Source organism: Theropithecus gelada, chromosome X (assembly GCF_003255815.1).
Source record: "Theropithecus gelada isolate Dixy chromosome X, Tgel_1.0, whole genome shotgun sequence".
NCBI lineage: Eukaryota > Metazoa > Chordata > Mammalia > Primates > Cercopithecidae > Theropithecus > Theropithecus gelada.
The window spans coordinates 133416582-133533867 of NC_037689.1; the positions used below are offsets into that span (position 1 = coordinate 133416582).

The window sequence follows — 117286 nt, forward strand, 5'->3', positions numbered from 1 at the left end:
GAGGCTGAGGCAGAAAAATCACTTGAACCTGGGAGGCAGAGGTTGCAGTGGGCGGAGATCACACCATTGCACTCCAGTAATAATAATAGTACTGTATTGACATTGGCTCATTGTGTCAAATGCCTCATGCTAACATGTTAATAGAGGAAATTGAGTGCGGGGTACCTGGGAATTCACTGTACTCTCTTCCCATTTTCTCTATAAATCTAAAACAGTTCTAAAAAATAAAGTTTGTCTAGAAAATACCAGTTTAAAAAAGAGGTAGACAGACTTGAAAAGAGACTATGGAGACACACTAATAATGTAATTTGTGAACTTTGGTGGGGACAGCAATAAAAGCTATTTGGGGGATACATGCGGAAATAGAAATATGAAATGTTGGGTGGTTGATCCATTTTTTACTTGTGATAATAGAACTGTGGTTAAATGGGAGAATCTCCTCACTCTTGCAGGAAAGGCATGCTGACATATTTAGTGATGTCCTGAAGTGTGATGAAGTCTGCAACTTAGCTCGAATGAATCAGGAGGGGAAGAAAAGCACATTTGGAGAGAGGAAAAGCAACAGTGGTAAAATGTTAAAAATGGTGAGCCTAAATGTCCACCCTACTATTCTTTCATATTTTCTGTAGATTTCAAATTTTTTAAAATAAAATTTCAGGGAAAATATCAATATGATTTTAGATTTGGACAAAATGATACAAAAGCTTATCTAAAAAAAAAAAATGCAAGAATAACTAGAAAAAAATCCTAAAGAATGAGGTATGGATTAGCAATACCCAAGACGAAAATGTGTAACAGAAAATGTGTAACAATTGAAAATAATTAAAAGACTGGTATTTTTTGCAACAGACTACAGAGCCCAGAAGCATATCTAACCAAACATATGGAAATTTCATGTATGAATGAGGATGATGGTTTTTCTAATCAGTGTGGAAAAAGTTAATAAATGGAGTTAGAATAGATTGCTATTCGAAAGAAAAATGTTGAATTCTCTCCTCACTCCTACTACCTAGATAAATTCCAAATGAATCAAATATTTAAAAGTTGAAAAAAAAACCTTTAAAGTATTGGAAAAATACATTAAATTTATTCTTAAATGCAAAGGTGGCCTTTCTAAGCAAGGCAAAATCTCAGAAGCCGTAAAGACTTAAGTTTAACTACATAAATAAAACTTAGCAAAATATTATTAAACATGACAATGGACCAATTTTCTTAGCTTACAAAAAACTCATACAAATCAATAAAACACATATCACCTAATAGAAAACAGAACATGACTACACATTTCACAGGAAATCTCAGTAATCAATAAACAGGAAAATGTGTTCCATCTCCTTCATTAAAATATATTAGACCTTCATTAAAATGCATTAGAACTTCATTAAAATGCAAGATACCATTTATTCACTTTCACGTGATCAGACTTCAAAAGTTTAGTACCCAGTATTGGCATGGTTTGGTAAATAATCATTCTCATACATTATATGTGGAAGCATACTGGGCAAAGATTTCTAGAGGACAATTTGGCAGTAACTACTGAACTGAAAATAAAAAATGCCCTCTGATCCAGCAACTCTATTGCTAGGAACCCTGTAGAATATAAATTCATTATATGTACAAGTATATTCACCACAATGTGATTTAATAAAATATTGGAAACAACCTAAAGAGCCTATCAATGTTTAAACATTTGTAATACATTCAAACATTAGAATACCACACAGCTACTAAAAATAATGAAGTATTTCTATATATACTGATACAGAAAGATCTCATAAAACACAGGTAGCAAAAAAAAAAGCAAGGTACAGAAGAGTATATATAGTCTGATTCCATTAATGTGAAATTTTTTAAACTACAAATTTGCTGATAAAAAATAAAAAATTGTTTTCCTGTGAGAACATACGAGACACTTGAAACTGGTTACTTTTGGAGAGAAGTATTAGGGTAGGAGGGAAGAGGCCAAGATTTTATATCTTTCTGTACCATCAGATCTTTTTGCCATGTGCATATATTCTCTTTCTTGCCCCCACTCCCCTTTCTAAGAACACTTGATTAGCAGGTTATTTTGAGATATTCCTAGGTAGGTTTGAATACCGGTGGTGTTATTTTTCAAAATACTGTAGATAAGTGCCAACTTTTGCAATTTAGAACTTCCCCTTGGATTTTCATTAAACTTTATATTTGCTCCCTTGATGCTTTAATCATAACAATTTCCTATTAAGTATAAAGTGACATTTTTAATGGGAGTTTGACTTTATAACAAATTTGTGATGGAATCATTAGACATTGCTGCTCAAGAACCCAGTTTTACACCCCAAGGGGCATTTGATGATTTATAAACATCATCAAGATTATATATTCTATTTTGACTATTTAAAACATAAAACTGCAGTAAGATTTTACATGTACAATTAAATTATCCATTGAATTTAGTAAAACAGCATCACAGTAGAAAAATACAGTCATAAAATTAGCTCTTACATTTTTCTGGGGACAGAAAAGTAGAAGAAACAAGATTAAAAGTCAAAAAAAAAAAAAAAAAAAAACCCAAAAAACACCACCAAAAACAGGGTGAGACAATCATTCATTTATTGGACAGGGCAAGGTCATTTAAAGATTGGAAACATATCCCAAAAACATGTGTTTAGTTTGGTGTTACAGGCATTGATGCTCACAACAAACATTACTCAATACTTCATGTAAACAGGCCACATACAACCAGGAAGATGCTGTCAAGCCACTGAGAAGCCACAATGCTTAGAAAACAATCATTAGGGAGTTACAGAGAATAATCGTCTCCAATTCATTGATATGCATATTCTGCGGCTGCACAGTATTTGGCTGGTTCCCTGGTTATTGAGTCGTTCTGTATTTTAAAGAGCCTTGATTGGTACACACTTCTGAATATCACTGACATCAGTCAAATAAAAGCTTAACTAGCTGACATCATATTTTTGAACTACCCTAGGCAATAACTGACTGTCTCATAGTACTGTAAATAAAATTCTGTACTTAGTACATTTAGCAGTGTTACAACGCATCCAAATCACCTTTAAGTCCTATGGTACATACTTGAAGAGACAGCAGAAACTCACTGGAGTAAATGAAAAAAGAAATTTGGGGAGCTCACCTGGCCTGAGGTATACAAGCTGCTAGCAAAGATAGACACACTTGAAAAACACTTTGTCAATTATTTGCCAAGCCATTTGGCCTGATTTTTAGCAGGACTCTTCCCGACTGAGGAGGCAAAGATTTCAACATCCATTCTAGAGACTAGCCACAATATTTTAAGTAGTTATACATCATAAATGCTTGGTTATGAGGAAAAACTATTCGGCGTAAGATTCACGGAGAAAAACCTGTTAGGTATCTGGCCCTCCTGCCTGAAATCTATTGATTTTACCAACCACTCCCTTTCACAGCAGTAAGAGTTCTCAAGATGAGAAGAATTTTCTCACTCCAAATAGAAAACGACATTTGGGAATCCAGTCCCAAAAGACCAAATATTGTAGAATTCCATTTATATGAAACGATCAGAATAGGCAAATCTACAGAGAGAGATACAGATTAGTGGTCGCCAGGGGCTGGGGGTGGGTGGACACTGGGAGAAAATGAGAGGTGACTGCTCAAGGGTACAGGGTTTCTTTTTGGGGTAACAAAATGTTCTAAAATTGACTGTGGTCACAGTTACACCACTTTGTGAATACACTAAAAACCACTGAATTGTACCCTTAAAATGGGTGAATTGTAAGGTATGTGAATTATATCTCAATAATGTTACAAACACATTAAGAAAGGAAGACATACCTCAAAGAGAAGGAAATAAGAGGCTCTTCCAAACCAAATCATACTAGAAGAAAACAGTAGCCAAGTCTGATGGAAGGAGCTTGTTTCTTGCATGCTATTTTATCATCATCACTTTAACCCCTGACTTCACATTTTTAATTCATTTCCAAATTATTTTAGGTTATCAGCAGATTTCTAACTTTGTTCTCATTAGAGAGCAGAGTCAGTGTTCCACAGACAAACTGGGTTGGCGTTAACAAACCAAAACTAAACAACAGCAATAAAAACCCAATGAAAAAATAATCTCGTGCTTTGGGGCTATGTGTTACCAGTCAGAAGAGAAGAGCTGATGTTCATTTCTAATGGAAAATAAAATGCCTACAAGTACAATGGCATCTTATGACTCGTGCCTAAAGCACATTTCCTTTTCAAACCTGCATACAGTTATTCCCTTTACACCTATACAATTCAACAAAAGCAATGTTTTTATACCTGTACAATCCAACAAAAGCAACGTTCTCTACAAAGAACGTTGAGCTTCCTACAGCTCTCTAGCTCAAAGAGCTAGCCAATTTCCTTAAAAGTAAAATTACTGTTTCTAAAAATATCAACTGTGTATCCTCATCCTCACTTTCAGCAACATACAGTGAAGATGGAAAACTTGAAGCCTCTATAAATCAGAAACTATAAAACAATTTCTTAAATGACCTGATTTTTCTAAAAACCTTAAAAACATTAGTTCCAAATATTGAGAATATATTTGGCCCTATTCCTTTGAACTCTGTCTTTAGATTAATGACGAGTTTCCTTTATTTCACTTATTCACTAGTTTAGTATGAAATAAACAAGAGTTTGAATCAGTTAAAACTGGCTAATGACAATTTTCCTCAACGATTTTTCTTCTGCATAGGCAAGATAATGAAATCACAAAAGGTCTTCAACTAGTCTTCAACTATTCTTACACTATATAATCAATTAGGGAAATTTTTACAGACAAATTAAGAGAACACAAGCAGTTTTACAGCAAGTTGAGCTTGTTAAATATATTTGTTCTGACAAAGAATTTCTGACACAAAAATTGCTCACTGCACACAGAATCTCAGAGAAATGATGAAACAAGACAGCCGATGGTAGAAGGTATATGGGAGCAGGGTAGGGTGAAAAGTCACAAATAAATTAAAAACTGGCAAGTACTTCTGAAGCAGAGCCACTTTTTAGGGGACACAAGAAAAACTGTTAAATCACCATTTTGGTCTCATTAGGGAAGTCCATTTGTTAAGAATTGAAGACCATTTTACCATAATTCACGCTGCAAAATGCAGCAGTCACACAGTATTTCCAAAAGGATTCCAAAAACTGTAGTGCAAAAGAAATCTAAAAAAATAAATAATCACAAAAACCACCAACATTTTTCAAGGAAATGTGTTCAAAACCGTGGCTTTTACAAAAGATGTGGATTTGATTTAAATGAAAAAAACATTCCTATATGAAATACCAAAGACTTATTTCACATATAACTTACACTGCATTAATGATTGGATTAACAGTATATAAATGAGGGCCATGGTTTTTTCTAAAGTAGGTCTGAAAGATCAATATAAATACTAATGGGGGCAGGGAGGAGTGTTTTATACCCCAAACTCCAATATTCCAGCTCTGTGTCCTGTCCTATTATTATAATTTGTAAAAATCTTAACGACGCAGCGATTCGAGTTTTCGTAACTTCAATGATGTGTTAGAGGACAATGCATCTTGGTTTGAAGAATTTGTTGTATCCGAAGGCCGGAAAAGTACTCGACCACGATGATTAAATACATAAAAGGATGGGTGATTCCTTAACGTATCAAATGTCCTTAAAAGAAAAAAAAGCATCAATTTTAGATAAACCTTTATAAAACCCTACTTGAAAATAAGTAGGCTTCTAATGAATTATCAATTTACTATGGGTTATATTTTTTAACAACTATTAACACATGAAATCAGACTGTAAATAATAATCATACTGTATCTCTTTTCCTATATAAAGAAAATAAGAAACCTGAAAAAGCAGCATAAAGCTCTCAAATTTCTTCTTTTCTAAAAAAATAGAGATAGGGTCTCATTCTGTTGCCCAGGCTGGAGTGCAATAGCGCAATCATAGCTCACTGCAGCCTCAAACTCCTGGACTCAAGCGACCCTCTCATCTCAGCCCCCCCAAGTGCTGGCACTACAGCTGCACACCACCACACATGGCTATTTTTTTTTTTTTTTTTTTTTTTTTTGAGACGGAGTCTCGCTCTGTCGCCCAGGCTGGAGTGCAGTGGCCGGATCTCAGCTCACTGCAAGCTCCGCCTCCCCGGTTCACGCCATTCTCCTGCCTCAGCCTCCCGAGTAGCTGGGACTACAGGCGCCCGCCACCTCGCCCGGCTAGTTTTTTGTAGTTTTTTAGTAGAGACGGGGTTTCACCGTGTTAGCCAGGATGGTCTCGATCTCCTGACCTCGTGATCCGCCTGTCTCGGCCTCCCAAAGTGCTGGGATTACAGGCTTGAGCGACCGCGCCCAGCATGGCTATTTTTTTATTATTATTTTTTGTAGAGACAGGGTCTCCCAATGTTGCCCAGGTGGTCTCAGACTCCTGGGCTCAAGCAATTCTCCTACCTCAGCCTCTCAAAGAGCTGAGATTACAGGTGTGAGCCACCATGCCTGGCTTCTAATACATTTTTTAAATTCAGCCATTCCTTCCAGAATGCCTATGAATAACAACACAAATACTAGCTCAACTATTAATCTCCCCTGTAAATCTAACAGTAACCCATGCCGAACAGTCTTTTTAAAAAAGCAGCACATAGATTACAGCTTTGATTATTCTCATTTGGCCCTCATTATTCAAGCTATATGATCGTTTCACAGATCTGTTTTCCAAGAATCTTTCAAGTACAACAAAAAACTCCTTTTGGCCCTCTGTACCTACTATTGTCCAAACACATATTTTTCCACCACCTACTTAATGACATTGTTTTACTTCTTTCTTTCCTGGTCCCTTGCCTGTGATTCTTGGTAGACTCTTTGTAAGAGCAAGCAGTGATGACAGTAAAGTATCCTTTCTACTTTTCCAGGGAGAGACATGTAGTCTAAAAGAGTTCAAATACTTTGGTCTGTGGCCTTTACGGTTTTTGTTTTTCAACATTATTTTCCTGGAAAGGATAGGAGAACTCTTCCTTTGATAAGAACTCAAATCTCAAGTCAGCCCACCTAAACATCCAAGCATATCCCCATACAAAAAAGGAGGCCTGATATGTAACTCCTTAAAATGTACATATTGGGCGGGGCACGGTGGCTCACACCTGTAATCCCAGAACTTTGGGAACCCAAGGCGGGTGGATCACTTGAGGTCAGGAGTTCGAGACCATCCTGGCCAACATGGTGAAATCCCGTCTCTACTAAAAATACAAAAATTAGTCGGGTGTGGTGGTAGGTGCCTGTAATCCCAGCTACTCAGCAGGCTGAGGCAGGAGAATCACTTGAACTTAGGAGGCAGAGGTTGCAGTGAGCCAAGATCATGCCACTGCACTCCAGCCTGGTTGATAGAGACTCTGTCCCCATAAATAAATAAAAATAAATAATAAAATGTACATAATGAACTAAAAGTAAAAGGGGGATATGACTTTCCTCTAACACATAAATGTTTACTGTGACTCCTTCTAACAAAATATTGTAAAGGGGTATCATGTCCAGGATCAAGGAGGTGAGTAAAGTCCAGAGATAGAATCGAACAAACCTAAAGGGTGATTTTAGGAAAGTAAAAATATGAAAAATAAAAGCAAACACCGTTCATGAAAATAGCTTAGAAGTATTCCAGGAGAAAAAGGAAAGCAGAATAACAAATATACTTTTAATCCAGTAGTAGAAAAGGGCCTGGAAGCAGAGCTTATCTCACAGACTAGGTTCAAGTGAGAGAGGAAACCGAAAACCACTTATTCTCCCAAAGACTAAGCTGAGACAAGAGGATAGAAAGAGGATGGTAGGAAGAGAGGGATGGAAGGAGAGAGGAAGGGAGGGGGGAAGGAAGGGAGGGGGGAAAGAAGGGAGGGGGGAAGGGAGGAAGGTTAAAAATTCTGAGGCATTATTTTTCTATATATTTTCATCCATCTGTCCATACAACCAACCAATAATTTTAAGCAACGTATTTTTTTGATTCTACTGTGAATAATATGGCATTCATCTTCCATTTTTCTTACAGTATCAAATACCGCCTCAATGTTTTTACCTCATTATTCACACAAACTACATAATCAAAATGTAGAAACAAAACCAACTTTTATGTACCAGAAAACGTACTTTTAAAAATTATGTGAATACAGCAAACCTCTATGAAATGCGATGCCTATGAAAAGAGAAAGACTTACTTATTTTTCAGTTCTGAAGTGGCATCCATGTCTTTAAATTCCCCTGCAATATGAACTATACCATAACAGGTAACTGCAAAGGCCAGAAGTGTCTGAAGCACTATCTGTGAGTATAAAGATTGAGATTACTAAATAACACAAACATTATTATAAACATTTACAATTTCCTCTTTACCTCTTTATCGCCTCTAACAGGTAGTCCTCTCAGGGCCACCATCAGGGAGACAATGCTCACTTGAAATGATTGGGATTCAGATGCAATACAATCTATAAATTCTGTGGCTTGGCTGCAAAAATACCTCTGATGCTTCAATAAATAAATCTAGTGACATGTTCAAATAAGCAAAATCACTGAGTACTGAATGGTACTGAGCCACTTAGAACTCAATGATCAAATATTACCTGCTTCCAAGAGCAACTAAGAATTTTTAAGGTATTATTGTTTTTGTTTTTCGCTTTTTGTTTTTGAGACGGAGTTTCTCTCTTGTTATCCAGGCTGGAGTCCAATGACGCTATCTCGGCTCACTGCAAACTCCACCTCCCAGGTTCAAGCAATTCTCCTGTCTCAGCCTCTTGAATAGATTACTGGCATGTGCCACCATGCCCGGCTAATTTTGTATTTTTAGTAGAGACGGGGTTTCTCCATGTTGGTCAGGCTGGTCTTGAACTCCCGACCTCAGATGATCTGCTCGCCACAGCTTCCCAAAGTGCTGGGATTACAGGCGTGAGCCACCATGCCCAGCCAGTATTATTGTTACATATCATAGAGTGCAGAAAGCATATGTACACAGTATAAAGCAATTAAAAGAACATGTACCCACCACCCAGTTTAAGAAACAGATCATTCCTAGTACCTTTCAAATCCCACATTCCTAGTACCTTTCAAATCCCACATGTCCCTCTCAGATTATATCCTTTACCTTCCCTCTCAAAGTTAACTATTGTCCTGAATTGTATATTACTCAGTTTCTTGCTTTTCTTGATAATTTTACCAGCTATTAAATATATATGAATCTCTAAAACATATATGCCTTACTTTTGCCCATACTGAACTTTATTCAAATGGACTCAAATGTATTCTTTTGTGTCTAGCTTTCCTCGCTCAACATTACGTCATTGTGTGTGTGTGTGTGTGTGTGTGTGTGTGTGTGTTTTATTTTTCTTTTTCTGAGATGGAATCTTGCTCTGTCACCCAGGCTGTAGTGCAGTGGTGCAATCTCAGCTCACTGCAACCTCGGCCTCCCAGGTTCAAGCGATTCTCATGCCTCAGCCCCCCAAGTAGCTAGGATTACAGGTGCCCGCCACTGCACCCGGCCAATTTTTGCATTTTTAGTAGAGATGGGGTTTCACCATGTTGGCCAGGCTGGTTTCAAACTCTGACCTCAGGTGATCCGCCCATCTCAGCCTCCCAAATTGCTGGGATTACACGCATGAGCCCCCGCGCTTGGCCAGTTTTCGCTGTGCTTTGTATTTCATGATATGAAAAATACCACCATTTATCCATTCTGCTGTTGCTGTTGGATATGTGGGTTGTTTCCTGTTACTTTCACAATCAACATGAATATTCATATGCATGTCTCTCAGTTCACACATGGAAATACTGAGTGTAGAGTATGCACACGTTCAATTTTATTGGGTAATACCAACTGCTTTCCAAAGAGGTTGAGCAAGCAAAACCGCGGAATGTTTTAACCAACATGGGATTACAGGCATGTTCAGATTATAGAAAAAAGTTCTTTAAAATAGACATAAATGTGTGTGTGTGTGTGTGTGTATCCACCACAAAAAAAAAGAAAAAAGGTGATAGGAGGAGTTAATAGCCTCATCAATCATATCTTTAATTACAGACAAATAAAGTCAAAATTAGCCACAATCTATTTTCCTGTTTAAATTAAAATCTAACATCATATACAATACCAATTTACATTCCCACCACCAGTCTACCAAGAACACTTGGCTTTTGTTTTTGTTTTTGAGATGGAGTCTCACTCTGTCGCCCAGGTTGGAGTGCAGTGGCATGATCTTGGCTCACTGCAACCTCTGCCTCCCGGGTTCAAATGATACTCCTGCCTCAGTCTCCTGAGTATCTGGGATTACAGGCACCCACCACCACACCCAGCTAATTTTTTGTGTTTTTAGTAGAGACGGGGTTTCACCGTGTTAGCCAGGATGGCCTTGATCTCCTAACCTCGTGATCTGCCTGCCTCGGCCTCCCAAAGTGCTGGGATTACAGGTGTGAGCCACCATGCCTGGCCAGAAGACTTGTTTTATACAATGCAGTCACAGGCACTTTTAACAAGAATCTATATGATCTGTCATGAAAATAAGACTGAAGTTGTTATGTAATAAAAAAGTTAATTATAAAACTATGCATATATACACATGTATAGCTTTTTAAAGAAAAAATAATGTGTGTTTGGATTAGGTAAAACTACACATACATAATGTTTGTGTATAGGAACAAGACTGAACTACTGCTATACTCCAAACTGTTGGGAGTAGAAGTGGAACTGCCAAGGAATGGGGTCAGTTTTTCTGTTGTTGGGTGTTCTGATAATTGTGTAGGGTCAGTTTTAGTTTTTACTGTTTGACTCTGTTACAAAGAACTTACTACTTGTGTAATTTCAAGTCTAGTAAAGATAAAAATTGTGAGTGATGCTGGAATACTTACCATTTTAGTTTAAAAAACACTTTCCTGGCCAGGCGCTGTGGCTCACACCTGTAATCCCAGCACTTTGGGAGGCTGAGGGGGGTGGATCACCTGAGGTCAGGAGTTCAAGACTAGCCTGGCCAACATGGAGAAACCCTGTCTCTACTAAAAATATAAAAAAATTAGCCGGGCATGGTGGTGGGTGCCTGTAATCCCAGCAACTTGGGAGGCTGAGGCAGGAGAATTGCTTGAACCTGGGAGGCAGAGGTTGCAATGAGCCCAGATCACGTCACTGCACTCCGGCCTGCGCAACAAGAGCAAAACACTGTCTCAAAAAAAGAAAAAAAAAAAAAAAAACCACTTTCATTTTACCACCTATGTATGTCCCTAAACAATGTATTGTTGGCTTTATTTCCTTTACATAAAAAAGAACTTTTCTAAGCAATAAAGCTAAATAATCAACTTTTTAAGTCCATCCCATACTATGGACAGAGCATCTTCTACAAAGACTATTTCGACTACAGCTCTGGAAACCAAACAGAGAAAGCTTTCCAAATCTTTGAGCTTTGTGAGTGATGAAAAGTGGAGATCAGAGGCCGGGCGTGGTGGTTCATGCCTGTAATCCCAGCACTTTGGGAGGCCGAGGCGGGCAGATCGCAAGGTCAGGAGATCGAGACCATCCTGGCTAACACGGTGAAACCCTGTCTCTACTAAAAATACAAAAAATTAGCCAGGCACAGTGGCGGGCGCCTGTAGTCCCAGCTACTCAGGAGGCTGTGGCAGGAAAATGGCGTGAACCTGGGAGGTGGAGTGTGCAGTGAGCCAAGATCACACCACTGCACTCCAGCCTGGGCAACTGAGTGAGACTCCATCTCAAAAAAAAAAAAAAAAAAAAAAAAAAAAGTGGAGATCAGATGCTATTTCATGTCTGGAAAATTTTAAGAGTATAAAAACCAGTAAAAAAAATTATTATGAGCTATGTGGCTAATTTTAAACATACATGTAATGGAATATAAATGACCAACTTACGTCTATTGGCAGTGATTCATCTTCTTTTTCTGTTAATCGCATATAAGAACGATCTATAAACCAGAAGCATACCATTAAGGAAATTGCAGCTCATTTTTCTTTCTTAAAATGAAGCAAATCAATATACCAAAGAAGTGGCTAACTTATATGCTACATAAAGTAATGCTAATCCTGGATTCCTCAAAACCTTCTATCTTCTAAGGCAGTCAGCCTATCTTAGTTAACTATTTTATTTTCATCATGACCTGCTTTGTCACCTTATAAAATGGGTAAGAGTGACAAGTGAGCAAGTATGAGGCAGAAATACCTCAGTATAATTTTTCTTTCATTATTATAGAAATACTAGAAACTTCTAAAAACTGTTACACTAACTCGTCAAAGAAATCACAATTATTTAAAAAGTAAAGTCTACAGAAAATCTCAACTCTGAAATAGCACCACCACTGTATGGACAAAATAATACTGGTATGGAAATGGTTCTCCTGAGAGGATACGCCGGGGCAGTGGTGGAACAGGAATTCCATGAAATCAATTTCTGCCTCTACTAGTTAATTATAATTCTGCTGCTGCTGCCTTAACCTCAGGAGACAGCAAGGGATAAAAGAAAAGGATCAGGATTTGGAAACTGGTAAGCCTAAATCAGTGCCAGCTCTTCAATTTACTATAATTTCATTTAATTAAAGAAGCCCTCAATGATCATAATACATATCTCAAGCTCAGAGTGTTAAAATGGGGGGTGTCTTAGAATCAAAGAAATACAGTATCTATTTTTTTTCATTACCTGAATTTCCACAACGGTAAAATGAGAATAATGTGAGGTGAGGATTAAACAAGATACAGTAAATGACTGGTGCCCTATTACAACAAAGTTCATTACAGCAAAGATGAGCATGCCGCAGCGCCACATTGTGCTATCTGCTGCCACAGTCTGACATGACACACTTAAGTCTTAAAGGTATATATTACTCTCTCCCTGAGCATTATATATAAAGAGGTCTCACTGCAGTGGCAAATCCACAAGGCATTCTCATCACCCAAAACATAAAATACAAAAATCTTAATTCTAGATGAACCTAGGGCAATCCCTATGTAATAGTACTTTGGACTAAATAAACTGTTTTTGAGTGCATGTGTATTGACTCTTAAAGAAGAATGTGTTTAGATACATTTCTTTAGTTTTAACCTATAGGTCTGTCATGAAGACAAGTGTAAAAGAAACATCAAACCAATACCAAAAATCGATTTTGACTAAACTCCTATCTGGTTCAATTCCTAGCTAGCTTGCTAGTTTGCATGAAGCCTCGTCTGCTTCTAACACTACCTTTAACCAGGAATTTCCTCATCTGTAAAATGAAGGGGTTGGACTTCAGTAAACTCCAAGGGCACTTCTCGCCCTACAATCTTATAATTCTACAGTTAAAACTTACTGTAGAAAATGACACAGTACTCCAGTGCATCCTAATCTCCTCTAGGACAGTGTTTCTCAAACTAATGTGCATACAAATCACCTGGGGATCTTATTAAAACCCAGATTCTGATTGAACAGAATTCTGATTCTGTTAAAACCCAGATTCTGATTGAACAGCGTCTTCTAACTACCTGCCAGGTGATGCTCATGATGCTGGTCTGTTGATCACACTGTAAGCAGAAAGGATCTAGGATACTTTCCTTAACCTCCCAGTTCCCCCAAAATATGACTGTCCCTGCTTCCACGCATCCTTATATACTTTTAGCATATCACTTTACTGTAATTACTTCTCGATCCAGTTGCTTTCCTCTAGACTTTGAACTGGCTCAGGGCATCACTGTATCTCTAGCACCTAACCACAGCGCAATTTCAACCAGCGACCCAAAACTGAATTTCATAACGCAGTGTAGCACAAATCTTTTGCCCAAGGTCACACAGATGTAGAGGTAATGCAAGTTTTTAACAACCAGCCCTTTAGACTCCCAGTCCAGTGCTCTTTCTCCTGTACCACAGTGCCTCCCTGAGGCAATCGGTCACTTAACTACTCAGTCTCTGCCTGGACAGCCCAAGAGTGCCCAAGATGTTGTCCACTTGGTTGTCGTGGGATCATGAGCATCCAAAGTTCTCAATCTCACAACTGTGCCTGATCTGCCCCATGCTGGATCTGATATCACTTGTCCTGGATTCCTGGAGACTCCTATTCTGAATCCTCTCCCAGACACCTCCTTCCAACCTTCCTCCAATTTCAGATGCCACACTATCTTCAAATTCAAACTCCGAACCTTCCACTGGGAACTCCTGCACTGATTTTCTTAGTCACACCAAACTGTAAGGTCTCAAAGGACCATTAATCGGACACTCGGTCCGATGGTCCCTTAGAAGTGCGCCCACACACCGCCCCTAGGGTTTCACACCGAAGCGGTCCCCGTGCCCCAGGCACTTACGCTGCGCCGCGGAAAAGGCGGCGTGGGCTAGGGCAAAGAGACCGATGCCCACCAGCCCCTTCCACAGCGACGGCGCCATGATGCCGAAGGAGCAGCAGCCCAGCAAAAGAAGCGAAGGGCGGCGGAGCTGTTTCTTCTTCCACCGGCGGGTGTCCGCGCGCCGCAGAAAGATGACGTCACTGAAGTCCTGAGCGCGAAGTGTCTCAGTGGTGGAAAAGGCAGAGGGCCGTGAGAAAACGGAAACAGGAATGCCGGGAAGAAGGAGAAAGCTACACGGAAAAAGGTCCGCGAGAACCCACGAACCTGCGCTATGGAGGCCCTCTCTGGGAGGGGCGGAGCTCAACGGAGTCGTAAACGAAGAGGCAAAAGCCGGAGCAATGGGGAAGCGAAGAGGAAGGGCGCCGGCAAATAAGCGCGGGCCGCGAGAGGGGGGCGGGGCCAGTGGCGCGAATAGGGTGGGGCGAGGGACGGGGGCCTGCGTAGAGAACGGGTGGGGGCGAGGAGCGGGGTGGGGAAGACGGGCGGGGCCTGCGGGAGGGTGGGTGTAGCCGGGGGCGGGGCCAGTGGGTGGGTGGGGGTAGCCAAGTGGCGAGGCCTGCGGGGAGGATGGGTGGGGCCGGGGGGCGAGGGAGGGGGATGGGCCGAGGGAGGGGGATGGGCCGAGGGCGGGGCCTACGGGAGGATGGGTGGGCGGAGGGGCGGGGAGTAGCTGGGGCGGACGGGGGCAGGAGGTAGGGGTCAAAGGGGCGGGGAGGAGGTGGGGCCGAGGGGCGGGGCTGGGGGCGTTGGGGAAAGGCGGTAGGTGCTGGATACAGACCCCGGACAGTTGTGTTTTGTGGGTTGGTTGGTTTTGGGTTTTCTTCAAACTGTGCCTTTTGTTTTCTGTAGGCCTTTCCTGTGCTTCAACTCTCTGGGAACTGGCACTGCGGAAGGAGGCAAGGGTGTTAAAACGAGGAGGCAGTGTCAAGGACAAAATCCCAGGATTTAGAGCCCCAAACACTTGGCCCGCAGGAAGTGCTCAGTAAACCCTTTTAAGGTCCTGGAGGAAGATTCGCGCAAAAAAGAGGTGTAGCTTGCGGGGAGTGTTTTGTCATGAAAAGAACCAGCTTACATTAAGGAAGAAATGAAAGAGGAAATTTTAAAATGCTAATAATGCGGTCGTCTTGTCTCTAACTCTGATCCGGGTAAAATGTATACTCCTCTATCCATTTTTCTTTGTCTTCATCTCCTAAAATGTAGACATTTAATAGTGAGCTTCTCCCCTTGACCTCATCACTCTGCTGTCCCCTGGCGAGTTCACCCATTCATTCCCACCGCTTCAGCCAGCAAAGGTATTACAGTGATTCCAAAACGACATCTCTATCACAAATATCTCTCCTTAGCTCCAGGGCTGCATTTCTGACTACCTGCTAGGCATTTATTTCCTGTGGCACTTCAAACGTAATATGGGCAAAATGGAATTCATCTTTTTTTTCCAAATTCTGCACCAGTTCCTCCAGTGACCCCTGACTGAGTGGTAAAGCTTTGTAAACTGCATATCACAAGGTAAACACAAAGTATGATCACCATTCTTTTCCTTTAACCCAATCAGAGTGCTACGTTTTAGTTGCATCAATTTGCTTTTGCTCAAAGATGCCTCCAATCCTGATCACCCCTTTTAAATGTGCAAAATTCCTATTCCTGATCCCCTTACTCTGTTCTACCTTTTATATCACTTTCTAACACTATACTATATAATTTACCTGTTTATTGTGTTCGTTGTGTTACTGTTTACTGCCTTTCTCCACTGGAATGTAAGCTCTGAGAGGACAGAGATTTCTCTGTACCTAAAACTTTGACTGTCATATGGTAAGCATTCAATAAATGCTTGTTGAATGACAAATGAATGAATTGTGGAAAAGAAGTGGGAGAGTATCCCTATTTGAAAGGATCTCTACAGAGAGTCCTTCCAATCTTTTGAATTGGGCTCAAAAATCCCTATAGACTTGCATGTACTCTCATATTTTGACAACCTTTTGATGGTAAACATTTTCCGATATGCTTGAGCTTCCTCAAAGCCAGAGAAAACAAATAAGACATCTCATTAGCTGGGCATAGTAGCACATGCTTGTAGTCCTAGCTACTTGGGAAGCTAAGGAAGGAGGATTGTTTGATCCCAGGAGTTCAAGGCTGCAGTGAGCCGTGATTATGCCACTGCACTACAGCCTGAGTGACAGAGCGAGACGCTTTCTCTAACCAAAAAAAAAAAAAAAAAAAAAAAAAAAAGAAGAAGAAGACATCTAAGATGAATCATATTTACTCAACTTTACTTATATAATTTTTGTGCAGGATCTCATTTTCCAAACCTTTAGTCATGGTCATTATTCTTTTCTGGGCCCTCTCCAATTTCTTCACCTCTAAGACAAAATTTTACACAATACTTGATCGATGTCAAGTGCAGTATAATGCATTCCTTACAAATGTAGTTCTATTTATAAACTTCACAATCAGGAAGAACCAGGAGATAATCTCTCTGTAGTTGACAGGAAAGTGCTTCCTTCTCTGCCCCTGGGAGGTAGTAAGATAGAAAAGATAGTTGACCAAAAAACTCTTACAGCTTTGTTTTAGCTAAGATAATAGTCAAATTGAAATTAGCCTTTTCAGATCCCCTATAAAATTACCCCTTCTTCAAGACCAGCCTGGCCAACATGGTGAAACCCCATCTCTATTAAAAATACAAAAAAAGTTAGCCAGGCGTGGTGGTGGGCGCCTGTAATTCCAACTACTCAGGAGGCTGAGGCAGGAGAATCACTTGAACCCACGAGGCAGAGGTTGCAGTGAGCCAAGATCGCACCATTGCACTCCAGCCTGGGCAACAAGAGAGAAACTCCACCTCAAAAAAAAAAAAGAAAAGAAAAAGAAAAAACCATTTTAATATCAATTTATCTGAAGCAGAAAATGATTAAGAGTTTTCTTGTAAGACCTGAGCTATGGTTCTTTTCCTTTAAAAAGATGAGGTTATAGGAAAAAGGAAATTCAATAATGAATCTGGTATTTGTATAAACCACCGACGCCTTATCCTAGTCTTCGGGGAGGTCACCCATGTCTAGATATTGAGTTTTGTTTTCTCTATTGCCCTGTTAAGATGCATTTCTCACGCTCTTCTTTTTTACCTGTTTACCCATATATTGAGTGCAAGAGAAACTAGCCTTGTTTCACGTTTTCTAGTAATACATGGTTAAATTATGTTCAGGGAGTGAGATTTTAATTGTCTTTTCTGTAGATTCCAACCTGAAGGGAAGCCAAGGTATTCATAGTCACAGTTACCAAGGACTCTATCACTGAAACAAGTACCTTGGGTTCACTCATACATGGTTCTTTAAGTTGCAGTTAATCCCAAAGGTGCAAGGTACAGCTAGTGGTAGCACTATTTTCATGAGCTTTTAGAACAAAAGTCAAACCTCATGAGAAAGTGCATTTAAATTCCTAAGTGACCCCAGAAGTGCTGTTTGTTTTTCCAAAGAAAGAACCATTTTCCATATGTACCTTGGATAAATGATGTGGATGTTATTAAAGATGGGGATAATGGTCTCTAAAGCGTTTCCTACTGAGATGTTATTTGTGAAGACTCATCATGTTTCCCAGGGTAGTTCACTGAATAGAGAAAGCACTGCTATCCCAGACTTGTCTTCAGGCTAATTGACTTTATTACATGCCACCCAGCTCCACGAGTATCTTCACACACTACTTATCCACGTCTCCATTTTCCATGCAGATTCTCCCTCTCTCTGGCACGCTCTGTCCTTTCCCACCTGGTTCAAAATTCCACTTTCCTTAGGAATATGCTCCTGACTACTATAGATATTTATGATGTATATATCTATTGTAGGCACTAAACGTTTCTTCGAGCTATTTATATTTTGTACAACCTCTCTGGGTAACACATTCTAGAAGTTTACTACCTGCTGAGTAAACTAGTACTTTCAATATTGAAATCGCATCCTGTTTACTTTTTTCATCTTTACCAAAGTGGTATGAGCTCACTGTAAGAAATTCAAGCAATAAAAAAAGTATTTGTCTTGAAGCATTGAGTGGTACCTTGGTATTTTAAGTTTTGAATCTTAGTAAACAGTACTGTGGTTACATGATTCATATCTTTAAGTTTTGTTTATTTACTGGATGATTTACACTACAGTGGTTAAAAGCATATGCTCTGGAATCCTATTGGGTTTGAATCCTTGCTTTTCCTTTTCTACCTCTGAGAGATCGGAGAAGTTACTTAACTTCACCATGCCCCAGTTTTCTCATCTGTGAAGTGAGGATAATAATAGTGTTTACCTGCCTAGGTTGTTATCAGGATTGAGTGAGATGATACATATAAAGTGATTAGAATAGTCTTACACATAGTAAACACTAAATAAATGTTAGCCATTGTTGTTGTTGCTATTGACTCTTCTAGCTATTTTTCCAAGCTAAAGAGGTTCCTTACCTTTTTAATCTTTCCTAAAACGTCAGTTGCTTCTCCCCTTTGACTATTTTAATTGCTCTTCTCTGGACCATTTCCAGATCTACTAATATTTCTCTTAGGGTTTCATTACCACATCTGCACAAAGTATCCTAGGTTACTTGTATGAGGTTAATATGATTATTCATTTCAAATAGCCTTCCTAGCTGGGCGCGGTGGCTCACGCTTGTAATCCCAGCACTTTGGGAGGCTGAGGCGGGCAGATCACTTGAGGTCAGGAGTTCAAGACCAGCCTAGCCAACATGGTGAAACCCCATCTCTACTAAAAATACAAAAATTAGCCAGGTGTGGTGGTGCATGCCTGTAATCCCAGCTACTTGGGAGGCTGAGGCAGGAGAATCACTTGAACCTGGGAGGTGGAGGTTGCAGTGAGCCAAGATCACACCACCGCACTCCAGCCTGGGCAACAGAGCAAGATTCCATCTCAAAAAAAAAAAAAAAGAAAAAGAAAAAATCAAATAACCTTGCTAATGACACTGCAAATCTTATTTGCTCTTTGAGCACATTGGGTTGGTCTGTTGAGAAAATAAACTGAAACTGATCCAGTAGTCCTGTAGACTGTTCTTTTTGATAAACGTAGAAATTGATCCTTCTGGTCTTAAAACTTGAAACTTACATTTGTTTGATCTGAGTTCCTTTCTCAGGAAAGGACCTTCAGGCCTCTCAAAAAAAAGCATCAAGTAACTGAAATTCACCAGACCACCACAGCAGATACCACCACACCAGATGCCAGACCCCTCATTCATCATGATTGCTTCCTTTCCCCTCACCACTTTTTGTCTTCTTATACATTATTGCATTTCTTCCCTGCTTTGTAAACCCCTAGTTTTAGTCGGTCAGGGAGATGGATTTGAGACTGAGCTCCCATCTTCTCCGCTGCAGCACCCAATTAAAGCTTTCTTCCTTGGCAGTACTCACTGTCTCAGTGATTGGTTTTCTGTGCAGCGAGCAGCAGGGCCTAGATGGGACTCCTGGTATTTCAGTAACAAAACTGAAAACCTCAGCATCCTTATCCTGGGTATATCTGTGACCTATTCTTTGTTCCACACGAATATAGGCATTTTCTATACTACTACCTCAAGTCCAAGTCTCTTTACACCTTCTCTTCTTTGGCGCTGTCACAGCGTCAATATTATGCATATAGCTCAAAAATCCATCGCTGGTCCAGTCTTTACTCCTGAACTGCAGAGCCAAGTTTCTAAGTGCCTATGTTGACATCTGTTCTTGGATATCCTACCAGTTCCTTAAATCCAACCTGTCTATAGCTGAGCTCTACTTTCTGACTCCCACATTAATGCTACTGACAGCCCTCTGTTTTTCAGTTATGCAAGTTCAAACCTTTGGCGTCATCTCTCAGTTCTTCTTCCTCAGGCACTCCCCACTCACCCACCCAATCAATTCCAAGACAGGTTAATCCTACCTCTGCATTGGCTCTTTGCATCTAACTTTCCATATACATTCCTACTGCACCTGCTAAGTTAAGGCCTCACTACTTTTCAGCAAGATGACCTTTCTAACCTCCTAACTGGCCTCCCTAGTACTTATCTTTCCACATTTCTTTTTTTTTTTTTTTTTTTTTATTGAAATGCGGTCTTGCTCTGTTGCCCAGGCTGGAGTGCAGTGGCACGATCTCAGCTCACTGCAACCTCCACCTCCCAGGTCCAAGCGATTCTCCCACCTCAGCCTCCCGAGTAGCTGGAATTACAGGTGCACACCACCACGCCCAGCTAATTTTTGTATTTTTAGTAGAGATGGTGTTTCACCATGTTGCCCAGGCTGGTCTTGAACTCTTGACCTCAAGTGATCTGCCCACCTTAGCCACCCAAAATACTGGGATTACAGGCATGAGTCACTGCACCGGCCTCCACATTTCATTCACCCTCTTTCCTGTTGCCAAATTAATATTGGGGAAGTTTTTGACCAGGAAAATGAATGAGTTAAAATTTTCTGTGGCATAGAGAACTTCCACAATATGACATCAACCTAGTTTTTCAGCCTGTCCCCAATATGTGATTTTTTTTTTTTTTTTTTTTTTTTTTTTAAGGACGGAGTCTCACTCTGTTGCCCAGGCTGCAGTGCAATGGTGCAGTCTCGGCTCACTGCAACCTTGGCCTCCCCGGTTCAAGTGATTCTCCTGCCTCAGCCTCCCGCCAATACATGAATTATTCAATTCAGTGTTTATCAAGCACCTCCAATGAATCAATGACTATGTTGACTAAACTTATCTATGCTGTTCAGTCATCTAGTATTACACTGAGTGAAGCTCTCTTTTCAGTGTATCCTTGAATTGAATCTCTCTACCTGGAAAAATGTAATGTTATCTGCAGATATGAAGACTTCTTTGGCACTTAATTAAATTTAAGAGATATTTATTTATTATTTTTAGAGTCGGGGTCTCACTCTGTTGTCTAGGCTGGAGTGCAGTGGCATGATCATAGGTCACCGTAACCTCGAACTTCTGGGCTCAAGCAATCCTCCCACCTCAGCTTCCGAAATAGTTGGGACCACAGGTGCACACCACCATACCTAGCTAATTTTTAAAATTTTTGTAGAGATGAGTTCTCACTATGTTGCCCAGGCTGGTCTCAAACTTCTGGCCTTAAACAATCCTCCTGCCTCAGCCTCCTAAAGTGCTGGGATTATAGGTGTGAGCCACCATGCTTGGCCTAAGAGACATTTATTGATGCACAGATATGTTTTATTAAGTTTCTGTTTTGGTTAGGCCTTATGCTAGATGCTGTCTGTAAGGAAATAAATGAAGCCTAGTTCCTGCCCTCAAGATGCTCATGACCTGTTGAATGACAAACTTGTCAATCAAACATGACAATACATCATGAGAGCTAGTAGGATAGAGATCTTCCCAGGGGGCCATGGAACCCTTTCTGAAGAGGGGCCCTGTATTAGTCTATTCTCACACTGCTATAACGAACTACCTAAGGACTGGGTAATTTATGAAGAAAAGAGGTTTAATTGACTCACAGTTCTGGAGGCTGTACAGGAAGCATGACTTGGGGAGGGGGATCTCAGGCAACTTGCAATCATGGTGGAAGGCAAAGAGGAAGCAAGGAATGTCTTCTAATGGCAGCAGGAAACAAAGAGCGAGGGAGGAACCGCCACACACTTTTAAACCCTCAGATAGCCTGAGAACGCACTCACTATCACAAGAACAGCATGGGGGAAATTGTCCCCATGATCCAATCGCCTCCCACCAGGTCCCTCCCCCAACACGTGGGGATGACAATTCTACATGAGATTTGGATGGGGAGACAGAGCCTAACCATATCAGGCTCCTAACTCAGCCTGAGGGCATCCTGGAAAATTTGGTGATCTTTAATCTGAGTTTTGTCAGACAAGTAGAACTTAGTTAGGTGAGGGAAAAAGTTGAGGACTATCTAAGCAGAAGGAACACATGGAAAGGCACATAGATGGCAAGAAACCACATGAAGCATTCAAGGAACTAGAAGGAATTCAGAATGGCGGAAGCAAAATATATTTGGGAAATACGGACAGGATATAAGGATGAAGAGGCAGTCTGGAGGCAGGGTGTGTGGGGCATTGGGTGTCAGGCTAAGGAGCCATAGCCAAAAGCAAGGCGGGGGGTATTAGAGGATTTGTGTTCCAGAATCACCCCTCTTATAAAAGTGTAGAGGAATGATTGGCAGAGACTAAAGAAAAGGTCAGCATATCTTTCTGGCAAAAGGCCAGATACTATATATGTAGACTTTGCAGTCCACAGTCTCTTTCGCAACTGCTCAACTCTGCCCTTGTAGCGCTAAAGCAGCCATAGACAATAAGTAAAGGAATGGACATAGCCATGTCTGATAAACCATTATTGAGGAACACAGAAATTTGAATTTCACATCACTTTCACATGTCACAAAATATTCTTTAATTCTTTTTTTCTCAGCCCTTAAAACATGTGAAAAACATTCTTAGTTTCAAGACATACAAAAAGAGGTAGGAGGCTGGATTTGGCCCTCAGACTGTAGTCTGATTTTTGATAATCCCTGGACTATCCCTGCACTCCCTTTGAGAAGCTTATCTCTGAAGAGGAAAGGAGAGATAGTGCAGTAGCCGGAGGGGTGTGGATGAAAAGGTGTTTCTCAGAGGAGACCTGAAAATGTTCATGGAGAGCAGAAAGAAATGATAGAGAAGGAGCCACTGAAGATAGTGGAGGCGGGGGCGGGTTGGTGGGGGGGCGGTGATTGTTGGAGTAGATCTTAGAAGAAGAGGAAAGGAAGTGATGACATGCAGAGTACAGTTTGATCAATTCACTTTTTTTTTTTTTTTTTTTTGAGACAAGGTCTCACTCTGTCACCCAGGCTGGCCCGATCTCAGCTCACTACAACCTCCATCTCCTGGGCTCAAGCCCTCCTCCTTCCTCAACCTCCTCAGTAGCTGGTGCTACAGGCACGCGCGCACCACGCCCAGCTAATTTCTGTGATTTTTGTAGAGACAGGGTTTCGCTATGTTGCTCAGGCTGGTCTTGAACTCCTGGGCTCAAGTGATGCACCTGCCTTGGCCTCCCAAAGTACTGAGATCATAGGCATAAGCCACCATGCCTGGCCAATTAGCTTCTTAAGGGAGAAGGAAACACCTCTTCCACTGTGGCTGAGAGGAGAAAGAAAGGATGGGCACTGCTGGGATATTTAAGTAGATAGCAGGGTAGGATTTTTCCAGAATGCCTTGACTTTCTCAGTGACAAAGGAAGCAAGGCTGGATTCGGGGTGAGTTGTCTATATGAGCAGTGAAGTCACTCAGGATGATGTCAGGCCTGGGGAGTGGGGTGGGAGGAAAGAGGAAGCCTGTGAACCAGATTCCCTAGTACTCAGCGAATGTGTAGGAGTGACCAGGAAGCCAATAAGTGACGACCATGGGGAAGGAGAAGGTGTTAGAGCTTCAGTGGAGGGTGGAGGGGTAATGAGTTTGAAACAATGTGAAACAATGGGAAGTGAGCACAGTGCCAACTCCTTCACGTCACCTGATGCAGGGTCTGAGTTGTGTATACGTGTGTTATGTGTGTAGGACAGTGGGGCTGTTACCAAATGAGAATGAACAACCTCCACTTGCAACAGCGTCTGAGCGTGTGATATCCTGGGAGAGACGTGGGTTCTGGTAATGAAAGGAGATGGAGGGGCCATCCATGCAGTGACTGAGAGGATTGAGTAGTATGTTTACAAGGAAGAACATTCCAGGGAGCACAATGACAAAGATGGAAAGGGAGGGCAGTAGCAAGAGGAGAAACCGGGGTGTAGGCGTCAGAAGTATAAAGCAGTGTTAGATGAAGAAAGAAGTACATTCTGGGGGGAGCGGATGCCACAGGGGGATTGGCTGCCCTGTAGAAGTTATTACCATTTCAAGATTCCTCCTGGAACTCGAATACAAAGAGGTTGCTGAGGGGCATACTAAGTTGCTGGGGCCACATAAACAGAGGTAGAGTCTGGTGCTTGAACACATTTGCTGACTCTGGTCAGGGAAGCAATCTGTGGCTCCTTTTTTTTTCTTCAAGTTCCAAACACTCAGTGAAAAGTGGGTTTGTGCTGGGACAAAACAGCCTTGAAATGAGCAGTTAGGCGTGAAGAAGCAGGTAAGCTCATTTACTAGGTCTTCTGGGGAGGGGATGATGGGGAGACTGGGAAGGATCCTCACCTAGGTTTCTTGCTTCCACAAAGCCCAGCCCTGCGTGAACAGGACAGTGTGGTTCGAGTGGAATCAGAGTATATGGGAACAGGCAGCCATGAGGTTTCTTGGGAAGACACAGACCCAAGTATTAACAGCAGAGAATGGGCACACAGTCACTGGCTCTGATCTGGGACAGTTCCTGACCCGATGGACAGAAAGTGGAATTGGACATCGTTTGAGTGCTTTTTTTGTTTAGCTTATCATCCTGAGAGCTTAGAGAGCCAGTTAGTGAGGATGAATACACAGAGGGACAGCTTGGAGTTGCCTGAGTATTACTTGTTTTAGCAAGGAGGTTATATGGCCATGAGATGGAAAGAAAGATTTGAGAATCATGAGTTCCAGGCAGAATGATAGGAATTGAACTGATAGTGGTACCACTGATGGTATGAAGAATTTGATAAGGAATTTGCACTTGTAGGGGGAACTCATTTCAAATGAGCTCATTTCAAAATATTTTTAGTTTTGAGGGTGGTAGGAGCCTCAACAGGGTATGCTCAGAATCCAACAGGTAGAGGCCTGAAGTTAGGGCAGCAGGCCAGGGCTTGAGACTTGTAGCTCATTCATGTTGAAATCCAAGTCTTGAGAAAACGAAGAGCCCACACAAACTAAGGAGCGATCTGAGAAATATGGAAAAAATAGGAAGTCACTGTTCTCAAAAAACAAAGCTCCAGTATGGAGGCGATAACTGAAAATTCTGGTGAGAGAGGTTGGACAGGCTGAGAACAGAAAGAAAAATACTATCCTGAGGAATACTAAAGAGGAGAGATGAGAGATAGGGGTCAAAGGTGACTTCTGAGCTGGGAACATTTACTTTAAAACAGCAGTTAAAAGGAGCAAGAGGAGAAGGAGAAATCCACCACACTACCCAAGATTTCTTCTTCAGGAGGGAAGTGTTTACGAGCATTGGAAAATCTAAGCACAAACCGACCCAATCTTTGCTGTAAGGTTGATGAGTTTCTGTGTACAGATTCCTATTATGAGAGATGACTTATATCAGATGTTTACATGTAAAGAAAACCGACTACACAGACACACACATAATCCATACCTTCGAGTCGATTGTTTTATGAACTGCTACAGTGCAGTGTGTGTGTGTGTGTGTGTGCGTGTGTGTGTGTGTTTTCCAATGAGGACAATACAAGGAGAATCCGATTTAAATTTAAATTACAGAGATGGAGATTGAGGCTCCTCCCAAGGGGACGACTTATCCTGTTAAGAGACACTGGGGGACGATATTGAGATGGGTTATGAAAGATCGATTCCCCTGAGAGCTCTAAGAATAGGATCAAAGTAGACAGCGCAGTCTGCCTCTGCTTGATTACACTGAGCTGATATTTCTTTAGCCGAAGGCAGTGGGCTAGTTTAGACGGCCTTTCATTCCCCGGCAGCGCCTATGGGTGCGTGTGACCTAGGACAGAGGGGCAAAGGAACCGGGCAGAGCGAGCTTGGGATGCCGCGGCCCCTTTAAGAGCGGCTGCGGCGGCGCGCGCTCCGACGGCTACCCCCGGGCCCCGCCCCTTTCCCGTGAGCCCTCGGGGAGTGGTCCGACCGCGGGCGGCCGCCGGTGAGGTAGGGGCGGGAGGCGGGGGGAGACATGGCTCGGCGCGGCTGGCGGCGGGCACCCCTCCGCCGAGGCGTCGGCGGCGGTCCCCGAGCCCGCAGGCTCATGCGGCCCCTTTGGTTGCTCCTCGCAGTGGGCGTCTTTGACTGGGCAGGGGCTTCGGACGGCGGCGGCGGAGAGGCGAGAGCCATGGACGAGGAGATCGTGTCGGAGAAGCAAGCCGAGGAGAGCCACCGGCAGGACAGCGCCAACCTGCTCATCTTCATCCTGCTGCTCACCCTCACTATTCTCACGATCTGGCTCTTCAAGCACCGCCGGGCCCGCTTCCTGCACGAAACCGGCCTGGCTATGATTTATGGCAAGTGCCTGAACCCTTGTCAGCCCCTTGGCGCTGCCCCTTTCTCTGCCCGCCGGCTGCTTCGCCTCCTCTCCTGGCCCTGCTCGGCCTACGTTCGGCTCCCCTTCCAATTCCTTCCATTTTCTGCCTCGCCTTCCCCCTACCCCGCGTTTCTCTGCCTCACCCCCTTTCCTCTTAAGCCTCGCGCCCCATTTTCTTTGCCTCTCCACACCTTTTTCGCTTCCGACCCCACCCCCTTTTTCCTCCGCACCCCCACCCCCCACCCTTTCCTTGCCTACCAAGCTCGGGACCCGGGGCTGAGGATGGAAAAGGAGTGGGTGCGGTGTCTGGAATTGGGCTGGAGCCTGGGGGAGGGGAGACACCATTGCGATCCATTTCTCTGGGGTGTCAGTTTGTTTAAGGTTCATTGAAACTGCAGTAGTATCTCTACTGCCCAGAATCTGGCGTTCTTCTGGAGCCAGAGTCGACCTTTACTCATCATCTAGCTCCTGCTACGCCCTGTCCTTTCGAGGTTGCAAAGGAAGATCTTATTCCTGTGGAGTCCGAAAAAAAAACCCGAACGTGAAATAGGCTACAGAAGGCTTAGGGCATTTTTAATAACGTTCCATTTATTGTACTATTCCTCTAATATCTGATATGGATACATATGGTTGACCCTTTCAATTCAGGCGAACAAAAGTGAGGACGAGGAAGAGTTAAGGTCCTTCCAGCAGTGTAGTGTACTATACGATGATCAGGACAGTTCAGACAAACAGTAATTACAAACACCACGCATATGCAGTATGGGTGACTTGCTGTTGGCATGAGGTTATTGACCGATTGTAGAATAAATGGCTTCGGTTCTTGTGTCTCAGTCTGCTTTCTGAGGTTTATTTATTTGTTTTTTGGTGACGAGGCGAGAAGGGTAAATCAAAGTGTGGGCTCAGAGGCATTTTGAGCTGTGCTGGGGCCTCAAGAGGGGAAAAGAAGATACATATTGCCGACTGTATTACTCTGACTGTGCGGGTATTGCTGAAGAGATGAGGGCGGACAAACAATTCTTTCTGTGCAGTACATTTGTGAAGATTATCTTCATTTGGAACATTTAAACCAATGAGCTTGTCGAGGTTTGTCTCTCAGACTTGCAGATAGGTAGATGAAGCTTTGGCACAAAAGACATTTCTCCATGCAAACCCCTGCCCCCCAGTAAATCCAGACTTCTGGAATGTGCATCTTTCAAGGGTAGCAAGGAAAGGTAGTTGTGTGCCTCAGGAAAATGCATGAACTCAGGCTTATTTTTCCTTTGTAAGAGAATACAGTTTTGAGCCTGCGTGTAAAATATCTCTGCTCACTAAGATTCCTAGTTTTTAGACATATTAGATGGCTTTTATATTTCATATATTTTGCATTTCATTTGCAGTGCGCCTTAAGCCACATTGGCCAGATAAGCTATACATTTCTATGTAATTTTCTGCATAACAGTGTGTGATTTACTATCCTCAACAAACATTTATTGATAAACCTTCTATGTATTATGCTCAGAAAATACAAAGAGGTGTAAGATCTTTGCCTTCAAGGAACTTGTAGGCAGATCATATAAATAAAATAATGGCATCTTAAATTTGGTTAAATGCCAAATGAGTGTTATCGAGTTAAAGTAATGAACTGATCACAGATACTTCTTTTATAGAGGGACATAGTATGATGTAGTAATTAAAGGTACAAGGCTTTAGACCAGAGGTCAGCAATTTTTTTTTTTTTCTGTAAAAGGCCAGGTGGTAATGATTGTTGACCTTGTGGATACGTAGATCTCTGTCTCTGTTGCATTTTTTCTTTGATTTTTTTTTTTTTTTTTTTTTTTTACAAAGTTTGACAAACATAAAAACTATTCTTAGCTCTCGGGCCCTACAAAAACAGACCAAGGGCTGTAGTTTTCCAACCTCTGCTTTAGAATCAGACCTAGATTCCCACCCCACTCTGCCCATAGGTATGTGTGATCTTAGACAAGTCCCTTACTCTTTTTTACCATCATCTATACTTTGGGGATGATGATAGTAGGATTACTGTGAGGAAGACATGTTTTTAGACTAGTAACTGACCCTTAAGTAAATGCCCAAGAAATGATAGCTGTGCTATTATTATTATTATTGCTGTTAAAACTGCATTTTCTCAGATTAGGCCCAGAACAACTCTTTTAATTGGTCAGTCTCATAAGTCAAGGGACAAATAACAGTCTTTTTAATAGAATCAAATAGGGGCTTTGAATTGCCCTGGATATATTTTCTCTTTGGTAGCTGATATCACTAACCTCATCTAACTCTAGGACTGAAGTGGAAAAGAAGGATTACTGATTGCATTTTGTGAGGTTTCTAAGTTAATAAAAAGTGATAGAGTACCTTGGTGTTAATATTTTTTGAAGGAAAAACAAGGGTATCTCTTGTGGACTGTAGAGTGCGAGAGTGTTAGTCTGGGAGTCAAATCTGGAGTTGACTTGGCGTTCTTTAGCCTATCCTATTTTCTCATTGTGGGCAATGGGTGCTGTGGACCAAACAGCCTCCTAACTTAACTCGCAAGTCCAGTTTGAGAATAGATGGGATTGGGTCACAGTATTTCCTTCCTTCCTTCCTTCCTTCCTTCCTTCCTTCCTTCCTTCCTTCCTTCCTTCCTTCCTTCCTTCCTTCCTTCCTTCCTTCCTTCCTTCTTTCCCTCCCTCCCTCCCTCCCTCCCTCCTTCCTTCCTTCCTTCTTTTATTTTTGTGGGGGGTCAAAGTATTTTCAATACCATGAAAATTGAAGTTTTCTTTTTCTTTTTTTTTTTTTTTCTATTTTTGATAGAGTGTTGCTCTGTTGCCTAGGCTGGAGTGCAGTGGTGGGGTCATAGCTCACTGCAGCCTCAACGTCCTGGGCTTAAGTGATCCTCCCACCTCACCCTTCTGAGTAACTAACTACAGGTGTGCACCACCACACCTGGCTAATTTTTTATTTTTATATTTGTGGAGACGCGAGTGTAGGGGGGTCTTCACATGTTGCCCAGGCTGGTCTCAAGCTCTTGGGCTCAAGCTCTCCTCCCACCTTGGCCTCCCAAAGTGCTGGGATTATAAGTGTGAGCCATCTCGCCTGGCCAGAAATTGAAATTTTCTAGTCCTATTTAATGTCTGTCATTTTTCTTACAGCTCTCACAACATCATGGCTATCTTATTATTAATAATATATTATTTTAAGACCTTTATTTTTCAGCATGACTCTGGGGTCAAAATGGAATGCCTAAACCTCTAAGATTCAGCCCACCAGTGATCTTATTCCTGTGATATTGGGTTAGCTATGTAAATCCTGGAAAATGCTATTAAAAATGAGCTTTTCCTTTATCTGAGAAGCAAGAGTAAAAACAGTTTAAATTGCCAAAGTAGTCAGTTTCTAGATTGTAATATAGACCAATTGCTTCAGTTACAAACACACAATCGCAAAGCACCCACATGTTTTGCTCATTGGGCTAGCTTTCTTAAGAAGCTTAAAAGTGAGTCACTGTTAGTAAAAGTTGCCGAGGTAGTTAAAATTTAAGTCTGAAAAGTGATCACTCACTATGGTGTGCTTATAGATGGTGTAAAAAGCAAAATATGGCAGAAATATTTGTTTTGCCTTAAGCTTAAGGCATCCGGAGTCTGAGGCTTAACCAATGTGATTCATCAATAAATATTGATTAGATGTCTATGATGTATGGGATATGATGAGAAATACATGTCTAAGCCACAGTATCTGCCCACAAAGCACTTATCATCTAATGACTATGGCTCATACCTTATTTCTCATCATATCTTTCACAAAACTAATCTGTAGAAATTGTATCAGTTTTGGTCACACTTAATGCCCTAGTGATGTTCTTCCTATATTTTTTGACTATCAGAGGCTTCAGGTGTGATTGGCTGGAAGAATGGGCTGAAATCCATGAGGAAACCAGTCGCTGCCAACTGGGAGAATCACACATTAGTGGGGCCTTGGGTGATGCTGAATTTTGTATCACTGGGGGAGTTTTCAGCACAGGAGGGTCAGAAATGTGTAGGAGGGGTAGGACCTCTCTGTTTTGTGAAAGATATCTCTTTGTGGTTATGTTTTTCTGTTTTTGTTTTTGTTTTGAGATGGAGTCTCGCTCTGTTGTCCAGGCTGGAATGCAGTGGCGCTATCTGGCTCACTGCAAGCTCCGCCTCCTGGGTTCACACCATTCTCCTGCCTCAGCCTCCAGAGTAGCTGGGACTACAGGTGCCCGCCACCACGCCCAGCTAAATTTTTTGTAATTTTAGTAGAGACGGGGTTTCACCGTGTTAGCCAGGATGGTCTCGATCTTCTGACCTCGTGATCCACCCGCCTCGGCCTCCCAAAGTGCTAGGATTACAGGCGTGAGCCACAGCGTCCAGCTGTGGTTGTGTTCTTTGTTGCCTGTTAGTGGTCATTTAAAATTTCATAATATAAATATTTTCTGTGCCTCCCTCTATGTAGGAGGCTAGAAGTTTCTGCTTTAGCCTCTTAACAAAGCACTGTTTTTGTATCCCTTCACTGAGAATTGCTTTGACTCTCTGACTAGGATTTGGCCTTTTAAAGAACCCTTGTTAACTTTATCTGTGAATTTTTTTCAGATAAATCCCAATTTTTCAGATGGCTGGTGCCATAATAAAGGGATCTTGATTTTGTTTCCAACCTAAATAATTATTCTCCATGCTGTTGTTTTATTGACCAAAGTATGTGTTTCAAATTTGCCCAAGTGCTGAGCTCTCCTCGGGGTACCCAGTGATGCTTCAGCATAGGGTTGGGCTGACAGTAGAACCAGTGGGCACTCAGGAGGCGGAGGTTGCAGTGAGCCGAGATCACGCCACTGCACTCCAGCCTCAGCAACAGAGTAGGACGCCGTCTCCAAAAAACAAAACAAAACAAAACAAAAAACAAAAAAAACCATGGTTGGGCTTGGGGACATGGAAAGAATTTATGCTGCCATTATTAGTATTTGTAGTAGCTTGTCTGTGATTTTTGCATGTAAATATAAGAGGACAGCTTTTCCTGAGCCTCTTAATTAGCTCTCGTGGAATAGTAGAGAAAAGAGCTGTTTCTATCTCATACAGGCAGAACGACTGGATCTACAGGCTTTTCTAGGTTATGTCTGTCAAGCACAGTTGCTATCTAACAGTCAGTTTTTAATTTTGTTTTTGGAGGTAAGATATTTTTAAAGGGTGTCTTTCGTTTATTTTAAATTTGAACCTTTGTTTAAACGTTTTTAAAGTTGGTGTCATTATATTACTGTTCAGGAATTAATCATTACTACTCTAAAAAATATATGTGACTCTAAATTGACTAGAAGGATCACTCCTCTCTACTCCCTCCCTGCTTCCTGGGCAACTACTGCCCTTTTTTTTGGACAGAGTTTTTGCTCCATTGTCCAGGCTGGAGTGCGGTGGCATGGTCTCGGCTCACTGCAACCTCCACCTCCTGGGTTCAAGCAATTATCCTGCCTCAGCCTCCCAAGTAGCTGGGATTACAGGCGCCCGCCACCACCCTCAGCTAATTTTTGTATTTTTAGTAGAGATGAGGTTTCACCTTGTTGACCAGGCTGGTCTCAAACTCTTGACCTCAAGTGATCCACCCGCCTTGGCCTCCCAAAGTGCTAGGATTACAGGTGTGAGGCACTGTGCCCGGCTGGCAACTACTGCTCTTATACCTCCTCATTTCTGCTTCATCACTTCTCACTTGGGTCTGGTTTCCACCCCCGCTACTCCACTGAAACTGCTCTTATCGAGGTCACCTATGGTCTCCTTGTTGCTAAACCCAATGGATATTTCTAATGCCTGCCTTACTTCACTTTACTGTAGCATTTGATAGTTTTTGTCACTTCCTTCTCCTCAAAAATGATTTTTTTCCCTTTCTTCCTGACTTTGCCACCACTGGTTCCTTTTTTTTTCTACACCTGTGGGGTTTTCCTTCTCAGACTCCTTCATTAGCTCCTTCTCCTCTAGCAGACCCTTAATGTTGGCTATTAATAGATCAAACCCCAGATCTATATCATGGTCTTCTTCCCATTTTATTTGCTCCCCTGGCGATCTCATCTACATCTGACTTCAACCATCTTATGACTGCACAGTGTATAACTCCAGTTGAGACCCCCGGCTTTAGCTCCAGATACCATATACTCAACTGTGCGTGTGTCACAAGTACATCCAACTCAACCTGTCCAAAACTGAACGTAGCCTTTTCCCCTGTAAATCTGTTCATCTGTATATGTTCCTTACCTCATTGAATGGCCTTGCTATCCCCCTCGGTGCTCAGGCCAACTTACCTACCTGGTTACCAAGTCAATTAAGGTTCCTCTTAGTCTTTCATCTCCCTTCCTCACAGTCTATTCTACTCAGTCAATAAATCTTACTAAAATATAATACCTTCTTAAAATCCTTCTCCCCTCCTGTCAGTACTCTCTTAGGTTAGGACCTAAACTCCTATTGCCTGAATGCCTGCAGTAGCCCTGTATCTAGCCTTTTAGACCCTCTCTAGTCTAGGCCAGTCTTTCTAAAGTAGAAATCTGATATCAAGCCTCTGCCTTCCATGACTTCATTTTACTTTTCAGATAAACTTCAAATTCCCTTCCCCAACAGATAAGATCTTTTATGATTCAACTCCTGCCAATCTTTCAAACCTCAACTCTTGTCACTTTATAAGCCGGCCATACTGAACTACTTGATTCACTGGATGGGCTGTGTTCTCTCCATCCTTGACTGGATATGTACTACTATTCCCCTACTTGGAATATACCTATTTCTTCTAGTTTGTTACCTGCCCAGGTGACATCTCCGGAAGGACTTCCCTAATGTCTTACTCCCCCAGGCTTGGGTAGTTGTCTCTTTTCTGTTTTTATAATACCTTGTGTGTGTGTGTGTACGTGTGTGTGTGTATGTGTGTATATATATATATAGCATTATGATTGTCCAAGTTTTCCTTGAAGGAGGGACCTTGTTTTCATCTCTGAACCCTGGAGGCCTACCTAGCATAATACACTCATTCACATATTAAAAGAATAGCTGGCTAGTCAGAATGAAAGGCAATAGGAAGGTAAAATGCAGTTAGTAGTGGTATACTATGCATCTTGGAGTTAAGGAAAGTTCCAGAAGTTTAGGTTTTATTTGTAGTTGAGGTATGTCCATACAATGAAATATCATTTGGCCATAAAAGTAAATGAGGTTCTGATCCATGCTACAACATAGATAAACCTTGAAAATATTATGCTGAGTGAGAGAAGTCAGACACAAAAGGCCATATATTGTAGGAGTTCATTTGTATGAAATGTCTAGAAAAGGCAGGTCCATAAAGAAAGAAAGTAGATGACTGGTTGCAGGGACCTTGGATTCGGACATGGGGGAATGGAGAGTGACTGCTAGTAGGTGTGAGGTTCTTTTTGGAGGGATGAAAATGTTCTAGAATTAGATAGTGGTGATTGATATCCAACTTCGTGAATATACTAAAGACTACTGAATTGTACAGTTTAAAAGGATAAACTTTTGGTGTTTGAATTAGATATCAGTAAAGCCATTATTAAACAATTACAGTTGATCAATGTGGTTTTATAGGGCTGGGCATGGTGGCTCACGCCTGTAATCCCAGCAGTTTGGGAGGCCAAGGTGGATGGATTACAAGGTCAGGAGTTTGAGACCAGCCTGGCCAACATGGTGAAACCCCATCTCTACTAAAAATACAAAAATTAGCCGGGCGTGGTGGTGTGCACCTATAATCCCAGCTACTCGGGAGGCTGAGGCAGGATAATTGATTGGACCCAGGAGGCGGAGGTTGCAGTGAGCCGAGATCATGCCACTGTACTCCAGCCTGGGCAACAGAGCAAGATTCCATCTCAGGAAAAAAAAAAAAATTAGTTTTATAGTACCTAAAACATTGTGCATATTTGAATGTCAATTGGATGATCCAGGTATAATCTTAGCAATCTGTATGTCATAGTGCCAGATTCTGGACTTCTATTCCATGTTTTGATTTTGAAGCAGATAATTTAAAATTAAAATCTGATCTTTTAGAAGTAGAAGAACTCAATCAACCTACAAATTATTATTGACTTTTCAATTTGTTAAATGTGCATTATTTGGCCAACCATGTGCTTTGGGAATAAACTTATGAAGTGCATTGTTTAAGTCTTATAAATTGATGGATGGAGGTGAAAAACACATTTCTTTTTCTTTTTCTGTTTTATTTATTTAATTTTTATTTTTTTGAGACAGAGTGTTGCTTTGTTGCCCAGGCTATAGTGAAGTGGCATGATCTCGGCTCACTGCAACTTCCGCCTCCTGGGTTCAAGCAATTCTCACACCTCAGCCTCCTGAGTAGCTGGGATTACAGGCACCCGCCACCACGCCCGGCTGATTTTTTTGTATTTTAGTAGAGATGGGGTTTCACCATGTTTCCCAGGCTGGTCTTGAACTCCTGAGCTCTCAGGCAATCCGCCCATCTCAGCCTCCCAAAGTGCTAAGATTACAGGCATAAGCCACCACGCCTGGCCAGAAAACACATTTCCAACATGATTGCACTGTCGAGTTGGGACACATTGGAGTACATTCTGTCTACAGATGATGTGAAGATATTTTCTCCTTTTGTTACCTTCCTCATTACTTGTTTAGTAGATATTGATCTAGAAATGCAGCGATCTGTGCTGCTGTCCTAGGGAATGTTTTTCTCTCCTGTTTCACTGGATTATATGAAGACTGGGCTGTTTGTTGTATGAATTTAGTAATACTTTAAAACTTAACTGCTTTCCATCTAAAAATCAGTTCTGACCTACAGGGAACTACCATAAGAGATTTTCTCTTATTCATAGTTATGCGTGGGGTACAAAAGAAGTGGTCTCTGTTGGCAAGAAGAGCTTATGTTGTTCTTTTTTCCAGGTCTTTTGGTGGGCCTTGTGCTTCGGTATGGCATTCACGTTCCGAGTGATGTAAATAATGTGACCCTGAGCTGTGAAGTGCAGTCAAGTCCAACTACCTTACTGGTAAATGTTAGTGGAAAATTTTATGAGTATATGCTGAAAGGAGAGATTAGTTCACATGAACTCAATAATGTTCAAGATAATGAAATGCTTAGAAAGGTAAGTTCTTAAAGGAAATGTTTGAATCTTTTTTGTGTCTAGCAGCAAAATGATTCAGGAGAAAATAAGTAATGGATTTTTAATGATATTTAAAATAATGAGTCTTTTTAAATGGAGTAAAACCTGAATTAACAAATGTAATAATGTAAGGAAATGGATATGCCTGTACAACTCATTTTCTGATTGAGGCTAAGTAGTATAACTCTTTTTGTTTCACTCTGGGTTGTTTACAGCTTGTTGTGATAAATGGAGACTGGGATTGAGTTAAGCAGAATTTATAAGCATTTTTCCATTTGCAGATGGTCCTTATAGTTTTCTTTTTCTTTTTATTTATTTGTTTTATTTTTTCTGAGATGGAGTCTCACTCTGTCGCCCAGGCTAGAGTGCAGTGGTGTGGCTCACTGCAGCCTCTGCCTCCTGGGTTCAAGCAGTTCTCCTGCCTCAGCCTCCCAAGTAGCTGGGATGACAGGCGCCCACCACCACGCCCGGCTAATTTTTGTATTTTTTAGTAGAGAGGGGGTTCTACCATGTTGGCCAGGCTGGTCTCCAACTCCTGACCTCAAGTGATTCCCCCGCCTCGGCCTCCCAAAGTGCTGGGATTACAGGCGTGAGCCACTGTGCCCAGCCGATCCTTATAGTTTTATAGTACTTCAGCACATTGGCTTTATTTGATAATACCTAAAATATTCTATTAATATTTCTTTCAATTCTTTCTTGCCTTGCTTGTATTCTATACTGATCACAATTTAATCTTTCTTTGATTCACAATCTGACACAACTTCAGGGGCCCTAAGTGTGAGTCTGAGGTATTGTACCATGCTGTGCATAAAGCTTTATGTTAGAGTTTGGGTTGCAATTGTACTTGCTCCCAGCCATCCCTGGAGCTGCTTTCTCCTGTCTCCCTCATAGGTTTATCGTGGTGTTTCTCAGTGCTACTTTGCTCATATCTCTTTGTTTTCTCCTGCCCTTTGCTGTTTGCCTTCACTTCTGTCTGCTACACTGGCAGGACTTGACTTTTTTTTTTTTTTTTTTTTTTTTTGACATAGGGTTTTACTCTGTCACCCAGGTTGGAGTGTAGTGGCATGATCTCAGCTCTCTGCAACCCCCGCCTCCCAGGCTCAGGCGACCCTCCAACCTCAGCCTCCTTAGTAACTCAGACTACAAGCACGTGCCACCATACCCAACTAATTTTTGTATTTTTAGTAGAGCTGGAGTTTCACCATGTTGTCTAGGCTCGTCTCAAATTCCTGGGCTCAGGCGAACCACCCACCTCAGCCTCCCAAAGTGCTAGGAGTGCAGACAGGACTTGACTTTTATAGCTACTTGGTTGTGTTTCTGACCATATTTAATGCTTTTAAAATTTCATATGAACTTGAGGTTTACCTTGCAGCAAGAGTTCTTTCCACCTGTGGAAAATTCCAACTCCTTAAAAGTTTTAGTAAATGAAGTTTTAGCATGGGTTTGTGTGTAGCTGCTTTGTGTTCATGTCACATTCTGCTGCAGCCTTATGAACGAAGGGAGCATTTACATTTTTATGGTGACTAGATCTTACAATGAGTGGACTATCGGAAGTAGAAATCTGAGCCGTACAGAAACTTTTTACTACAATATTATACACCTTTAGAGATGTTATCTATGTAAGAAATCTGTTTCTTTTTGCCAACAATAATACTGTACTCTTAAGTTTTATATTACCAGTTTGGGGTTTCATTCATTCATTCATTTTTGGGACGGAGTTTCGCTCTTGTTGCCCAAGCTGGAGTGCAGTGGCACGATTGTGACTCCTCCGCCTCCCAGGTTCAAGCATTTCTCCTGTCTCAGCCTCCCGAATAGCGGGGATTACAGGCATGCACCACCATACCTGGCTAATTTTATATTTTTAATAGAGATGGGGTTTTGCCATGTCCGTCAGGCAGGTCTCGAACTCCTGACCTCAAGTGATCCACCTGCCTCGGGATCCCAAAGTGCTGGGATTACAGGCGTGGGCCACTGCACCCAGCCAGGTTTCTTTTATTTAAAGTAAAAATAATGTTCATCCTTTCTCTTATTTATTTATTTATTTTTTGAGACAAAGTCTCACTCTTTTGCCCAGGCTGGAGTGCACTGGCACGATCTTGGCTCACTGCAATCTCTGCCTCCCGAGTTCAAGCGATTCTCCTGCCTCAGCCTCCTGAGTAGCTGGGATTACAGGCACGTGCCACTACACCCGGCTAATTTTTGTATTTTTAGTAGAGATGGGGTTTCACCATGTTGGCTAGGCTGGTCTTGAACTCCTGACTTCAGGTGATCCACCCACCTCGGCCTCCCAAAGTGCTGGGATTACAGGTGTGAGCCACTGCGCCTGGCCCTATTTTTAACTTTTTGTTTGTTTGTTTAGCTGGAGTCTTGCTCTGTCACTCAGGCTGGAGTGCGGTGGTGCAATCTCAGCTCACTATAGCCTCTGCCTCCCAGGTTCAAGCAATTCTCCTGCCTCAGCCTCCTGAAACATTTTTTAATCGCATAGTATTTTAATACACCTTCCACAGATAGGCCTTAACTGATTGTTTCAATGCTATCTCCTGGTCGTTTGGTTGAGAAGTAGAACAGAAGCTATCCTATATGAAATATTTTAAAGTTAACACAGTAATGTTCTTGCTTTTGACTAGTTTAACATTTAGTATTTTTTCTTTTTGATTATTTGATAATGGAATATGAGATCTTCTAGGGAATTGATCTAAAAGAACTCTTTATTTTAACAGGTTACTTTTGATCCAGAAGTATTTTTCAACATATTACTTCCTCCTATCATATTTTATGCAGGTTATAGCCTGAAAAGGGTAAGTCCTTTTGTCTTTCATATACTTTGAATAATCTGAAACTCCGTGGGCTTTGTAATATTTGACACTTCAGAAATGGGCTGTTCTTTCCAGATTCCCTCCTTTCTCCTCTCCATACCCTTTTTAGATGTTAAAATTTATACCTGTACAAGAATGCTTTCTCTTATTTATCCTAGTGAATAATGCATTTAGTCCTAGTGAATAATGCATTTAATATTAGCATAGCATAGAAAACCTTTTCTTTTTCAAATAACTGGTAAGTATTCTAACAGTGTAACTTTTTTTTTTTTTTGGTCAGAGACATTTTTTCCGAAATCTCGGGTCTATCCTAGCATACGCTTTTCTTGGAACAGCAATTTCTTGTTTCGTTATTGGGTAAGTATTTGAAGCTTAAAATACTTTGTAGCCTTCAAATTATAATTTTAAAATCATATATTTTTGATTTATGCAGTGTTATATTCCTGACTGGGTCTAAAGACTTTTGCAGTATTCTCATAGGTAATAAGTTGTTTGAATTTTCCTTAAGACCAAAGTATTACCATATTTCAATGACATGAATTAAATTTGGGATTAGTCACAAAGTACTACAGTAAACCCATCTTCTTATTCTTACTTTATCCTAATTTTTTAACAGTTGATATTTTTTTCTAAAGTAGGACTGTGTTTATTGAACAGGTCAATAATGTATGGCTGTGTAACGCTGATGAAAGTAACGGGACAACTTGCAGGAGATTTTTACTTTACAGATTGCCTACTGTTTGGTGCCATTGTATCAGCAACTGATCCAGGTATGTTTTATATGAGTGGAGTTTACATACTTGAGGTACATTGTTTTGCAGTCAAATACATGTGGGTTTTTCTTTCTTTGAGGTGTAGAATTCATGATTAGGTACTTCCTTAGTACTATACTTTCTAATTGTGGAGGAAAAAACAAAATTCATGATTCCTTTTGGCTTCAGCACAAATTTGTTTCCTTTTACTTTTTTTGTTTTTATTACATTTGCCTATTACTGGTCCACAAGTTGGTGCTGTTTCAACAAGGACCGTAAGGTACTTTCTTCAGAAATTCATGTTGGTCTTTATCCCTAGTGATTGGGTATAGAAGAAGATGAACTAGATTATAGATTAGTTTAAATGGGTAGTAATTATATGTTTCCATTCAAGCTTTTAGAAAACCAGTTCCCTAAAAATCTTTCTGTTTCTATTCAGCTGTATGCATTTAACAGTAAGAAAAAATGTTTAAAAATGATTGTTAGAAGGCAGTTGTGCTAATACAGGTTTGATTTGTAGTCATTGGAGGACTTTAATATACATTAAAGAATTGTTTTTATAAAATTAGCTTTATGATTGTACAGTTGTTTGTTTAATATTAACACAACTTGTTCCCCTGTACTTTTAGTGTCAGATCTTCTAGAAGTTGTGTTCCAGAATGATTTTAATTGTACTGAGTTAGGGTTTAGTTTTCCTGATAGAGTATTGGTAAACTTAACAGCTACATTCAAATTAGGAATTTGGAGAAGATACAGAATGGAAAGATTGGGGTAGGAACATAGACTGATGTTTTTGAACTAAGGATGGACGTTTTCTTTTAGCATGCTTTAAGACTCGTTGAAGTTCATTTTGTTTTGCTTTTTAACCTTGTAAGTTAATCATCTTTAATTGTCACCCAGCACAATTAAAGGTAGAATCCTAAGGTTATCTCTGAATTCCTGTGTTAACTCTGATAACACAGGGCTTTGTGGGAAGGAGAAAAATGTGTTCAATACTCTATGAGAGATATTTTGGCTGGGCACAGTGGCTCATGCATATAAATGCCAGTGCTTTGGGAGGCCAAGGCTGTAGGATCACTTGAGACTATGAGTTCAAGACCAGCCTAGGCAACACAGTGACACCCTGTCTCTACAAAAAAAAAGAAAAAAAAATAGCTGAGCATGTAAGTGCATGCCTGTAGTCCTAGCTAGTTGGGAGGCTGAGGTGGGAGGACCACTTGAGCCTAGGAGTTTGAGGCTGCAGTGAGCTGCAATGAGGCTGCAGTCTCACTCTGCCTGGGCGACAAGAGCAAGAACTTGTCTCCAAAAAAAAAAAAAAAAAAAAGATTTAAAGATTAGTTAGAAGGCCATTTTAGAGAATTTGTGTAGTTTAGCATTTTTAAAACTGGAAATTAAATTGCTTCCTTAAAGACCACCAAGGCTGTCCTCTTGTTGTTTGTAGCTACTCCCATTATCAACATGAAGGTAGGATGGTTTTTGCAAGGAGCCAGTGGTCTCTGGCTTTTGTGTCCTTTCATTATAAGTAAACTTCTCAACTTTTCAAATCCTATGAGAAATCTCATTCTATTGGCTTGGCTACATTATTTCAACTTTCTGGTTTTGTTTGGTAGGACTATTGCCTGAATAGCCCAAGCAAATATCTTTTGCTTATATAAAGTTGAACTGTTATTTTTTTCTGAATTATGTAGGTACTTGCCCCATTTCTATTATTTTGCCATAGTTAACTTGCTCTTAGGTGGGTGAGGTATGGATTTCTTTAAGAAATTCTGCACTATTGCTCTACTCTCCTTCTCCCTTGTCTTAGTGAGCTTTGGTATCAGTATATTCCAGCTTCAATGCTTTGTAGTAGAAACTAGAACTTTTAAAATGTACTGGACATGATGGCTCATGTCTTTAATCCCAGTGACTCAGGAGGCTGAGTCAGGAGGATCACTTGAACCTAGGGGTTTGAGGCAGCAGTGAACTGTGATTGTGTTACTACATTCCAGCCTGAGTGACAAAGCAAGACCCTGTCTCTTAAAAAAAAGTTAAATAAATAAAATGCAGGTTTCTTGTTTTTATGATTGGCATTTGAAAAAGCTCTCTCGGCCAGGCGTGGTGGCTCACACCTATAATCCCAGCACTTTGGGAGGCTGAGACAGGTGGATCACGAGGCCAGGAGATTGAGACCATCCTGACTAACACAGTGAAACCCTGTCTCTACTAAAAGTACAAAAACTTAGCCGGGCGTTGTGGCAGGCACCTGTAGTCCCAGCTACTTGGGAGGCTGAGGCAGGAGAATGGCGTGAACCTGGGAGGCGGAGGTTGCAGTGAGCCGAGATTGCGCCACTGCACTCCAGGATGGGCAACAGAGCAAGACTCTGTCTTAAAAAAAAAAAAAAAAAAAGGCTCTCTCACCTCTGGTTATATTAATCTTTCATGTCCGCTTGGGTTTCTTTAGTAACTGAGCTATGTGACTTAGTAATTAAAGTTAAAATATAACTTCAATCTCATCTGATTTTCTGAGATTTCTCACATAATTGCTTTCCTAAAAGGAAGATTTATTGTTTTTCTTCTTAAGCTGGAGTATCCTCATAGTTGGCTTCTTATTAAGACAACTACAGCAGCTGTAATCCTGGTCATAAATTTTCCCCCAACCAAAAACTAAACCTATGTTTTCATTTCCTACTGTCTTTGCTAAACCTTTGTGCTTGCAATTTGTAAGTCAAGTACAAATGAGTTGTAAGGCCCAAAGAAACACAGTTTGCAACATTAGATTCTTTTCATAATCTTCTTCTTCATTAAAGATTAATGACTACATGGTCTATAAGAAATTCTGAATATATTCTTTGTAAGATCGAGGAAGGTGGGAAAGAAATGTACAAGACATGATTATTAACATCTGCATGAAGAATGTAGGTCAACTCAGTTCTTCAAGTTTACTTTCAGCCATTTTTAAGAGAGAAAGGAGAAGTTTGTGCAGGTACACAATTAGAAAGAAAAATATTTACATAAAATTACAGGATCTTTAATATGGTAAGAGAATGTTTATTACGATTGAATTCTAGGAGGAAGAAATGAATTTCTAAATAACTCTTATAGTCATCTACTGAGGAGAATATATTATACTTGTAATGTCTAAGTATTCCTCTGACTCTTTTTACTTGCTAGTGACTGTTCTTGCTATATTCCACGAGCTTCAAGTTGATGTTGAACTCTATGCACTTCTTTTTGGTGAAAGTGTCCTCAATGATGCTGTTGCCATAGTGCTGTCCTCGTAAGTGTTTGTTTTCTTATTATATTCTGAATATTAAGTGTGAGGGTACTAGGAACTGAAAGTCACATATTGAATAAAGTACATTATGAATGGAAACATTTGGAAGAATGAGGCATTTTTTTCCCTCTTGAAAAAATCCATATTTTATAGATAAATTGGAAAATACAGGGAAGAAAAAAATATGTACTGCCACCACCTAAAGACAATTACTGTAAACATTCTAGAACATTTCCCTTTTCTATGTATGATATTGTTACATAGTTGTGATTGTAGTGTCTATATAATTTTGTATTCGGTTTTAACATTACAACATGAACATTTTATTTTTTAAATTAGATTTAATATTTTCTTTTCTTTTTCTTTTTTTTTGGAAATAAGAGTCTCACTCTGTCACACAGGCTGGAGTGCAGTGGCGTGATCTCGGCTCAGTACAACCTCTGCCTCCCAGGTTCAAGTGATTCTCCTGCCTCAGCCTCCTGAGTAGCTGGGATTACAGGTGCCCGCCACCATGCCCGGCTAATTTTTGTATTTTAGTAGAGATGGGGTTTCACCATATTGCTCAGGCTGGTCTTCTCCTGACCTCAGGTGATCGACCTACCTCAATCTCCCAAAGTGCTGGGATTACAGGCGTGAGCCACTGTGCCCGGCCTTAATTTTTTCTGAATACATAATATATTCATGTGGCTCATAAATCAAAACCATGTAAAAAGTTACACACAGAAAATTTACACTGTTACATCTGTCCTCATCCACCTGTCCCCCTACTTTTTTTTTTTTGAGGTGAAGTCTTGCTCTTGTTCCCCAGGCTGGAGTGCAATGGCACGGTCTCGGCTCGCTGCAACCTCTGCCTCCCAGGTTCAAGTGATTCTTCTGCCTCAGCCTCCTGAGTAGCTGGGATTACAGGCTCCTGCCACCACGCCCAGCTAATTTTTGTATTTTTAGTAAAGACAGTGTTTCACCACATTGGCCAGTCTGGTCTTAAACTCCTGACCTCAGATGGTTTGCCCGCCTCAGCCTCCCAAAGTGCTGAGATTACAGGTGTGAGCCACCGCGCGTGGCCTAGATAACCATTTTTATTAGTGTCTTACCTATCTTAGTATTTCTTTATTCAAATGCAGGCACAACTGTGAATAAATAGTCTCGTTTACCTCTCATTTCTTATTTTTAAAGTCACACACTGTCTATCTTCTGGAGAACTTTGCATATCAGAAGAGTGAGTATTCTCATTCTTTGCAGCTATATAGTATTCTGTGTGTGAACTGCATTATTGTTTATTTGCTCAGTCTCCTATTGCAGCACATTTGAAGGGTTTTTAATCCTTTGCTGTCCCAAACGGTGCTGCAGTGATTAACCTTGAACTTACCTTGTTTTATACATGCATAGGTATATTGGTAGGCTGAATGCCCCAAAGTGAGGTTGGTAGGTAGGATAAAGGGTAAAAGCCATTTGTAATTTTGTTCGACATTATTAAGTTGCTCATCAAAGGAATTGTAGCACTTTGCACTTTCACCATTAAATTACTGGTCTGTTTCCTCACAGTTTTGCCAGCAGAATATTTGTCAAACTTTTATATTTTTGCTAACTTGATAATTGAGAAATACCTCATTGTAGCTTAATTTGTGTTTCTCTTATTTGACATAATCACTTCAAAGCATTTTAATCTCTAGAAGTGTTAATATGTATTATGGATATGTAATTATATAATATATTACTTATAACAATTTAATTGCAGACAATTTTGAATGAGCAATATTTTTTATCTAATTATAGAAAATACTATACATGTTACTATAAAGTGTTTGCAGGTTGAAGAATGAGTCTGAACCTCTGAGGATTTCAATCCTGCCTCCCTACTCTTTTTTTTTTTTTTTCTAAGACGGAGCTTTGCTCTGTCACCCAGGCTGGAGTGCAGTGGCACAATATTGGCTCACTGCAACCTCTACCTCCCAGGTTCAAGCAATTTTCCTGCCTCAGCCTCCTGAGTAGCTGGGACTACAGGCAGGCACTACGACGCCTGGCCAATTTTTGTATATGTAGTAGAGACAGGGTTTCACTGTGTTGACCAGGCTGGTTTCGAACTCCTGACCTCAGGTGATCCACCTGCCTCGGCCTCCCCAAGTGCTGGGATTACAGGCATGAGCCACCATGCCTGGCCCCTGTCTACCTACTCTTATTAGGCAAATATCTAACTCTATGGGCAGTTGCCTTTACTTCATACCAGAACTTTCTGTGAGAGAGAAGTAAGAGCCCTTCACATTTTCTCTTTATTTTTATTTCTCTCCTTAATTTCCACTTTGTTAGTTATGAAAGAGTAAAACATCACTGGCTCTGTTTTGCATAGCCTGATTGTCTTCTGCAAAGTTGGAAATAATTATTTCTGAGATGCAACATTAATCCCTTAAATGCTGTGTATGAAGATATACAAAAGGCCATATCCTTTTTTGTGAATGCAGTATATGTAAATATTACCCCCTCCCCACCATATTTATTGCCAGATTTTTTTGCAGCTGTCTGCAACTAATATAAATTTAACTTGAGAAATAAAACCTAAAGGCTGTAACTCATATTGATACTGAACTTTAGCACGTTCAGTGATGATAGGTGCAGAATAAGAGTTTTATATTATTTGAAGTAAGGGAGAAATGGATAGTGTGGTTGTAAAACATTCTATAAAAAATGGAGCAACAAAGATTGTTGAAGCTTCCAGTACGTAGGTACATGAGCGATTACCAGCAGTAAAAAGTGAAGAGAGTAGGTACAGGCAGTCACTTTTAGCATCGATTCCCTATCCTAGACAACTATTCCACTGTTCAATCATTTTACTAGTAACTGTTGTCTTGTCATTGCCCTAACGGCCTAATGGATTAAGAGTTAGAAAATCTCTGTTCTGGTCTTATCTTTAAATGATGTGCCCTGTGCCTTAGTTTTTTCCTGTTAATAAAATAGCCTATTTTCTGCATTTTAAGGAACAGTTGATTAGTGTTAGCGGAAAAGATAAAAACCCTCATTGAAAGATTTTGAGTTTGGGGTTATAAATAACCTATTTCCTGCAACGTCAGGAATAGTTGATTAGTGTGAAAGGGGGCAAAACTTCATTGAAAGATTTTAAGCTTGGGGGTGTACATACCAATGTTGGTGAAGAATAAATGCTAAAAAGAGAGAGCCAGCTGGGTACAGTGGCTCACACCTGTAATCCCAGCACTTTGGGAGACCGAGGCGGGCGGATCACCTGAGGTCAGGAGTTCGAGACCAGCCTGGCCAACATGGCAAAACCCTGTCTCTACTAAAAGTACAAAAATTAGTCGGGCGTGGTGGCACATGCCTATAATCCTAGCTACCTGGGAGGCTGAGGCAGGAGAATTTCTTGAACCCAGGAGACGGAGGTTGCAGTGAGCTGAAATCACGGCACTGCCCTCCAGCCTGAGCAATGGAGCAAGACTGTCTCAAAAAAAAAAAAAAAAAAAAAAAAAAAAGAGAGAGCGAGCCCTTTCCATAGCATTTCTCACAAAGGGCCATACTTCTCCTTCTCTTGCAGCCTTTCTCAAACAGGGTTTTCTGTGAGAGAATGAAGCCTTACGGGAAATGATTTGAGTGAGTCTTTTCTCATTTCACCTAAGGATGATAGCGAGCTAGTGCCATTTTAGATTTGTAAGAGATAATACGTTAACTCATTACAACCTCAGTGGGACTCTGGTGGAGAAGGACTGTATCTAGAGAGGAGCATAACAGATAAATTGTTAGCTCTGTCTTAATAGAGTTGAAAAAATGAGTTACTGCCCAAAAGCTGAAGGGAAAGCAGTTGTGTGCTCGCTGTGGGAGTTTACTAGCTGGAATGATCAGTGGTATGATGCTCATCATTCTTCATTTACCTTTTATGTGTTTTGAAGTGGGTTAGATGCAGATAATCTACTTTGTGTTGAATTTTCTTAGTTTGAGGATTGTCTGTATTCTGTATAAGCAGCTTTGCATCAAGGGGAGGGAACCCAAAAGGAGTTCTGTTTGGCAGTTAACAGGTTAAGGCAACTCATCTTGAAGTTTATGTTGGAGGTTGTTTTTGTTTCTGTCTGATTTTTTTTTTCCAACTTTTAAGTTCAAGGGTACATGTACAGGATGTGCAAGTTTGTTACATAGGTAAATATGTGCCGTGGTGGTTTACTGCACAGGTCAACCCATCACCGAGGTATTAAGCGCAGCATCCATTAGCTATTCTTCCTGAAGTACTGTTTTTTGTTTTGTTTTTAACCTATTGGAGTAGCAGTTCTTTTATTTTTATTTTTTTTTTTAGTAATACTTTTAATCCAGTGAGGGTGAAGTGAAATTGACTCCCTCATACATGGCTGCATGAGGTAGATCTATATGTATATTGTTATATTATGGTAAATAAAGTATATGTAGTTAGAGGTAAATTATAAGTTGCATAGTATTCCACTGAATAGATTACTGTGATTAGCCTGGAGACCTAAATTCACATTAGTTTAAAATATGTTGTTTAGTCATTTATGTGAGTTTTGCTCACTGCTACCTCCGCCTCCCAGGTTCAAGCGATTCTCCTGCCTTAGCCTCCCAAGTAGCTGGGATTACAGGTGCACACCACTATGCCTGGCTAATTTTGTATTTTTAGTAGAGATGGGGTTTCACTGTGTTGGCCAGGATGGTCTCGAATTCCTGACCTCAGGTGGTCCACCCTCCCTGGCCTCCCAAAATGCTGGGATGACAGGCAGGAGCCACTGTGCTCGGCCAGAATTGTTAATGGTAATAGTCACTACTGGTAACGATATAGTACAGTCATTCTTACAATTTACCACCCCCCACCCCACTACCACACACACACACGGGATATTTCACAGTGTCTGGGGGCATTCTGGCTGTCATCAATGGGAGGGGGTTCCAACTGACATGGCCTAGTGGGTAGAAGCTTTCAATGCACAGGACAGCATTCCCCTCACCCCACCTGCATCACAGCCAACAAATAAATATCTGGCCACAAATATCAATAATGCTGTGGTTGAGAAACCCTGGTGTAGTAAAACTAGACCACTCATATGTTGCTGTTAATATTGAAATTGGTATTACCTTTTATCACTATTTGTGATAATGTTAAAATATATTTGTGGCAAAAATTCAAAGCATTTGACTCAGAAAGTAGAAAACTCCTGAAATTTCAGCTCAGAAATAACCACTATTAGGATTTTAATCCAGACTTTTTCCATTAAGATAGTAATATGCATATAATGTGTTAATAATTTTTATAAACAGAAAAAGGCATAGTAGTATATATACTTTTCTGTAACTAGCTTTTTTACTTGGATATTATACTATATTAATACCTCTATTATCACATTGGATGGATGCATTACAAATTTACCTCTCCAATCTCCTATTGATTGATTAATATTTGGTGTTTTCTAATATTGTATTATTATGACTAGCATGGCAGTGAGCATATTTATGTGTAAATCTTTGTGAATCCCTGTGAATATTTCTGTAGGGAATTTTTTAGGAGTAGAATTGCTAGGTCAGTGGGTATGATCATTTAAAAAATTGGGAGATATTATCATATTTCCCTCCCAAAATGTATCAGAGACCTTTTGGAAGGCAGTGGAGCAACATGTAAAATGAGCCATAGGTATGGTAATAGTCTATTTTTAGAAATATAGTGCAAGGAATAGTCTAAAATATGTAAAAAGCAAGAAGATGTTCTTTCAGTTATTTATAGTAGCAAAAATAGTAGAAGCAACTTTTAATGTCTAACAATGAAGAAATGGTTGAATAAATTGTACTATATCCATTTGGACCATTGTGAAGTCTTGACTGTAGTTATAAAGACTATGATTTTTTTTTTTTTTTTTAGATGGAATTTTGTTTTTACTGCCCAGGCTGGAGTGCAATGGCGTGATCTCAGCTCACTGTAACCTCCACCTCCTGGGTTCAAGCAATTCTCCTGCCTTAGCCTCCCAAGTAGCTGGGATTACAGGCATGCGCCACCACGCCCAGCTAATTTTGTATTTTTATTTTTAGTAGAGACGGGGTTTCTCCATGTTGGTCAGGCTGGTCTTGAACCCCCACCTCAGGTGATCTGCCCACCTCGGCCTCCCAAAGTGCTGAGATTACAGGAGTGAGCCACTGCGTCCGGCCAAGACTATGAATATTTTTATGTCATTGTCAGTTAAAAAAGCAGAATTCAAAATCACACATTCACTGTGATTACAGCTAAATAAGAATTAGCATGCATGTAACACAAAGAGGGGAAAGGAATACAGAAGGAAAATAAAATCGATCTATCAGGGTAGTGGAATGATGGGAAGATTTTTCCACCTCAACTGTACATTATATTACTTTCAGGATTTTAAAAAAACTATTCATAAAAAATGTTACTGCCTCAAGATAAAATATCAATTGATATGGAAAAGATGAGTTAAAATTTCAATCCAGAGGCCAGTGTCTGCCTAAGAAAGAACAAGCCTGTCATTGCTCTCAGCCCATCACGTTTCCCATGTGTTCTTATACATTTTAATGATTAAAGAATGAAATAATGATTAGTGTGAATCTTGAATTTACGTGAATTAATCCAGGGAAAGCAACCTCAGGAGGCATAGCATAGATACTTTGTTCCAGACAGCATTTTGAAAAATACCACCAAAGGAAAAGAAGGTTGTATAGCAATTTTTTTCTTTTCTCCAGCCAGCTACTGTATTTTCATGTTATAATGGAATCAGGTCTCGTTCATGGTAGTAGGACCCTTTATGTGTAGGTAAGGTAGCCTGATGTTAAAGGCCATTTCATATTTATCAAAATGATATCAAATCCTCTCCAAAATGATGTGGTTACTTTGCACATTTAAACGTAAATGTTTAACATTTTCAATTTAGAGTGAGTCTCAGAAATTTCTGGATCCCATTATCAGAAATTAATATTAGTGCTATATTTCAATAAAATAAGTACAAATTAGGAGATTTTAGTTTGATCTTAGATTTTTTTTTTAACCTGGGAGATATGAAAAGAACTTGTATGTGGTATAGCAAACACATTTTTCAGCCTTGAATCAGAAAAAAACATTGCAGCAACCACAGGGAGAATTCATTATATTTTTAGGAATGTGTTTTTCCTTCTTTTCTTTGACGTGATTTGTATGATGTTGTTGAGTCTGGACTTTTTATAATGCTGGTCTCAATTAACTGAGATGAGAACTGATTTAGTAACGGTAAGCACCGTTGCCAGAGACCTGCTGGCAACAGCAATTTTCTCAGGCATTTCTATTTCCTGGGTTGGTAACTGTTATAAAAGAAGCTTTTTCAGACCAGGTTTGGACTGTGAGTTCAAGATGGAGAGCATCTCCTATAATTGCCTGTCTTGGCCTGGTATAGAGTGACTTTCTTTCAGAAGCTTTAGGTGGAAGATCCAGCTGGTTATGCTGAAAGTACTGTTGAGTGGATTCTAATTCCTTGGGAGGTCTTTCGAGTGCTTTCTCCTATAATAGTCCATTTCAGTGAATGAATAGATATTAGGCATTTGGCCCATTCTGGTATTCTGAAAGTTGGAAGGGTCTGTCAGTTACCTTTTTTTCTCATAGGAAAAACAAAATGTGACTGGGTTGAGTATTGAATAATGTTCTTTATGTTCTTATGCCTCTACTGGAAACAAGTGGGATTTTTCATTAGTTTGTTCACATTAGTATGTTAAGGCTTTCGGACACTCAGTACTAGTAATTCTGAAATAGAATCACAAAAGAATAATACTGCACAGTATCTTGGGGATGGGGGAAAAAGCTTGGTGCAATTTTCATATAGAGGATTTTACAATGTTCTACCCTCCTGAAATTAACATTTAAGGAAAAGCCAAGTTTTCTTGCTAGCCAGACACATTGCAGGATTTTTGGGTAATTTTGTCCTTATTTTGGCAATTCCAATCAAAACATTTTTTTTCTTCTCCCTCTAATTTCATCTTTCAAGCTCTATACTACATAATGTTTTTTTTTTTTTTTTTTTTTTTTTTTTTAAGTAAAAGTTGCTTCCAGAAGTAAAAGCAGTCTCTCTTCTGTAGCTCAATAGTGGCATACCAGCCAGCTGGAGACAACAGTCACACCTTTGATGTCACAGCGATGTTCAAGTCTATTGGAATCTTCCTTGGAATCTTCAGTGGATCTTTTGCGATGGGTGCTGCTACTGGAGTGGTGACAGCTTTAATATCCTTTTGTTATATTTATCTTTTCTTGTTAACATAATGCAGTAGTCGAATGCTGTATTCCATTGTTTTTCTTAGTTCTATGATTAGAACTGTGTTAGAATTATTAATCTTATAACTAAGTACTTGGTTTGAAAACATTAAGCAACATAAAAGAACTGTATTGTTCTGCGTAGGGTTTCATGCCCTAAAACTTTCACTGCAAGCATATAATTAGAGATGGTATCTCTTTGAGGGTGAATTTTATAGTTGTAGATTAAATAACTATAAAGGTAGCCATATTCCAAAGAGCCTCTGGGTGTTCTGTGTTGCTGGTCAGCCTGGCAGTCTTTTGCTCTTTTTTTAATAGGACAAATAGGAAATGTACAACGGCGATGCCAAGTGAACAAAAGGTGGTTCCCTGGTTAGGATAAGTAAGAGTTCATCTCAGTTCTCCCGATTTTAACCTTTGTGCTCTAGAGCCCTGGATGGGCAGCTCAAAGGACCTGAGTTGTAGTCCTGGTACTACCACTAGTCAAGTTATTCTTGTGTTCATGCAAAGGCCATTTTATCCTGGACTTCACCACCATGCAATACATCCATGTCATAAAACTGCACTTGTGCATCCTGAATCTATAAAAACAAATTTTATTTTTATTTATTTATTTATTTATTTTTTGAGACAGAGTCTTGCTCTTTCCCCCAGGCTGGAGTGCAATGGCATGATCTCGGCTCACTGCAACCTCCGCCTCCCAGGTTCAAGCAGTTCCCCCGCCTCAGTCTCCCAAGTAGCTGGGATTACAGGTGTGCAACACCACACCCAGCAAGTTTTTTTGTATTTTTAGCGGAGATGGGGTTTCACCATGTTGGCCAGGCTGGTCTCGAACTCCTGACATCAGGTGATCCACCCACCTCGGCCTCCTAAAGTGCTGGGGTTACAGTCATGAGCCACCGTGCCTGGCCTAAAAACATGTTATAAACTCCCAACCCAAAACAAAAAGCCAGAAGGAATATCTTGATCACCTGCTATATGTGCTGTGCTCTGTGTATCAAAGCTAAAGAAGACAAACATGACCCCTGCCTCCCTGCTGCTTTCAGTATAGTGGCAGACACAAACATGCTAGAAGCTTTGACACTTCACCTCTTTGGATCTCAGTGTAGGAAAGTGGAGGGTGGGGATGGTAGGAAAGAGGAGTGGGACTAGATGATGTCTAAAGAGTTTCCAGCTCTAGACCGAGCATCGTGGCTCACACCTGTAATCCCAGCACTTTGGGAGGCCGAGGCAGGCGGATCACAACGTCAGGAGATCGAGACCATCCTGGCTAACACGGTGAAACCCTCTCTCTACTAAAAATACAAAAAATTAGCCGGGTGTTGTGGTGGGCGCCTGTAGTCCCAGCTACTTGGGAGGCTGAGGAGGGAGAATGGCGTGAATCCAGGAGGTGGAGCTTGCAGTGTGCCGAGATTGTGCCACTGCACTCCAGCCTGGGTGACAGTGCGAGACTCCGAATCAAAAAAAAAAAAAAAAAAGTTTCCAACTCTCTAAAACTTCTATGATACCTGTATAAAACAAATATCTTACTCTTTGTCAAGGACCTCTTAGTTGGTAAGAGGAAGAGGTCCTTCCAGCACAAGGACCTCTTCCTTGTGCTGGAAGAGGCTTCTTTTATGGCTTTTTATAGGTGAACTGAGGCATAAAGCAGCAGTAAAAAGTGTTCTGAAGGTGATGCCAAGACAGGTAGTCTCTCTTCCCCATTACAAGTTCCTTGAGGGGAGAGAATATATCTTGTTAATCATTTTGTTGTAGTGCCTAGCTGTAGAAATGACTCTAGATTCTAGCCTGAGATTGGTCGTAACTTGGCACAGGCCCTTCCACCGTCAGCTAACAAATAGTTGTTCAACTAGTATAAGGGAGTGAAGTGCCTCAATTTCTTCATCATGGAATGAATGCTGTATATCACAGAGGTGGTAGAAGATCAAATTAGTGTAAACTCTCTTGGAAATTATGTATTTTTATAAATGTAAATTGTTATAATTATGGAAGCTGTCTAGCTTTAGGTCTCAGATTAATAGAGGTGGCATGTTATGGATCTGATCTGTTATTCCCATCTCTGTCCATCCTTTACTGCATGGTTTCTGGCAAGGTATGTGATACCCATGAAACAATTGGAGTGGCTAAGCCGTAAGGCTTCCTCACTGAAGGGAAGGCAGCTGACTCCTCAGTGAGATGCTCATTTAAAAAGTTTCCCCACTCTGGTGGTACCTCCTTATTCTGGGATTTTTGTGTTAGAGAAGCTAGAGAACCTTCTTTCATGGTTGCCTTGCTTAAACTGTCATTTCTTTCTAGTCACACTTTTGTGTTACAAGATCTCATTACCAGCCTTAACAGTCTTACGTGACAAAGTTCACCAAATTACGGGAGTTCCAGTTGTTGGAGACAGGCCTGTTCTTCTTGATGTCCTGGAGTACCTTCCTCTTGGCTGAAGCATGGGGCTTCACAGGTAGGTGACTTGCTCCCTTTGATTGTCAACCCTTAAAAGGAGTGACTTTGCCAGTCAATTTTGCTCCAAGTGGATCAGCTCCATTAGTATTTGAACATACTTATTATGGTTGGGATTTAGGTTGTCACTTTAGAACATCAAAAAAATTTTCAGTGGAAGTGGTTCCTCTTAACAAAGTAAGTCACAAATGAGAATTTCCAGACAAAGCCTATAATCTACTGTGAAAAAAGAATCTCAGTATAAAAGGTGGGAACCATCCTTTTATGTGAACTTGAAATTTGTTGTCTTTATAGGTGTGGTTGCAGTATTGTTTTGTGGCATCACACAAGCACATTATACGTATAATAATTTGTCCACGGAGTCTCAGCATAGAACTAAACAGGTAAGAGGAACTTTATAGTTTGTGAATAGACTTTTCCTTCTTTCAGCAAAACAGAAGTCTTTTTTACTAAAAAAAAAAAAAAAAAAAAAGTCTTTGATCTGTTCAGGATGATATCTACTCATTTCAGCTCCTCTTTCTTTGACTCTAAAAGTAGGTGGGATTGGCAAACTGAAGAGTGACAGCGTTTAGGGTGGAAATAGATCAGCAGAATAGCCAGAGACTATTATTATCGTGGCTTCAATAACCAGTGGAGTAGCTTCCCTTTCTCTCAGTGTTTTCCCAATTTAATGGCTTTATAGGGGAATGTTTTGGAAGCTCACTCTGGTTTTACTCGAACTACTGTTGTGTGACGTAGACAAGATTAACTTCTGATCCGACCAGACCTACTAAGAGATGACGTAAAGAAGATTAACTTCTGATCTTACTAGACCTTCTAAGAGATGACGTAGATAAGATTAACTTCTGATCTGATTAGCCCTACTAAAAGAAGATCAACTTCCTTCAGTCTTTGCTCAGGTGCTGCAAAGCTACTATGTTTCCAGGAATGTCGGGACTAGTCAGTGGTCTGGTTTTATTTGGTACCGAATGATCAGTTGTGCAGGGTATCTGAAGGGAATTATAAAGGAGATAGAATAGAATTTTCTAGTCTTAGGAGGTATAGAGGACAAATACATGAACAAAATGTAATATCTGGAATAGAAACAGGTACATACTTGACTATGGCTATAGTGAGAAACAGGTTTAAATTTTGCCAAATGACAAGAAGGTTATGGGATTCGCCTGAAAAGGAGTGGTTCTAAAAGCAGGAGCAACAGTATTTCTTCTTCCTGCTGGAGCCACAAATTAAGTTTATGACCTATGCTTTTCCCCAGCTCCTCAAAAGAGATTAGGCTTTTTTCCCCCAAGCATATACATTAGGGCTACAAATCTTTTTTACAAATTAATTCAGTGCAATAAGTAAAGAGAAGAAAATCAGCTGGCGGGGGGCAGGGTGGGAGGGGAGTCAGCATTTTTCCAAGTCATGGGTGGGGAATAAAAAACAAGAACAGGCCGGGTGCTGTGGCTCACACCTGTAATCCCAACATTTTGGGAGGTCGAAGTGGGCGGATCACCCGAGGTCAGGAATTTGAGACCAGCCTGGCCAACATGGTGAAACCCTGTCTCTACTGAAAATACAAAAATTAGCTGGATGTAATAGCATGCGCCTATATTCCCAGCTACTCAGGAGGCTGAGGCAGGAGAATCGCTTGAACCTGGGAGGCAGAGGTTGCAGTGAACTGAGATTGTGCCACTGCACTCCAGCCTGGATGACAGAGCAAGACTCCGTCTCAATAACAAACAAACAAAAAACAACAACAGTAAACAGGAAAAGAGTAAGAGCTTCCAGTGTTGTTGGTGATATGAAGCTTATGTACATTTAAAAAATATGAGGAATAGGAATCCTAGATTATGTACTTCAGATTATATGTCATAGAAGACATCAGAGAAGTAGGGGAAATGGTTTGAGGCTTGAGGATCCGGAAAGCTATCCTAGAAGAAACAGTACCCTTAGAAGGATGGGGAAGATTCAGGAAGGCCTAGGGGAGGCAGTACAGATAAAGGCAGGGATAAAAAGAAGGCAGTAAAGTGTAGAGCAGAGGGTGGCGGACTCCAGCCCTTAGGCCACATCCGGCCCTTGCCAGTCAGTGAGCTAAGAATGTTTTTCTTTCCATCCATTTTTAATTGATTGGCAAAACATCAAAAGAAGAATATGTTGTGACCCATGACAGTTATATGAAATTCACATTTCCGTGTCCACCAATAAGATTTTCTGGGCACACAGCCACACCCATTTTTAAAAATATGTAGTCTATGGCTACTTTTGTGCTCCACTGGCAGAGTGAAGTAGTTGTGACAGAGACCTCTTGGCCTGCAAATCCTCTCATGTTTACTCTCTGGCCATTCATGGGCAAGTTTGCCGATCCCTGTGTTGCAAAGTAAAGCCGGGACTCTGGAGTCTCTGTATTGTTTTAAATACTGGTTCTCCACTTGCTGGCTGTGTGACCAGGAGCAAGTTCCATAACTTCTCTGTGCTTCAGTTTTGCCATCTTTGAAAATGGAGATAATAATAATACCTACCTCACTGAGTTTTTGCGGGATTAAAACGAGATAATACATATGAAGTCCTTAGTATGGTGTCGGACACCGGACACACAGTAAAAACTGAAAAAGGTATAACTGTTATCATTAAGTATAAATAAGTAGTAATAATAGCATATTAAATAATTTAAAGAAAATTAAATACACGTTTACTTATTTTAATTTTTATTCTCACTTTTGGGTAATAAGGCAACCCTGGTTTAAAGAGATTAACTAACTTGCCCAAAGCCACACAGCCAGCAAAGGGGAAGACAGGGCTAAAGCCTAGGCATTTTGATTCCTAAGCCCATTTCTTAACCACTTTTCTGTTATGTGTCAGAGGGCTCATAGTAACAAGCCATTGTAGATAACACTGGTGGCCAGAGGGACACCAGATTATGAAGGGCCTTAACTTCATTCAGCAAGTATCATATACCCTTGCCAAGGCTATGATGTGAATGGGATGGGGCGGACGGGCAGCAGGGTTTAGTTCTCCCCACAGATAGTTCTGCTATCCTACACATCGATCTCTTCCACAATGTGGAAGCCCTATCTGTAGGATACTTACTCCCTACACAAGGGTAAGACTCACGCAAAAAGTGAAGTCACAGGGCAAGCCGGGAATACGAGAGTTCTCACGAAGCACTCTATGCCAGGATCAAAAAGTTGAATCTTATAGCTTGCAAGAGGAAAGTATCTTGAAACTATCAGTTTTAGAGATTCACTGATTTGGGGGAGCTGGAGGATGAGGGATGGTTAGAGGTCCTTTTTCATCATTATGGGTAGGAAGTGATGAAAGTTTGACTAGGGCAGTAGCAGGAACACAAGGAACATTCAAAAAAAAACTGACAGAGTTTGGAGGAGGAGGAGAGGAATAATTGGAGATGGGGCTTTGGAGAAGGAAAGCTGATTAGGGGAAATGAGGGGGGAACGTTTCTGACTTTTTCTGCAGGACTAGAAATGTCATCTCCACATTTGCTCCCTTCTGAACCACACATTTTGTGTGTATGCATGAACTTTATCTATTTGAGTGTCTGTTTTATTATCTTAGTAATACTCATGCTTTCAAATTATGTAACTTTATTTACTGGACTAATCTTTTACAATTTCGTTTCAGTTGTTTGAGCTTCTCAATTTCTTGGCAGAGAATTTCATCTTCTCCTACATGGGACTGACACTGTTCACCTTCCAGAACCATGTCTTTAACCCAACATTTGTAGTAGGAGCATTTGTATCCTTTGTTATGTGTTTTATTATGAAAACTATTTTTAATTGAGATTTTTATGTGGGTTTTGAGTATGTGGTTCATAAGAATACATTTAAATATATACAGTTTTCTTTTGAGTAAAACAAATAAGGATTCCAGTTCTTTTTTCTAGTATATTTATTTTATTATATTCTATTTCAATTTGTGGTTATTGCACAAATAATGTTGACAGATTAAAATGACAGACAAGTGTCCCACTGTTCTGCCAACCCCAAAAGATAAGTGTTTTCCCTTTATTACTACAGGGAAGGAGAGGTTGGATACTGGGGAACAGTTAGCAGTCTATGCCACACGGCAGAAGGTGAAAGATAAGGAAACGTTGAATGAGGCCACTTTCTTTCTCTTTCTCTCCCTCCCCAACCCCTTTCTCTCCCTCTCTCTTTCTATCGCATATATACAAAGAGTCTTTAAAAAAAAACCCAGCCTGGGCAATGTAGCAAGACCCCATCTTTACAAACAAAATTTTAAAAACTAGCCAGGTATGGTGGTACATGCCTGTAGTCCCAGCTACTTGGGAGGGTAAGGTAGAAGGATCCCTTGAGCCCAGGAGTTTGAGGCTGCAGTGAGCCGTGATTGGGTCACTGCACTCCAGCCTGGGTGACAAAGGGAGACCCTGTCTCAAAAAAAAAAAAAAAGAAAAAAATTCGAAGGAAGAAACTGAGTATATGAAAGAGAGGAGGCAATAGTGAAAGCCTCTTGAGAAAGCAGGAATGAAATCTAAAGCATGTAGAGAGAAATTTTGCCTTCACTGGGAGGAGAGACAACTCTACCATGACTACAGGAGAGGATAGGGTATGTAGAAATGAAGGCATATTTGTAAGATGGAGCTCCTCTCTGATGGCTTCTATGTTTATCTGTTAAGTAGGAGGTGAGATCATCTGCTGAGAGTAAGATGGGGAGTTGTCTATTGTGTAACAAATTACCTTAAATTTAGCAGCTTAAAACAACAGACAGTTATTATCTCACACAGTTTCTGAGGGTCGGGAATCCTGGAGCAGCTCACCTGAGTGGTTCTGGCTCCAGGATCTCTCAAGAGGTTGCAGTTGTGCTCTTGGCTGGGACTGCACCTTCTCAAGACTTGACTAGGGCCAGGGAATCCACTGCAAGCTCACTCAACTCACATCACTGTCAGCAAGAGGCTTCTATTCTTCTCCACGTGGATATCTCCATAGGGCAGCTTACACCATGGCTTCTTCCCCCAAACTGAGTGAGCTGAGAGAGTCCTAAAATGAAAGCTGAAATGCCTTTTGTAACCTAATCTTTGAAGAGACATACCAGCATCACTTCCATAATATTCTATTGGTTATACCGACCAACCTGGTACAGTGTGGGTGGGGACTATGCAAGGGTGTGAATACTAAGAGGCAGGGATGGTTAGGGACTATCTTGGAGGATGGCTTACACAGATCATAGGGATTTTGAGGAAGGTGCAGGTTTGTGAAATAGTTGTAGAGAGTGGAAGAATAAGTTAACCAAAGAAACTCAACAGGACTGCTGAGAAGTACTAGGGATCCATTGTGTTTGAGGAATAGGAATTAGCAGTAGAACCAGTCTTCCCCGTTGAATGACTTTATCCAGCAGTACTTACTGTGAGCTTCCAGGTTTGGAGTTTTTTCAAGTGGGTGCAAGGAAAACAGAAGGACAAGAGATCATAGTGTTATTACATGACTGATGCAATCTAAACACTTCATTTAATGTTTAACATTAAAAGGTGTTATTAACATGATGGTAAGAAGGGAAGTGAGGAAAGAAGACATTGTTTCAGGAAAGAATATAGGGATCTTTGGACTGAAGGTCCCAGTGCTATGGAGGAATGATCAGAGTGGGATAGTTGAACACAAAATATGGAAGGAGCAATTGTGGTCAGTGGGAATGTTTGAATAAGGAATTTTTAAAAGAAATATTTTAAAACCTCACCTCAGAATGAAGATTCTGCCAAAGAGATTAGCAGAAGTTTTGTTTTGTTTTGTTTTTAATTAAAACTCTAGATAGGATCTCTGTTAGAAAGTGAAGTATTACTGAAATACCATTCTTCAGAGCCTTAGTCTGCAATTGAACTTTAGGCAAAAAAGATAAAGTACTGTTAATAGGAGAAGATCTTAGCTGAAGGACAACCACAAGATCAGTAACTTAATGTCCTGCTAGTCTTGGAGAAAATTTTGAACAGTCAAATGGCTCTATTCACTATACTTAATCTGGAAACAAAGCTAAATATTCTCTATAGGTTTCTGAGTCTGTTAGGAATTAAAATTCCTCAATACAAAATCCTACCATGAAAATGGCCTCTTAACAGGAGAGAGTTGCTCTATTTCTGGCTATATTAGTTAGGACATAGGTTTGGTTTCATGTGAAAAGACTCAAACTAATCCAGGTTTAAACAGCATAGAAATTTCTTTCTTATCTAAAAATCTGAACTGGTATGGCAGTTCTGCTCCATACGGTCATCAGGGACTGAAGCAATATTGTTGCTAACATCCTTAGGGACTTGCTCTTGTTCTTGTGATCCAACGTGTCTCACCCCTGTCTGCCGGTTGCCTTGAAGGGCTTGACCCAGAATGTGCACACGTCCCTTCCACTTAACATCATTGATTACACCTACTCACAAGGAAGGCTAGGAGTTATATACTTTATCTGGACGGCTGCATAAAGATGAAAGGGAGGAGTGCCAACTACCAAGGAAGAAAGCAAGAACAGATGTTGGGGAGAACTAGCAGTCACTGCCACATTGGCCCACATGTTTAGTGGTTATGTTTTCTTTTCTTTTTGGGGAATCACTTTTTTTTTTTTTTGTGAGATGGAGTCTCCCTCTGTCACCCAGGCTGGAGTGCCGTGGCGCGATCTTGCTCACTGCAAGCTCCGCCTCCCGGGTTCACGCCATTCTCCTGCCTCAGCCTCCTGAGTAGTAGCTGGGACTACAGGCGCCCGCCACCGCGCCTGGCTAAGTTTTTGTATTTTTAGTAGAGACGGGGTTTCACCATGGTCTCGATCTCCTGACCTCGTGATCCACCCGCCTCAGCCTCCCAAAGTGCCGGGATTACAGGCGTGAGCCACCGCACCCGGCCGGAATCACTTTTTAAAATTTTTGATTTTACAATAGTTTTAGGTTTACAGAAAAATTGTGAATATAATACAGAAAGTTCTCATATGCCCCACACTCAGTTTCCCCTATTATTAACATATTAGCATGGTACATTTGTCACAATGAATGAACTAATATTGATATTACTAATTAAAGTTCAAACTTTATTCTGATTCCCGTAGTTTTTCCCTAAGGTCCTTTCTCTATTCCAGGGTCCCATCCAGGATACCACATTACATTTAGTTGTCATGTCCCCTTAGGCTCTGCCTGCCTGTGACAGTTTCTCATATGTGTTCTTTGTTTTTGGTGACCCTTGACAGTATTGAAGGGTACTAGCCATGTCTTTTGTAGAATGTCCTGCAGTTGGAACTTGTCTGATATTTTCCCCATGATTAGACTGGAGTTACATGTTCTTTGAGAGGAAGACCACAGAGGTAAAATGCCATTCTCATGACATTATATCAAGGGTATATACTTAATAATGTTGATGATAGTCTTAATCACTTGGTTAAGATAGTGTTTGTCAGATTTATCCATTATAAAGTTACACATTTCCCCCCTCCCCTCCCCATGTTGTACTGCTTGGAAGGAAGTTGCTATGAGCAAAGATTGAGGAATGGGGAGTTAGGTTCCACCTCCTTGAGGACAGAGTATCAGCAAAATTATTTGGAATTTTTCACACAGGAGATTTATGTATTCCTCATTTGTTTTATTCAGTCATTTATTATTATTATTATTATTTGAGACAGTTTCACTCTTGTTGCCCAGGCTGGAGTGCAATGGCGTGATCTCAGCTCACTGCAACCCCCACCTCCCGGGTTCAAGTGATTCTCCTGTCTCATCCTCCTGAGTAGCTGAGATTATAGGCATGAGCTGAGATTACAGGCATGCGCCACCACACCTGGCTAATTTTTATATTTTCAGTAGAGGCGGAGTTTCGCCATGTCGGCCATGCTGGTCTCGAACTCCTGACCTCAAGTGATCCACACGTCTCAGCCTCCCAAAGTGTTGGAATTACAGGCGTGAGCCACCGCACCCAGCCCAGTCATTTATTTATATCAATATGGATTCATTGATATTTATTTTATACTCTGAGTTATAATACAACTTTTTTTATTTTGTTGCTCAAACTGTTCCAGCTTGGCCATTGAGAGCTCTTTTGGCAGGCTCTTCTGTGTGCCTTGGATATAGCCTCATCGTTTTAAATTTTTATTCTCATCATTGTTTTTAATTTTTTTTTTTTTTTTTGAGTACTTCCTTACTCCCTGGAACTACAGGATGCTTCAGGCTCATCTTGTATCTGTTCTGGCTCAGCCCAAGAATTGGCCATTTCTCCAAGAACTCCTGGTTCCTTTTGTTGGAGAATAGTATTAGAAATCAAAATCTGAGCACTAGGTGTGCTCAGTGTTACTTGGTGTCTTTGCTTCTAGGCTCTCTCAGCTGACAGAGCAAGGAATTATATATGTATATATCTATATATCCATATACATAGATATAATATACGCTAACTCATATATGCATATATATCTATACATATTTCTGCATATAACCATGTGTATCTCTATTAAGCTCAATATGGGTTCATACTGATGTCTCCAACTTTAATCCATTACCACATGGATTATTCTGGCCTCCTCCCCTTTCTGAACTGTAAACTCCCATTCTAACAGTAAGAAACTTTGCTGTCACCACTTGCCGTTCGTTTACCTAATTGTTCAGTTTCAGTATACATGTATAATAGTATCAGAATTGTTAACCAGTGTTCCCATGGGAAACAGCTTTGTCATGAGCATAGAATGCTTTTGTGCAGTTCTTCTGCCTTTAGTCTTACAGATTCTACTCTTTTCCAAAGTTACTTAGACCAACACCATTCCCCCCACCTTGTTTTTTTATTTGTTTGTTATTGAGACAGGGTCTCACTCTGTCACCCAGGCTGGAGTGCAGTGGCACAATCTCAGCTCACTGCAGCCTCTGTGTCCTGTGTTCAAGCAATTCTCGTGCTTCAGCCACTGGAATAGCTGGGATTACAGGTGTACACCACCATGCCCAGCTCATTTTTGTATTTTTAATAGAGACAGGTTTTTGCCATGATGGCCAGGCTGGTCTTGAACTCCTGGCCTCAAGCTGTCCTTCCGCCCCGGCCTCCCAAAGTACTGGGATGACAAGTGTGAGCCACTGCACATGGCCTTATTTTGTTTTTAATCTTAAATTTTCCCTTATATTTTTCTTAGGAAATGAGGTGGAGACTGTATCATGACTCCTGAAATAAAAATTGCCATCATAAAGTAGGAGTCCTATAGACAGCAAACTGGAGAAAAAGATACTAAAATTGGTTTCTAGTTAAAACCAGTCTGAATTCACATTAAACTTTCCCTTTGAAGCAAGTTGGAAGTACAAACTCAGTGGAGTACAGTGGGTCTGGCAGCCATTTTAGTGCTATGAGGTGGTGATTCAGCTGCACTTTTCTTTATTCTGAGGAAGGAAGGGGAAGTTTTCTCAGCATTGCTCTTTTTCCTACCAACACTAACAATGAAAGTGAATTAACCTGTTCTATTAATAATCTTAGAAGTATAGTAAAGAAACTCCGCTTTTAAACACGTTTCTCTTAATCTAGTAAATTTCCTGCATGTTACACCTGCTCTGTCCAATTTGGTAGCAGTTAGCCAAATGTGATTATTTTAATTTGAAGTAATTAAAATGAAATAAATTTTCAGTTCCTTGGTCACTCTAGCCACATTTCAGGTGCTCACCGAATTGGACAGTGCAGATATAGAAAATTTCCATTGTTGCAGAAAGTTCTGTTGGACAGTGCTATGTTAGACAATGGAACCAAAAGACTGTGTGTTAGAAACTGAGTTCGCTAAAATAGTCTTTCACCATCTTGAATGTATAGTCTAAATAATATTAATAGTAAAATGAAATGATCCTTAACCTATTAATAATTTTAGGTTGCTATTTTCTTGGGAAGAGCTGCCAATATTTACCCCTTGTCCCTCTTACTTAATTTAGGTAGAAGAAGTAAGATTGGATCAAATTTTCAACATATGATGATGTTTGCTGGTAAGTTATAACTTTCTTCTCTTGCCCACCTCAAGCGACCATTCACAATGCGTATGCCAGCTTGATGTAACACTGAGATGTTATGCTGGTCATATAATACTCCTTTATTTTTATATTATTTATTTATTTAGAGACACTGTTTCACTCTGTCACCCAGGCTATAGTGCAGTGGCACCATCTTGGCTCACTGCAACCTCTGCGTCCCAGGTTCAAGCAATTCTCGTGCCTTAGCCTCCCGAGTAGCTGGGATTACAGGCGTGCAGCAATATGCCTGGCTAATTTTTGTATTTTTAGTAGAGATGGGGTTTCACCATGTTGGCCAGGCTGGTCACGAACTCCTGACCTCAAGTAATCCACCCACCTTGGCCTTTCAAAGTGCTAGGATTATAGGCATGAGCCACCGTGCCTGACCTATAATACTCCTTTAAACATTGAAGTTGCATCCTTGAATAGAAAATATATATATGTATATATTTTATATATATGTATATACATATATTTTATGGGACAATATAATATGTATATACACACACACACACACACACACACATATATATATATATATATATTTTTTTTTTTTGTCCCATTCCCTTCTGTGGGAATTTTTCATATTCTGGTTCCAAATCCTTGGTTTAGAATTATGTCATAGAAAGTGAGAAAGATAAAGATGAAGTCATTTTCAAACAAAAACCTGGAGGTGAATGTTTATAGCAGTTCTTTTCATAATTGCCAAAACCTGGAAACAACCCACTTGTCTGTCTCTCAATGCACAAATAGCTAATCAAACTGTGATACATCCATGCTATGGAATACTACTGTGCACTAAAAAGAACAAACAATTTACCCATACAGCATGGATGAATCTCAGAGGCATTATGCTAAGTGCAAGAAGCCAGTCTTGAAAGGTTATCTGCTGTGTGATTCCCTTTACATGACATTCGCAAAAAGACAAAGTCATAGCGATGGGGAATGCATCAGTGGTTGCCAGGGGTTTGATGGAGTGACAAGAGGTTAGACTAAAAAAGGGTAACACAAAGAAATTTCACTGGGGGAAGGATGTTTAAACCATTCTGTGTCTTGATTATAGTAGTAGTCACACACACCTCTATTAATTTGCCAAAACTCGTGTGGCTATGGACCAAAAAGAGTGAATTTTACTGTTTGTAAATAAAAAATGAATTTTAAAAAATTATTAAAACATCAGTACATGTCAGTAACATATACAAATTCTATTTCTATTTGTACTTTTTTTTTTTTTTTTTTTTTTCCGAGATAGAGTCTTGCTCTGTCACCCAGGTGGAGTGCAGTGGTACAATCTTGGCTCACTGTAACTTCTGCCTCCCTGGTTCAAGCAATTCTGCCTCAGCCTCCCGAGTAGCTGGGATTACAGGCGTGTGCCACCATGCCCGGCTGATTTTTGTATTTTTGGTAGAGATGGGGTTTCAGCATGTTGACCAGGCTGGTCTCAAACTCCTGACCTCAGGTGATCTGCCCACCTTGGCCTCCCAAAGTGCTGATTACAGGTGTGAGCCACCTTGCGCAGCCTATACATATTTAAGTATGTTAATATTTACTGCATATTTGTTCACATGCTTCTAAGTTTTTAGAATGCACTTTATTGCTCTGAATTTATGAAGCTTGCATTGGTAATGAGTTATTGAAGAAATACCTTTTCTGTTCCCCTGTAGGCCTTCGTGGTGCAATGGCATTTGCCTTGGCCATTCGAGATACTGCCACTTATGCACGGCAAATGATGTTCAGCACCACGCTTCTGATTGTGTTTTTTACCGTGTGGGTATTTGGAGGTGGCACCACTGCAATGCTGTCATGCTTGCATATCAGGCAAGTACTAACTGGAGACCTAATTTTAAGATTAAATTTTAATTTGGTTTATTTTTCTGCCCATTTTCAATTTTTAAGCTTTGGTGAATCTGTAATGTTTAATTTTTTCCTTTTAAAAAATATGTAGTATGTAGTACAGAAAAAGGAAAATATATACGCAAAAGAAAAATTCATTGTTAACACTTTGAGGGATATCTTTCCAGACCTTTTGCTATATATGATATGTATTTTTGACAAAAAGGGGCAATACTAAAGGTACTCTTGTAGCCTGATTTTTGAATGTAAAATAGCATGGACATTTACATTGTAAATATGTTTACACCATTGTTTTAATGGCTGCATATATCCTGATTTATTTACTCAAATCCCTGTTGTTGGGCTTTTGTATTGTTTCTAGGATTTTGCTATTACCATTACAATTTGAGGATTTTGCTATTACTATTACCATTAACAGTGTGAACATTCTTAAATGTATACACCACTGTGTACTTGTTTGATTCTTTGCATGTCTAGAAATGAAATTGCTTGCTCAAAAGGATATGTATATATTTAAGGCTTTTGATCAGTATCACCAGGTCAGATAAAAAATTTGCCTTCTACCTGCAATGTATGAGACAGTGCAGTTTACCCCAACCCTAATCACTACTAGATATTATCATTTTTCTCATCAGCACTGTTTTTAACCTAACAATCCAAAGCCAAGATCGTGAGGTCTTAGTCTTGAATGTGTACCAGTTAATGTATTCAATTTGAAAGCTCCCTTGTATCTCAAGAGTTCTGCATTTGTTTCCATGGATACAGCAGCCTATGCTGCTAAAGCCTTTGTAGATTTTAGTTCTGTGTTTGGCTGAAACTTCATAGACATTAAGAGCGACCAAGCTTCCAGAATACATAGGGCTCATTAGAGAAAACAGTGTTTCACACTTTATAGATCCTGTCCTCCATTTTTTAAATTCTATTATGCCTTTTTAAAAACATTCTAAAAACCAGCCAGCCCTAAATCACACTTTGAATGTTGTTGTTATTGTCTTAATTTCTCTTTACTATTCAAATCCCTTATAATTTCTGTGCTTTTATTGTGCATAGTACAAAATACACAATATTCTTATAACCTTAATTACTACTTTAGGGAGGACCTGGCATTTATTGAACACTTACTATGTGCTGGGCATTGTGTTAAGTACATTTTACATATTTATCCAAACGTGATAACTCCATTTCACAAGTGATGAAATAGAGGCTTAGAAAGGTTCTGAGTTGTTCAGGGTCATCTGGATAATTAAATGGCAGGCAGAGGAGCCTCCAGTCTTTCTTAATTTCTTTTAGAAATTAATTTCATCAAACAATGGGCATGGTACATTTTGAAAGGACACAGTTCCTTTCTTTTCTCAAGAGCTTGTAGATGAAGACTTTCCCTCATTTTCCTAAGGATAACAAAATTAAATGTAAGAACAAACCAAACAAAATATCTATGCTTACCATCTTCCCAAAAAGAAAAGACAAAAAAAAAAAAATACCTACTCACACAAAATGTAATCTACATCACTAGCTGTCAAAGCTCTTTGGCAGCATAGTGCCTGTCCTGTAACAGTTTGTCACTTAATTATAATATTGTCTTATAGTCTTAGGTTACTTCTTATTGTTTTCTTGTTTTATTGGTATTATTCTTGGCCTGTTTGTGAACAGGGGCTGTATTTTAAGCTTCTCTTTCCTCCCCCCAAATTTGTCTAGTACAGTTTTAAGGGCACTGCTAAGTCCTGAAAGTTTAAGATTCATGCAGACTTAGACTTGGCTTTGACTTCTTGCCCCTTCACTGACAAATTCTGTGATCTTAGGCAAGTTCTTTAACCTTTTAAAGCCTCAGTTTCCTCATCTGTAACATGTATGTTATAGTACCTACCTCCTTGGGTTGTTGTAAGGATTCAGTGAGCTAGTATCTGTAAAGTTCTTAGCACAGCATTTCAAATATACCTTTTATTCATTCATTTGATAAACATTTACAGAACACCAGCCATGTGCCGGGCACTGTAGGTTACAACTCAGTGGTTTTTTTTTTTTTTTTTGGAGACAGAGTCTTGCTCTGTTGCTCAGGCTGGAGTGCAGTGGTGCAATCTTGGCTCATTGCAACCTCCACTTCCCAGGTTCAAGCAGTTCTCCTCCCTCAGTCTCCTAAGTAGCTGGGACTACATGCATGCACCACCACGCCTGGTTAATTTTTGTATTTTTAGTAGAGATGGGATTTCACCATGTTGGCCAGGCTGGTCTCAAACTCCTGACCTCAAGTGATTTGCCTGCCTCAGTGTCGGGATTACAGGTATGAGCCACCTCGCCCAGCCTCAGTGCTTCTTAAGGATACTTTTGCCCCCCTCCCCGCAAGGGACATTTGGCACTTTATGGAGACATTTTTGGTTGTCACAACTGGAAGAGGGAGCTGCTGCTGGCATCTAGTGAGTAGAGGCCAAGGATGCTGCTTAACATGCTACAATGCATAGGACAGGCTCCTCACCAACCCTCACCACCTGCCAACAGAGAATTATCTAGGCCAGAATATCAGTAATGCTAGGGTTAAGAAATCCTGCTCTAGAGAAGCACAGTGATCATAATAAGATAGAGAAGGTTCCTAGACTCATAACATCTAAACTTTAGTGAGAGAAGACAGACAATAAACTAGTAACACATAAATGAACCTGACAACTGTAGATGATATTAAATGCTATGATGGGAATCGGGCAAGGTACTGTGATAGTGACTGGGGATGGGTATGTATTTTATACAGGGAGGCCAGGGACGGTTTCTCTAAGAGGTTACGTTTGAGTTCAGTCTTACCTGCGTGACTAGATGTTGCCAGTTAAACAGTTATCAGGAAGAAGAGCAGTCTAGGCAGAGGGAAGAGCAAGTTACAGAAGTCGTGAGGCAGGGGCAAACTTGGCCTGTTGAATGAACAGGAAAAAAGCTCTCATGGCTGGAGTATAGTGACTGAAGGGTAGGTAGGAAGTGAGGTTGGCAAGATCCTATGGAAGCAGAGGTCTGCCAACTTTTACTGTCAAGGGCCAGAGAGTAAATATGTCAGGCTTTAGAGGCCATACAGTCTGTCTCAGCTACTCAACTATAGTGTAAAAGCAGCCCTAGACAATACGTAAATCAATTGGCATGGTTGTATCCCAGTAAAACTTTATTATTTACAAAACAGAAGAGGCACTGGTGTGGCCCGTAGGCTGTAGTTTGTGGACCCCTAATACAAAGTTTTGTGGAACATGGTAAGGGATTTGGATTTTAAAATACAATTGGAAATCCTGGAGGATTTTAAAGCAAGGGAGTGACATGAAGTCATTTACAGTGTAAAAGGTTCACTATAGCTGTCATGTGGACAGTGGATCCTCAGTAAATTTGAAACAGCCAGCTATTCCCATGTCCTTTCGCATAGTTTGTGACAGTCACATTTGGCTCTCTATCATTTACTACACATCCTTTGCACTTCTGTGTCTCTGAGCCTTTGCTCATACTGTTCCCTCTGCCTGGAATGCTCTTTCGCTGTTAGTAAATGACACAGCTCAAGTGCCACCTCCTTTTCCCCCTGTTCTTTTCCCTCAGAACCACTCTTCTGTTGGTGCAACATTGGGCCTCTCCCATTGTAGAACTTACTTTATTCAGTCTTGTAATAATATTGTTATAAGAGCTACCACTTAGTGTTAATGTTTCAGATACTCTTTTAAAACCTTTTCATACATTTTTTCATTAAATCCTTGCAGCAACTCTGTGTGGTGGATATTAGCCTCATTTTCCAGGTGATAAAGTGATGATTTATAGGACTGTATCACTTGGCTGAGTTCACACAGCTAGAAAGCAGCCAAGTCCAGATTTGAAGCCAGAGCTCCCTGATAGAAGCCCTTAGGGATTATGCCCTAGTTGTGTCGGTTTCCCCCACTAGTCTGTGAGTTCCTTGATGGCAGGGGCCATGTTTAATTCATTTCTATGCCCTGTGCCTAGTACAGTGCCTGGCAAATAATAAGTGCTCTATAAATGTTTATTACATTGACTTAGCTTCTGATAATGTACCCTCTGAGTATTGCAAGTGTGCTATCTTCAAGACCACTAGATGTCACTCGAGATGCATAAATGTGGTTAGAGTCTAACGTGACTGAGAAGATGTTAAACAGCTCCTGGCCATTTTAACAAAGGAAAAATGAGCCATTCTTTGAATTATGAATCTGGTCATAGCGATCTGTTTTCAAGTCCTTGACCATGATTCCCTTGCTTTCCAGATGCAGCCTTGCATCATTTTCTCCCTTCAGTGTTATTTGTGTTCTGGGATGCTACTGCTACAGCTTCTAGTACTGCATTTTTTTTCTGTGTTGTCTGTAGTAGTTAATTTAATCAATAAACATTTGAGCACCTATTGTGTGTCAGGTACTGTGCTAGACTCTGGGCATACAGAGATGAATTGAGACATGGCCTTTACCCTCAAGGAGCTCACAGTCTTTTTGGGGAGACTGACAGGTAAATAACTATACTCTACTGTGCTAAGTATCATAACAAAGGACTGTAGAAAGTGCTGCAGATGCACAGAGGAAAAAATGATTCTGCTTGAAGGGGTCATAGAAAGGTTACTTTGGAACTTGAAAAACACGTTAAAAATGAGGGAAAGCACATTGCAGCTGGAGAGAACAGCATGAGCAATGGCATGGGAGGCTCAGGAGAGGACGGATTTGGGGAGAGGAGCAGGCAGGTATGGCTAGAATGGGGCATGTAGAAGAGAATGATGGAAAATGAGGATGGAAAAGTAGATTGGAGTGGGGTGAGGATGCTAGTTTGTAGAGCGTCTTGAATGCCCCACAAAGGACTTCAGACTTGACCCTCTGGGTTGTAAGCCACTCTCAGAGTCCTTTGTCAAGGGAGTAACACAGCAAGCTCTATGCTGGCGACAGCTAACTCTCAGGGAGAGCCTGGCAGCTGAAAAAGCTTCCATGACAGAGCCCATGAGCCTCAGGATGAGGGCTGCCCTTGAGCAGTTGGGATGGACAGGAGAGAAGACTTGAGAGAGCATTTAGAGGAGGAGTGAACAGAGTTGGTGAGTGCCCGTGTTTAGGGAATAGAGAGAAGCTAGAGAACTTTGTAATGAAGCTTTTCCCTGGGATACAGAAAGCAGGAATTTTAACCAGATAAAAAAAGAATTATGAAGAAGCAAGGCTAATGTCTATCCATTAGCCTATGAAAAACCTGTAATTGGACCCTCTCTTCAGTCATCGAAACAGAATGTTGCCATGAGAGCTGCGAGGTGAATTGCACTGTGCCAGCCTTGTTTTTGGAGCTACCCAGTAATTCTTATTTAGCAACTGGGGCAGTGCTGCTCTCTCTGATTCTGCTTCGAATGGACCTATATTCAGAGAAGAAAATGCTATTTTTTTCTGAAACTGGTAAGTAAGATTGCAGGAAGAGAATCATGGGTACACCCTGCTTGCCTTAGAATCCAAGCTGTTGCTAAGGAAAGTGGCAGGAGCCAAAAATCTGCATCAACAGCCATAGAGAAGCAAGAAAACATTAACCATTCCATAGCAGCTTCTGTGTTGAGAAAAGTGGTTGCCTGACAATGTACATGTGTGAGTAGACCATTTTTTGGCTTCCAAATCTCATTTGCTCTTTGTGTTTCTCCTTTAGGGTTGGTGTTGATTCAGACCAAGAACACTTGGTAAATATGCGTTTTTGTTGTTCCTGGCATTTCTATCAAATGTGCAGTCATTTGGAAAGAAAACAACCTACTGTAAACTTCATCCTTCTATTTAGATCCTGTCCTCTTTGCCTCAGCTTTTAACTGACATCATTCCTGGCTTTTCTCACTGCTCCATAGAGACAAAACCAAGTTTGCCACAGTGCCATAGTGTGTGGTTATCAAGGGCGACAGCTTTCATGTCTCTGGGCCATCCTGCCTGGGCTTTTGCCCCAGAGGAGAGCAGTCTCTTAAGGACTTCTGGGTTTTCGAGTGACTCCTCTGGCACGGGGAGGCTTTTTCCACTTTTGTTTGCGCATGAAGCCTTGTCTCTGATGTAAGCCCCACTCCAGCTGCTCTTCCTGTGTAACTTTCAAATTAGATGACCAGCAGCTGCCCTAGAGAACTGCCTAGAAGCTTTTGAGTCTTCAACCAGTCTTCCCTGCCTGCTCAGGGGAATGCACTTTCTTACCTTGCCCCTCAGCCTTGGCCACGTTTCCTTGCTTCCTTCCTTCTGTTGTGTCAGTTTCTCAGTTGTTGCTATGAACTTGAGCCCGTTGGACTGAATGCATTGTAACTCGCTGCCCTCTCTAGACTGACCACCCTTGTCTGGTATTTTCCATCTGTTTTTCAATCGCTTCTGAGCACCATTGAATATATGCCTCCATATAGACATTAGATGAGAAATCACAGAAATTAGATTTTTGAACATGGAAAGCATCTCTTTCAAAACACAGTTTTTTTCTTGTCTGAAACAAACCCCAGTCAGTATATTTGTCTTCAGGGTGAGGTTAAAAAAAACATTTGTCAGATTCATTTCCTAAATGCTAATTTTGTTAGCTGTTGAGTGATGAGTGTGAATGCATGTATGAGATATAGTAAGTACTTGCCTCTTGTGATCAGATCCTTAAAGTAGAATTCCATGGGCTTGACATACTTGTAAAAACCAAGCTGGATAAATTCCCATGATGCCAGGCTCCTGGGGTAATGTCCAAGGAGTAATAACTCCTCAGTGCCTTCTCCCTGTGTCAAAACAAGAATAAAGTTAATCATGCCGTTCAAAAGACAAATGCTCGATCGCTCTCTGTACAAGTCTCCACCAGCTGTGTCACCTCTGTAACCACAGAGGAGAAATGGAAAAGGAGTGACAGGGAGAGAGCCAGGTAGGTGAGTGCCAGTCATGACATACAGAACAAAGAACTGTTTTTTTTCCCTTACCTTCAAAACTCTACGGCTGGGCCTGGCATGGTGGCTCATGCCTGTAATCCCAGCACATTGGGAGGCCAAGGTGGGTGAATCACCTGAGGTCAGGAGTTTGAGACCAGCAGGGCCAACATGGCGAGTCAGGAGTTTGAGACCAGCCTGGCCAACATGGCGAAACCCTGTCTCTGCTAAAAATACAGAAATTAGCTGGGCGTGGTGGTGGGTGCTACTCAGGAAACTGAGGCAGGAGAATCACTTCAACCCGGGAGGTGGAGGTTACAGTGAGCTGAGATCGTGCCACTGTACTCCAACCTGGGCAACAGTGCGAGAGACTGTCTCGAAAAACAAAAACAAAATTAAAAGAAAACAAAAACCCTGTGGCTGTCTTGGTTATATTGTTTCTTTAATATTTTGAATGTCCACCAGAAAGCGCAGAGGAACATTATACTAAGTGTGGAGTGTGTGGGGGTGGGATGTATAGGTGTTCATGTGGTGAGGGATGGTGAAATGTTGCTTTTCAAGAGGTGGAGGCACACAAAGATAATTCTAATGATGTGAAAGGAATTGCAGGTGTTCTTCAGCTTTTGTAAGCCCATACAGTATTTCCAAACATTTTTGTGTTGTGTATAAGTTGATATATGACACATGACACGTTGAGGGAGAGAGAAATTTATTTTGAGCATTAGGAAGGACAGGAAGAAACCAAAACCCAGAATCTAAACTCTATGCTTGCTTGCTTGCTTGCTTATTTGTTTATTTACTTACTGAGATGAAGTTTCACTCTGTCGGCCATGCTAGAGTGCAGTGGCACGATCTCAGCTTACTGCAACCTCCACCTCCCGGATTCAGGCAATTCTCTTGCCTCACCCTTCCAGGTAGCTGAGACTATAGGTGCCTGCCACCATGCCTGGCTCATTTTTTTGGTGTGTTTTTCGTAGAGATGGGGTTTTGCCATGTTGGTCAGGCTGGACTCGAACTCCTGACCTCAAGCGATACACCTGCCTCGGCTTCCCAAAGTGTTGGGATTACAGGCATGAGCCACTGTGTCTGGCCTAAATTATGTGCTTTTAGAAAAGAAGATTATGGAACCATAGAACATGAGCACTGGAAAGGACCTTCAGGATTCTCTAAACCTCATCATGTTTTTATACATAAAGAAATCCGAGCCCAGAGAGAGAAAGGGACTTCCTTAAACTACTTAATGTCAATAAGCTGGGACTGGAAGCAGATTGCCTAACTGCCCAACTGCTGACTGCACCACATTACAAATAAAGACACAGTTTATATTTTTGGAAACTTTTAGGAGAGGCCTACTTGCTGTGTTAGTTTCTCCTCCTGGCTGGTCAGGCTTACCATGGAATTTCAGTACTTGTTTTTATTTTGCTAATGTTTCAAGAACATAGTAGCAACTTTGAAGTTGCTAGTTACTTTCCAGATCCATGACAACTCCCAAATATAGGGATGTTGATGTGATGTTTTCTAAGGTGCTATTACTTTGAGAGTTAAATCTTTCAGGTTCAGTACATGAATTATTCCACATTGATTTTTTTTTTCTTTTTTTCTTTTTTTTTGAGATGGAGTCTTGCTCTGTCACCCAGACTGGAGTGCGGTGGCACAATCTCAGCTCACTGCAACCTCCACCTCCTGGGTTCAAGTGAACCTCCTGCCTCAGCCTCCTGAGTAGCTGGGATTACAGGTGCGCCCCACCATCCCCAGCTAGTTTTTGTGTTTTTAGTAGAGACGGGGTTTCACCATATTGGTCAGGCTGGTCTCGAACTCCTGATCTCATGATCTGCCCGCCTCGACCTCCCAAAGTGCTGGGATTACAGGCGTACCCCACCACACCCGGCTAATTTTTGTATTTTTAGTAGAGATGGGGTTTCACCATGTTGGTCAGGCTGGTCTCAAACTCCTGATCTCGTGATCTGCCCGCCTTAGCCTCCCAAAGTGCTGGGATTACAGGCATGAGCCACCGCGCCCGGCCCCCACATGGATTTTTTTAAGTGAGAGTAGATTCGTAAATTAGCAAGCAGCCTGAGTAATGGAGGTGTTCAGAAAAACATTTCAATTTTTTATTCCAAAGCTTCAATATTCAAGCTATTACATTTCTAATATTACCCTTGTTGCAGTGTCTTATAGCATAGCAGGCTCTATTTCTGATTCTCCAAAGGAATGGCTCTAAATAAATGTTCATATGTTTGTATAGATATTGATTTATGTATTATCTATCTGCAGGGTATTCCTGAAAATGAAAGGAGAACTACCAAAGCAGAGAGTGCTTGGCTTTTCCGGATGTGGTACAACTTTGATCATAAGTATCCTTAATTGAGAAAAAAAAAAAAAAAAAAAAAAGGATAGTGTGGACATAGATAATTACAGCTTAATGGAACAAGTGTTTTGACTGTTCTCTTCCTGGAGCAGAATATAAAACCTACCTTTCATCTTTCCTTTCCCCATCAGTGCTGTGGAAAAGGAAACCCACACAGATAGAGTCCTCTGCAAACCCATGAAACCATACGGACTGGTTATTTCAGAAGCTGGCTGTGTAAAGGGAACCAAAGCCCAAATGACATACTTTCTTTGATATATAGGTTTATTTATTGAGCAAACTTTAATATTTATTGTCCTTTAGCTAATTTAGTGAATCCCACGGAAGGTATTTCTTGGTTCTTGTCAGCGTACTTGGCAGGGTAAGAGAGGAAAGGCTTAGGGAAAAGCATGAGAATGAAATCAAAATGCGATAATGTTCGATACTGCGCTGTTCAGCAATACACTTTTTTTCCCCTGACCTTTCCAAAGACTAGGAGATTATCTCTATTCAGCATGCCATAGATAGCTAATGTTTTTGTTTGCCAGATTTCCTTCTTGCCCTGTTGTAAGTCTGTTTCATAGCTGGTAGTGTTGATATTCTATAACCTCTTTAAATCAGGGGTCCCCAACTCCCAGGCCACGGAGCAGTACTGATCCACACAGCAGGAGGTGAGCAATGGGCCAGTGAACATTACCGCCTGAGCTCCGCCTCCTGTCAGATTGGCAGCATTAGATTCTCACAGGAGCCCAAACCCTATTGTGAACTGCACATGCGAGGGATCTGGGTTACATACTCCTTATGAGAATCTAATGTCTGATGATGTGAGGTGGAACAGTTTTATCCCAAAACTGTTTGGTCCCCAGCCCCATCCATGGAAAAATTGTCTTCCACAAAACCGGTCCCTGGTGCCAAAAGGATTGGGGACCACTGCTTTAAATCATGCTTTTTAAACATTTTATCATTATTAAAATTAATTTCTTATTTGAAAATTCACCTAGCAAAAAGAGCCATGGAGTTCTTTCAGGCTCTGATTTATCTGATTCAAAACTTGGTTTATGTTCTACTGGAGCAAATTGGAGACAACCGTGTAAGAAATATGTCCTTGCTTTCAACTTTCTGATGAAAGCCTTGTATATTTAAGAAAAATCACTTGACGCTTAATGATTAGAAGCTACTACTTACCATGTTCTTTTTGGTAATTTTTGCATTCACTGTTTGCAAGTACTTCAAAATTAAATTATTGTATGGAAACAAGAATGCAAGCTTATCTGGGGTATTAAGACTCCCATTAGAGAAAGAGAGCCTGGCTCTTAAAATTTTTTAAAGATTATGTCATTACTTTTGGCTCCATTGTCAGGGTTTTGGATATAAGCCACTCCCATATCTCTTGGGACTTTTTCATCCCTCTAATTTAGCAGTAATTTTTTAGTGAGTTTTCTGCATAAAATGTTTTGTATATTTTCTGCATAATATATAAAACAATTCAATGATCCTAGAGAGTAGAATAATAGCTTATTCTTCTGTATATTTTATAGAAGTAAACACCAAGGCTTGTTTGACTCAGTACCGCCCTATTAAATCCTACTCAGTGAAGACTTGATCATTTTAATACCTAGCACCCTGATATAATTAAATATTCATTATTTTAGATTTCAGTTTATTTGTGTAGGCAAATGATTTGTTATAATTGAGATATAACTTGAATACAAGAAAGTACATGAATCTTAAGTGTACAGCTTAATGAATTTCAACCTGTGTCAACAACTGTGTGCCTTCATCCATATAAAGATATAAATGAACATTCTCTATCCTCCTCCACAAAGGGGTGACCATGATTCTGACTTTCATCAACACAGGTTAGTTTTACCTGATTTTGATCTTTATATATATGGATTCGTATATTAGGTATTCGTTTCTGTCTTGCTGCTTTCACTCGACATCTGTGTAATTTATCCATATTGTTTCATGTAACAGCAATTCATTCTTTTTTTATTGCTGTAGTAGGGTAGAGCTCTAGTAGGAATATACTACAGGATTTTTGTTTTTAACCAGCCTACTGTTAATAAATATTTGAGTTGTTTCTAGCTTTTGGCTATTATGAAAACCTGCATGAATATATATCTTTTGGTGGACATAAGCACTCATTTCTCTTGGGTATATACCAAGGAGTGCAAGGAGTGGAATTCAGGACAAGTATATGTTTAAAGTTTTGTTTGTTTGTTTTGTTTTGTTTTGGAAGTAGTGTCTGGCTCTGTCACCCAGGCTGGAATGCAGTGGCACAATCTTGGCTCACTGCAACCTCTGCCTCCCAGGCTCAAGTGATCCTCTAAACTCAGCCTCCTGGGTAGCTGGGACTCCTGGTGCATGTCATCACGCCCAGCTATTTTTTTTTTTTTTTTAATGTAGAGACAGGATTTCACCATGTTGCCCAGCCTGGCCTTGAACTCCGGGACTCAAGCGATCCACCCACCTTGGCCTCCCAAAGTGCTGGAATTATGGGAGTGAGCCACTTGCCCGGCCTGTTTAGCTTTAAAACAGACATTGCCAACCAGTTTTCCAGAGTGATTACAACCAGTTTAATTGGTTTTAACCAACTTGGTGACTTTATGATTATTTCCATCAGCAAAGTAAGGGAGTTTTATTTTTCAGTCTTTTAAATTTTAGCCATTTTGATGAGTGTGTAGTGATACCTCATATGGTTTAATTTGCATTTCTCTGATGACCAGTGAGGCTGAGCTCCTTTTCTTGTGTTTTGACCATTTAGATATCCTCTTTCGTGAAGTCTAAGTCTTTCGTCCATTGTTTAACTGAGTTGTTTTTTTCTCTCACTGATTTATAGTTTCTCTATATTCCTGAATTGGGATTTTTTGTTGTTGTTGTTGATTATTATATTTTCTCTTGGTAGCTTGCCTTTTCATTTTCTTAATCCTGCATTTAAGGAGTAGAAGTTCTTCAATTTAATGAAGTCTATTATATTTTGTTTATTTTTAGGATCAGTTCCCACTCTCACCCAGGCTGGAGTGGAGTGGTGCAATCATAGTTCACTGTAGCCCCAACCTCCTGGGCTCAGGTGATCCTCTTGCCTCAGCCTCCTGAGTAGCTACGACTACAGGTGCATGCTACCACACCCAGCTAGTTTGAAAAATTTTTTTATAGAGACAGGGTCTCACTTTGTTGCCCAGGCTAGAAGTCCATTTTATTCACCTTTTATGGTTAGAGTTTTCTGTGTCTTAAGAAATCTTCCATATCCCAAGGTCATGAAGATATTTTCCTGTTTTCTTCTAGAAGTATGATTGCTTTAACTATCACATGTAAGTCTTTGATCCATCACAAATTCATTTTTGTGCATGATGAGAGATAGTGGGTCAAGATCTACTTTTTTCCATATGCATATCCAGTCGATGCAGCACCGTTTATTGAAAAATACCATCCTTACCCCACTGAATTGCAATACAACAAAGATTTGTTGAATAAGTGGGGATAAGTTTCTGGACTCTCTTTTTTATCCTGTTTCTCTATTTTTATATCAATACCACATTCTTTTAATTACTGTACTTTATAATAAGTCTTACTATCCAGTAGAGTAATTAAAATCTGGCTTTTTTCTTCTCCAGTATTGCCTTGGCTATTTTGGGTGCTTTGTGTTTTCCTTTAAATTTTAGAAACAGCTTGTCAAGTTACACACGTGCACACACGTACACACACACACACACAAAACTGCTGGCAAGTTTATTGGGTTTGTATTGAATCCATAAATGAATTTGTAGAGAAATGATATCATAACAATATTCAGACTCCATATCATAAACAGCATATTGCTCCATTCATTTAGGTCTTTTAAAATTTCTCTCATTAATGATTTGTACTTTTCAGTGCACAGCTTTTGTACATCTTTCATTAGATTTGTCCCTAAGTATTTGAAGTATTTGATCCTATTGCAAATGGTATTTATTCTATTTTATACTTGTTTGATGTAAATATATAGATTTAAATATATATATATATATTTTGTTTGTTTGTTTGTTTTGTTTTGAGACGGAGTCTCGCTCTGTCACCCAGATTGGAGTGCAGTGGCGCGATCTCGGCTCACTGCAACCTCTGCCTCCCAGGTTCAAGTGATTCTCCTGCCTCAGCCTCCCAAGTAGCTGGGACTACAGGCGCCTACCACCACGCCCAGCTAGGTTTTTGTATTTTTAATAGAGGCGGGGTTTCACCATGTTAGCCAGGATGGTCTCAATCTCCTGACCTCGTGATCTGCCCGCCTTGGCCTCCCAAAGTGCTGGGATTACAGGCGTGAGCCACCACGCCCAGCCTAAAATTTGATTTTATTTTTTTTTTTTTTTTTTTTTTTTTTTTTTTTTTTTTTGAGACGGAGTCTCGCTCTGTCGCCCAGGCTGGAGTGCAGTGGCCGGATCTCAGCTCACTGCAAGCTCCGCCTCCCGGGTTCCCGCCATTCTCCTGCCTCAGCCTCCCGAGTAGCTGGGACTACAGGCGCCCACAACCACGCCCGGCTAATTTTTTGTATTTTTAGTAGAGACGAGGTTTCACCGTGGTCTCGATCTCCTGACCTTGTGATCCGCCCGCCTCGGCCTCCCAAAGTGCTGGGATTACAGGCGTGAGCCACCGCGCCCGGCCCAAAATTTGATTTTATATATGGACCTTGAGTCCAGCAGTCTTGCTAAGTTCACTTATGATTTCTGATAGATTCTTTTTGGTCTTCTATATTCATAATTAAATGATCTATGAGTAATGATGTTTTTTTTTTTTTCTTTTCCAATCCCTGTATTTCTTTTTTGTGTCTTTTTACATTGGCTTTTGTAGGGGACTTCTCCAGTGAAATGCTGAATATAAGTGATGATACTGGACGTTCTTATCTTATTCCTGACCTCAGAGGGAAATTTTTCAATATTTCACCATTAAGTACGATGTTAGCTGTACGTTTTTGGATATATCCTTTAGCAGATTAAGAGCATTCTCTTTTATTTCTAGTCTGCTGAGAGTTTTTATCATGAGTTTTTGTCTGCTGAAAATTTTTAGTATCAGATGCTTTTTCTGCATCGAGATGATGATGTGTTTATATTTTTCTTCTTTAATCTGTTATTTTGATTTCCATTGATTGGTTGTTTTAATGCTAAACCAGCCTTGCATTGCTGGAACAAATTCCACTTGGTCATGATGTGTTATCCTTTGTGTATATCACTGGATTTAATTTGCTAATATTTTGCATCTGGTTTCTGTATCTATTTTTATGAACAATAATGGCTTGTGATTTTTTCTTATAGTGTCCTTGTTAGGTTTCTATAACAAGATTAAGCTGGCCTCATAAAATGAATTGGGAAGTATTCCTTCATTTTCTGTTCTCTGAAGGAGTGTTAAGATTAGTGGTTTTTGTTTGTTTGTTTTTTGTTTTTTTTTTTTAATGTTAGGAAAGTTTTACCAGTGAAGCCATTTGAGCCTGGAGCTTTTTGTAGGAAAAAGTTTTTAATTTCATTAATAAATACAGGACTATGTAGGTTTTCTTTTTTCTTCTTCTTCTTCTTCTTCTTCTTCTTCTTCTTCTTCTTCTTCTTCTTCTTCTTCTTCTTCTTCTTCTTCTTCTTCTTCTTCTTCTTCTTTTTAAACCATTTGTCAACATCTGGCAAGTTTTGTTTTCTAAGGAATTTTTTCTTGTAGAGACAAACATCAAGACCTGTTAGCCTCAATACTACCCATTCAGTACCAGAAGATGAAGACCTGGTCATTTCTTTACCCAAAACAGTAGTGGAATTCATCATTCCAGTTTTTTAGTGGCTTTGTGTTTGGCCAGATGTTTTATAAAGCATGTTTATATAGAGTGCTTTAATCTTATAATTTATTAATATGAGGATTCACGAAATTTTCTCTGACTTTCTCATTTTTAATTGAGAACCACCTTAGGTTCTCATTTTAGAAAATGAGGAGGGAGGGCATGGAGGCTCACGCCTGTAAACTCAACACTTTGGGAGGCTGAGGTGGGAGGATTGCTTGAGGCAGGCTCAGTTCAAGACCAGGCCTAGCAACATAGTGAGACCCTGTCTTTGCAAAAATTAAATTAAAAAAAAATAGTTGGGCATTGTGGCATGTACCTGCTATTATCACCCACTGCACTCTAGCCTGGGTGACAGAGTGACAGTCTGTCTCAAAAAAAAAAAATAAGCAAATGAATAAACAAATAAAGTGAGGAATTTTTTTTTTTTTTTTTTTTTTTTTTTTTTTTTTTTTGAGACAGAGTCTTGCTCTGTCGCCCAGGCTGGAGTGCAGTGGCGCGATCTCGGCTCACTGCAAGCTCCGCCTCCCGGGTTCACGCCATTCTCCTGCCTCAGCCTCCCGAGTAGCTGGGACTACAGGCGCCCACAACCGCGCCCGGCTAATTTTTTGTATTTTTAGTAGAGACGGGGTTTCACCGTGGTCTCGATCTCCTGACCTTGTGATCCGCCCGCCTCGGCCTCCCAAAGTGCTGGGATTACAGGCGTGAGCCACCGCGCCCGGCCTAAAGTGAGGAATTTATGTGTCTGTATCATTTTCTCCTTTTTCTTGTGATTCCCTCTTTTTCCTTCTGTCATGTTTCTCATGTCTGTTTTTATTTTTTGGCAAATAAATGAATACTGAAATGAGGGCCTATGATAAAGGGCCTCATGATACATAGTTTTTAAAAATGTCTTGAGATTTGACTTGCCTTTCCTTCTTATAGCTTCCTAAGGAAGTCAGTCTGATACTGAAGTTTCAACTTATAGCATGCAGGAGGCCAGCTGAATTCACAATAAATGATGAAAAACATTTTATTACTATGTTCTGCTGGAACATTTAATTTCCTCTCTGGCCATTAACATTGTTTACTTTCTCCCTTATCTCCTTTAGTGCTCAATTTACAGTGATGTTCCTTTTGGTTTCAGTAAAATCAGAAAAGCAATGTGATGTGGTGGTAAGGGCACAAGATTTGAAATTCAGACCAATTTGGGCTAGCAGATTGGTCCCCATTTACCTCATTGTGTGGCTTTAGGTAGGTCATTGACCTCTCTGAGCCTCAGTTTCCATATCTGTGAAGTGGAGATGATAAAATACCCCTTTGCTGTTTCACTGCCATAATGTGAGGAGGAAATGAGACCATAGACGTGAAAGCCCTTTGCTGTCCTCCGAAGTGGTTGCTACACCGTGATGGTGATTATTATCAAACGGATTGCTCTTTTAAATTTGTAAAGAAAGGACCACAGCTCTTCCTTAACCACCGCAGCTATCTGAAGCCTCTGCTGACTCACAGCGGGCCTCCGCTGACAACAACACTCCCTGCCTGCTGTGGACCCATCGCCAGGTGCCTCACCAGCCCCCAGGCTTACGAAGTAAGTCGGTTTTATCCAAAACTAAATTCTTCAGTAAGTTAAATTTATCTGCTCTGTGGATGAGTCACTGGTTTTATTTTATTTTGGTTTGGTTTTCTGCCTTTGAGGTATAAATTCCATGAGGGAATTTAAGCATATTTTGCTCAACCAGAAAATACACTGAAACCTATAAATATAATTCACAGCCTTTGAAAGAGCATTTGAAAACAGATATAGAATCGTGCCTCATCTTACTGTGGGTGATTTTAGTAAATAGTTCTATTTCCATGCTGGCTTTCATTTCTTTGCAGTATGTGTCCTGAGCTCAGTACTAAATGTGTATGCTTTCATCCACAAATGAGGGTTGTCTCAGTTACATTGAGAGGATTTTAAAACAATTTTGACATCCCTAAAGTGCAACAGATGGTCTATTATTTCACACCTCCCAACCTTTGGATGTTTGGGAAAGCTTATCTGCCTCTGTTCCACCTTGTTGGGACGCATGAACATATCTAGATAGAATCTGGATTCCATATTTTTTTTCCTTAGCTACCAAAATGTGATTGGTAATTTGATAAATATTGCTACTAAGAAAAAAAATAACAGAAATGCTAGCCAGCCTTTGTTTTTAAATGTGAGCATTTTTATTTTTCAATTTCTTTTTTAAAAACCTTCCATTCTGGCCAGGCGTGGTGACTCATGCCTGTAATCCCAGCACTTTGGGAGGCCGAGGTGGCGGATCACCTGAGGTCAGGAGTTCAAGACCAGACTGGTCAACGTGGCGAAACCCCATCTCTACCAAAATTACAAAAATTAGCTGGGCACAGTGGCGCGCGCCTGTAATCCCACTCGGGAGGCTGAGGCAAGACAATTGCTTGAATTGGAGAGGTGGAGGTTGTGGTGAGCAGAGATCATGCCACTGCACTCCAGCCTAGGCGACAGAGTGAGACTCTATCCAAAAAAGAAGAAGAAGAAGAAGAAGAAGAAGAAGAAAAAGCCTTCCATTCTAAACCAACCTTTCAGAAATAATCTATGACATCATATAGGCTCCCTTGTTAACAAAGCCCACCAGTTTTGACTACTCAGATGCAACACGCAGAACCTTGAGAGGGGAAGCTGTATAAGAAATGGACAGGAAAGAGTAGGCAGAGTAGGGGTGGCATCTGGGCCAGGGAGGAGCATCCTACGGCTTTGTGTTATGTCGAGTCAATGCATGTTTCTGACAGACTGTGCCCGTGAGATGGGGAGCACACCCCATGTTGCCCCTCCTCTCCCTTCCACATTGCCCAGGCTCCCCTCTCAAACATTGTCTGCATTTCCGCTATGCCCTGTTAACCCACATGACTGTGCAGAGAAGTCAGCCAGCTCTGTTGGTTCAGGCAGTGAAGCTTGGCTCTTGGATTCCAGAGACCCACTCGCCGTCACCAAAAGCCAGAAGAGGTCCACAACAACCCTGTGTCCTTGGAATGTAGCAAAACACAACAGGCTCCCTAGGGCAGCTGTAACAAAGTACCACAAACCGAATGGCTTAAACAATAGAAACTTATCATCTCTTAGTTCTGGAGGCTGAAATCCAAGGTCAAGTTGTTGGCAGGGTCAGTTCCTTCTAGGCTGTGAGGGAGAATCTGCTCCAGGCCTCTCTTCCAACTCCTGGTGGCTCCCTGGCGATCTTTGACCTTCCTTGACTTATAGATGCATCACTGTGTATCTCTACTTTCATCTTCACATGGGATTCTACCTGTGTGCGTACCTACCTCTGTGTCCAAATTCCTCCTATTCATAAGGACAGCAGTCATACTGAATCAGGGCCTACCTTATTTTAAACAAGACCCTATTTCCAAACAAGGTCACATTCACAGGTGCTGGGGGTTAGGACTTCAACATCTTTTGGTGGGGAGGGCGGGGGAGGATACAGTTTAACCCATAACAACCATCACACTTAATTTTTTTTTAGACAGAGTCTTGCTCTGTCACCCAGGCTGGAGTGCAGTAGCGCGATCTTGGCTCACTGCAACCTCCACCTCTTGGGTTCAATGATTCTTATGCCTTAGCCTCCTAAGTAGCTGGGATTACAGGTGTGCACCACCACACCCAGCTCATTTTTCTGTATTTTTTAGTAGAGATGGGTTTCGCCATGTCAGCCAGGCTGGTCTTGAACTCCTGGCCTCAAGTGATCCACTCACCTTGACCTCCCAAAGTGCTAGGATTACAGTCATGAGCCACTGCACCTGGCCCAGACGTAATTTATATTATTTTTGTTAACTGCTTTTTTTAGTTATAAAACTGGCAAGCTCATGACCAAATATCCATGGAGTATGGAATGTACAAAGTGAAAAATCAAAGTTGCCTTCCTCCTACCTGCAGTCCTCGAGGCAGTCTTTATTATAGGCTCACTGTGGATACTTCCTGATATATTTTCTTGCAAATGAATATGTGTATATATGGCTTTGTTATTATTTTACACAAATGGGATTATAATAGGCATATTGTCCCATTACTTGCTTTTTTTTCAATTACTGATACATCATGGATACCTTTACATGTGAGTACAGTAAATGTCTTACCTTCTCTTTTCATGGCTACAAATTTCCATTTCATAGCTATAGCAAAATTCATATATTCAGTCTCTTATGGATAGACATTTCAGTCATTTCCTTTTTTGCTATTATAAACAATACTTATAGTGAATATCCTTTTACATATAAACTTACCCAACTATGTAAAAGTATATAGAATAGATTTTAAAGGTAAAATCACTGAGTCAAAAGGCATGTGCATTTTGCAATTTGATAGATATTGCCCCAAACCTCAAACTTAATAAAGATATTAGAAGGTGCTGAAGAGCCCCTGAGGACCTGTGAAGGAGCCACAGAGCTAGTGAGTATTGCTGAATTAAGTGATAGATACCGGTTAGGTAGACTTACTGTCCTAACTAGATTAGATAGGAAGGGATTTAGGCTGGTTGGTGGCTATGAGTTTGTTTGTTTGTTTTTGAGATGGGTTCTGGCTGTGTTGCCCAGGTTCGCCTCAAACTTCTGGGCTCAAGCAGTCCTCCCGCCTTAGCCTCCCCAGTAGCTAGGACAATAGGCATGTGCCACCCGTACCCAGCCGTTTGTTTTTCAGTTCACACTTGTTTTGGCCTTTGAGTATTTGGGGAAATTTCTAGCAACAGCAGATTAAATTCCTTTTTAGATTTTGTCTAATAGTCTTCTCAGTCTATTTGACGGTCTTAGACAAATTCAAAATTTTCAAACAGACATGGGATTTAGGAATCTGGAGAATATACTTCCCTCAAGGAGCATTAATGACAGACTGTTTCATGCTAGATCAATGTGCATATTTAGAATGATCCTTTCTCTTTAAAGTCATTTAGAAAAAATGACTTCTTCTGTTTTTTAAAAGTAATATGTACTCATTATAATAAAATTTCAGATAATACAGAAACATAAAGGAGAAAAGACTTTTCTATGCACTCTTACTTACATTTTTTATTTGCCAAAATAGGACTATGTATTCCTGATACTTTTCCCTTTCGTAGAACCTTATTTAAGTATACTATTTTGGCTGTAATATTTCCATGAGAATCCAAGCTGCTGTGGAGCTGCAGTGAGGGCTTGATAAGTTTCTCTGTGCCCCAAACTGTATTAGGTGGTTGGACCATGTAGCATTTACCCTGTGTCTTCACCACATGTGTATCGGTCTGCTCCCCTCACATACTAGACTGTAATCCTCTTGAGGGCTCGATACACACACAGTTACAGCTCAAGGGTAAGTGCCACTACAGGGAGAGGGCCAAGTATAGGATGCCATGAAAGCACACAGGAAGGACACCTAACCTAGTCCTAGAAGCTCAAGGAAGACTTCAGAGCTAAAGTGATAAAAGGGTGTTAGTCATGTGAAAGGAAAGAGGGGTCATGTAGAAGGACCTGGAGGTAAGAGAAACCACGAGGAGTCTGGGCAGCTGTCAGCACTTCAGTCTGGCTGGCAGACAATGGGGCTGTTGGTGTGGGAGGGGCAGATTGTGGCAGGAGAGGAACTAAAGAGGCCAAGTCACGCTGTATTTTAAGCCAAGGTGTGGACTTTATACTTTATCCTGAGGGCAGTGGGCTACCACTTAAGGTTTTAAATAGGGAATCCTCTAAAATACTCCTGTTGGAAATGTCTCTTGAACTCAACAATTCTTAAATCTTACTTTGTTTGCATTTAGAACCAGGAACAGTTGAAAGATGATGATTCTGATCTTATTCTCAATGATGGTGATATCAGTTTGACATATGGAGATTCTACTGTGAACACTGAATCGGCCACATCCAGCGCTCCAAGGAGATTTATGGGAAACAGTTCTGAAGATGCCTTGGATCGGGAGCTTGCATTTGGGGACCATGAACTGGTCATTCGAGGAACACGCCTGGTTCTTCCAATGGATGATTCTGAACCCCCGCTAAATTTGCTAGATAATACAAGACACGGTCCAGCCTAAGCTTACTAATACTCACTTAGTGATTTGTAAAATTTGCACATGTGATTGTGAAGAAATTTGTACTACCTAAAAGTCCCAGTGCATGTCTCTGAATGTGTAAGCTATATAAATGCTATTTATATGGCATAGAAAGAATATAAATATCCTGTACACGGCAGATTGTGAACAAACTATATTCCTTTAAGTTTTCCTGGTTGCACTCTGTAGACTGGATCTGTTTTAGAAAGTTACTTTCACAGTGATGTTATGTGTTCTGTTAGTTTTATGTCTCAGTTAAAGTACAAAAAGTGACGGATTTTCTCTTTCTTAAACTTACCTGACACTTAACCAGAGTACCAAGTTCTTGTGATGTGAATTAATTTTTTTGTGTGCTAGGGGAGGGAGAGTGAGGAGGGCATGTTAGTTCCTTGGGAACCCAGGGAGGAGAGGTTCCTTTATTGGGAAACTTGTTGATAGCTGCTGCCTTTGTCCTGACCGTTTTCTTTCCCTTTTCTCTGGTGGCCTGTTGTGGTGCAAGGAGCTGATGGCGTTTGATCTTGCCCCATTCAGGTTGGGGAGTGAAGTGTGGGGACCCTTTTCCCCCGCTTGCTGTGAAAGCACAGATTCATTGACTAGAGTACACTGTTGTTCAGAAAAGAAGGCTGCAAATGACTTCTGAGACCTTATGTCTTTTCTTTCAGACCAAGACCATAGAAGGAGTAGCATCTAGCCGGCTTAGCCAAAGTACAGGTGTATATAGTTCAGGGCACTTGATTTATATTTGGAGGGGCTGGGGTGGGCAGAGAGCAAGAGGCAAGTAAAGAGAATGATGGTTTCAGAGATCTCTCTTCCCAAATGTGTAAATATTCTATAGCAGATAAGTTTAAATAAGAAATTTAATTGCTGCTTAATTTTTGATTATGTACTTTATCTGTATAGCAAGCTTTGTCGTCAGAAGTTTTTATATCAATTTAAATTGCTGCTCTTTAGCAGCCAAACAGGAGCAAAATGTAAAATTTTTGAACTTACTGTGTCTAATCATCATTTGTTAGTCTGTAGTTAATGTCAACAGTTAATTTATGAACCCACGATCGTTCCACACTACACCAAAGTCAGTCATAAGAGAAATCGAATATTCTGGGCATTGATTGCAGCAAGGTGGCTGCTTTGTGTGCAGGAGGTGTAGTAGTCTTCATTTTCACGGTACTTTTTAATATTAATTATCTAAGCTGCCATGCATTTTTTTTACAGTTTTCAAGGAAGAGCACAGAACAATTTCTCATTTCGTATTTGGAGTATGAAAGTAGATTCTATTTTGTAATGCTGATAATACCTAAAGGTGCATGGAATGCTTGGAAGAATACTTTTTGATGTTGATTTTGACCTGTTCGTGATTCAGAAGAAAAACAAACTGTTTTGGATTTTTTTCCCTCAGGTCTGAGTAGCATTGCCTTAAATCTTACCCAGTTAGAACATTGGTTTATTTACATGATGTTCAGATTTTCCAGTGAAAAATACCCTTCCGAACAAAACATGTACTTACTCTCCAAAAGGTATCTGTGCTATTACAAACACTCCTTGAGATTTTAAGGGAATTCTAATGTTGTACCCTTTCGTGGCAGCTTTGACTGTTGGCATAGCCATTTGTTATGTAGTGGTAGCGACTTTCCTGCTATGCAGGAATCCCTCCCATGAAGTGTATGTTTTACATGATGTGTGCCTCTTCACACAGTAAATAGTTTCTTGTTAATGTATGTTTGAGGGGTTTGAACGTCAGTGTCATTTACCCACAAAGTTATTCAAGTTGTAAAAGGTTATACAATAATTTAACAACTACCTTTTTTTATTCTGTCGGGTTACTGACCTCACTTTATGTAAATACTTCGCATGACAAATTCAGTAACTCGTCTATTTCAGCATGCATAAGACTTTTCACTAGGGAAACTGATAAAGCTTGAGTCAAATAAATCTGCCTTCATACTTTATCAAGGGGAACCAAGCCTGCTGTGTTTAACATCAGCATCTGGAAGATTTTCCTCTCCTCTAATCTGTGTACACATCTCCAAGAAAGGAAGAAAAAACAAACTCTGCTCAGACGCCTATGAAACACCTGAATGAACTTTGATGAAGTCCAGTCTGAGTTACCATCATGCACAAGTAGAACTGCTCTTGGACTTGTTTTCCTGTTGTTTGTGGAACCTACACGTTTGAATGACTTGAACGTTGCATCTTTTAAAGTTATTTTTTAAGATTTCTTGGCATTTATCCTAGTTGTCCGTGTTTGGCAATGTGCTGTTAAAGTAATAGACTTTTAATCTTTATGTATTTTTTGTTTTCTCTGGAGTACTTGGACAGATGTTATAGTGGTTTCTTTTAGGAAAATCTGTCATTAAAAAAGTTATAGCCTTGCAAATAACCACTCACAGTATTTGAGTCACAGTTTATTCTAGTGAGACGTAAAGAGTGCTGACTTCATTTATTTTTCTACCTATATACCTACTGGAAAAGGGGAAGACTAATGTTTTCAAATAAACAAACAGAAACCTAACAGAACTTAACTTATGGGGTGGCAGATTTTTGGTGCTTATGTGTAAGGGTGGATTTATTTGCTTATGGTCACAATTGGACTCTTTAGGAAATGTGACTCAAAGCAGTCAAATTCCGTTACATGGATTTGTAGCCTGTTAGCTTAGTAATGGATAATGTTATGAAAATGCTGGTATGAGGAGAGAGAATTCTATATCCAGTTAGGCAGGAAGGCAGTTCCAAGTATATCCAGTTAGGTAGGAAGGCAGTTCCAAGTATATCCAGTTAGGTAGGAAGGCAGTTCCAAGTTTGGCTGAAAGCATGATCACACAAATACAAATAGTCCTCCTTCCAAGTTAAAGACATGTCTCTCTGTGCATGAGAAGTTTTATAGTCTGGAGTGTGCTGACTGCAAGTTTGTCTAGTCCAGCAATGGCACCAACCACGCTATCTGTTGTGTTTTGTTGTCATCCACTCCAGCTTCCTTGTTTATGGCCCAGTGAGAGACATTGGTGGGGGATGACCCACACACAACAGGCTCTTTTCTTGAAGGAACCCATGTTTTCTAATTCACCACACAAAACCCTACATTAGATCTGAGCAGGTACAGTTGTTAACCTGACCCAATGCAGGAGTATAATGAGATGAGAGTCCCTGACAGGACGTATGCCACACAGATGATGTAGTGTGAGGCTTGAAAGTAAATTGGAAATGATAATAGTTCTCATTTTTGAGCCCTTCTTAGGTACTGGTCATGTGTATACAAGGCATTTTTAAATCTATAATTCAGTCATGCGTTGAGGGCACATTCTATCATCCTCAGTATACAGATGAGACTGAGGTGCAGAGAAGTCACACAGCAAGTTAAGTGGCAGAGCCAGGACTCAAGTCTGGCTCCAAAGCCCAGATGCTTACTACTCTGCTGGCCCCAAAGGCAGGCTCTGCTGATTCATCCTGAGTGTGACCAGAAGGATGAAGGGAATTGCAGAATTGCTTTCTAGCCTGCTGCCCCCAACCTGCTTGTCATCAGGCCAGGCTAGAGCATGAAGTCTCAGCTCTGTCCCTCCACTTGCTGCTGTGCTCTTGGCTGTCAGGCATGCGTTACCTGGTTGGGAGGGTCCTCGCATTCATAGCAAAGGGCCCTCCAGTGTCTTGTTGGGCCTATGGGCAAGCAGCCTGCCTAGCAGCATTTCTTCATGCTCTAACTCCCAACACTATCACCAAGGGGCCCGGATTTTTTAGCGGAGTTTGCAGTCCTGAACAATGGCTTTGCATCCCCACAGTTAAGCATAGTAGAAAAAGCCCAGGCTCTGGAGTGACACAGACCTGGGTTCAAACCCAGGCTCTGCTGCTTGCTTATTGTATAATGTTGACCACTTACTTCACTGAACCTTTTAGTTTTCTCAGCTGTAAAGTTAATTCATTCAAGAAATATCTGAGTGCTTACTTTGTGCCACACACAGTGGAGATAGCAGCAAATAGCTAAACAATCCCAGTTCTCATGGAGAGTATTCTACGGGAGATGTAACAATCTCATGGAGTTCTTAGGAATCATTCATGCAGGAAAGACTGATTGCCTTCTTGCCTTCTAGTGGGGGTGGGTTATCTTGTTTTGTTTTGTTTTGTTTTTGAGACAGAGTTTCACTCATTTGGCTCTTGTCGCCCAGGCTGGAGTGCAATGGTATGTTCTCGGGTCACTGCAACCTCTGCCTCTTGGGTTCAAGCGATTCTCCTGCTTCAGCCTCCTGAGTAGCTAGGATTACAGGCACCCACCACCATGCCGGGCTAATTTTTGTATTTTTAGTAGAGACGGGGTTTCACTACGCTGGCCAGACTGGTCTCGAACTCCTGACCTCAGGCGATCCACCCGCCTCGGCCTCCCAAAGGGCTGGGATTACAGGCATGAGCCACCACACCCAGCCAATATCTTTCTTAAGTAATCAACAAATAAAAGAATCGTGGCTGGGCGCGGTGGCTCAGGCCTGTAATTCCAGCATTTTGGGAGGCCAAGGCAGGTGGATCATGAGGTCAAGAGATCGAGACCATCCTGGACAACATGGTGAAACCCAGCCTCTACTAAAAATACAAAAATTAGCTGGGCATGGTGGTGTGCGCCTGTAGTCCCAGCTACTCGGGAGGCAGAGGTTGCACTGAGCTGAGATTGCACCACTGCACTCCAGCCTGGTGACAGAGCAAGACTCCGTCAAAAAACAACAACAACAAAAAAATGTAAGTGCTAGCTGGATGTGATGTTGTGCACCTACCTATAGTCCCAGACACTCAACCCAGGAGGTTGAGGAAAGAGGATTGCTTGAGCCCAGGAGGTCAAAGCCCCAGTGAGTGGTGATCACACCACTGCATTCCAGGCTGAGCAACAGAGCAAGAACCTGTCTCAAAAAAATTTTTTTAAAATGCAGGACACTATGAGAGGGTACTGTAATCTGGTGGTAAGGGGACTGGGGAAGATTGTCCTGATAAAGTGACATTTAGATCTCGAGCAAGTCAAGGGTCAGCCATGTGAAGCGGGGTGAGGACAAGGATCATTCCAGGCAGAGCGAACACTGATATTCCACCCGACCTTTATTCAGTCAAAATGTTATTGAGTGACAAACACACCACGTGCTATGCTATCCTGTTTACATACAGTGAGGAATACCATAGACACAGGCCACCCTTGCGGCACTTACAGGTTAGTAGGGAAGACAGTAAGTATCCAACAATTACATAAGCATAGCGAGGAGCATCTTGGACCAAAATCTGCCCCCGCAGCATCCTCTCCCTCACCTCTGTCCCACTGGATCTCTTGGGGCGAGTTCACTCCCTGCTTTTGTGTTGCCACCTTCAGACATTTGAAAGGAGCTGGTATGTCTTCCCTGAGTCTTTTTGTCCCCATACTAAACAACTCCATTCCCTTTCTGTCTTCAGGACGTCTGCCAGAAGTCCATTATTCTTTTATGAACACACCTAAGCACATACTGGCTTTGTTACAGTGGTCGCCTCACGTGCTCATATTACAGTGCGTGGACTGTCCACAGAAAGTCTGGACCAATAGTGCCCTGCCCTCATAGAGCTTACATTCCAGTCAGGGAAGGCAGATCGTAAGTCAACATACACACAAAATCATTCAAGTTGGGATAAGTGACAAATAGGAAATGAGATAGAGGGTGATGGGTGTGCAGAGGTGGGGTGGGTGTAGGAGGGGCAGTCAGGAGGTCTTGCTTAAGGGGTAACATTAAAACCAAGACCCGAAAGAGCCAACCAGGCAGAGAATAGTGGAAGAGTGGTGAAAAGGTCTGGTTTAGGGTAGATGCTCAGTGCATGTTTGTTGAAAAGGAGTGAAATGCTCTCCTGACCTTTATGGAGCTGGATTTTGAAGTCCAGGGTGGTGGAATAAGAGAAGCAACAGGGTAACAGTCAGGAGGCCTGAGTCCTAGCCCCGCCTGCCGCTAGGCACTTTTAGGAAGCCACTTCAACCTGCCTGCGCCTGTCTCTTCCTTTACAAAATGATGGCAGTTCACTGAGCTATTACCATGTGCCAAGCACTGTGGTAGGTACTGGATACTGGTTTCAGCCCCAAGTCACTGCCAGGCCTGTTGCGGGGGATCAGATGAAGTGATGTACATTGAAATGTTTTGACTGGGATTAAGAAGACTCTCGAAACCGACATTGAATATTCGGTAAGGTTTTGCTGATGAGGTGCTATTTGAATAAAATATGGAAAAGTCTTTGCAGACCACGCAGCTACTTTGGGCTGCTTTCCTTTGGAATCTCCAGTTCAGCAATTTGGAGGTGCCCCAAGTAGTTACCATGGTAAAGACTGAATTCTGAGAACTGGCTTAGTTGGGGTTGTCATGGCTGAAGCCTGAACTCCATGAGACCTGACAATTTCTGGCCAATTCTGCCCAGTGAAAGAACCCTTTCCTTTTTTTGTTTTGTTTTGTTTTGTTTTTTTGAGATGGAGTCTCACCCGGGCTGGAGTGCAATGGTCTCGGCTCACTGCAACCTTCACCTCCCAGGTTCCAGCAATTCTGCTGCAGCCTCCTGAGTAGCTGAGATTACAGGTGCCTGCCACCACACCCAGCTAATTTTTGTATTTTTAGTAGAGACAGAGTTTCACCATGTTGGCCAGGCTGGTCTCGAACTCCTGACCTCAGGTGATCCACCCTGTTCGGCCTCCCAAAGTGCTGGGATTACAGGCATGAGCCACCGCCCCCGGCCAAGAACCCTTTCCTTTACCATGAACCTGTACTGCAGTTGCAGCTTGAGGAGAGGACTCCTGTCCTCCGTGTCCGTTGGACACCAGGTTGGCTCACTTTCCACTTGCTGCTGTCTGGTAGGCACTGGGTCCTGCTAAAGAGACACAGCTTAGTTTTGCCAGTCACTTCTGTTTCAGTGATGAAAAAATGTATTGAAAGCTCTCTGAGCACTTCTTGGAAACAGGGTTTAATTTCTCCAGATTCGTTGGAATTTTGAAGTGGTTCACTGTGTGTTTAAATACAAATCCTACAAAAATTGCTTGAGAAGTATTCCATTTTTGGTTGCTTTGGGAGTCACGAGTCTTCATTGCATGATTTTTTTGTTGTTGTTGTTCACTTGAATTTCTTATACAGCTGTGTTCCCATGTGTACTAGGCAAAAAGCATGTGAGCTGTTTTTTCACCAGAAAAAATCTGGAAGACTTCTGTCAGATAATAGAAGTTGCCTGTTTTTTCAATTGTAGAGTTGGTTTCGTGTGAGAAAACAAGATAATGGCAATTGGACCCCCCGATTGTGCTACAAAATTGGTTTTTAAACACTTTTTTGAAACTCAACAATCAAAGTTTCATTTGCTGAGGGGAACGAAGAGGTTGATATTTAAACACTACAGTCAATCAATATTTTGCTTACTAATATCCAGTCAATAGACGCTGAGCACCTCACCTGGGCTGAGCCCTGGGCCAGGCACTGGGAACACAGAGGTGACAAAATCATAGTTTCAATTGAAAAACAAATGCAGCCAATTAAGTAAGAGCATTGCCGTTGTGTGAAAAGCATTAGAAGGGGGGCGCTGTATGAAATTCAGGTTCCTCACCTGCTGCTGCCTATGGTGGGCAGAGTAATGGTCCACCCAAAATATCCACACCCTAATCCCTGAAAGCTGTGAATATGTTCGGTTACATGACAAAGAGAATTAAGGATGTTGATGGAATTAAGGTTGCTAATTAGATGACCTTGAGGTGGGAGTTTATCCTGGATTATCCAGGGGGAGCCCAATCCCCTTAAAGTGGGAGAGCCTTTCCTGGCTATGGTCAAAGAGACGTGATGACCGAAGCAGGGTCAGCGAGAAGCATCTACGTTACTGGCTTTGTTTTTTTTGTTGTTGTTGTTTTGAGATGGAATCTCACTCTGTCTCCCAGGCTGGAGTACAGTGGCATGATCTTGGCTCACTGCAACCTTCACTTCCAGGGTTCAAGGATCCTCCTGCCTCAGCTTCCCTAGTAGCTGGGACTACAGCTGCACGCCACCATGCCCAGCTCATTTTTGTATTTTTAGTAGAAACGGGGTTTCATCATGTTGGCCAGGCTGGACTCGAACTCCTGACCTCAGGCGGTCCACCCACCTCGGCCTCCCAAAGTGCTGGGATTACAGGCGTGAGCCACTGCGCCCGGCTCAGATTGCTGGCTTTAAAGATAGAGGAAGGCGGCCTCTAGAAGCTGGAAAAGGAAAAAAAAAAAAAAAAAAAAAGGATTCTCCCCTAGAGCCTCCAGAACAAACACAGCCCCACTGTTCCCTTGATTTTAGTCCAGTGGGATCCTCGTCAGACTTCTGACCTACAGAACCATCAGGGACAAGTGATTGTTGTCTTAAGCCAGTGATCCCCAACCTTTTTGGGACCAGGGACTGATTTCATGGAAGACAATTTTTCCACGGATGTGTGGTGGAGAGAAGGGGGGATGCTTATGGGATGATTCAAGTGCATTATTTATTGCGCACTTAATTTCTATTATTATTACATTGTGATGGATAATGAAGTAATTATACAACTCACTGTAATGTCGAATCAGTGAGAGCCCTGAGCTTGTTTTCCTGCAACTAGACGGTCCCATCTGGGGGTGATGGGAGACAGTGACAGATCATCAGGTCTTAAATTCTCATAATGGGCACACAACCTAGATCGCTTGCATGCACAGTTCACAATAAGGTTTGTCCTCCTAGAAGAATCTAATGCCACTGCTGATCTGACAGGAGGCAGAGCTCAGGCAGTAATGCAAGCAATGGTACCGGTACTGGTCTGTGGCTTAGGGGATGGGGACCCCGGTCTTAAGCCACTAAGTTTGCAGTATTTTGTTATGGCAGCAATAGGAAACTAACCCACTGCCTTTGAGGGAGAGACTGTTGTCTCTGATGCTATTTTATTCTGAGTTCTGCTCTGTGCCAGGCACTGTGTGTAGTGCTGCAGATACTGAACTGAGCAAGACCCAGACTTCACAGTCTGGTGGGGGAGACTAGCAGGTATACAGATAACCTCGGTGCGGTGCAATAGGAGCCAAGATGGAGAAGAGTCCAGGTGACAAATGCCAGGCTGGAGAAGGTCCTGCCATTTCTCTGACATTAACATTAACCTAGCTCTTTTTTTTTTTTTTTTTTTTTTGAGATGGAGTCTCACTCTGTCGCCCAGGCTTGAGTGCAGTGGCACAATCTTGACTCACTGCAACCTCCGCCTCCTGAGTTCAAGCGATTCTCCTGCCTCTGCCTCCAGAGTAGCTGGGATTACAGGAGTGCGCCACTGCGTCTTGCTAATTTTTATATTTTTAGTAGAGATGGGGTTTTGCCATGTTGGTCAGGCTGGTCTCAAACTCCTGGCCTCAAGTGATCCACCCACCTTGACCTCCCAAAGTGCTGGAATTACAGACATGAGCCACCTCACCCAGCCATGAGCCACCTCACCTAGCCTCTTTTTTTTTTTTTTTTGAGACAGCCTCTGGGTGCGGTGGCCCATGCCTGTAATCCCAGCACTTTGGGAGGTGGAGGTGGGCAGATCACTTGAGGTCAGGAGTCCGAGACCAGCCTGACCAACCTGGTGAAACCCTATCTCTACCAAAAATACAAAAACTAGCCGGGCATGGTAGCAAATGCCTGTAATCCCAGCTACTCAGGAGGCTGAGGCAGGAGAATCGCTTGAACCTGAGAAGTAGAGGTTGCAATGAGCTGAGATAGTGCCACTGTACTCCAGCCTGGGCAACAGAGTGAGACTCTGTCTCCAAAAATAAATAAACAAATAAACAAACAAACAAATAAGACAGGGTCTTGTTCTGTAGCCCAGGCTGTAGTGCAGTGCCACAATCAAGGCTCACTGCAGCCTCAACCTCCAGTGCTCAAGTAATCCTCCCACCTCAGCCTCCCAAGTAGCTGTTATTACAGGCATGTGCCACAATGTGTGGCTAATTTTTTAAATTTTTTATCAAGACAGGGTCTCGCTATGTTGTCCAGTCTGGTCTCAAACTCCTGGTCTCAAGCAATCCACCTGCCTCAGCCTCCCCAAGGGTTGGGATTACAGGCTCGAGCCACTGCACCCAGCCTAACCTAGCTTTAACTAGCACTTTCACATTACTCGCCGGTGTAAGGATTTTTCCCAGGCCACCATGCTTAATATGTTACCAGGGAGTGGCAGTGTATGGAAGACATGATCACACAGGGGTTTTGGAAAGATTGCTTACTGTGGCTACGGTGAGAAGGATGAATTATTTGGAGATGGGTAAGAGTGGACACAGAGATTATCGTTAGAGGACTTGGTCAGGTGAGAGCGAATGGTGGCCTAAGTAGAGAAATACAGTAGGGGTCGAAAGGAGGGGACAGATGCAAGAGACATCTGGCTGGTGTCGATTTGGAGACTAACCATAGTGAATGGGCGAGGGGGACAGTTTACAGCGATTGCCGGCAACCTGGATTGGGCAAATCAGTGGATGGAGTGGTGGGAACCACAATTTTAGAAGATACCTATTAGGCCCAAGAGATTGAGAGATGTAGTGGCCAAAGCACAAATCTAAATTTGTTTCTGGATCACTTAGGTAAGGGAAGGTGGAGCCCAATTAAGAAAAGAGGGAGGGAGAGGAGGGCTAAGGGCCCCAAACAAAAAGGCTGGGAAAGGATACAAGTTTGAAAAACACCAGGGTTTACCATCCATTCTCTCATTATAACCTAAAAACATCTGGAGCTTTTTGCTAAGGGTGGTGTCTGGGGAAAAATAATTGCTTTAACCAAAGTACAATGGATGGAGGAAAAAATAAATTATTTTCCCTCTTTACGAAAAACAGAAAGCTACAGAAGTTCTCAGGGAATGATGGGTGGTGTTATTAGGAAACTTTTAAATGTACATCACTCTGGATTTCAGTGTATCCACCTCCAGTCTGGCCACAAGAATGAAAATATATGTTGGGGGCTCTCTAAAACGCAGTTTTTAGCATTTTCCAGAAAGGTCAAGGGCCAAGGAATGAATACTGGATGTGGAAAGGAAGCCACGGCTAGTTGGCCAGTCCCTTTCTGGTTCTGTAGGGGTTCACATGCAAGCTAAGAGACTGCTTCGCTTTTTGCTTTTCCTCAGAAGCTGTTGCAAGAGTTCTCAAGCAAATCCAATCTAGTGTCCAAGCCCACTGGTATGCTGTTCTCAAACACTGTGTGCTTGCTGAAACAGTCCGTGCCTGACCTGCTGTCTTTATGGAAGTTTGAACCAAATAGCAACTGTTGGGATGGAGGTCATCCAATAGGCATGGATGCAAACTTTGAAAATATTGGGCTTTGCCTCACTAGAAGGAAATCAGCAAGTGACAGTATAACTGAAAAAAGAAAGCTTGGGGGCCTATGTTAAGATGAAGGAAACATCTGGTTTTTGTTTTCTCAACTTTTATTAATTCATCTGAGGTGTGAGTCACCAGTACACTCAGCCAATATTTCCAAAATGAAGTCCTCATTGCCTTCGGAGTGGCTGGGAAAAGTCACTTCAGAACTACCTTGAGAGAAAGATGATGGACAAAGAGGTGTCATTTTTTTTTTTTTTAAAGAAATATAGTGTTGGTCCTGATACCTAGAGGTCTTTCCTAAAATTGTTTGTGTTAAACCCCAATTACATTCCTTCCTCAGCAGGAATTTATTTCTTCACCCAGAAACTGTAGGACTGATATGCTGACCTAAAAAACATACATTAAATGCAGAACCTCCCCTTCACCTACAAAGGCAGTCCAGGACAAAGCTGGCTGTTCTGTGTAATGATGGAGCCCACAGCTCTGGTCTTATTACGCTGAGCTCTGTTCTTTCTGACCCATTGGTGGGGATGTCAGTAGTGCAATTCCAAACTCTGTTTCATAGGAAACCAATGACTTGATTCTACTAATTCTTCCTTCATTCCTTCTGTCTGATCTAGAAAGTCAGAGGTACATCAGGCATGCTGCCTACCCCAAGGAGCTCACAGTCTAGTGGTGAAGACAGCCTTGTCATTAGATGGTTTTAGAGTTCAGCATTTATTAGATATGTGGTTTTAGAGCTCAGCATTTCTAGTTTGTAAATGTAATAGATCAAAATGGCCATTTTATTTTGTAGAGAACTTCATGCCATCTTTTCATTACGCCCTTTAGCAGGATCAATAGCTTATTATTAGATGTTTTTTGGTACTTCTCTGATTTCTCCACTGATTTTATTTGAACAAGCAGCATCTGTGCATGTAGTTTCTGTACCATGGATTTGGAGTCACTTCTAAGGATGAACAGAAGAACTTACAAGGTAAATTAAAAACAAAAGTACTTGGCATACTGCTTCTATCGGTGCTGAGCCCGCTGCCACTTCCTTTCCATAACACTGGTATATTATAGAACTTTCTCTTGTTGTTAGGCTAAGGAAGAAGCAAAAGGGTAACTTCAGGCTGGTGGCTCACGCCCATAATCCCAGCACTTTGGGAGGCCGAGGCAGGTTGATCACCTGAGGTCAGGAGTTCGAGACCAGCCTGGCCAACATGGCAAAACCAAATCTCTACTAAAAATACAAAAATTAGCCAGGCTTATTAGGGAGGCTGAGGGGGGAGAATCGCTTGAACCTGGGAGGTGGAGGTTGGTTGCAGTGAGCCAAGATTGTGCCATTGCACTCCAGCCCGGGCAACAAGAATGAAACTCTGTCTCAAAAAAAAAAAAAAAAAAAAAAAAAAAAATAGCTTCAGATACCACTCCAATTATACAGCATTCAGCGTCTGTACTTATAGGCAATGATCCAATTCTATATCAAATAAAACACAAACCAGGTCTTAGATATTTTAATGACATGACTGAATTCAAATAACAGTATCTAGCTGGGTAGTTCAGGACAGAAATTTCCAGCTTGTGGCCAATGTAGTTTCTTACTCTAAGATAGTCTTTATATCGTGCCCCTTGTAGTAAATGAAAACCCCAATCTTTATAAAGAAAATGATGTCATCAGCTTGCCCCTTTCTCTAGTCCCCATCAGATTGAATTTAAATATGATACCGGCAAGAACAACAGGGTAAATGATCAGTTTGTGATGTATCTGGTCCTAGGGGGATTATTTTGACAGTCTGTTCTAACCATACAAACAATGTTTCCAATAAAAAGTTTTATTAGGTGTTGTTACAGATATAAATGTTTCATAAAGATAGCACTCCAGTTGTAAATAATATACTTGAAATCATTCTAAAGTCACCTCATTAGATACCAAAAAAAAACTATGTTTTTCACATAAATTCTGGTCTCAAGTGACTTTAAAAAAACAGGAGCAAAGAACAGAAAAACAAAACTCAAGTCCCAGCCATCTAAGGCTAAACTTTAAGAGAACTGACAGGAATAAGAAAATTTCCCTTGTCTGTTTTTGTAATCTTCCTAAGATCATACACTTCAAACATTTCATTATCTTCCTGGGTCCATCAGATTCTCCAGAAATGGCAGAAGTGGAAAAATAATCTAAACTTACTTTTTCGAAAAACTCTGGCTCATCGGCAAAGCGCGGTGGCTCACACCTGTAATCCCAGCACTTTGGGAGACAAAGGCGGGCAGGTCACCTGAGGTCAGGAGTTTGAGACCAGCCTGGCCAACATGAAGAAACCCCGTCTCTACTAAAAATATAAAAATTAGTCAGGCCTGGTGGCACATGCCTGTAATCCCAGCTACTCGGGAGACTGAGGTAGGAGAATCGCTTGAATCCGGCAGGTGGAGGTTGCAGTGAGCTGACATCACACCACCGCACTCCAGCCTGGGTGACAGAGTGAGATTCTGTCTCAAAACAGACAGACAGACAGACAAACAAACAAGCAAAACCTCTGGCTTATTGAAGTATGATTTATATGCCATAAAATTTATCCTTTAGCATATAGCTCTGCGAGCTTTGAAAAACACAGACGGCCCAGTGTGGTGGCTCACGCCTGTAATCCCAGCACTTTGGAAGGCCGAGGCGGGTGGATCCCCTGAGGCCAGGAGTTCGAGACCAGCCTGGCCAAAATGGTGAAATCCCATCTTTACTAAAAATACAAAAAATTAGCCAGGCGTGGTGGTAGGAGCCTGTAATCCCAGCAATTCAGGAGGCTGAGGCAGGAGAATGGCTTGAACCCAGGAGGCGGAGGCTGGAGTGAGCTGAAGTGAACTGAGATCACAACATTGCACTCCAACCTGGGCAACAAGAGTGAAACTCCATCTCAAAAAAAAAAAAAGAATAAAGAAAAACACAGACATGTAACTGTCCACAATTGAGTCGGATCGGGTTCATCTCTTCAAAAACTTCCCCTGTGCCCATTTGTAGTTAACCCCTTCCCCCACCCTGGGCTTCTGACAACCACTGACATATTTCCTGTCCTTGTAGTTTTGCTTTTTCCAGAATGTCATATAAACAGAAGCATACAGCACATAGCTTTTTGTAGCCCCTCACTTTTGAAATTAATAACATTGTTTTCAGATTATAAAAATAATACATGTTCATTGTGGAAAAAATTAAAATATTTAGGAAATAAGACACGAAAATGTTGCCCAAAGATAACCATGTTAACATTTTAGTGAGGTTTCTTCTAGTCTTTTTAATCTATATGCATAGGCACTCACACATTCAGAAACTTTGGAAAATTGAAATTCTTACTGTATATAGGATTAACTCTTTCTTGAGGATGAAAGGCAAGAGCCTAATCAAGGGGCTGAGGGATAGAAAAGAAACAGGCACAGAACAAGATGCAAAGGAGTTACTTTCCAGGCTGCCTTTGGAGGCTCACTGGCCTCTGCATTTGGTTTCCCAGGCTGCTTGCATTCACTTGTTTTAAGCAAAGACCATCTTTTATTTTTTAAAATTGTTTTGTAGGCAAGGGGTCTTGCTACATTGCTTAGGCTGGTTTCAAACTTTTGGACTCAAGTAATCCTCCTGCCTTGGTCTCCCAAACTGCAGGGATTACAGGCGCCAGCCACCGCTCCTGGCCATCTTTTCGATTTGGATGCTGGCTTTTTCGCGAACTGAAACGAACACATTCCCAGGTTGAGTTCGATGCTGGTTCCTCTGGGGACTGACAGTGCCCTGTGCTCCTCAGCTGCAGAGAAATCCTCTTACTACATTAGAATTGTTCATTTATTTTATTCATCTCCCCCACTAGACAGTAAGCCGTAGGCTCAGACACCCTTGTCTCAATCGTCTGATTTCCCCCAGTGTTAGGCATACTACTGAGCAAAGAGTAGATACAGGAACCTACCAAGAATGTGAGGGATGAACAAAGGAGCGAATGAATGAACAAACCAAGATCAAACATTACCTTTACTGGACTGGTGACTGCCACTCATTTTTTTCTCTTCTGCTTTACCCACAGAAGAGGAAAAAATACCTTTTTAAGCATTACTCTGGTGGCTGTCACAGAAGGGGTGAATTCTGCTTTCAAATGTTTTGGCATTTTTTTTGACTCACAGCTACACAACCTGGTAAAATAGCCAACTAGCTACTTCTCATGTTGCTGTAGCATGCCTCATGCGCCGCTCTGTGGAGCCGACCAAACCTGTATTGGCTGGGAGATGTAAAGTGCCAAAAACGGACCTGGCAAGGAGAAAGAAGAGGCGATCTGCTTGGAGTTGCCTTTGGTAGGCACACAAACCTGTGAGTGGCTCATGTGTGCTTCTCCATGGCCGTGCAAGCTCTTGCCCTCCCTGCACTTCACAGGGCTGAGAGAGAATAGAAAGTCTGTGTTTAAGACCAGGGTAAGCTCACACCTGTAATCCTAGCACTTTGGGAGGCCGAGGTGGGTGTCCCACCTGAGGTCCAGAGTTCAAGACCAGCCTGGCCAACAAGGTGAAACCTCCTCTCTACTAAAAATACAAAAAATAATTAGCCAGGTATGGTGGCAGGTGCTTGTAATCCTAGCTACTCAGGAGGCTGAGGCAGGAGAATGGCTTGAACCTGGGAGGAGGAGGTTGCAGTGAGCCGAGATCCTGCCATTGCACTCCAGCCTGGACAACAAGAGTGAAACTCAGTCTCAAAACAAACAAACAAACAAACAAACAAACAACAACAACAACAAAAAAACAGGGTAAGTTGAGAAAGAAGAAGGTGAGGAGAGGGAGAAGTACAACAACAGAATTAAGGTCGTTGTCATTTTCCCCTTTGATCTGAATCATCGGCTATTTCCCGCATGTAATAATAATAGCAGTTGTCTCTTGTTGAAGCACCTAATCTGGACCAGGCACAGGGTTAAGCCCTTTATAAGCATTGCCTCGTTGAATCCACAAAACAACTCTCTGAGCTGAGTGCCATTGCTATCCCCTTTCTTACCGATAAGGAAGGAACTGGGGCTCAGAGAGGTTCAGCGAAGGCCCAAGATCACACAGCTACTTAGCACAGTGCCTGGCCTACAGTGAAAACCCTGTCAATGGTAGCTGCCATGGAGATTATTACTATGATGAATCATAAGAAATGGCTGGTGCCACAGTTGGCTCAAAGCAGACTGAAGTCTCAAGGCCCAAAGCAGGCTCCGAGGTGTAGACTCCCGGGGGCCTGCTCAGCAGGCATGAGGACCTCAACTTCCCTTTGTGCTTCTTCAAGACTTGGGATGGTGGCTCCTTGGGTGGTGGGGAAAATGATGCCATACTTGTGTCTGGCTCCTTCTTGGTTCCCACAAATGTCTTTAACATTTTCCATTTTCTGAGTGGCTTTTGTGAAACTGCTCTGATGTGGTTGACAGAACTTGTAGTGGGAGCCAAGTTAAGCCTTCCTCCAGAGGAAAGTTGGAAGCCTTAAGGGTCTTGTCAGTGCTCATGTAGCCCACGGCCTCCTGCCTAGCATCGCCCAAGGCCAAGGCTTCCCGGCAGTCAGCTCCGAATCACAGCACACTCATTGATTCCTGCGCTGTTTCTGGGAGTGGGAAATCAACCCCCATTGGCCTGGCTTGGGCTTGCAGAGCCTTTTCTCCAGGGAGAGCTTCGCTGGAGCCTCTGATCTGCAAGTGATGCTCTTCATGGTTCAGGGGCTGCTGTGTCCAACTCAAGATGATTTCCCTTTCCATGTTTTCTGCAGCTTTTTTTTTTTTTTTTTTTTTTTTCAGGACCCTAGAAAAACTTTGAAACTTAAAATTATTCGTGTGCCAGGAATTCCCACAGCCTCCTTGTGAGGGGTAGATGAGCACCATATGCTGTTTACACAAAAATAAATGGCTTCGCCCCGTGAAGCACATGGGCCCAAATCACTGGCTAACCCCCCTTTTACCTTAGCAGCTGGAGCAATGGCCCTCTGGATGAGAATGCATATGCAGATAGAAATTTGGCTCTAAAAAGCCCTGAACAGTTTGTTTGTACAAGAGCTTGGTCTCCTAGAGAGGCAGGTGGTAGGCAGGCCAGTGTCCCTCTGTGGGACTAGCTGAAGAAAGCAGGAGAAGACCAACATGCAGTGCTGGACAATTACCTTCTGCCTCCCTGGGGCAGACTTTCAGGGAGGCCCCCTCATCCTAATCACCACTTCCCCAACATCATGAGCCCTAGGACTGGGTGCAAAGGAGGGGGATCTCTCTTTTTGAACTTAAAATACTTGAAGTTATTGCTTCACTTGGGCAATAGATGTCTATTAATTCATTCATCAAGCAATTATTGAGCACCTAGTATGTGCACATCTGAAATTATACCAAGTGCAACCCCAACCACTTGTCCCCAGTGCTGACCCAACAACACTGGGCCAAAACTAAAACTGGAAGTGATGGAGGCTACAAGTCAACAACCTGGGCAGCTAGAGAGTGAAAGTGTCAGTTGCTGCATTTCAATGGGATTTTATTCACGCATCTATTCATTCATTCATTTATTCAGCCAAGATTCATGAGTGTCTACTGTGTGCCACATAGTGTGCTAGGCACTAGGGATATCAGAAGGGAGAATGCCAGCTCTAATCAAAGGGAACTTCAGATAACAGTAGCTAACATCTACAGAGTATTTATGTGTGCCAAGCACCATCATGAGTGCTTTTGATAGCTTCTCTCTTTGAATGCTCATTCCAGCAGTGGCAGGGAGGTCCAGACAGATGGGGAAGCTGAGGCTCAGAGATTTTACTGACTTGCTGAAAGTCACATAGCCAGAAAGTAGCAGAAGTAAACTTGCAAAATCCAAGTGAGCCCAAGGGCCTGAGGCTGTGTTCTCTGCTGGTTACTACACATTACTGTACATTACTGCCCGCTGCAGGGATTAGCTAGCTGCAGCCCACAGGTCAAGTCAAGCCCATTGGCCGTTTTTGTACTGCCTGAGAGCTAAGACTGGTTTTTGTATTTTTAAGTGGTTGTAAAAAATCAAAAGTGTATTTTGTGACACGTGAAAATTATATGAAATTCACATTTCAGTGACCATCAATAAAATTTTATTGGAACACAGCCATGCCCATTCATTCATGTCTTGCCTAAGGCTTTTTCACTACAGTGGTAGAGTAGGGCAGTGGTGATGGACCTATGGCCCGCAAAGTGAAAAATGCTTACTATCTAGCCCTTTACAGGGGGAGCTTGCCAATCCCTGGCTTAGTAGGTCACTGACAGAAAAGGAAACACATCTCAGCCCATCTCTGAGCTTAGGTGGTCCCCAGAGCCCTGCCTCCCTATCCCAGCTCTTCCTCAGCAACTCAGAAAGACCACCGGGGAGCCTTGAGTGAGCATTTCAGATGATGGCTGCCTTTGAGTTATTTCCAGCACTTCCTTCAGAGTCTTTGAGGCTGAAATGTTTAGGGTGGTATTAGGTTTTTCATCAAATGTTTAGATGAGAATGTGGACAGCAGACTTGGGGTTATTTGTGAACAAAGCCCTGAAGGCAAATCTTGTTGGTCTTTGCTGAGAGGTGCCAAATTATCTCAGGCTCCACTGGGAGCTGCTTGTGGGGCCTTATATGGGCATAATCTCCTAAGCCAGGCTTGCCTCACTCTGCAGCATGGTTGGATCCACTTTTAAGGTTATGTGTGAACATTTCTTGTCTTCCTGTTTGCTCAAGCTGTGGGGAACTTGGCTTTTGCCACACTTTAAGGGAACATAAATGCTGTCCACTCTGAACATGTTTTATTTGTATGTCAAAGATGACAACTGCCTTCCTTTTGGAATTCTTCTCCCTTTATATTTGTCTGTAGGTGGAAGGAAGCATTTTTGTAAGCGCTGGAATGGGGGAGATGTCGCTTCATTATCCTAGTTGCTTCCTGGGATTAGTGTGTCTGAAGAGATGTTGATAAAGGAAACATTTACTGTGTGTCTATAGGCAATGAATGTGTCTGAGACATTCCATGGGCGTTAGCTTACTCAAACCTCGCAAAATGCCTTCACTCACTCTTTCAACAGGTATTTATTGATGCTTACTAAATGCCAAGTTGTGTGATAAGCCAAGACAGTAATGGGGAGAGCTACTCGAGACTGGGAAATCAGGAACAGTCTCTCAGAAGACATTTAAGATGAGGCCTGAAGGATAAGAAGGTGCTGGCTGGGAGACTCTTGGTAATTGGATTGGAAATCTTGGTGCAGACATTTGAGTTAAGAGAGTTAATGAAAGAACTGCGCCAGCAACTCAGTTGACCAGAGCCCCACACTGAGGAACCCAAGGTTATTGGGGATTTTGTTCTAGAGACCTCAGAATGGAACCCTAACCTAGGCTTGCCCTGGAAAATATAGCTCTGGTCCAAAGGAGATCAGCTGAGCAAGTGAGGCTCCCCCCACTATTGGACACCAAATTCTGCAAATGTTTATGGAGCTCTTCTCATAAGCCCAGCACTACCTAGGTTTTGGGAATCCAGAGACAAATCAGATAGCAAGGAGCTCAGGGTCTAGTGGAGGAAATAAGTCATATAATCAAATAAATGACTCGACGATGTACTAAGTACAACGAAATAAATATGTACAAGATCGCAAGGTAGCACAGAAGAGGGGGTGCTGAACACACCTGGGAGGCCCAGGAAACAGCCAAGGGAGGCTGAATTTTGAAGAACCAGAAGGGCCCTTCCAGAACAAGAAGCCTGCATGACCAAAGGCGCAGAGACACAAAGCCACATGCCAGAGGCTTCATGCCGCTGGACCTTTGGGGAATGAGAGGACTTCTGTTATTTTTGAGCCTGAAGTACAAGGTGGAGAGTGGTGGACATTGAGATTTCAGCAAGGGCAGTTAAGGGCAAGTTTTGGGAATAAGTGTTTAGGATTTGAGCCACACCAAAGGTATGTAAATACAAGAAAGGAGATCTCTCTGTTAACTTGCCTGGATAATGCCCCTCTTGTTACCTAATCCCATAGGTTTCGACTTCATCTTCTAGGAAGCTATGGTATTTCAAAGACACTGCCTGATCCCTTTCTAGACAAATTTTATGCTTTTGGAAGTGGCTTTTCCCCCCTAAGTACTTCATACTGTTTTCTTACAACTTTCCAAAGCATCTGCCATATGGTATTTCTCCCAAGTGAGAGATTATTGCCCCTTTATTGAGGGGGAGCTGAAATGAAGTCATCTGTCCGCTGAAGTGACAGCTGCAAGCAGAGATGTACTCTCCAGGCAGCAGGCCTGCCGTCAGAGCCCAGCCCAGTGCGTCTTCTCCATGAGCGGTTTCCCCTCCCAGCCTCCTGTTGCCGCTTTCCCTTTCTTCTTGTTTCCCGTTATATAAGAGCATTTTTGCAGAGATGAACTCTGGGCTTGTTCTGAATATTTTAGGTGTCAAACATCCTGTTTTTCTCTGAGTAATGTGACCCTGTCAATGACCCACTGCATTTCAGAATGACATCATGGGATTCAACCGAGAATGGTTGAAGAGAAGTGATTATGGGAGCCCAGGGACCTCTGCTTGCCCCTTTACCTTTCAGCAAGTTGTTTGGAGATGTCAAACAAGAAGTCTGCAAATGAGCGTCTGCTTTGCACAAGAGCAGGGGTTGGCAGACTAGGAACTGCAGACCAAATCTGGCCCACAGAGCAAATCCATTCCCGACTGATTTTGCAAATAAAGTTTTATTGGCATTCAGCCATGCTCATTTGTTTGAGTATTGTCTAAGACTGCTTTTGCACCACAATACTAGAGTCAAGTTATGTAACAGACCCCATATGGCGGCAAAGCTGAAAATTTTTACTATCTGGCCCTTACAGAAAAAGTTTGCTGAATCCTGTGCTGAAGTTCTCTCCTCCTACACCCTAGGAAAAGGGCATGTAGATTTAGCGTGCTCTCATTCTATGACTTGAGTACCACTGCCCATTCCTTTCCCCTCCTCCTCAAACACCTGATACAACAAAAAAGGTAAAGGTTGATTTTTAACAAGCATATTGGGGCTTTTGTGTTTATTAAATGTCATCAGAACTTGCACATTTATTAAATGTGTTGCCTTTCCAAGAAGTTCCCTAAAGAAATTGCGCACTTAGGCTGGGCATGGTGGCTCATGCCTATAATCTCAGCACTTTTGGAGGCTGAGACAGGTGGATCACCTGAGATCAGGAGTTCGAGACCATCCTGGCCAACATGGTGAAACCCCATCTGTACTAAAAATACAAAAATTAGCTGGTCGTAGTGGCATGCACCTGCAATCCCAGCTTCTTGGGAGGCTGAGGCAGGAGAATCACTTGAATCCGGGAGGCGGAGGTTGCAGTGAGCTGAGATCACGCCACTGCACTCCAGCCTGGGTGATAGAGCAATACTCCTGTCTAAAAAAAAAAGAAAAAAGAAAAAAAATAAGAAAAACGAAATTGCACACTTATTCCAATGTGGCTGCCAGTGTGCTAGACATTGCAGGGGGTACTCTTCAGAGCCAAGTGATGTGACACCTGAGAAAATCCACGTCACCTTCTTTTTGGACCCAAAGCAGTGCAGCCTTATTGGAACATCTGCCTAGTTGCCATGGATCAATGTTGGCTTATTTTTTCAAACAATAACAAATTCAGCACTAAGGACATTCCAAGGAATTGGTTGCATGTTCTGAGGTTAGTTCCTTTAAAAGCGCTCAACATACGATGTCTTCAGAGGCAAGGTAGCCTCACCCAAGGACTTCAGAGTCAAAGTTAGACTTTGGAAACACCTTTTGGAATTGTAGTGCATGTTTTCAGCCTTTGGGCCATTTTATGTCTTACAGAATGAAATGCTCAGCGTGTGGCTCTCCTCTCTATTTAGGGACTATATCCATACTTCAAACGACTTTACCATCTGTCTTGTCTTTTCCCATCTCTTCCCAGCTGCTGTCAGTGGATTTTGCTATGGCATGGTAAATTGTACCCATTTGGCTAATAATGGCATGAGCTGAGGGTTGAGGAAGCCCTCTGCTCAGTTCCATTTATCATAGTCAAGTTTGGATGGGAAAGAGTACCCTGGGAGCTGGAATGTGGTATGCTGTGGATGGGCATGTCAGCATTCACTGGTTCTGCTCATATCATGGACCACAGTGTGCTCTGGACTTCTGGGGTGGAGGCAGTGTGGAGTTTGGTGGGTTTAGAAAACCATGAAATGTCTACTTATTGCTCCACATTTTTGCTTTCTCATTTTCCTTAAGCCCATTCTGCAGTGGGGGTATTGGTGTGGTCACTCCTGAAGTAAAAAGATAACAAGTTGCTTTTTAGGTTTTTTTTGGTCATTTCTTACTTCTTTTCCTCCCCTCCTTTGCATCCAGAGCCACTGTCTCCCACACGAAACGTCTTAAGTTTTATGAGCTCACAGTTGCTTCACTGATTTCTGTGCTGCCAGAGTCTGAGATGCAGGACTCTGGGGAGACTTGCTCAGATGTAAATAGCAGGCAAGTGGGACTTCGAAGTGTTTTTTTTTTTTTTTTTTTTTTTTTTTTTTTGAGCTTAATATCTGTTCTGGTAGTACTTAATAATCAAGTAATTTGTCTGTGAATCCTCCAAGGGTCGAACCTCACAGGACTTCCATCAATCAGCCAGCATCTGAAGGAACTTGTGCTTTGTTCATAAAATGCCTGGCATCACTGGTCCTTGGGAGATGGCCAAACTGGCATGGCTTGCCACCAAAAAGAGGGATGGGGGAGGGACTCTTTGCTAGAGAGCTTTTTGGCTTACAATTTTAAAAAAGGAAAGCAGGTAATTTCAGAACTGTTTACTGGAAGCACAGGACCTCAGTTTTGATGCTGAGAGAGGGAGAAGTTATCTTGGCAAGGGCTCTGTTTCGGTTTACTTCTTAGTATTCACAGGGGTAAGGAGCCCTGTTTAGTAGGTTGGACACGTTCCGGTGGGCAAAGCTTCTGGAGGTGGAATGATGGCTCTTTGTTCTCTCTTGGGGAGGTTGGGGAGTTGTTTGAAGACAGCTCAAGGCCGGGCAGAGATGGAATGCAGGGACTCTTAGCCCACATTCCTCCTCACTGCCTTCCAGAAAAGCCGAGATTGTTCAAAAGGACCATTAGACCTCCAGATAGCTCAGCTTTGCCCTTGGTTCTATTATTAGCCAATGGTCTACTGTTCTTCATGAGTGTCCGTGTGTCCATGTGATATCTGTGTCCCAGGTCTTACCTGTCACCGATTAAGCAGTCTCCAGCACCCACCCAAAGTTCTAAAAAGCTGCCGTCTGCCAGCCTCTCCCTTCAGCCTGCCATAGGGGGGCAATTTGTTTTTTCTTCCTATATCAAGAGTCTGCCCCATTTGGAAACGTAGAAAAAGAACCTTCCCTAGCGTCCTCCTTTAATGAGTGCCAGAGGCGATGCATGCTGGGAGAGTGTAGACCACCCCTAGGGAACATCTGATGACTTATCTTAGATCCCAGCTGGGGCAGTACAGGCTCCTCACTTGGTTTACCATTTCCACTTGAGGATTGCTGCTCTCCTCTGAGGGTTACCTTTGGTTGTTTGATTGACTGATCATTCACTATTAGCTCATTCATTCAACTTATCCAACATGTATTCATCCAACACTCATCCTATCACATTCCAAGCATTTGCCTACATGCTGTGTGACAACGTGGGGCAAAATCAGACAAAGGCCCTGTTCCTATATTCCTATTGGGGAAAACAGCCAACAAACAAACAAAAAGGAAACACACAAACATGGAAAAGACCCAAGAGTGGCAAATGCAACACAGAGAATGAAAGTAGGGTGATGTGATAGAGTGACTGGGTGGTTAGCTCAGATAGCATGGTCAGGACAACATCCATGAGCAGAGGACCTCAAACAGCAATCTGAAGGATAAGTAGCCAGACTTTCAAAGGTGAGGGTGAGGACTATTCCAGGTATAAGGATGAGCTGATGGAAAGAGCCTGCTATGAGCTAGACCTGACATGTAGAGGGGAACAAAAAAGAAGAAGTAATTCCAGCTACGGGGGAGAGTAAGGTGGGAGGATTGCATGAGGCCAAGAGTTTGAGACCAGCCTGGGCAACATAGAGAGACCCAATCTCCAAAAAAAAATTTAAAAATTAGCTTGGTATGATGGCTCACGGCTGTAGCCCCAGCTACTAAGGAGGCTGAGGTGGGAGGATCACTTGAGCCCAGTAATTGGAGGCTGCAGTGAGCTATAATCATCCTACTGCACTCCAGCCTGGGCAATGGAGTGAGACCACCTTTCTAAAACTAATAATAATAAAATTAAATTTTTACAAAAAGAGAGAAGACATCCCTTCCCCCCAGAGCTAATAATTTAGTTGGGAAGACAGACAGATAGATAGGCAGTTACAATGCAGTTAGATCAATGCTATGACAGGAAAAACAGACAGAAAGCTCTGGAAACATAGAGTAAAGGTTCTGAAGGCTGAGCGTAAGGATCAGAGAAGGCTTCTTGGAGGAAGAGGCATTTAAACTGAGTAGAAGTTAGCCAGGTCAACTGGGAGAGGATGTGTGGAGGGAAAAGTGCTCCCCTGTCTAAGCAGAAGGGACCACAAGTGTGAAGGGCCACTACTCACAGTGCAGCACATATCTGAGGAACCAAGAAATGCTCACAGAAGCTCAGGAAAGGGGAGGGGTTATGGGATATGAGACTGGAGAGCAGACACTGGCACGTTATGGGTTTGGGATTCTGGTTCTGACAATAATGGAGAAACCATTAAACAGTGTTAAGTTGGAGAGAGGCATGATCCAAATTATGTTTTGAAAAGACCATGGCTCGACCGGGCACGGTGGCTCACGCCAGTAATCCCAGCACTTTGGGAGGCGAAGGCAGGTGGATCACCTGAGGTCAGGAGTTTGAGACCAGCTTGGCCAAAATGGCGAAACCCTGTCTCTACTAAAAATAAAATACAAAAATTAGCCAGGCATAGTGGCACGTGCCTCTAGTCCCAGGTACTCAGGAGACTGAGGCAGGAGAATCACTTGAACCTGGGAGGCAGAGGTTGCAGTGAGCCGAGATTGTGCCACTGCACTCCAGCCTGGGTGAGACAGCGAGACTCCATCACACACACACACACACACACACACACACACACACACACACAGAGAGAGAAAGATAGAAAAAGAAAAGACCATGGCTCTGATTGCTAAGGGGAGAGTGGACTATAGGGGAGGAAGACTGGAGGCAAGAAGATCAGTTAGGAGACAAGTTCAGGCACTCAGGTAAGAGAGGATGTTGGTTTGGCCAGGGTGGTGGATGGAGATGAAGATAAGTGGACAGATTCATGAGACATGTAGAAGGTAAGACTGACAGGGCTTGATGAGGGAGTTGTATATGGAGGTGAGTGAAAGTGAAAGAGGAGTCAGTGATGCCCCTGAGGCTTTTGGCTGGAGCAAAGTAGACATCGGCTGGTGCTATTTAAAGAGATGGCAGAAGGTGAGCACTGTGGTGCATTCCTGTGGTCCCAGCTACTGTGGAGGCTGAGGCAGAAGGATCGCCTAAGCCCAGGAGTTTGAGGCTGCAGTGAGCTATAATGGTGCTACTGCACTCCAGCCTGGGTGACAGAGCAAGACTCCATCTCAACAATGACAACAGCAACAACAACAACAACAACAGCAACAATAATAAAGAGATGGCAGAGACAGAGTATGATATATGGTGAGGAGATGGAGGCAAGATGAGAGCTGTGCTCGGGACATTTTGAGTTTGAGGAGATGTCCAGCAGGCAGATGGAAATACAGGGGAGTGTTCTGACATAGGAAGAACTGTTAGTCCAGAGATGAGAGCTGTGACAGTCAAGGCCATGGGAATGGAGAGGAATGCTAAGAGAAACAGGCACATTTAGGGGTCACCGCATTTCGAGGTCAAGTGGAGAAGGAAGAGTAGCCAGTGAGATGGAGGAAAACCCAGAAGTTGTTTATTTGAAGCAGATGAGAGGAAAGACTGTTTCAAGGAGGAAGAAGCTGTTCATGTGTCTAATGCTACTGCTGAGTCTTCAGATTAAGACAGTAGAATGACTGTTGCATTGGCTACAGGGAAGCCATTAGTGTCCTTGACAAGATCTATTTCAGAGGAGGTGAGGGGGCAAGGAAGCCTGATATAAACAAGTGGAGAAGGGCATGGGATGTGAAAAAGTGGAGCAGCAACATTTGCAGGTTGGGGTGCAGCCTATGGTTGCCATCCTCCTGCCCTGCTGCAGGTCCTATATATGTATGTGTGTGTGTATATATATATTATATATATATATATATATATATTTTAATCAATGTATTTAGGTACTATAACAACCACAATAGTAACTGATCTCTGTAAAGGAATATTTAGGTTACAAAACACTTTTACAGGTTATCTACTCTGCTTACCAGCTTTTACTTACCAGTTTTCAACCAGTACTGCCTTTCAAAAACATGGAAAGATAATCTTCACTTAACCAAGATTAGTATTTTTCATTTTCCCCAGAAAGTCCAGCACGGGAGTGACTTGACATTGAAAAGCCTTACCAACAAATTAAGGAATGACATGTAGGCAGCACAGTCTTTCAAGGGGCTATTTTCCAAAACTTCATTTAAAAAACAGTTCTTGGCTGGAGTCGGTGGCTCACGTCTATAATCCCAGCACTTTGACAAGGCAGGTGGATCACCTGAGGTCAGAAGTTCGAGACCAGCCTAACCAATATGGTGAACCCCTGTTTCTACTAAAAATACAAAAATTGTTAGCCGGGCGTGGTGGAGTGCGACTGTAATCCCAGCTACTAGGGAGGCTGAGACAGGAGAATTGCTTGAACCCAGGAGGTGGAGGTTGTAGTGAGCCAAGATTGCGCCACTGCACTCCATCCTGGGCAATAAGAGCGAAACTCCGTCTCAAAAAAACAAAGAAACAAAACAAAACAAAAAAATCAAAGATGACTTAAAAGACTGGAGAGACACAAGAATCTTGGATAGGAAGACTCAGCATAGTAAAGATGTCAATTATCCCCCAAATGATCTACAGATTTAACATAATTCTTATCAACATCCCAGTAAATAAAATAAAATAAAAACCAGTTATTGCTCCAAAAGCAATTGAAATACACTTCTTTTTCATCGGGAAAATAGTGTCTAGGTTCTTAAGATGGCCCACAAATGCCCATTTTACCTCCCATAATTCTGCTGAGCTGCAGTTCACACACATTACACTAGCCTACATGTTGGGGCAATTCCCTCTGGAATTGGGGACTTCCACCAATTCCCTCTACTCCTTTAATGAGTATGATTTGCCTAAAAGGCCATGCCAGGAATTTAGAAGTCACCCTAGACCTCATCCTATTTCACACCTTCTATATCCAACTGGCCACTAAAGCTTATCATTACTACCCTTCTCAAATCCACCTCACCATGCCGTATTTCCATTGGCTTTTCCTTGATTCACGTCCTGAGTCCTAGTCTCGCTCATTCAAGTCTATGTGCAACCAGACATGATCATTTCTCTCTGTTCCTAAAAGTTCAGTAGCTTCCTATTGTCTGCAGTAGCATTTCTCAAACTGGTAAAAGAGTACCTTCAAAATTAAACAAAAAATTTCAAAAACATCCCCTACATAAATTGAACTGGATTAAACAACGTTTAGCAGGCCTCTCACTAGCAAGGTTGTGCAATCTTACAATGCACAATACTACATATTTTCCTGTCACGAGGAATCGGGGTGGGGGGAGCCCCAACCGGGTTCCAAGGATGAAGTTAAAACTTATTGCAAGACATGTAAGATCCTACAGACTCTGGCCCTGCCTAGTTGTCAATGCCATCTGCCATTCATCAATGATTATCATTCACCCATTACAAACCTTACGTGTCATTCACTTACAACACAATCTGTAGTTCTTCAAAGACCCCTACTGTTTCCTGACTCTAATTCTTTATATACAATATTCCTTTTGCCCAGAATGCCGCCCTTCTCTAACTTAGTCTGGCTGAAGAGCTCCTACTTGCTCTTCCAGGGCCAGCTCAGACTACTAAACTTTGATTGTCCTTTCCACCTCCTAGCAGACGACTCCTTCAACCTTTGTCCTGCCTCTGCAGATATCAGAGCACTTGTCCAACACTACTGAATTTAGAGACTAAAAACCTTAAAGTTTGGGAACCAGACAGGCATCCAGCAGTATAGCTGAATAAAGGAGACAGGGCAAGACTGGGGGAAAAAGGGATGGAATCCCTCTTCTTTATTTGGGCTAAATTTGACAACAAAATAATTTTGTCTTTGGTGTGCTCTTACATCTCATCCCTATCCTCCTTTCCCAGCTCTCCCAATACCCTGTGATATGGTTTGGCTGTGTCCCCACCCAAATCTCATCTTGAATTCCCACGTGTTGTGGGAGGGACCTGGTGGGAGGTAATTGAATCATGCTGGCAGGTCTTTCCCGTGCTGTTCTCATGATAGCAAGTAAGTCTCATGAGATCCGACGGTTTTAAAAAGAGGAGTTTCCAGCAGCATGAAAACAGATTGATACATCCCGTGTTCCCAGGTCCCTTAGTGGCCTCATGTGACTCTATACAACCCCCACCACAGCACTCTTCTTCAGATCAACTACTTGCTCTTCCTCTTAATTAGGAGTCCTTCTGTTCAGAAATTATTTTATTTTATTTTAGACAGAGTCTCACCTTGCTGCCTAGGCTGGAGTGCAGTGGCAGGATCTTGGCTCACTGCAGCCTCCACCTCTCGGGTTCAAGTGATTCTCCTGCCTCAACCTCGCGAGGAGCTGGGATTACAGGCTCCTGCCACCACGCCAGGCTAATTTTTTGTATTTTTAGTAGAGACGGGGTTTCACCACATTGGCCAGGTTGGTTTTGAACTCCTGACCTCAAGTGATCCACCTGCCTTGGCCTCCCAAAGTGCTAGAATTACAGGTGTGAGCCACCACGCCCAGCCCAGAAATTGATACATAAATGAGTGACAGCTTCTTGTGGCTATTAATCTAAGATGAATCGCTAAGAAACAAAATCTAAAAAGAAGTATGGAGAGGATAAGGGTAGCATGCACTGTATCACACAGAAAGGCCTGCTAACAGGTTCTTTGCCTGGAAACTAAGATTAGATCCTCAATGGGCTGAGCAGGAGAAGTCACTCCAGATAATTTTATATTCAATCAACATGTAACACCTAACACGCTCCTACTTGACACAGGTACACTCTTTCCTAAATGCGTTCCATTCCCTCAACTTTCCAAAGTTCCCATAAGGAGTCCTCCGGTGCGCTAGGAATCCAGCACACGCATGATAAAACTCCATCATTCTTTTTTTCATCGTTTTCAACTGGCTACTGTTAAGTGCACCATATGGGCCCTGAGAATGAAGCATTGAAAAAGGCAAATTCCTGGAGTTTACAATCTAGTGGAAGAGACAGATAAGGAAAACAATAAATAAACATGCCATTTTCCTGACAGCAATGAATGCATTCAAGAAAATAAAGCAGGGTAATAGGATGAGTAGTGATAGGGCAGGGGAGAAACAGAGTGTGAGAAGGGCTCCTTTAACCAGGATGGCAGAGAAGACCTCTCTGTAGGGAAGACATTTGCATTCTTTTTTCTTTTTCTTTTTCTTTTCTTTTCTTTTTTTTTTTTTTTTCTGAGATGGAGTTTTGCTCTTGTTGCCCAGGCTGGAGTGCAATGCCATGATCTCTGCTCACTACAACCTCTGCCTCCTGGGTTCAAGCAATTCTCCTGCCTCAGCCTCCCAAGTACCTGGAATTACAGGCACCCACCACGATGCCCGGCTAACTTTTGTATTTTTAGTAGAGATGGGGTTTCACTATATTGGCCAGGCTGGTCTTGAACTCCTGACCTCGTGTTCCCTCTCCTCAGCCTCCCAAAGTGCTGGGACTACAGGTGTGAGCCACCATGCCTGTCTGACATTTGCATTCTTAATAGAGTTCTATTTGTTTCCTTCCTCACAATGACAACCATAACAACTACATCTGCTGCTGCCACTGAAAATGAAGGTCAGAGTAAACGAGTTGCCTGTATTGGGTTCCTGGTCACCAGGGCTGCTTTTAACTCTGGCCAAGTGTATGTTGTCATCATCGATGACCCTGTCATTGACCTCAACTACATGGTCTACATGTTCCCTTCTGATTCCACCTATGGCAAGTTCCATGGCACACTCAAGGCTGAGAATGGGAAGTTTGTTATCAATGGAAATCCCATCGCCATCTTTCAGGAGCGAGATCCTACCAAAATCAAATGGGGTGATTCCGGCATTGATTATGCTGTGGAGTCCATTGTTGTCTTCACTCCCATGGGGAAGGCTAGGACTCATTTGTGGGGGCGGGGGGAGCCAAAAGGGTCATCATCTCTGCCCCCTTTGCTGATGGTCCCAAGTTTGTGATGGGCATAAACCATGAGAAGTACCCAAACAGCCTCAAGATCATCAGCAATGCCTCCTGCACCACAAGATGCTTAGCCCCCTGGTCAAGATCATCACCTGACCTGCCTTCTGGGAAGACCTGGCAAATATGTTGACATCAAGAAAGTGGTGAGGCAGGCATCTTCACCTGCCTTCAGGAGGGCCCCCTCAAGGTCATCCTGGGCTACACTGAGCACTAGGTTGTATCCTTTGACTTCAACAGCAACACTCAATATTCTACTTTTGATGCTGGGGCTGGCGTCACCTTGAATGACCACTTTGTCAAACTCATTTCCTGCTATGACAATGAATTTGGCTGCAGCAACAGGGTGGTGGACCTCATGGTCCACATAGCCTCCAAGGTGTAAGAACCCCCAGACTGCCAGCCCCAGCAAGAGCATGACAGGAAGAGACAGGCTGGACTCTCAGCTGTTGGGGAGTTCCTGCCGCACTCAGTCCCCCACCAAACTGGGATCTCCCCTCCTTAACACGATTTTCATGCCAGACCCCCTGAAGAATGGGAGGGGCCTAGAGATCCTCACCTTGTCATGTACAATCAATAAAGTCCCCTGTACTCAGCACCTCTGAAAAATCTGATCTCAAGAATTCTTAAGAAATGTAACTCGGCCGGGCGCGGTGGCTCAAGCCTGTAATCCCAGCACTTTGGGAGGCCGAGACGGGCGGATCACGAGGTCAGGAGATCGAGACCATCCTGGCTAACACAGTGAAACCCCGTCTCTACTAAAAATACAAAAAATTAGCCGGGCGTAGTGGCGGCGCCTGTAGTCCCAGCTACTCGGGAGGCTGAGGCAGGAGAATGGCGTAAACCCGGGAGGCGGAGCTTGCAGTGAGCCGAGATCGCGCCACTGCACTCCAGCCTGGGCGACAGAGCGAGACTCCGCCTCACAAAAAAAAAAAAAAAAAAAAAAAAAAAAAAAAAAAAAAAATTT

At 41.8% G+C, this 117286-nt stretch overlaps 2 protein-coding genes and 1 pseudogene across 6 annotated transcripts; 2 read left to right on the forward strand and 1 right to left on the reverse strand.

Moving 5' to 3' along the window:
- Positions 1 to 1068: 1068 nt before the first annotated feature.
- MMGT1 (membrane magnesium transporter 1) lies at positions 1069 to 14744 on the reverse strand. Its single transcript, XM_025372971.1, has 4 exons — positions 14266 to 14744; positions 11854 to 11906; positions 8175 to 8278; positions 1069 to 5641 (listed from the first exon to the last, which is right to left on the reverse strand). The coding sequence occupies exons 1-4, from the start codon at positions 14342 to 14344 to the stop codon at positions 5482 to 5484; spliced, it is 396 nt and encodes a 131-aa protein (XP_025228756.1). The 5' UTR covers positions 14345 to 14744; the 3' UTR covers positions 1069 to 5481.
- An 11225-nt stretch (positions 14745 to 25969) lies between these two features.
- Positions 25970 to 88283, forward strand: SLC9A6 (solute carrier family 9 member A6). 5 transcript variants are annotated; one of them, XM_025372947.1, is made up of 17 exons: positions 25970 to 26370; positions 35264 to 35463; positions 38202 to 38279; positions 38578 to 38654; positions 38955 to 39067; positions 42200 to 42305; positions 50346 to 50487; positions 52861 to 52966; positions 53260 to 53348; positions 56584 to 56697; positions 62761 to 62872; positions 64561 to 64714; positions 69122 to 69211; positions 70370 to 70400; positions 73857 to 73936; positions 81182 to 81287; positions 85474 to 88278. In XM_025372947.1, exons 1-17 carry the CDS (start codon positions 26046 to 26048, stop codon positions 85744 to 85746), a joined length of 2196 nt encoding a protein of 731 aa, XP_025228732.1. In that variant the 5' UTR covers positions 25970 to 26045; the 3' UTR covers positions 85747 to 88278. The 5 variants fall into 5 exon arrangements, with proteins under 5 accessions (XP_025228732.1, XP_025228733.1, XP_025228734.1 ...); XM_025372951.1 differs by lacking the exon at positions 69122 to 69211 and having other exon boundaries at positions 25973 to 26015; positions 26146 to 26370; positions 35264 to 35367; positions 85474 to 88150; XM_025372950.1 differs by lacking the exon at positions 69122 to 69211 and having other exon boundaries at positions 25976 to 26020; positions 26146 to 26370; positions 85474 to 88283.
- A 27678-nt stretch (positions 88284 to 115961) lies between these two features.
- On the forward strand, positions 115962 to 116704 carry LOC112615281 (annotated as a pseudogene).
- The last annotated feature ends 582 nt before the right edge of the window (positions 116705 to 117286 follow it).

What these genes read in the sequence shown, in the direction of transcription:
- SLC9A6 (XM_025372947.1), top strand. Translation starts at nt 26,046, where the DNA reads ATGGCTCGGCGCGGCTGGCGGCGGGCACCCCTCCGCCGAGGCGTCGGC. An exon ending in ATAATGAAATGCTTAGAAAG is followed by an intron (nt 35,464 to 38,201) that starts GTAAGTTCTTAA and finishes TTATTTTAACAG; the next exon opens with GTTACTTTTGATCCAGAAGT. An exon ending in TGGTACAACTTTGATCATAA is followed by an intron (nt 73,937 to 81,181) that starts GTATCCTTAATT and finishes TAACCACCGCAG; the next exon opens with CTATCTGAAGCCTCTGCTGA.
- MMGT1 (XM_025372971.1), bottom strand. Translation starts at nt 14,344, where the DNA reads ATGGCGCCGTCGCTGTGGAAGGGGCTGGTGGGCATCGGTCTCTTTGCC. An exon ending in ATGAATCACTGCCAATAGAC is followed by an intron (nt 8,279 to 11,853) that starts GTAAGTTGGTCA and finishes TTATACTCACAG; the next exon opens with ATAGTGCTTCAGACACTTCT. An exon ending in ACTTCAGAACTGAAAAATAA is followed by an intron (nt 5,642 to 8,174) that starts GTAAGTCTTTCT and finishes TTTTCTTTTAAG; the next exon opens with GACATTTGATACGTTAAGGA.